This window comes from Mustela lutreola, chromosome X, assembly GCF_030435805.1.
Source record: "Mustela lutreola isolate mMusLut2 chromosome X, mMusLut2.pri, whole genome shotgun sequence".
Lineage (NCBI taxonomy): Eukaryota > Metazoa > Chordata > Mammalia > Carnivora > Mustelidae > Mustela > Mustela lutreola.
The window spans coordinates 82,819,558-82,963,736 of NC_081308.1; the positions used below are offsets into that span (position 1 = coordinate 82,819,558).

The following is a 144,179-nucleotide window of genomic DNA, read 5'->3' on the forward strand; positions in this document are numbered from 1 at the left end:
AATGTCTTTTGGGTTTTAGATATTTTCCTCTCTTTCTTTCTCTCTCTTTGTCTACCCCCTTCTCTCTCTTCCTTTATTTCTTTAATTTAGTCTCCCAGCTTTTCTTTGTTGTTGTTGTTGTTGTTTACATAATTCTTAGGCAGATTCTTTCATATTGTGAAATACATATTCCTAGGCAGCTCTAGGATGACACTGTCTTCGATGTCCAGGTTTTCAGAAAAAAAAAAAAATCTCTTTCTGAGTCCATATCTAGCCCCATAAAATACTCTGATTATTCTGACTATGGACCATTCATTGTGTCCAGCGCTACTGAGTACTCTGATTGGTCAGGCTGATTCATAAACCTGCCATTTAGAAAGAATAAAAAGAGCCTCATCATTTTGGGGTCTATGAGAATTGTATGGCACAATGATGCTGAACTCTATTTAACCTTAGAAACAACTGGGAATCTCTTTTGTAACAAATAAAGGGCCCTAGGGCATAGCCATTAAATTATGTAAAAAGAATGTGCATCAAGAGTTGAAGACCACTGAAATAACATGATATGAGAGGTCATTCCCAAAGGAGGAAAAACAGGTCTTGTTTGTTTTGGCCAGAAAAGAAAAGAGTCATAGAAAACAGCACAAAACAGACGTTAACTACTAGAGTTTAGCAAAATGCTTAGTACATCCTAAAACCTAAAATTTTAGTTATTATTAATATTTCATTATGAAATAGGAAGATACAGGGTGATGACTTAAAATGTTAGTGTGTACCACTTCCTTTACATATGCAAGCAGTAACTGTAGGCTAATAGAAAAGAAAAAAAAAACAACAATTTTGAGGAAAGAAAGATTAAAAAGATGGTAGATGATCAAAGCAAGGCATAGGTAGATTTTTATGAGAACAAAATTATTCTAAAAACCTGAAAAAAAATCTAATTAGGGTGTCTGCATGGCTCAGTCTTTTAAGCATCTGCCTTCAGCTCAGGTCATAATCCCAAGGTCCTGGGATTGAGCCCCTTGTTAGGCTGCCTGCTCAACAGGGAGTCAGCTTTTCCCTCTGCCCCTCCCCCCACTCATGCTCGCTCTCTCTCTCTCTCTCTCTCTCAGATAAATAAATAAAATCTTTAAATAAATAAATAAATAATTTTAATAATTGATTCAGAACATTTTATGGCCTAAACAAATATTTATTGAGGATCTACTATGTACCAGACATTGTTCATCTACTATGGGTTTATTAGTAAATAGAAGAAAAAAAGAAAAAAAAATTCCCTACTCTTGTGTAGTTTACTTTTTAGTCAATAGAAATAGGCAATTAACAAAAAGAATAATCAATATATCATGTAGTCATAAGTGCTATGAAGACAAAAGAGAGAATAGGGAGACGCCAGATAGAGGGTAGGAGAGGAGGTAGTGGTTTGCTGCAAGTTTACATAGGATGGCCTGGGAGTCTTCTATGAAGTAACGTTTCAGTAAAATCTGAAAGAAGTTAAGAGAGTACATATATTTACATTTAGAAGATAAGTATTCTAGGCCAATTAAAGTAAAAAGGAAATACTTTAAAGTGGGAACATGCCTGGAGCTTTTGAAGGACAGAAAGGAAGCCAGGAAAATTGTAGTAAAGTAAATAAGGGGGTGTCACAGCCAGTGCAACAAATCGACCAAGAAAACGTGAAGGCTAAGAGGATGGTGAAAAGAAATTAAGAGACAAAGAGATGGGGGCAGGAGGGACACTGAGGAAGATGTCCAACAGTGCCAATTTTATTCCATATCTTACAAGCATTTATAAGGCAGACCACAATAGAAGGAGTAATACATCAATATCTATTCAGATGACTGCAAGTTTCTATAACAAGTTTACATTAACTACAAGCAAACCTCATGATGCCAAGTAGTCTCAGCTAAAGCCGTTAGCAAGACAATCAACCAGGGAGTGGGTTATGGGAGGTACAGGAACAACAAGGACCACTAAGAACTTATGACCCTGACCACATTGTTCCCTTCTGTAGGGGGAGTGTGTGGGAAGTCACGTAGGTGAGCGCACGACACATAGCATAGACCCTTTTCTCAGTGTTACTCAACTTTCCCATCCTTAACCTTGTCAAGGTGTCTGGACTTTGAAGGAGACACAAGTCAGGGCCTGGTTTGATCCTCGACTCCAACCATGCCATAGCTTCCAACAAGGGGGAGATAAATAGGACATGATATTAGGGAGGTCGAGAGAGACCAGATTATGTAGGACCTTAAAGATAAGAGCTCGATAAACTTACTATAATGGGCCCAGATAGCAAAAATTTCAGGCTTCATGAGCCAAAAGAAAAAATTGAAGATATTGTGTAGGTACTTAACGTAACAACAGAGAAAACAAATATCCACTATTTTTATTGACAGAATTCAAAATACAATATTCATAACTGACTACAATATTTTGTAACACAGGTTGACCAACCAGAAGAATGGCATTCTTTCAGATGGGAGGAGCATAAAATTTATCTTAGTGGACTTCAAATGTGGTGTTTCCTATGATCAAAATCAATTGCAATTATTAAGCACTTAATGCTAATCTGTAATGAGGGTTTATGTATTTCATTATTGAAAGATTTATATTTTTACACCAATAGATATTTCAAAATATGGATATTGATTTATGGGTCTATAGCTTTAAATGAGCATACTCATTGCTTGGAAAACATAAAAAGAATTCCATTATCCTCTTGATATTTGTCTTTTAGTATGTCAGTATATTGCAAATTAACCTAAATTGAAGGTGAACATGAGGTGACAGTTCCTCAGTGGCACAGTTTAGATTTTGAAAAATGGATATTTTCTTTTGCACTGGTGTAAAAATCAGGAAAATACTTTTGGAACTGTATTTTGAACTCAGTAAATGTATCCACACAAATTTTTAGAGAAATCTAAACCTTGTTTCCTATTTAAACTTTTTATAGGATGGAAGTGTACTGAGGTTCTTGACATTACTTGTGATGCAAATGTTAATGGTCTTCAAAATGGTTGCCACAGTACAAGCTTCACAAACAAGTGCTATTTTGCCTTATAACTGTAGGTTGAATTCATTCATAAACATTATGAAGTTTCTGCAGCAAGAACTAATTCATAAATCTTTTTGGTGTTCAAAAATAAAGGTTGAAAACAATTATTATTCAGAAAAACTTAAATTATCAACTCTGAGATAAAAAAGTAATAAAACTATAAAACTGCTAAGTTATCAAACTGTTTTCTGTTTGATGAAGTCAAGATACACAGGTTTTAATACTGATAATGGTTCTGTACACAAGAATGAGTAAAATTTACCATTGACTAATGGTTCAATAACACATGACACATTCAGAAGTTTTCCATAACGTACCTGCTGATGAATAATATAATGAATAACCATAGCCTTTGAACAGTTCACATTTCCATGTGATTTGAAACTTTATTCAACTAATACTTTCTCTGCTCCATGAATATTGTTACTACCATCAATTTCACACTTCTTAACAGACTCCATTTGATGGTGTACTGAGTTGGTGTTTTCTCAACTTCTTTGAAAATGTTCTTTCTGACAGCTTTGGAGGACAGGAATGAAGACAGTGGTCTCCCAATCTGCATAACCGTAGGAGCTCAGAGCTTAGGGCCCCACTCCTAAGTGCACCCTCAGAGAAAATTCGTAATTTCCTCCCTTCTCCCTGGTCCCCAGCTGCACTCTGAACTCACCCAGCCTGTGACTGAGCATTTCTATTTCTGGTACATGGCTCCATTTGGAGTCTTCAAACCCAGCTGATTATTGCAGCATGCTCCCATATACCTCCTCGCAAGAGAAGATTTATTTATCTGGAGAGAAGGGACAAGGTGGAAGAGGAGTTGGAGACCTATATTTCTACTGGTCCCCAGAAGTGAGCTAAATATCTACCAGAACACTCTGAACACCCATGAAATCAGACTGAGGTGTAAGATTATACACATCTAGATCTCTACGGGGGGGTGGGGCAGGAGATCATGAGTGAAGAGGGGCATCTTGACTGGATCATGGTTGATTCATTCAGCTATAGATACCCTCAACCTCCTCTCACCAAAATGACTAGGAGGAGGAACAACCAACAGAAGAAAAATTCAGAGACTGTGACCTCTGCCAAAGAACAATTGGCTATGGAAAACAAACAAACAACAACAAAAAAAACCAATATGTTGGAAATGGAATTCAAGGTAAAAAATTGTCCAGGCAATGGTTAGGTTGGAGAAGACCATTAGCAGCAAAATGGAATCTCTAATGGTGGAAGTGAGAGCTGATATGGCAGAAGTCAAAAATGTTATCAAGGAGATCCAATCTAATCTAAATACTCTAACAGCTAGGGTAACTGAGGCAGAAGATCAAATTAGTGATCTAGAAGACAAACTGATAGAAAAGCAAGATCAGGAGAATGCCTGGAGCAAACAACTTAGAAGCCATGAAAACAGAATTAGGGAAATAAATGATGCCATAAAACATTCCAATGTCAGAATTATTGGGATTCATGATGGGGTGGAAAAAGAGAGAAACTAGGAGTTATATTTGAAGAAATACTGGATGAAAATTTCCCTAATCTGGGGAATGGAACAAGTGTTCATGTTCTAGAGGCAGAAAGGACATCCCCAAAGATCAACGAGTCTAGAAAGCCCTCCAGACACTTAATTGTGAGATTCATGATAACAAATTCAGACATGAAGTCTTAAGAGCAGCTAAAGGGAAGAGATTCCTTACATACAGAGGAAGGGCCATCAAAATAATGTTAGCCCTGTCTACAGAAACCTGGTGAGCCAGAAAGGGCTGGCAAGACATATTTAGGGCACTAAATGTTAAGAACATGCAGCCAGGAATACTTTATCCAGGAAGGCTGACATTCAGAATGGATGGAGAGCTAAAGAGTTTCCAAAAACAGCAAGGTCTAAAGGATCATGTGACCACCAAGCTAGCACTACAAGAAATACTAAGGGGTGTTCTATAAAAGAAGAAAGAACCCAAGAGTGACATAGAACAAGAATTTACAGAGACAATCTGTGGAAAGAAGGGCTTAACAGGCAACATGATGTCAATAAAAATTTATTTTTCAATAATCACTCTCAATGTGAATGGCCTAAGTGCTCCCATAAAAAGGCATAGGGTGGCAAACTGGATAAAACGACAGGACTCATTCATATGCTATCTACAAGAGACACTTTTGGAACCTAAAGATACATCCAGACTGAAAGGGAAGGGATGAAGAGCCATCTTTCATGCCAATGGGCCTCAAAAGAAAGCTGGGGTAGTGATTCTCATATTAGATAAATTCAATTTTAAGCTAAAAACTGAACTGTAATCAAGGATACAGAAGGACACTACATCATCTTAAAGGGTCTATCCACCAAGAAGATCTAATAATTGTAAATATTTATGCCCCCAACATGGGAGCACCAACAACATAAGCCAACTGGTAAAGAGTCCTATTGATATGAATACATCATATTCATATGGGGATCTTAACATGCCACTCTCAGCAACAGAGAGATCATCTAAGCAGAAAATCAACAAAGAAACAAGATCTTTGATTGAAGCATTGGAATGGATGGACCTCATAGTTATATATAGAACATTCCACCCTAAAAAAGCAGAATGCTTATTCTTCTTTGGCACACATGAAACTTTCTCCAGAACAGACCATATACTGGGTCACAAATCAGGGCTCAACCAATACCAAAAAATTGAGATTATTCCCTGCATATATTCAGACCACAGTGCTTTGAAACTGGAACTCAACCATAAGAAAAGTTTGGAAGATATTAAAACACATGGAAACTAAAGACCACCCTGCTTAAAAACGTTTGAATCAACCAGGAAATCAAAGAAGAACTTATTTCATGGAAACAAATGAGAATAAAGACACATGGGTCCAAAACTTCTGGGATATGGCAAAGGCACTCCTAAGGGGGAAATATATAGGCATCCATGCCTCACTCAAAAAATGAATGAATGAATGAATGAATGAATGAATGAATAAAATAAAATAAAATAAAAATAAAAATAAAAAAAATAAAAATCCCCAATGTACCAGCTTGTTTTACACCTTAAGGAACTGGAAAATCAACAACAAATTAAGCCAACCCCACACACAAGAAGGGAAATAGTCAAGATTAGAGCAGAGATCAATGAGTCAGAAACTACAGATACAGTAGAACACATCAGCAAAAGTAGAAGCTTGTTCTTTGGAAGAATTAATAAGATTCATAAACCACGGGCCAAACTAATCCAAAAGAAAAGAGAAAGGACCCAATTTCATACAATTATGAATAAAAGGGGAGAGATCATGACTAACACCAAGAAGGTAGAAACAATCATCAGAAATTGTTATCAACAGTTACATGTCAATAAGTTAAGCAACCTAGATGAAATGGATACATTCCTGGAAACCCATAAACTTCCAAGACTGAATCAGAAAGAAATGGATGACCTGAACAGACCAATATCTAGTAACAAGATTGAAGCAGTGATCAAAAACCTCCCAAAAAACAAGAGCCCAGCACCTAGTGGATTGTCTAGGGAATTATACAAAACATTCAAAAAAGAAATAATACCTGTTCTCTTGAAGGTGTTTCAAAAAATAGAAAGAGAAGGAAAACTTCCAGACCCTTTCTATGAAGCCAGCATTACCCTGACCCCCAAACCTGAAAAGGACCTCATCAAAAAGTAGAATGTTAGACCAATATCTCTGATAAACGTGGATGCTGAGATACTCAGCAAGATCCAAGCCAATAGGATTCAACAGTACATTAAAAAGATTATCCACCATGACCAGGTGGGATTTTTCCCTAGAAGGCAAGGCTGGTTCAGCATTCACAAATCAATCAATGTGATAGAATAAATCAATAAGAGTAAATCAGAGAACCACATGGTTCTCTCAGTTGATGCAGAAAAAGCATTTGACAAGATATAGCATCCGTTCCTGACTAAAACAATTCAAAGTAAAAGAATAGAAAGAACATTCCTCAACTTCGTAAAATGTATCTATGAAAAACCCACAGCAAATATCATCCTCAATGGTGAAAAGCTGACGAACATGACAAGTATGTCCACTCTCGCCACTATTGCTCAACATAGTACTAGAAGTCCTAGCACAGCAGTCAGACAACAAAAACAAATAAAATGGATTCAAATTGACAAAGAAGTCAAACTCTCTCTCTTTGCAGATGACATGGTACTTTATATAGAAAACCCAAAAACCTCCACCCCCAAACTACTGGAGCTCACAAAGCAATTCAGTAATGCCGCAGGATACAAAATCAATGTACAGAAATCAGTTCCCTTCTTATACACTAACAATGGAAATATAGAAAGGGGAATTAGAGAGTCTATTCCATTTACTATAGCACCAAAAACCATAGGAGACCTGGGAATAAACCTAACCAAGGAGGTAAAGGATCTGTACTCGAGGAACAACAGAAAACTCATGAAAGAAATTGAAGAAGACACAAAAAGATGCAAGAACATTCTGTGCGCAGGGATCAGAAGAATAAACATTGCTAAAATGTCTATTGCCTAGAGCCATCTATACTTTTGATGCCAACCTGATCAAAATTCCATGACATTTTTCAAAGAGCTGGAACAAACAATCCTAAAATTTATATGGAACCCTAAGAAACCCCAAATTGCTAAGGAAATGTTGAAAAAGAAAAACAAAAATGAGGGCATCACGTTGCCTGATTTCAAGCTTCACTGCAAAGCTGTGATCACTAAGACATCATGGTACTGGCACAAAAACAGACACATAGAGCAGTGGAACAGAGTAGAGGGCCCGGATATCAACCTATAACTGTATGGTCAACTAATCTCCGACAAACCAGGTGAAAATATCCAGTGGAAAAAAGAAAGTATCTTCGATAAAAGGTGCTGGGATAACTGGACAGCTATGTATAGAATTCTGAAGCTGGAAAATTCTCTTACAACATACACAAAGATAAACTCAAAATGGATGAATGGCCGCAATGTAAGGCAACAATCTACCAAAATCCTAGAGGAGAACATAGGCAGTAACCTCCTCGATAGTGGCCACAGCAAATTCTTTTAAGACATGTCTCCAAAGGCAGAGGAAACAAAAGTGAAAATGAACTTTTGGGACTTCATCAAGATCAAAAGCTTCTGCACAGCAAAGGAAACAGTCAACAAACAAGGAGGCAACACACATAATGGGAAAAGATATTTGCAAGTGACACTAGAGACAAAGGTCTGATATCCAAGATCTGTAAAGAACACTTCAAACTCAACACACGTGAAACAGATAATCACATCACAAAATGGGCAGAAGACATGAACAGACAGTTCTCCAAAGAAGACATACAAATGGCTAACAAACACATGAAAAAATGTTCATAATCATTAGCCATCAGGGAGATTTAAATCAAAACCACATTGAGATACCACCTTACACCAGTTAGAATGGCCAAAATTAACAAGACAGTAAACAACAAGTGTTGGAGAGGATGTGGAGAAAGGGGAATCCTCTTACTCTGTTGGTGGGAATGCAATTTGGTGCAGCCACTTTGGAAAACAGTGTGTAGATTCCTTAAGAAATTACAAATAGAGCTACCCTATGACCCTGCAATTGCACTACTGGGTATTTACCCCAAAGATACAGATGTAGTGAAAAGAAGGACCATCTGTACCCCAGTATTCTTAGCAGCAATGGTCACTGTCACCAAACAGTAGAAAGAGCCCAGACGCCCTTCAACAGCCAAATGGGTAAAAAATGTATGGTCCATATATACAATGGAATATCATGCCTCTATCAGAAGGGATGAATAACCAAATTTTGCATCAACATGGATGGGACTGGTGGAGATTATGCTGAGTGAAATACATCAATCAGAGAAAGTCAATTGTCATACGGTTTCACTTACTTGTGGAGCATAAGGAATAACATGGAGGATATTAGGAAAAAGATAGGAAAAGTGAATTGAGGTAAATCAGCAGAGGAGATGAAAGATGAGCAACTGTGGATTCTGGGAATGAGTCTGAGGGTTATGAAGGAAAGGGAGTTGTTGGATGGATGAGCCTGGTCATGGGCACATCTTTCATGGAGCACTGAATGTGGTGCATAAACAATGAATCTTGGAACATGAAAAACAATTAAATAAAGATATTAATAAAATGAAAAAAAGTATTTCCTATAGCTGTTCTATGCAGACTATTTCTACATGTTAATTCTTCAGTCAGTTTATTTTTTTAAACAATTTTATTTATTCATTTGAGAGAGAGATAGCATACAAGCAAGGAGAGTGGCACAAAGACAGTAAAAGTAGGCTTCCTATTGAGCAAGAAGCCTGATGTGGGCCAGGACTCTGGGATCATGACCTGAGCTGAAGGCAGATATTTAACCAGCTGAGCCACCCAGGCATACCTTGTTAGTCACTTTAAACTTAGCATTGCCTCTTGAAATAAATGACAACTGAGCAGTGTTTATAACTTTTCTTGATGTATCAAAAGCCAAAGAAAACTCCTTGTAACAGTTTTCTTTGTTTTTCAATTTATTGACATTACTTCCAATGTCCTTAACTCTTTAAGCATCTACTACAACTAAAAATTTGTAATCAAAAGTTTAATCCACTCACCATCACTAAATGGCTTTTCCTGCATGGCTAACACATGAGCCACTCAGAAACTTACCTTGGTCATGGTTTCATTTTCTTTCTTTTTATTTATTTTTATTGTTAATTTATGATTTATGATTGACATATGGTGTTACATTAGACTTAGGTGCACAAAATATTTGTTCAGTAATTCCATACATTATTCAGTGGTCACCACAATAAGTATATTCACCATGTACCACTTTATAATGTTATTATAATATTATTGGCTGTGTTCACTATGCTATACTTTTCATCTCTGTGACTTATTTTTTTTTTAAATAATAAGTGCTGCTGCCCCTCGGAACAATTTGTTACTTAAACTGTAACCCCTGGAGGATTTTACTAGTTGCCAAGCACATTTAGATATGGCCTTAAGAAATACATATACTGACAACAGGTCTTTGGGGAGAAGGATGATGTACGACCTTGAAGCTGGGCAGCTGGGGATGCCCGGCTCCCTCAGGGCGGAATGTTGCCCCTTCACAGAAGCCGGGCAGCCGTGAATGCCCAGCCTGCCCAGGGCGGAACACCACCTGCTTCAGGGAAGCCAAGCACCCGGGAATGCCCGGTCAGCTCAGTGTGGAAAGAAAACCGTCTGCTTCCCTTTTTCGTTATTGCTCCTTTCTCTTCCCAGAAGTCCTCGTTGTTAGTTAGATGAGTCTTTTGAATGTGCTTGGTTAACTATAAACTTTATCCTCCTTCTTGCTTGTCAGCAAGACAGGATTAACATTTGACCTTCATCAATCCTTCTGTTGGCTATTGTTTTCTATCCAATAAAAGTGAGATGGTGGAGTTGCTCATGGCAGCAGTCCTTTTTGACCGTTGTCCCCTGCTCCCAGTCTTTTGCAGCTGACTTGTTTGTGCCTAATTCCTCTCTCATCGCCGACTGGAAGTGGCAATAAGTTTGCACTTCTTTTTTTTTTTTTTTTTTTTTTTTAAGATTTTATTTATTTACTTGACAGAGAGAAATCACAAGTAGGCAGAGAGGCAGGCAGAGAGAGAGAGAGAGAGAGAGAGAGAGAGAGGAGGAAGCAGGCTCCCTGCTGAGCAGAGAGCCCGATGCGGGACTCGATCCCAGGACCCTGAGATCATGACCTGAGCCGAAGGCAGCGGCTTAACCACTGAGCCACCCAGGCGCCCCCAAGTTTGCACTTCTTAATCCTCTTTATCTACTTTGACCATTCCACCTCCCCTCTGACAATTACCAGTTTGCTCTCTGTAATTAAGAGTCAGATATTTGTTTTGTTTATTTATTTTCTTGTTTAGATTCAAATACAAGTGAAATCATATGTCTTTCTCTGATTTTTTTCACTTAGCTTTTGCCATCTAGATCCATCCATGTTGTTGCAAATGGCAAGCTTTCATTCTCTCTTTAAATGGTTAAGTGATATCTCATTATATATGTATATACATATATATATACACACATGTATGGATGAAGATATTATATATGTGCAAATATACACACATTAAATGTATGTATATAATTACATATATGTATGTAATTATATATATATAATATATGTATGTCATATATATATATCATATATATATATAAAATCTCTTCATCAATTCATCCATCAATGGACACTTAAGTTGCTTTTACGTCTTGGCTATTAGGAATAATGTTTCTAGGGGCTCCTGGGTGGCTCAGTGGGTTAAAGCCTCTGTTTTTGGCTCAGGTCATGGTCCTAGGGTCCTGGGATTGAGCCCCACATTGGGCTCTCTGCTCAGCAGTGAGCCTTCTTCCCTCTCTGCCTGCCTGTCTGCCTACTTCTGATCTCTCTCTGTCAAATAAATAAAATAAATAAATAAAATAAAATAAATAAAATCTTTAAAAAAAAGAATATTGTTTCTATGAACATAGGGGTACATATATATTTTCAAAATAATGTTTTCATTTTATTTGGAAAAAATACCAAGTAGTAGTCTTATTTTAACTTTTTATTTATATTAAGAAACTCTGCTGAGAGTACATTTTAAATATTCTTATATTTCTGATTGTTGTTTTAAGTTGGGAATATTGGGATGAGTGTTTCTCTAGTAATGTCATTATATCTTATATTTGGTTATCACAAAATGCAATACAGGGTGTCTGGGTGATACAGCTAGTCAAGTGTCAACATCTCTCTTTTGGCTCAGGTCATAATCTCATGTCAGATCAAACCCCCATCAGGCTCTAGCCTGAGTGTGTAATCTCTTTGAGATTCTCTCTCTCTCTCCCTTTGGTCCTCCTGCTCATGTTCTCTGTCTGTTTCCTTTTCTAAAATAAATAAATAAATATAAATAAATAAATCTAAAAGGAAATACAATGCTTTGGCATCTAACTCAGTAACAAAATAATCCATGCTTTATTGTGTCTTGAAAGAATGATATGGAAGTCCATTTTTTTTTATCATTTTTAAAATTTTCTATGGATGTTCACTGGTAATGAAAAGTTAGTAAAATATATGTATGGTGGCCCATGTTGCAATTTAAATGTGTTAGAATTATAACCATAAGTCACTGTGATTTGTAGTTAACTGAAGTGTGAAGCAATGAGGTCCCTATATCTTTGTTGTTGTTGTTATAATTACATTGGATGTAGCTAAGTTTGTAGTTGATCTAAGTTTTATTGATCTTTTCTATTGTCTTTTTAGTCTCTATTTCATTTATTTTTGCTCTGGTTTTTCTTATTTTCTTCCTTCTAATATCTGCAATTTTCAGTTATTCTTCTTTGTCTACATCCTTTAGATGTAAATTGAAGTTATTTGAGATATCTTTTTATTCTTGAGATAGGCCTGTATTGCTTTTTACTTTCCTCTTATAACTGATTTTGCTACATCCCATATATTTTGGTATGTTATATTTCTGTTTTCTTTTGTCTCTTGGTATTTTAATTTTTTTTTCTTTGAAATTTTCCATGACCCAGTAATTACTCAGTAACATGTTTAATCTCTGCATACTTTTAGTTTTCCCAGTTTTCTTCTAGTAATTGATTTCTGGTTTTATACTATTGTAGTTGGAAAGGGTGCTTAACATGATTTCAGTCTTCTTGAATTCATTGAAACTTGTTTTGTGTCCTAACATGTGATCTGTCTTGGAGAATACTTCATGTTCATTTGAGACGAAAGTATATTCTGCTCTTTTGGATAGACTATACTGTATGTCTCTGTTAAGTCCATCTGGTTTAATATGTTGTTTGAAGCCAATATTTCCTCACTGATTTTTTGTCTGGATGATAAATAAATTCATATAAGTGTGGTTAAAGCATGTCATTATTATTGTATTGCTATCAATTTCTCTCTTAATGTCTGTTAATATTTACTTTATATTTAGGTGCTTCTTTGTTGGGTACACAAATATTTACAAATGTTATATCTTCTTGTGGCACTAATCCTTTCATCATTATGTGGTACCATTTTGTCTCTTGCTACAGTCTTTTATTAAAGCATATGAGTATGGCTACACCAGCTTCTTTTTTCATTTCCACAGAGTATCTTTTGCCATCCCTTCACTTTCAGTCTGTGTGTGTCTTTACTTGTGAAGTAAGTCCCTTGTAGGCAATATATAAATGAGTCTTTAAAAAAAAAAATTAGCTACTCTATGTCTGGTTTAGTAATGATAAACTATTTTACCTTTTGCATGTCTAGAAAACTCTATGTCTCCTTCAATTCTGAAAGGTAGCCTTGCTAGGTGGAGTATTCTTGGTTGGAAGTTTTTTTTTTTTTTTCCTTTTATCTCTTTGAATATGTCATGCCATCATCTTCTGGCCTGCAAAGTTTCTGCTGAAAAATCTACTGATAACATTATGGGGTTTCCCTTGGGTGTAACAGTTTGTTGTGCTCTTGCTACTTGTAAGATTCTATACCTTTAAACTTTGACATTTTAATTACATGTGTTTGGGCTGGTTGGTTTTTTGTTTGTTTGTTTTTGTTTTTTTAACTTTCTGTACTTCCTGGGCCTGGATGTCTGTTTCCTTTCCTACCCTAGGGACAATTTGAGCCATTATTTCCTCAAATAATTTTTCTACTCTTTTATCTCTTCTCCCTCTGAGTTGCCTATAAAACAAATGTTATTCTGTTTGATTTGTCCTATAGGCCCCTTAAGTTAAGTTCATTGTTTTTTAAATTTTATTTTATTTAAACTCAAGTTACTTAACATACAATGTAGTATTGGTTTCAGAAGTAAAATTTAGTGATTCATCAGTTATGCATACTACCCAGTGCTCATCACAAGTGCCCTTCTTAATGCCCTTCACCCATTCAGCCCATCACACCACTGACCCCCCCTCCAGCAGTTTATTCTTTATAGTTAAGAGACGTTTATTGTTTGCTTCCCTCTGTTTTTAACTTACTTCATTTTTCCTTCTTTTCCCCTATTTTCATCTATTTTGATTTTTAAATTCTGCATATGACTAAAATCATATAGTATTTGTCTTTCTGTGACTGACTTCTTTCTTTTAGCACAATACACTCTTGTTCTATACATGTCATTGCAAATGTCAAGATTTCAATATTTTTGACTGTTGAGTAATACTCGTGTGTGTGTGTGTGTGTGTCCCATTTTTTTATTCATTCATCGGTTGATGGATGTTTGGGGTCTTTCCATAATTTAGGCATTATTGATAGTGTTGCTATAAACATAAGATTGCAGGGGCATCTGGGTGGCTCAGCAGGTTAAGCCTCTGCCTTCAGCTTAGTGTCCTGGGATTGAGCCCCACATTGGGCTCTCTGCTCAGTGGGGAGCCTACTTCCCCTTCCCTCTCTCTGCCTGCCTCCCTGCCTACTTGTGATCTCTGTCAAATAAATAAATAAAAATTAAAAAAATGAAACAAACATAAGATTGCATATGCCCCTTATAATCAGAATTTTTTATCCTTTGGATAAATACCTAGTACTGCAGTTGCTGGGCCATACAGTATTTTTACCATTTTTAAATTGTTGAGGAATCTCCATAATATTTTCCACAGTAGCTGCACCAGTTTGCATTCCAACCAACAGTTCAAGAGGATTCCCCCTTCTGTGCATCTTTGCAACATCTGTTGTTTCCTGTGTTGTTAATTTTAGCCATTCTGACAGGTGTGAGGTGGTATCTCATTGTGGTTTTGATTTGTGTTTCCCTGATGATGACTGATGTTTAGCATTTTTTCATGTGTCTGTTGGCCATTTGTATATCTTGTTTTTTTTTAAGATTTTATTTATTTATTTGACAGACAGAGATCACAAGTAGGCAGAAAGGCAGGCAGAGAAAGAGAGAGAGGAGGAAGCAGGTTCCCTGCTGAGCAGAGACCCTGAAACGGGGTTCGATCCCAGGACCCTGGGATCATGACCTGAGCCGAAGGCAGAGACTTTAAGGTCTCTGGCTTTGAAATCAAGATAATTCTGGCCTTGTAGAATGAGTTTGGAATTTTTCCTTACATTTCTATTTTTTGGAACTGTTTGAGGAAAAATAGGTTTTAATTCTTTTTAAAATGTTTGGTAAAATTCTCCTGGGAAGTTATCTGATTCTAGACTCTGGTTTGTTGGGGATTTTTGATGATTCATTCAATTATTTTGTTGGTTATTGGTCTGTTCATATTTTCTATTTCTTTCTGTTTCAGTTTTGGTTTTTAGGAATTTATCCATTTCTTCCAGATTGTCCAGTTTGGTGACATGTAATTGGACATAATTATCTTATATTTGTTTATGTATTGTGGTGCTGGTTGTTATTTCACCATTTCCATTCATGATTTTATTTATTTGGGTCCTTTCTCTTTTCTTTTTGATAAGCTGGCTAGGAGTTTATCAATTTTGTCAATTCTTTCAAATAACCAGTTCCTACTTTCATTGATCTGTTTTTACTGTTGTTGTTGTTTATTTCTGCTTTACTCTTAAATATTTCCCTTCTTATCCTGGTTTTAGGCTTTATTTTCTGTTCTTTTTCTAGCTGTTCTAGTTGTAAGCTTAGATCGTGTATTTGAGACTTGTTTTTTGAGGAAGGCCTGTATTGCCATATACATCCCTCTTATGACTGCCTTTTCAGCATCCCAAAGGTTTTAGACTGTCATGTATTCATTTTCATTTCTTTCCATGTAGCTTTTGATTTTCCCTTAATTTCCTGGTTTGCCCATTCATTGTTTAGTAGGATGTTCTTTAACTTCCATGTATTTGTGTTATTTCCAATTTTTTTCTTGTTAGTTGAGACAAGTTTCATCAAATTGTGGTATAAAATATGGTTGATATGATATCAGTGTTTTTGTACTGCTTGAGGCCCCATTTATGATGCAGTCTGTGGTCTTTTCTGGAGAATGTTTCAAGTGTACTAGAAAATAATGTGTATTCTGCTGTTTTAGGGTGAAATGTTTTGAATATATCTGTTGAGTCCATCTGCTCCAGTGTGTCATTCAAAGCCATTGTTTCCTTGTTAATCTTCTGCTTAGATGATTTGTCCATTGCTGAATGGGATATTAAAGTCCCTAATATTATTGTATTATTAATCAATGAGTTTCTTTGTTTGTTATTAATTGATTTGTGTGTTTGGCTTCTCCTATGGTTGGGACATAAATACTTGCAATTTTAGTACTTGTTGGATAGAGCCCCTTATTATCATATTGTCTTTCTTCATCTCTTATTACAGTCTTTGGTTTAAAATCTAGTTTATCTGTTGTAAGTATGGGTACTCCAGCATTCTTTTGATGTCCATTAGCATGACAAATTATTCTCCACCCTCTCATTTTCAGTCTGGAGGTGTTTGGGGTCTAAAATTAATATCTTTTAAGCTGCACGCCAATGGGTCTTGGGGTTTTTTTGTTGTTGTTGTTGTTTGTTTGTTTGTTTATCTCTTTTGATATCCTAGGTCTCTTGACTGGGAATTTTAGCCCATTTACATTCAGAGTAATTACTGAAAGATATTAATTTGCTGCCATTGTATTACCTATAAAGTTGTGTTCCTGTAGATTGTCTCTGCTTCTTTCTAGTTTTTGATGTTTTTAATCTCTTTCCTATCCAAAGGGTATCCTTTAACATTTCTTGAAGAACTGTTTCACTGTTTGCAAACTCCTTTAGTTTTTGAATGACTTGGCAACTCTGTATCTCCTTCTCTTCTGAATGGAAGCTTTGCTGGATAAAATATTCTTGACTGCATGTTTTTCTCATTTAACACATTGAATATATCCTGCCACTCTCTTCTGGCCTTCCATGTTTCTCTGAACAAGTCTGCTGCTAACCTTATGTATCTACCCTTATAGCTTAAGGTCCTTTTATCTCTAGCTGCTTTGAGAATCCTCTTTATTTTTGTATTTGGCAAGTTCTGCTATGATGTGTCTAGGTGTTGACCTGTTTTTCTTGATTTTGAAGGTAGTTTTCTGTGCCTCTTTGACTTAAATGTCTCTTTCCTTCTCCAAATTAGGTAAGTTCTCAGCTATAATTTGGCCAAATAAACCTTTGCCCTTTTTTCCCACTCATCTTCTTCTGGGATTCCTACAATACAGATATGATTGCACTATATGTGATAGCTGTGATCCCTAAGCCTACCTTCATGAACTAACAGTTTTTTTTTAACCTCTTCTTTTAATCTTCATTATTTTCCATAAATTTATGTTCTACATCACCAATCTCCTGTCTACTTCTTCTATCCTCATTGTGATTAAATTCCATCATTTTTGTGGGTGCCCGGGTGGCTCAGTGGGTTAAGGCTTCTGCCTTCAGCTCGGGTCATGATCCCAGGGTCCTGGGATTGAACCCCATACCAGGTTCTCTGCTCAGCAGGGAGCCTGCTTCACCCTCTCTCTCTGCCTGCCTGTCTGCCTACTTGTGATCTCTCTTTCTCTGTCAAATAAATAAATAAAATCTTTTTAAAAATTCCATCATTTTTGCATTTCAGTTATGGCTTTTTTTTTAACCTGACAAGTTTTTAGGTCTTTTATCTCTGCAGCAAGGATTTATCTGGTGTCTTCTATGCTTCTTTCAAGTCTTCCTAGTATTCTTATGTCTGTTGTTCTAAATTATTGTTCAGAACTATTGTATATCTATTTTGAAAAAATCCCTGGCTGTGATTTCTTCTTCATCTTTCTTTTGAAGTGAATTCCTCTGTATTGTCACTAGGTTTCTTTCCTGTTTCTAAGAATGATGTTATGTTAAGAAGAAGTCATACAGGGGCGCCTGAGTGGCTCAGTGGGTTAAGCCTTTGCCTTCGGCTCAGGTCATGATCCCAGGTGCTGGGATCGAGTCCCGCATCGGGCTCCCTGCTCAGCCAGGAGCCTACTTCCTCTCTTTCTGCCTGACTCTCTGCCTACTTGTGATCTCTGTCTGTCAAATAAATAAATAAAATCTTTAAAAAAAAAGAATTAAAAAAAAAAGAAAAAAAAAAAAAAGAAGTTATACACTATCCAGAACCTGGTTCTTCAAGAAGTATTTTAGGTGCATGCTGTGTGTACTCTGCTGTTGCATTTTGGCTGGTCTTTCTACAGTCCTCTGCAGAGTTCCTCCTTGCTTATGGTGGGAGTGTTTGGAAATTTAACTAGTTCTGCTTTGATTTGTTTGTTAAAATAAGCCTTCTGAAGAAAAAAAAAAAAGAAAGAAATAGCTTGATTCAAAAATAAAAAAGAAAGAAAGAAAAGGAACAATAACCACAAAATAAACTAAAAAAATCTATAAGCCTGATTCTAAAGGGGGAAAAAAAGAAGCCTGTTACAAAAAGAGAAAGTGTGCACAAACGAGAGAGAGAAACAAGCAAAAATATTGAACAAAGAAAAAAATATAAGATTGATTCCAAAAAGAAGAAAAAGGAAAGAAAGAAAAGAAAAAGAAGAAAAAAGAAAACCTGGTCTTATTTCTAACAGAATGGAAGCTGACATTTTAGAGCACTATATAATCATTAGATTTCATGCATGTATGGTGACTGTGCTGGTCTTCTGGAGGAGAGGACGACTGTGCTGACTCACAGTCATATCTGCCTTTTAAACCCTACACTTGTACAGCATGGGGTGGCAGGGTTTCATATAAGTGGATCCCACCTCCCCTGGGGGCCCTGTGTTTCTCACTGACGTCTGACCATGTTGGTGGTTAGACGGAAAGTAGCACCACCCCAATCTCTTGTCCCTGCACAGGGGATTTCATGTCTCCCACTGTTTAAGAAGTCCTTGCAGAAAAGTTGAGAAAGAAAACAACAACAACAAAAAACTCTAATCTTGTGTCCCAGGACTCTGTCAGATTCCTGCCCTGACACCATCTGTTCCCCAGAGCCATTGCTATGCCCAGCACCACAGTTTTATTGCCTTTTGTCTCTGGCATGCAGCTCAGGTTCAAAACTCCAAATCTCAAAGGACCTGGAATGGTGAGGACACTCTCCACTCCCTCAGAGAAGAGCCTCATAGTGCTGCACCCAACACTGCTCTGTCCAAGAAAAACAGTTATAAGCCTGCCTTGGTGCTCAGAGTCTGCCATGAAACACAACAAAAAGCAGCAACCAGGTTATCTGTTCTCTGCCTGCACCTCAGTCCCTTGCTGATAAATGGCCACTCACTGGCACCAGCAGAGTCTTTTATGATTGGAGAGACAATATAAGCTCTTTCAAGTGTAATCCAGGAAGGGAAAGACTCTCCCAGTGAGATGCAGGGGATTCCCTATACCATGCTGTCTTCTCCTAGGCCTGTGCCCTCCTTCTTCCCAGGAGCACACACCATGACTCAACTCCAACAAAAGTTATCTACTTCCAAAACTGAGAATTTAAGTACCACACAGCTTATAAACACTTGTGATATGTAGTTCCTCTTGACTCCTCAGTCAAGAGGTTTTGGGGAAGTGTTTTTCTTGAACAAACATAATACATTATTCTCCTTTACTTTCTCTCTTTCTCTCTCTTTTCACTCTCCACAGAAAGAACTCCTTCTACACTGTGGCACTGTGGCTTTTCCCTCCCCCAGTTCACATCTATGTGCTTTGTTTTTGCCATGTTCTCTCACTCAGAACATTCAGATCATTCTCCTAATCCTCAGATGAATTCCCTAAGTGGTCCAAATATTTCATATTAATCTAGTTGTGTTTGAAGGATGAAAAACTCCCAGGGTCCCCTTAGTATTCCACTACCTCCTAAGTCAAATTCATTTTTTTAAAATTTATTTATTTATTATTTTTCAGCTCTGTCTTGGTGTTTCATTTCTTTCTTTTCCAGCTTCTTGATCCATTCTTCGGTTTTATCCAGTCTTCTGTTGAACCCTTCTAGTATATATTTCAGTTTAGTTATTGCATTCTTTAAGTACCCCCCCCCCCGAGCTTTTATCTTGTTCTTTCATTTGGAACATATTTCTGTTTCCTTCTATTTTCTTTTCTTCTTTCTTTCTTTCTTTCTTTCTTTCTTTTTTTCCTTGACTCTCTGTGCTTGAGCCTATGTATTGGGTGAAATAGCTACTGTTCTCAATCTTGAAGGACTGGCCTTGTGTAGGTGATGAAACTTCTCATTCAACCTTGTACTAACACTTGGATGTCTTTCAAACCTTTGCAATTGCCTAAACTGCCTGATTTATTATTGATAAGTTCTTATGGTTAAGGGTGTGCCAAGACCTGTAAGTATCCCAAGGGAAGAAATCTTATTTAACACCTAGTTTCAGGCTGATTTGAAGCCATACCCTCAGGTAACACCTTTTAAAGTATGAAATTATATACAGTCCTATAAGGCCACAATCATAATTCCTGCTGGGCTCCAGACCAGGAGATCTGGATGTGTCCCCTGTTTGATAGTTTCAAAAATTGGGTCTTCAGAGGAGTGTAAAAGCTCCTTTCTGGGAGGTCTTGTTGAGCTGTGGAAAGGCCAAAGAGATGCAAGGACAGTGTATTTCTGCTTATGTACCCTGAAAGCACCTCCTTCACTTCTAGATCCATGGGAAATCTATAGTCTGTTCTCGGGCTGAAGCTCAAGCCAAGTAATGAGGCATTTTTCATAGGAAAACTGAGGTTTTTTAAAATTTTCTGTATGTGCAGTGCCCTGGTGGGGGAAAGTGGCTTGCCAAGAAATTTCTTTCTGTTTGTGACATTCCTGCGGAGCTCAGAAATGCCAGCCTCTTTGGTCACCAAGACCAGGAGATCAAGGAGTATCCCTTTGTGTGGATTGTGTGTGATTACTGGTTTTAGCTGGGCAGCTGAAGAGTGTGGAGGATGGGACATCCTCGGTAGCTTCAGAAAAGCAGTGGGAAAAAGTTTCCACTGTGCATGTCTACATGCTTCATGAATTCAGCAGGAAAGTCCCTTGTGTGTGGATGCACAGGAGAGTGCTGCCACCACTCCCATTTACCAACACCGTTCAGGGAGTGGGAAACTATATAAATGCTCTCAGTATCTGTCTTCAGCAAGTAAGCAGGATAGTGCTGTGAACACTCACCTTTGCCTGTTTTAGCAAGGTGGGAGGAGGAGGAAGCTGTGTCAAAACCCACCTGTTCTAGCAGCGTAGGTGGGCAATGCAAAAGTGCTGTCTTCCAGTGTTTTCATCTCTTGGGAGAGTTTCAACTGAACCCTGACCCTCTAGCAAATCTTTTTAGATTAGCACACAAATTTTCTTCATATATAGTCTAAGTGCTTTTAAAAATTGCATGGTATTTCCTTGTTTTGCTGGGTCTTATGAAGAGTCTTACTGCACACAAGCTCTTTTAAAAAAGGAACCTGTTTTCTATAAAACTTCAAGTCCCTTGTACATCAGCCCTATTGGGTTTTTCTAAGCCAATCATTTTAAGGTCTTGCCCCTTAGGTTCAGATCCCAGGAGTTGGGATGCCTAATGTGGGACACCAACCCAATGCTCCTCCAGGAGAAGTACCAGGCTGATGATATCCCTGCCTATTGTGTGGTACTGTATTAAGGGTGAGGTTTTTTGGCAAGACCATATCTGCCTCTCGTACTCCTGTTACAATTATATGTATCTAATCCATTATGGAAAAATATGTATCTAATCCATTATGGAAAAATATATGAGTATGGAGGTTCCTCAAAAAATTAAGAATAGAATTTTTCTTCTTGAAATCTATCTGAAGGAAGCAAAGACCCTATGTTGAAGAGATAGCTGCACCCCCATGTTCATAGCAACATTATTTACAATAGCTAAGATATGGAAACAACTTAAGTGTCCATTGAGAGATAAATGGTTAAAGGTGTGTGTGTGTGTGTGTGTGTGTGTGTGTGTGTTGCCCATGTACCCATGTTTGTATATTATTCAGCCATAAAAAAGAAAAAAAAATTGTTGCCATTTACAACAACATGGATGTACCATGTGGAATCATGCTAAGTGAAATAAGTCAGACAGAGAAAGATATATACTGTATGATCTCACTTATATGTGGAATCTACAAAACAAAAATGAAAACAGCAACCACAACAACAAAAACAAAACCAAAAACAGAACAAAACAAAAGCAAGAAAAGAGATCAGATTTTTGTTTGCCAGTAGCAAAAGGGAGAAGTAGGAGTAATTTGAGGAAGGTAGTCAAAAGGTATAAACTTACAGTTATAAGATAGTTAAGTACTTGAGATATAACATATAACATGATGATTATAGTTAACAGTGCTCTATGGTATATTGGAAAGTTGTTAAGAGTGTAAATCTTAAGTGTTTTAAAACAAGAAAAGCAATCTTTTCCTTTTTAAAAAAATCTATATGAGATGGTGGATTTTAACTAAATTACTCTGGTAATAATTTCATAATATTTGTAAGTCAAATCATTATGCTGTGTATCTTTATTTTTCAGGATTGTATTTATTTATTTGACAGAGAGAGAGAGAGAATGAGAGAGGGAACACAAACAGGGGGAGTGGGAGTGGGAGAAGCAGGCTTCCCTGTGAGCATGGAGCCCCACATGGGGCTTGATACCAGGACCCTGGGATCATGACCTGAGCTGAAGGTGGACACTTAACTTCTGAGCCTCCCAGGGGCCCCTATGCTGTATATCTTAAACTCGTACAGTTCCATATGTCAGTTTTATCTCAATAAAACTGGAGAAAAAAACACATGTATTTGCATACTAATGGATATATAATGCATAAAAACATTAAAGCTTATAGGGTATGCAAAAATTATTCTCCAAATATTTATTAAATTTCAATGTTTAGGGACAAGTATGTAGAGAATTAGAAGAGTATAGTATTTTCCCTTCAAATTCTATCATTTTTCCTTAAAATTCTATCTATGTAATTAATTCTCTGAGCTCCTTAGTCCAGAAATTCAAAGAGGGAAATATGTGTGCAAAATTCACATACAAAGTATATAGCAAAAAAGATATAGTTTCATATGATGTTAGGCCATCCTCATTGATGCTGGCACTTTAAGTTAGTTCTACTTTTTGCTATAATTTTCCTTAGCTCTCTCTCGAAAAGAAAAAAAAAATCTTGTTAAGACCTGCTCCAAACAGATATATGAGTAGCACACAATTTCCCTTTGGCAAAAGCGTCCCTCTATCTGAACAACTCTGAGGCCTAGACCTCTCAGTGACACATCCGTATTCCCATGGCAGTCTTCCCCTACCCACCACTGCTTCTACCTTGTACTTGTCATATCTTTGTTTTTTTTCCTTGAAACTCTGGATCCTGTACCTCATTCCCTCAAAGGGAAATTCTCTGTGCTTTCCAAGAAGGCTGATAATCTAATTAACTACCATGCACTGTGACTTGGAAGAAGTAAGCACATCAGAAGAATTTTAACAGTGTTTTTTGTTGTTGTTGTTGTTGTTGTTGTTGTTTGTTTGTCTGTTTTTTGTTTTGTTTTGTTTTGTTTTTAAGCAAATGTCCCAGCTCGTGTTGCCTAAATGCAAGTGTTAGGATGCTGAGAATTTCAGAGAAGGAAGGAAGAAAAAACAAAATTCAAAAGGGAAGATATATGTGTGTAGGGGGAAATGATATTGCTCCAAAATCTTACTAAACCTGGCAGCTTCCCATTCAGCTTACTAAGTGTTAGCCTTGGACACAAAAGATATGACTAAAGTAATACCTATATCTAGTGCTGGAAGAAAAGCCAGCAGAGAAGAACTAGGACAAAGGCTTCAAAGAACTAAGTGAGGTCAATGGTCTAATCATTGAGACTGATGTCTAACTAACCCTGAAAAGAAGAAAATTTAGGAGATACTATTTTTATTTGTTTTTTATTTTTAAATTCTTTATTGAAATTCATTGTAGTTAACATACTATATAATTAGTTTCAGGGATAGAATTTAGTGATTCATTATTTTTGATGAATGATGTGATTCATCATCATTATAACACCCAGTGCTCATTATATCAAGTGCCTTCCTTAATGACCATCACTCAGTTACTCCTTCTTCTCACCCACCTTACCTCTAGCAACCCTTAATTTGTTTCGTAGGGATCAGCATCTCTTATGGTTTGCTCCTTCTCTATTTTCATCTTTCTTTTTTTTTAAAGATTTTATTTATTTATTTGACAGAGAGATAGAGAGAGAGCACAAGTAGGCTGAGTGTCAGGCAGAGAGAGAGAGAGAGAAGCAAACTCTCTGCTGAGTAGGGAACCAGACGCAGGGCTCGATCCCAGGACCACTGAGATCATGACCTGAGCCAAAGGCAACCACTTAACTGACTAAGCCACCCACCCAGGTGCTCCTCTGTTTCTGAGGACTCCATCTAATTTTCCAAATTTTAGGAGTTGCCACCTGACTTAATGAAACATGACTATGTAAGCCATATGTGAGCCCCAAGGACTTTTCTGCTTGCTCCTTTTGGATGGGGTTCCCTTTGATCTAAGCAGTTTACTGACACAATGTACAGATAAGTTCATAGCCAAATACTCAAGAGAAGCCTTATGTAGATGTTAAGAACCTTCTCTTTTTGGGCAGATTTCTCCTTTATGGGAAACCTGTCCTATGGATTCTACTTTCTGTGCTTTCTCTGAATGCTGGATTTTTTCTTAACTTTGGAAAATTACCAGTCTCTGTTTGTGTACCCCTGCCCTGTGCTATAGCCTAGAATCTGTCCAGAGAGTAAGCTGGGCTACTCATACTGGGAATTACCTCACTTTACTCCTTGCTTTTAGAAACCATAATTCTGCACTTCCCTTTGTTCAATGCCTAAAACAATATTTAAATATTTTGCTTGACTTTTAGTTGTTTAAGGTAAAAGAGTAAATAAATCAAGTCCTTATTCAATTATAGATGAAGATGTAGTTCTAGGTGAATATTTTGAGCTGAAAAACAAACAAACAAAAAAACAAATCCACATATTGATTCAGATTTTAGGTTCAACTGCCATTTTTATTAAAATCATACATATATACAGGTGACAAGAAATTATCTGTATTCTTCCAGCTTAAATCATAGGTTTCTTTGTATCCTTGCTGAGGACAGAACAAAATCCCCTTTTTTTCATTTAAATATATACATTTTTATTTGAATGTACAACAAATTGTCAACTTTTCACATATTTCTATGAAGATCACTTAATCTTAGTACTTTGTTTGAAAATTTTAAGAATCCTATATAAAATAAGCCTCATTATGTAAGTTTCATAAAAGGATGCTAGGATGAGATGAATTCGAGTTGCCAATTATAATTAAGATGAAGGAAGACAATAGGTAAACAAATTTATAAACATCATATTCTCATGCTTGTCTTGCTTGTTACTTCACATTCTACTACCCATATTTTATACAACACATATATGATTTTATATGCCATATATATAAAAATATATATGCCATATGTAAATATGGCATATATAAATATATATGCCATATATATATAAATATATATGCCATATATAAATATTTTCTTTTCAGTGTTCTTTTCAGTGTTCCAGAATTCATTATTTATGCACCACACCCATTGCTCCATGCAATACGTGCCCTCCATAATACCCACCGCAAGGGTCACCCAACACCCCACCCCTCTCCCATCCAAAACCCTCAGGTTGTTTTTCAGAGTGTACAGTATCTCCTGGTTTGTCTCCCCCTCTGATTTCCCCCAAAATATTCTCCTGTCCATCTCCCAATGTCATCCGTGTTATTGCTTATGCTCCACAAATAAGCAAAACCATATGATAAATAATTCTTTCTGCTTGACTTATTCACTTAGCATAATCTCTTCCATTCCTGTCCATGTTGATACAAAACTTGGATATTCAACTTTTCTTTTCTTTTTTTTTTAATTTAATTTTTTTATTTTTCATAAACATTTATTTTTATCCCCAGGGGTACAAGTCTGTGAATCACCAGGTTTACACACTTCACAGCAGTCAAAAAGCACATACCCACCCCAATGTCCACAATCCCACCCCCTTCTCCCAAACCCCCTCCCCCTAGCAACCCTCAGTTTGTTTTGTGAGATTAAGAGTCACTTATGGTTTGCCTCCCTCCCAATCCAATCTTATTTCATTTATTCTTCTCCTACCCACTAGCCCCCATGTTGCATCACCACTTCCTCATATCAGGGCAATCATATGATAGTTGTCTTTCTCTGCTTGACTTATTTCGCTAAGCATGATACACTCTAGTTCCATCCATGTTGTCGCAAATTTCATTTCTTTTGATGGCTGCATAGTATTCCATTGTGTATATATACCACTTCTTCTTGATCCATTCATCTGTTGATGGACATCTAGGTTCCTTCCACAGTTTGGCTATTGTGGACATTGCTGCTATAAACATTGGGGTGCACGTGCCCCTACGTTTGTATCTTTAGGGTAAATACCCAGTAGTGCAATTGCTGGGTCATAGGGCAGTTCTATTTTCAACATTTTGAGGAACCTCCATGCTGTTTTCCAGAGTGGTTGCACCAGCTTGCATTCCCACCAATAGTGTAGGAGGGTTCCCCTTTCTCCGCTTCCTCGCCAGCATCTGTCATTTCCTGACTTGTTGATTTTATCCATTCCGACTCGAGTGAGGCGATATCTCATTGTGGTTTTGATTTGTATTTCCCTGATGCCGAGTGATATGGAGCACTTTTTCATGTGTCTGTTGGCCATCTGGATGTCTTCTTTGCAGAAATGTCTGTTCATGTCCTCTGCCCATTTCTTGATTGGATTATTTATTCTTTGGGTGTTGAGTTTGCTAAGTTCTTTATAGATTCTGGACACTAGTCCTTTATCTGATATGTCGTTTGCAAATATCTTCTCCCATTCTGTCAGTTGTCTTTTGATTTAGTTAACTGTTTCCTTTGCTGTGCAAAAGCTTTTGATCTTGATGAAATCCCAATAGTTCATTTTTGCCCTTCCTTCCCTTGCCTTTGGCGATGTTCCTAGGAAGATGTTGCTGCGGCTGAGGTTGAAGAGGTTGCTGCCTTTGTTCTCCTCAAGGATTTGGATGGATTCCTTTCTCACATTGAGGTCCTTCATCCACTTTGACTCTATTTTTGTGTGTGGTGTAAGGAAATGATCCAAATTCGTTTTTCTGCATGTGGCTGTCCAATTTTCCCAACACCATTTTTTTTTTAAGATTTTATTTATTTATTTGACAGAAGTAGATCACAAGTAGGCAGAGAGGCAGGCAGAGAGAGGAAGGGAAGCAGGTTCCCTGCTGAGCAGAGAGCCCGATGTGGGGCTTGATCCCAGGACCCTGGGATCATGACCTGAGCCGAAGGCAGAGGCTTAACCCACTGAGCCACCCAGGCGTCCCCCAAACACCATTTTTTGAAGAGGCTGTCTTTTTCCATTGGACATTCTTTCCTGGTTTGTCGAAGATTAGTTGACCATAGAGTTGAGGGTCTATTTCTGGGCTCTCTATTCTGTTCCATTGATCTATGTGTCTGGTTTTGTGCCAGTACCATGCTGTCTTGATGATGACAGCTTTGTAATAGAGCTTGAAGTCCGGAATTGTGATGCCACCAACGTTGGCTTTCTTTTTCAATATCCCTTTGGCTATTCGAGGTCTTTTCTGGTTCCATATAAATTTTAGAATTATTTGTTCCACTTCTTTGAAAAAGATGGATGGTACTTTGATAGGAATTGCATTAAATGTGTAGATTGCTTTAGGTAGCATAGACATTTTCACAATATTTATTCTTCCAATCCAGGAGCATGGAACATTTTTCCATTTCTTTGTGTCTTCCTCAATTTCTTTCATGAGTACTATATAGTTTTCTTAGTATAGATTCTGTGCCTCTTTGGTTAGGTTTATTCCTAGGTATCTTATGGTTTTGAGTGAAATTGTAAAAGGGATTGACTCCTTAATTTCTCTTTGTTCTGTCTTGCTGTTGGTGTAGAGAAATGCAACTGATTTCTGTGCATTGATTTTATATCCTGACACTTTACTGAATTCCTGTATAAGTTCTAGCAGTTTGGGAGTGGAGTCTTTTGGGTTTTCCACATATAGTATCATATAATCTGCGATGAGTGATAATTTGACTTCTTCTTTGCTGATTTGTATGCCTTTAATTTCCTTTTGTTGTCTGATTGCTGCGGCTAGGACCTCAAGTACTATGTTGAATAGCAGTGGTAATAATGGACATCCCTGAGTGTTCCTGACTTAGCGGAAAAGCTTTCTGTTTTTCTCCATTGAGAATGATATTTGTGGTGGGTTTTTCATAGATGGCTTTGATGATATTGAGGTATGTGCCCTCTATCCCTACACTTTGACGACTTTTGATTAAGAAGGGATGCTGTACTTGTCAAATGCTTTTTCAGCATCTACTGAGAGGATCATATGGTTCTTGTTCTTTCTTTTATTGATGTGTTGCATCACATTGACTGATTTGCGGATGTTGAACCAACCTTGCAGCCCTGGAATAAATCCCACTTTGTCGTGGTGAATAATCCTTTTAATGTACTGTTGAATCCTATTGGCTAGTATTTTGGTGAGTATTTCCGCATCTGAGTTCATCAAGGATATTGGTCTGTAGCTCTCTTTTTTGATGGGATCCTTGTCTGGTTTTGGGATCAAGGTGATGCTGGCCTCATAAAATGAGTTTGGAAGTTTTCCTTCCATTTCTATTTTTTTGGAACAGTTTCAGGAGAATAGGAATTAGTTCTTCTTTAAATGTTTGGTAGAATTCCCCCGGGAAGCCGTCTGGCCCTGGGCTTTTGTTTATTTGGAGATTTTTAACGACTGTTTCAATCTCCTTACTGGCTTTGGATCTGTTCAGGCTTTCTATTTCTTCCTGGTTCAGTTGCGGTAGTTTATATGTTTCTAGGTATGCATCCATTTCTTCCAGATTGTCTAATTTATTGGCGTAGAGTTCCTCATAGTATGTTCTTATAATAGTTTGTATTTCTTTGTTGTTAGTTGTGATCTCTCCTCTTTCATTCATGATTTTATTTATTTGGGTCCTTTCTCTTTTCTTTTTGATAAGTCTGGCCCGGGGTTTATCAATTTTATTAATTCTTTCAAAGAACCAGCTCCTAGTTTCATTGATTCCTTCTATTTTTTTTTTTTTTGGTTCCTATTTCATTGATTTCTGCTCTGATCTTTATGATTTCTCTTCTCCTGATGGGCTTAGGGTTTCTTTCTTGTTCTTTCTCCAGCTCCTTTAGTTGTAGGGTTAGGTTGTGTACCTGAGACCTTTCTTCTTTCTTGAGAAAGGCTTGTACCGCTATATATTTTCCTCTCAGGACTGCCTTTGTTGTGTCACACAGATTTTGAACCATTGTGTTTTCATTATCATTTGTTTCCATGATTTTTTTCAAATCTTCTTTAATTTCCCGGTTGACCCATTCATTCTTTAGAAGGATGCTGTTTAGTCTCCATGTATTTGGGTTCTTTCCAAACTTCCTTTTGTGTTTGAGTTCTAGCTTTAGAGCATTGTGGTCTGAAAATATGCAGGTAATGATACCAATCTTTTGATACCGGTTGAGTCCTGATTTAGGACCGAGGATGTGATCTATTCTGGAGAATGTTTCATGTGCACTAGAGAAGAATGTGTATTCTGTTGCTTTGGGATGAAATGTTCTGAATATATCTGTGATGTCCATCTGGTCCAGTGTGCCGTTTAAGGCATTTATTTCCTTGCTGATCTTTTGCTTGGATGATCTGTCCATTTCAGTGAGGGGAGTGTTAAAGTCCCTTACTATTATTGTATTATTGTTGATGTGTTTCTTTGATTTTGTTATTAATTGGTTTATATAGTTGGCTGCTCCCACTTTGGGGCATAGATATTTAAAATGTTAAATCTTCTTGTTGGACAGACCCTTTGAGTATGATATAGTGTTCTTCCTCATCTCTTATTATAGTCTTTGGCTTAAAATCTAATTGATCTGATATAAGGATTGCCACTCCTGCTTTCTTCTGATGTCCATTAGCATGGTAAATTCTTTTCCACCCCCTCACGTTAAATCTGGAGGTGTCTTCCGGCTTAAAATGAGTTTCTTAGAGGCAACATATAGATGGGTTTTGTTTTTTTTATCCATTCTGATACCCTGTGTCTTTTGACAGGGGCATTTAGCCCATTAACATTCAGGGTAACTATTGAGAGATATGAATTTAGGGCCATTGTATTGCCTGTAATGTGACTGTTACTGTATATGGTCTCTGTTCCTTTCTGATCTACCACTTGTAGGCTCTCTCTTTGCTTAGAGGACCCCTTTCAATATTTCCTGTAGAGCTGGTTTGGTGTTTGCAAATTCTTTCAGTTTTTGTTGGTCCTAGAAGCTTTTAATCTCTCCTTCTATTTTCAATGACAGCGTAGCTCGATATAGTATTCTTGACAGCATGTTTTTCTCGTTTAGTGCTCTGAAAATATCATGCCAGCTCTTTCTGGCCTGCCAGGTCTCTGTGGATAAGTCAGCTGCCAATCTAATATTTTTACCATTGTATGTTACAGACTTCTTTTCCCGGGCTGCTTTAAGGCTTTCTCTTTGTCACTGAGACTTGTAAATTTTACTATTAGGTGACGGGTTGTGGGCCTATTCTTATTGATTTTGAGGGGTGTTCTCTGAACCTCCTGAATTTTGATGCTCGTTCCCTTTGCCATATTGGGGAAATTCTCCCCAATAATTCTCTCCAGTATACCTTCTGCTCCCCTCTCTCTTTCTTCTTCTTCTGGAATCCCAATTATTCTAATGTTGTTTCATCTTATGGTGTCACTTATCTCTCGAATTCTCCCCTCGTGGTCCAGTAGCTGTTTGTCCCTCTTTTGCTCAGCTTCTTTATTCTCTGTCATTTGGTCTTCTATATCACTAATTCTTTCTTCTGCCTTATTTATCCTAGCATTGCGAGCCTCCATTTTTGAGTGCACCTCATTAATAGCTTTTTTGATTTCTACTTGGTTAGATTTTAGTTCTTTTATTTTTCCAGAAAGGGCTTTTATATCTCTAGAGAGGGTTTCTCTAATATCTTCCATGCCTTTTTCGAGCCCAGCTAGAACCTTGAGAATTGTCATTCTGAACTCTAGATCTGACATATTACCAATGTCTGTATTGATTAGGTGTCTAGCCTTTGGTACTGCCTCTTGTTCTTTTTTTTTTGTGGTGAATTTTGTCCAGATAAGTGTATATGAAGGAGCAAGTAAAATACTAAAAGGGTGGCAACAACCCCAGGAAAATATGCTTTAACCAAATTAGAGGAGATCCCAAATCATGAGGGGGGAGAAAGGGGATAAAAAGAGGTTCAAAAAGGAAGAAAGAAAAAAAAAGAAAAAAAAAAGAAAAGAATTTTAAAAAAAGAAAACAAATAAGAACAATATAAAAAAGAAAAATATATATATATTAGATAAACTAGTTAAAAAACGTTAAAAAAGAAAAAGGTAAAAGTTAAAAAAAAATTTTACCAGAAGGCAAGAAAAAAACCAAAAAATTAAAAAGAAAAAAATTAAATTAACCGCAAGACTAAAAAAAATCACAGGGAAAAAGCCATGAGTTCCGTGCTTTGCTTTCTCCTCCTCTGGAATTCTGCTGCTCTCCTTGGTTTTGAAACTGCACTCCTTGTTATGTGAACTTGGTCTCGGCTGGATTTCTTGTTGATCTTCTGGGGGAGGTTCCTGTTGTAGTGATTCTCAAGTGTCTTTGCCCCAGGCGGAATTGTACTGCCCTTACCAGGGGCCGGGGTGAGTAATCCGCTTGGGTTTGCTCTCAGGAGCTTTTGTTCCCTGAGCGCTTTCCGTAGAGTTCTGGAGGAAAGGAATACAAATGGCGGCCACCTCGTCTCCGGCCCGGAGGAGCCGAGAGCCCTGGGCCCCACTCCTCAGTACGCCCTCAGAGAACAGCGCCCAGTTACTCCCGTCTGCCTGACCTCTGGCCACGCTTGGAGCTCAGCAAGCCTGCGACCGGTTCAAGGTAATGCTGAGCTGTGAGCTTACTGTTGGCTCTGTCTCTGTAGCCGGCTTTCCCGTTCCAATACCCGCAAGCTCTGCTACACTCAAACACCCCTGAACCTTCTGTGACCTTGCGGGACCTGAGGCCATGCTGACCCCGCGTGGGCTTCGCCCCGGTTTAGCCTCTGCAGCGATGTCCCTCAGTAGAACAGACTTTTAAGTCCCGATTTTGTGTTCCGTTGCTCCACCACTTGCCGGGAGCCAGCCCCTCCCCCCGGGGTCTATCTTCCTGTCGCTTTGTATTCACTTCTCCGCTGGTCCTACCTTTCAGAAAGTGGTTGTTTTTCTGTTTCCAGAATTGCTGTTCTTGTTCTCTTCGATCTGCCGATGGATTTTCAGGTGTTTGCAATCTTTAGTTAAGCTAGCTGAAGTAGTCTCCGCCATCTTGACTCCTCCCCGATATTCATCTTTTCTGATGGAAACATAATAGTCCATAGTATATATGGACAATATCTTCTTTATCCATTCATCTGTTGAAGGGCATCTTGGCTCTTTCCACAGTTTGGCTGGCAACTGTGGCTATTGCTACTATGGACATTGGGATACAGATGGTCCTTCTTTTCACTACATCTGTATCTTTGGGGTAAATACCCAATAGTGGAATGGCAGGGTCATAGGGTATCTCTAATTTTAATTTCTTAAGGAATCTCCACACTGTTTTCTAAAGTGGCTGCACCAACTTGCATTTCCACCAACAGTGTAAGAGTGTTCCCCTTTCTTTACATCCTCTCTAACACATGACATTTACTGTCTTGAGACAGAAAAAAATCTTACAGCAAATCCTGTTTCTAAATTGGTTCTTCCAATATATGCACAGAATTGTGAATGTATGTGTGTCTGTGTTGGTTTCTTTATGTTCAATGTAATCAGTTCTTAAGACATTCTACCAGATTCAACTTTTTCTAAATGTGTCATGCTAGATTGGGGGTGTTTTATTAATATTTTGCCCGACTCATTTCACCCTCTACTAACACAGACATAAATCAAGCCTTTCTTTTTATCACGTACATATATTAGGATTTTTTAATTTTTTTTCTAAAGATTTTATTTATTTTATTTAACAGACAGAGATCACAGGCAGGCAGAGAGACAGAGTTGGAGGAAGCAGGCTCCCTGCCAGGCAGAGAGCCCAGTGCAGGGCTTGATCCCAGGACCCTGGGATCATGATCTGAGCTGAAGACAGAGGCTTTAATCCACTGAGCCACCCAGGCACCCCAGGATTTTGTTTAATTTAGTTATGTCTCTCTGTCTCTGTCTCTCTCTTATTTTACACACACACACGCATGCATATACACAGAAAGAAAGACACACATATACAGATGCATACATACAAAATTAATATAAAAGTAAACATGTAATTTTTTGTGAAAAATATTCATTTATTTATTTATTTAATCCCTGCATACTCATTTCAGGGCAGCTAGGTGGCTCAGTTTGTTAAGCATCCATCTCTCTCTCTCTCTCTCTCTTTTTTTTTTTTTTTAAGATTTTATTTATTTATTTGACAGGCAGAGATCACAAGTAGGCAGAGAGGTAGGCAGAGAGAGAGAGAGAGAGAGGAGGAAGCAGGCTCCCTATGGAGCAGAGAGCCTGATCTGGGGCTTGATCGTGGGACTCTGGGATCATGACCTGAGCTGAAGGCAGAGGCTTTAACCCACTGAGCCACCCAGGCACCCCAGGATTTTGTTTAATTTAGTTATGACTCTCTGTCTCCGTCTCTGTCTCTCTCTCATTAGACACACACACACACACACACACACACACAAATAAAGACACACATACACAGACACACACACATACAAAATTAAACATAAAAGTAAACAAGTAATTTTAGACTATCTATGTGAAAAATATTTATTTAAATTGCAAGAATATTTCTAGAATGATTGAGGTGATAGAACTCCTTGCTTTCTGCATGTGGATTCATTTCTTTCTGTATTTTTTCCTTCCATCCTCAAGTTTTCTATAACTTTCACAATGTTCTGTTCTGGACATGTAAACTTATTCTTGGACTATTAGCCACTTCATACCCTCTCCATACCACCAGAATGATGAAATCATGAGTGCTGAGTGACATATATTTAATAAAATAGTACTTTATATAACACTTTTCTTATTTGTGATTTTTGACAAGGATATACTATGCAGAAAATAATTTCAGTTTCCACCTTTTTTCTTTTGTGTTTCCAAATACTTTATTGAAAATAGGAGAAGAATAAATAAAACAAGATGGGATTGGGAGGGAGACAAACCATAAGTGACTCTTAATCTCACAAAACAAACTGAGGGTTGCTGGGGGGAGGGGGTTTGGGAGAAGGGGTTGGGATTATAGACATTGGGGAGGGTATGTGCTTTGGTGAGTGCTGTGAAGTGTGTAAACCTGTTGATTCACAGACCTGTACCCCTGGGGATAAAAATATATGTTTATAAAAAATAAAAAAATAAATAAATAAATAAAATACCTTGACATAACTAGCCTATCAGATGACTTTTGAACCTAGACACATATCTTGGGTCTTCTGGCAGGGAGAAGATGACCCTCTGTTATCCTGGCCTAAATGTGTGAAGATTTGAGGTCAGGTGAGGCTCCATGAGTCTGTTTTTAAAATGACACTACAGACAAAAGGCTGATATCGAAGATCTATAAATAATTCCTCAAACTTAACACACACAAAACAGATAATCACATCACAAAATGGGCCAAAGACATGAACAGACACTTCTCCAAAGACAGAGAAATGGGTAACAGACATATGAAAGAAAAGTTTAATCACCATTAGCCGTCAGGGAGATTCAAATCAAAATCACATAGGGATGCCACCTAACACCAGTTAGAATGGCCCAAATCAATGAAAATGTAAACAACAAGTGTTATAGAGGATGTGAAGAAAGGGTCACCTTCTTACACTGTTGGTGGGAATGAAAGCTGGTGCAGCCACTTTGGAAAGCAGTGTGAAGATTCCTTAAGAAATTAAAAATAGATGGAAAAAAAAAGAAATTAAAAATAGATGGTACATAAACAATGAATTCTGAAACACTGAAAAGAGATAAAATAAAATAAAATGAAATAAAAAAAATAGAAATTAAAAAAAAAAAAAGAGCTAACTTATGACCCTGCAACTGCACTACTAGGGATTTACCCCAAAGGTACAGATGTAGTGAAAAGAAGGGCAATCCGTACCCTAATGGTCATATCAGCAATGACCACAGTCATGAAGCTGTGGAAAGAGCCAAGATGCCCTTCAACAGATGAATGGATAAAGAAGATATGGTCCATATATACTATGGAGTATTATGCCTCCATCAGAAAGGATGAATACCCAACTTTTGTAATAGCGTGGACAGGACTAGAGGAGATCATGCTAAGTGAAATAAGTCTAGCAGAGAGAGTAAATTATCATATGGTTTTGCTTATTTGTGAAGCATAAGGAATAACAAGGAAGACATTGGAAGAAGGAAAGGAAAAGTGAATTGAAAGAAATTGGATGGGAAGACAAACCATGAGAGACTGTGGACTCTGAGAAACAAACTGAGGGTTTTGGAGGGGAGAGGGGTGAGTGGTTGGGTGACCCTGGTGGTGGATATTAAGGAGGGCACGTATTGCATGGAGTACTGAGTGTGGTGCATAAACATTGAATCTTGGAACACTGAAAAAAAATAATAATAACAATAAATAAATAAATAAATAAATAAATAAATAGATAAATAGATAAATAGATAAAAAATAATTAAAGAAAATGACATTTTCCAAAGTCAAAAAGTATGTCCAGACTAGGGATGGAATTAAAACATGTGCTTCCTGGCAGTGAATCCCTCTGATATTTGTGTTCCATTTTGAATATGCAATTTAAAAATATTACTGACTCACATGTTGATATCAGAGAATTTACTTCTTAAAGAGAAGCTAAGACATGAGACATCATTTAAAATTTAATATTTTTTTTATTTTATTAAAATTAGGGACATTTAGTTCTATATCATTCAAGTGAAATCCACACTATGCATTTCATTTAGAAAATCCACAAGTTCAATTTACATTAAACTACATTTTATTTTACTTCTTGTGCAGTGTGATTTGCAATAAAAGGACAAAATCCCCTGTGTAGATGTTTGGCTATTTAACCAAGTTTCTAAGAGCTGATTTTATTTATTTATATCTATCTGGATATTATATTTAAAATCTTTTAGTCAAATTCACTTGCCAAATGTGGATCAGGCCCTAATTACTCAGTATATAATATCCTTTTTATATATCACACAAGCCGATTGTTCCTGTCATTTTTTAAATTAACAGACAGTATATTATATTCAAAGTTTATGAAATCCAGAATGAAAGTTACATTATGCCAACAACATGCTGAAATACATTCAAGAATACTTTTCATTATAGTCTTGAAAACTGTAATTTTGGAAGCAAACTGTGGAAACAAAATTTTTCTTTTTTTCTCAAAATTATTTCTTAATCATAAATAAAATAGAGCTGGAAGTTACCTGACACAATCAGGTTCTAAGAATCCATCAGAAGAAAAAAATTATATCTGTCTATGGGAAATGCTTTTAAGTCAATCAAAGCAGGAATCATTGTGTTTGGGAGACTTTTTTTTTTAATTTTACTTACCAAGAAGGACATATAATTATGAAATTATCATAGTTAATAAACATTGACTGGAGTGCCTGGGTGGTTCAGTCATTAAGCATTTGCCTTTGGCTCAGGTCATGATCCCAGGATCCTGGAATTGAGCTTTGCATCAGGGTCCCTACTCAATGGGAAGCCTGCTTGTGCTCCCTCTCTTGCTGTTTCCCTCTCTATCAAATAAATAAATAAATAAAATCTTTTAAAAAATATTAAAAAATTGATTTTCAGACACTAAGATAAAAAATATATAATTCTTAAAATTTTCTAAAATGTGTTTGCTGATATTATACATATAAAAAAGAGGAATAATAATACAAAGTAAAATATACTATGAAAAGTATATCTAGGAAGACAAAAGAATATGTAATACCCATGGACTGTGGTGGTAAAGAAATTCTTTGTCAGTAAACTGGAGTTAAAGCCAGAATTAGAAGAATGAATGGTTATTAAATGAATAAAAATGAAGGAAGTCACTCAAAGCAAAGAAGATCAAATAAGAAAAAAAATAAGCACAGATGAGGAGATTACATCTCTGGGAAAGAGGAATCACCTGTAGAAAGATGGAAAGATAGGAATTTTAGTTTTTCATTTTTTCCTAAGTTAGTTCTCCAGTATTTCTATTCATCAGCAAAGCAAGTAGGTTATATGGAAAGCCACCAACTCCAGGAGGTATCACATGCAATTTAGAGTAGTAGAATGACAACTGATTGTTTCTAAAGGTTAATCTGGCAGCAGACCATAGTATGACTTGGACCAGAAAGAGATTTGCAATGAGAAAATAAACTTGGAGATTTAAAAATAATAGGCATAGGTCTGGAGATATTATAATGTGATATTTTTAATGAGATATATTGTTATGAAAAGGATTTGAAAGAAAGGTAAAACTAGTAAGGTGGAGAAACCGGTTGACTGGTCCTGCAGAAGGCAGGGGAGGTGGAAAAAAATCAGAAATTGGAGACAAATAAGATAGTGAGAAAAGTATTAAATTCAGAATTAAGAAACCCTACTTGTCTTTACAGTTCTGTGTGACTCTTGACAATTCATTTCACCTTTGTATCTCCTTCCCCTATGTAAAATGAAGATATTGGATGAAAGTATCATATGTCTTTTCCATTTCCAACATCTATATAATTTCAAACACATGAATAACATGAATAAATGTAGGTGTAATTGAAAATAGGAAATAAACAGCAAAAGAAATAGGTATGAACTGTGAGACTTCAGAGGAGAGAAGCATTATTTTGGTCTAGGACTATCTGGAAGTTTTTACAGCATTTTGCAGCATTTCAATAGGTCCTTATAGGATAGTTTAGAATATTAGGAGTTGGGTGAAAGGTAATTTGAGGAGAATAATGTGATCATATATGATTAATATGTTGTTATGACCAAACATTGATCAGTGCTAAGTTAATAGAACACATTTAATGAAGTATGTCATTTATAAAGATTAAAATGCTTCTTTTTGAGTTGCAGTTATGGGACTACATGTATTACAAACTTGCTCATCTATAAACTTAGAGATAAATATGTCTACTTTTGGAGTATTCATATAAGAAGACATGAGGCTTAAAGAGATTGAATAACTTACTTAATTAGTAATGGACAAAAATGGGTTTTATAACCAAGGTAATGTGACTACTAAATAGATCTCTTTTTGCTTAGCTATGACTTCTTCTACTGTGCTTCATGGTAAAACCAGGCCTAAATATTCAACAGTTACCTAAAAATTTTACACCTAAAAATTCATTGAATTTTTACACACATGAACCACATTTTCAGTTTTCTTTTTCTAAATCAAAAATACACAAAATCTCAACACAGACCAACATTAATACATAAAATTTGTAATCAATTTGAGTGCTAGAGAATATTGACTTTGAACTCCAATTGAAGTGAAATCTTACCCCTTACCCCCAAAAAAGACTTTCATTCTTCTCATTAGTTTTCCAATAGGAGGGGGAAAAAAGGCCAAATTCCAACAGTTTCCACAGAGACCAGGGAAGATTTAAACATATTAAGTCTTAATATATGTAAGACTATATAGTTTATAATTTATATTAAACTATATTAAATTATAGTTTATATTATAAACTTATATTAAATAATATATGTAAAATAACGTGATATTAATTAATAATTATTAATAATTAATAACATGTATTAATATTTAAGCATATTTGATATTATTCATGATTATAATTATATTGAATATAGTATTTATTATATTTAATATGCAATATTAAATAATTTATGAATATTATATTAAATTATAGTTCATATTAAACTATATAGAGACCCATTGATATTCATCTATTTATAGTGAAAGATCACAGTTCTCTTCTTGCATGCACGCAAACTATGGTTCCTTGTTTTCTTCTCACGTGTACTCATATCTATTCACTTCCATATTCATGCTCACTTGCCTACACTCTCATCCCTTTCCAAAACACACACACACACACACAGAGGCACACCTCCCTTATGAGAAACCTAGGAGTCATTTTGCAGGGCTCTTAGCTTGCCTGAGAGTGTGGAATCAGTGAGATTTGAAACATTAGAAATGCTGCATTATGAAGGAACAAATTGCCTGCAAGACAGTGATAGCATATTCATTACATTGCAGAGTGATAGGTATATCCAGTCTGGGAATAGTGATTAAAGGGAAGGGGAATGGAAATCTGGGAATGGAAATATGGGAACAGAGCAGTTAAGAAACAGCCTAATAGAAAGAAAAAGCTATATCTCCCTTTTAATTTTAATCTTCTGCCTCTTATCCTTCTAAATATTCTGCCTCCAATACCAAAGGAAATCACTTGTAATTATGGCTGTAACACAGGAGCTTAGTAGAGGGTCAGTAAACAACAATCAGTGATCTAAATCTAGGCTGCCACCTGCTTTTGTTAAGTCCATGAGGTGAGAATTGTTTTATATTTTCTAAATGGCAAAAAATCTCAAAAGAAATTTAATATTTTGTGGCATGTAAAAGTTCTATGAAATTCAAATATCAGTTTTATAAATAAATATTTATTGAAACACAACCACACTCATCAATCCATTCTCTATGGATGATTTTGTGCTACAACAGCAGAGTTGAGTAGTTGCAATATATGGTGTTATCATTTTTCACTGCTATTATAAATCACAATAAAGCAGCTATTAGCATTTTGAATGCCATATGTATTACCGATTTATTAAAAGACATGTTATTTTTTAAAGGTTTTATTTATTTATTTGAGAGAGAGAGAATGAGAGAGAGAGAGAGCATGAGGAGGAAGGGTCAGATGGAAAAGCAGACTCCCTGCTGAGCAGGGAACACAATGCAAGACTCCATCCTGGGACTCCAGGATCGTGAACTGAGCCAAAGGCAGTAACTTAACCAACTATGTCACACAGGCACCCTGAAAAGACATTTTCAACAATGAAATAATTAAGATCTTATTACAGATAAGCATTAGCAAATGAGTTTTCTAGTCAATTTTAATCATAGGAAATACTAATTTTAAACCCAGATTACATGAAGTATTATTGCTCCTTAAAAAAAAAAAATCTTCTCATTAGTACACTGATATTGCAAAAAAAATCTTGTTCTGAATTATTATTATTAGCACATTTTGAATTTTGTCAATACAAAAATTGAGGAAGTTTGTTTTCTTTTTTTTTATGAATGTTCACATAATATCCTTAATTTTGTCTCTTGGCCTACAAAGCTATAAATATTTATTATCTGCCTCTTTTCAGAAAAATAAAATTGTCAATCCTGGCCATAGAGCATTGGGAACTTACTTGGAAAAAGAATCAAGAAATATTGGTAGCAATCCAGCTTACTTGGAAAAAGAATCAGGAAATATTGGTAGTAATTCTATAGTCTCCAAGTCATAACTAGAGATTTTTTGTTTGTTTTATGCTATTCCTTTTTTGCTTCACTAAAATCTTCAGAATCATGTGTTATAGATTAAAAACAAAACAAAACAAACAAAACAAAACAAAACTCCCCAAACAAACAAACAAAAAAACTCAAGTGGACAAGCAATAGGAAAAAAAAAAAAAAAAGAAAGTAGAAAGACTCAAATATCTATCTCATTAAAAGTTTGGAGCTGATGTCCATAACAAAGAACTTTTATGAGAATAGTAAACAAACAAGCAAACAAGGAAACCCCAAAATCAAAACACAAAAAACAAATCATTGCTTCCTTTATGCTAAGGTTTTGATGTAGATTTTGTCAGTATAAGAAAGTTCAGCTTTAATTTTACTTGAATGAATTCATGCTTGTTTATATGATATTTTTAAATGATAAATTGTACATTATTTAAATAATGCTATGGATAAGAGTAGCTGAGAAACATTTAAGATATTCTGTGGAGTAGAGATGCAAGGATGATAGAAACACAACTACACAAGTCACATAGAGATTACATAGGCAGTGACTGGTCAGGACAGAGAAGGCACAAAGCTCTCCCCATCTGTCACATATATATACACACAAGCAAGTTTATCTCAGAGGGTATATTCGTGGTTTTATTTATTTCTATTTAACAGTTCTGTGGCTGGAATTGTGCTGGGTACAGAGGGTGGGAAGAAGACATGATCAATGACTTTAATGATCTCTCAATCTAGTGGAGGAGAAAGATTAAAAATTTAAAATAAATGTAATGAGTGGTGGTATATCAATCCTGTAATTATTTGTACAAAAATTAGTACACAATGTAATGAAAAGAGAAATGGAGTACCTAGTAGCTCTGTCTTGGGGAGTTAGGAAAGGCTTTTCAGAAGAGAAGACCTTTCAACTGGGTTTTTATAGGTGAGAAAAAAATAATCAGGAAAAAAAATATACAAAAGGTACAAAATCACAGATGCATAAAGAATATCTTTGTGTATTTGTGTGTTTTAGAATATAATTCTGCATAGCTAGAGTATTTACTAATTTCTGGTTATGAGTTGTTGGGGAAGAATGAATAAAGGTAAAAGTAACTATGCTTCTTTAATTTAGGGAAAATTTGAAAACAAATCTTTTTTTTTTTTCTTCTACCACTAAAGAATTAAAATGAAAAGATAACTTAATAGCTCTTTAAAGATAACATTTACTCCTAAGAATGATTACTTCTTCAAAAAATACTCAACTTTAAAGTGATTCTTTATCCCAGTGATTTTTATTTTAAAACATTTAAGAATTTCATATGTACAATAAAGTGTTTTAAAAAGTTTCATATGAAGAGACTGTCTTTTTCCCACTGTATATTTTTTCCTGTTTTGTTGAAGATTATTTGCCCATAGAGTTGAGGGTCCATATCTGGGCTCTCTACTCTGTTCCACTGGTCTATGTGTCTTCTTTTATGCCAGTACCATGCTGTCTTGGTGATCACAGCTTTGTAGTAAAGCTTGAAATCAGGTAACGTGATGCCCCACATTTTATTTTTGTTTTTCAACATTTCCTTAGCAATTCGGGGTCTCTTCTGATTCCATACAAATTTTAGGATTATTTGCTTTAGCAATTTGAAGAATAGCGGTGGAATTTTGATCAGCAGCTATATGTAGAAGAATGAAACTCGACCATTCTCTTACACTATACACAAAGCTAAACTCAAAATGGATAAAAGACCCTAATGTGAGTCAGGAATCCATCAGAATCCTAGATAACATAGGCAGTAATCTCTTCGATATCAGCCACAGCAACTTCTTTCAGGATATGTCTCCAAAGGCAAAGGAAAAAAAAAGCGAATATAAACTTTCGGGACTTCATCAAAATCAAAAGCTTCTGCACAGCAAAGGAAACAGTCAAAAAAACAAAGAGGCAACCCACGGAATGGGAGAAGATATTTGCAAATGACAGTACAGACAAAAGGTTGATATCCAGGATCTATAAAGAACTCCTCAAACTCAACACACACAAAACAGACAACCATATAAAAATATGGGCAGAAGATATGTACAGACACTTCTCCAATGAAGACATACAAACGGCTATCAGACACATGAAAAAATGTTCATCATCACTAGCCCTCAGGGAGATTCAAATTAAAACCACATTGAGATATCACCTTACACCAGTTAGAATTGCCAACATTAGCAAGACAGGAAACAACATGTGTTGGAGGGGATATGGCAAAAGGGGAACCCTCTTACACTGTTGGTGGGAATACAAGTTGGTGAGCCAGTTTAGGAAACAGTGTGGATATTCCTCAGGAAATAAAAATAGAGCTTTCCTATGACCCTGCAATTGCACTACTGGGTATTTATCCCAAAGATACAGATTTAATAAAAAGAAGGGTCATCTGTACCCCAATGTTCATAGCAGTAATGTCCACAGTTGCCAAACTGTGCAAAGAACCAAGATGCCCTTCAACAGATGAGTGGATAAGGTAGAGGTGGTCCATATACACTATAGAGTATTGATCTTCCTTCAGAAAGAATGAATACCCAACTTTTATATCAACATGGACAGGACTGGAAGAGATTATGTTGAGTGAACTAAGTCAAGCAGAGAGAGTCAATTATCATATGGTTTCACTTCTGTGTGGAGCATAAGAAATAACATGGAGGACATGGGGAGATGGAGAGGATAACGGAGTTGAAGGACATTGATCGGAAGATGAACCACGAGAGACTATGGACTCGGAAAAACAATCTAAAGGTTTTGAAGGGGCAGGGGGTGGGAAGGTGGGTGAGCCTGCTGGTGGGTATTATTGGAGGCACATATTGCATGGATCACAAGGTGTGGTGCTTAAAAAATGAATTCTGGTACACTGAAAAGAAATTTTAAAAAAATTAAAAATTAAAAAAAAAACTATGAATGAGATGCAGTCTAAACTGGATACTCTAAGAGCCAGGGTAAATGAGGCAGAGGAATGAATCAGGTATCTGGAAGATAAGGTGATAAAAAGGAAGGAAGCTGAAGAGGATAGGGATAGGTTGCTAGTGGCCAATGAAAATAGACTTAGAAAGATCAATAACAGCAAATAACATTCCAATGTCAAAATTATTGGGATTTCCCGAGGGTGTAAAGAGAGAGGACTAAAAATATATATTTGAGCAAATCAAAGCTGAGAACTTCCCTAATATGGGGAAGGAAACAAGGATTTGTGTCCTAAAGGTAGAGAGGACACCTCCACAAATCAATAAAAATAGACCAAAATCCAGGCATATAATAGTGAAGCTTGCAAATCTTAGAGTCAAGGAAGCTATCCTGAGAGAAATTAGGGGGAAGAGATTTCTTATGTATGGAAGGGGTAACATCAGAACAGCATCAGACCTATTCACAGAGACCTGGCAAGTCAAAAAGGGATGACAAGTCATATTCAGTGTACTAAATGAGAAGAACATGCAGCCAATAATACTTTATTCAGCAAGGCTATCATTCAGAACAGATGGAGAGATAAAGAGATTTCAGGACAGGCAGAAACTGAAAGAATATGTAACCACCAAGCCAGTTCTAGAAGAAATATTAAAAGAAAGACACCAAGAGTATTATAGGCCAGAAATTAACAGAGACAATCCATAGAAACGGGGACTTTACAGGCAATTCAATGGCACTGAATTCATATATTTTAATAGTTACTCTTAATGTAATGGGCTGAATGCTCCCATTTCAAATAGATTCCTATATTCCAACCAGTCCCCAAACCAAGGATCCCATCAAAAAGAAGAATTACAGACCGATATCCCTGATGAACATAGATGCAAAAATAATCAACAAGATCCTAGCAAATAGGATCTAACAGTACAATTAAAATTATTATTCACCACGAACAGGTGGGTATTATTCCTGGGATGAAAATGTGGTTCAAAATTTGGAAACAAATCAATGTGATAGATCGCATTAACAAAAGAAGACACAAGAACCATAGGATCCTCTCAACTGATGCAGAAAAACCATTTGAAAAATATCGTATCCTTTCCTGATTAAAACTCTTCAAGTGTGGGGGAAGAGGTAAGATGGCTGGGAAGTAGGAGGAGGCACCGTTTTAACCTGTACCCTAAAGTGAGCTGATTACCTACAAAAGAACTCTGATCACCCATGAAATCAGCCTGAGATCAGAATTATACACGTGTGGATTTCTACAGGGGCAGAAGATGCCAGTGGGCAGGTAAAGCAGAGTAGGAACGTTGGACTGATATTGGAAGATAAACAAAAGGGGGAGGGAGCCACCAGAGGCAATTGATTGGAAAGTAATACCCCAATATGAGAGTTCCCTGCATCTGGGGACCAGTATTAACTTGGAGTCTGGTTGAAAGCACTCAAAAAGAGCAAAGGATCATGGGGGGAAATTGTGGGAATCAGGGAGTCTAGAGCCAGAGAGAAATTGTGGGAATGGGGGTGGCTAAAGTGGCAGAGAAACCAGGTCTTGGTCCCCGAGCTGCCAGCGCGCCCAAGAATGTGTGGGGTCCGGCTCTTGTGAGGGGCTGGGAGCCTCGCCAGATGAGCCGAGTCATGCTAACAGAGCCTGAGACATGAGGGCTGCTCACCTTCCCCTGAGAGAGGTGCGTGAAGGCCCAGCCTGGTGCTTTCGGACCCGTGCCATACTATCAGAGCCTGAGACGCACATGCCCCACACCCTCCCCTGAGAGAGGTGCATGCAAGCCCAGTGCTCTTAGACCTGGAAAGACCAGGCACTCCCACCCTAGGCCAGAGGGAAAATCTCAGTGTGCGATTGCTGCTTGGAACCTCTCTGGCAGTCTGGAGCTGCCCAGACAGCCGCTGCTGCCATGGTTGTGGGTACAAGCAGAAGATCCTGCATCCCCAGAGACTGTGAACTCAGAAAATACTCTGCCAGCGGCCAAGGGGGAATTTATATGGGCTCTGCAGCACCCACAGGGCACCAGACTGAGGCTTCTCTCTGAGAGGGAGATAAGGGTGCAGTTTGCTTTCCTCTAAACCTCCAAAAACTATCAAAAGCAGTCAAAGTGAGAGAAAAGAAGTGAACAAACATAACAACCTCCAGAGAAAAAAGGCCTGAAAAAAACGGTTTCCTCAGAGCCCACCCCCTTGAGGAGGGTGGGAGGACTTACCTCAGGCAACATCATTGACTGAAAACCCAGGTGGCAGGCCCTTCCTCCAGAAAACCAACCAGGAAAGAAAAAAAAAAAAAAAGACTACAAGAGAATAACCACCGCTACTTTATAGATATAACTTTTATTTTTAACTCGTTCCCACTATTCTCGTTAATTTTTTTATATAGATAATTTTTTAACCTATTTACCATCACAGTACATCAAATTACAAAGTAACCATCTAACCTGAACTTTTTGATACATACACTTGTGTTTTTCTTTTTCATTTATATTTTTAATTTTTTTTAATTTTAATTTAGTTTAGTCTAGTTTATTCCTTTTCTATTTTTATTTTCTACTATTCATATAGAGTTAAACTTCAAGATAATCCCCTTTCCCCAATCAATGCTACCCCTATAGGTAAACCAATTTTTAATCCACCTTTATCTTAGGAAAATTGAGGCCTTTAACAAAGATATCAAGATACATCAAGGAAGAATCAAAATAACCTTCCTCGACCACACTGAGAATTTATTACCACTCTCCCGTTTTTTTCTTCCACTAGTGATTCTTTTTTTGTGTGTTTGTCCTGATAGTATATAAATTATATACTTGGGGTTCTTTTTGAAGAGGTTCTTCCTTTATTTGCTTAAATATATATATTTTTTTCTCTTGTCATATACTTTTATCAGTCTTTTTACTTGTGTTTTTGAGTGTACTTCCTAAATCTTATCTTGGGGCCCATTTGGGCTGAACCTTCTCTTTTATCTACCCTTTTTTCCCTGTCTCTCTTTCTCTCTCTTTTTCTTTTTCTTTTCTTTTTTCTCTCATTTGGGTGGAGAATCCTGCTAGCTCAGAAGCGTTCCAGGGCACCTCATGACTGCACCATGGTCGATATATCCAGCTACATCCGTCAGTCATCTCTCACCAAAACGACTAGGAGGAGGAATGCCCAACAGAAGAAAAATACAGAGGATGGGCCTTCTGCAACAGGGCTAATGGCTATCAACATAGACAATATGTTGGAAAGAGAATTCAAGCTAGCAATTATCCAGGCAATAGCTAGGTTGGAGAAAGCCATGGATGACCAAACAGAATTGAATAGGGTAGAAATGAAAGTCACCAGGGATGATATTCACTATGTTAGGGCAGAACTGAAAGCCACCAGGGATGAGGATCACAATGCTCACAATGAGTTGCAATCTATTCTAAATTCTCTCAAAGCTAAGGTAACTGAGAGAAAGGATAGAATTAGTGATCTGGAGGACAAATCAAAACAACCTTCCTCGACCACACTGAGAATTTATTACCAGTGAGAAAGGAAATTTATTCTCCAGAGAGAAAGGAAAAGGAGGAAGTCTGGAACAAACAGCTTAGAAGCCATGAAAACAGAAACAGGGAAATAAAAGATGCCATGAAACATTCCAACGTCAGAATTATTGGAATCCCTGAAGGGGAGGAGAAAGAAAGAAGTCTAGAAGATATAGTAGAACAAGTTCTTCATGAAAATTTCCCAATCTCATGAATGGAACCAGCCTTCATGTACTAGAGGCCGAACAGTCTCCACCCAAGATGATAGATTTCAAAAAAACATCAAGGCACCTGATAGTCAAATTGAGGAATCATAATTGTAGATATAATCTCTTGAAAGCTGCTAGGACAAAGAGGCTCCTTACTTACAGAGAAAAGCCCATCAGAATAACATCAGACCTGTCCACAAGACCTGGAAAGCCAGAAAGGGATGGTAAGTCATATCCAGGGCATTAAATGAGAAGAACATGCACCAAGAATACTTTCTCCAGCAAGACTGACATTCAAAATGGATGGAGAGATAGAGTTTCCAAGACCGACAAGGCTAAAAAGACTACGTAACCACAAAGCCTACACTGCAGGAAATATTAAGGGGGGTTTTATGAAAGAGGAAAAATCCTAAGAATAGCATTGAAAAGATATATAGAGACAATCTACAGAAAGAAAGACTTCAAAGGTAACATAACATCAATAAAAATGTATCTATAGATAATCACTCTCAATGTGAATGGCCTAAATGCCCCCTTAAAAAGACACAGGGTTGGCAAATTAAGGAGGAGGAGTCAAGATGGCGGAGAAGAAGCAGGCTGAGACTACTTCAGCTAGCCGGAGATCAGCTAGATAGCTTGTCTAAAGATTGCAAACACCTGCAACCCATCGGCAGATCGAAGAGAACAAGAACAGCAATTCTGAAAACAGAAAAACAACCACTTTCTGAAAGGTAGGACTGGCGGAGAAGTGAATCCAAAGCAACCGGAAGATAGACCCCAGGGGGAGGGGCCGGCTCTTGGCAAGTGGCGGAGCAATGGAGATCAGAAAGGAACAGAGACCATATACAGTAACAGTCACCTTACAGGCAATACAATGGCACTAAATTCATATCTCTCAATAGTTAACCTGAATGTTAATGGGCTAAATGCCCCAATCAAAAGACACAGGGTATCAGAATGGATAAAAAAAAACAAAACCCATCTATATGTTGCTTCCAAGAAACTCATTTTAAGCCCGAAGACACCTCCAGATTTAAAGTGAGGGGGTGGAAAAGAATTTACCATGCTAATGGACATCAGAAGAAAGCAGGAGTGGCAATCCTCAATTAGATTTTAAGCCAAAGACTATAATAAGAGATGAGGAAGGACACTATATCATACTCAAAGGGTCTGACCAACAAGAAGATCTAACAATTTTAAATATCTATGCCCCCAATGTGGGAGCAGCCAACTATATAAACCAATTAATAACAAAATCAAAGAAACACATCAACAATAATAGTAGGGAACTTTAACACTCCCCTCACTGAAATGGACAGATCATCAAAGCAAAAGATCAGCAAGGAAATAAAGGCCTTAAACGACACACTGGACCAGATGGACATCACAGATATATTCAGAACATTTCATCCCAAAGCAACAGAATACACATTCTTCTCTAGTGCACATGGAACATTCTCCAGAATAGATCACATCCTCGGTCCTAAATCAGGACTCAACAGGTATCAAAAGATTGGGATCACTACCTGCATATTTTCAGACCACAATGCTCTAAAGCTAGAACTCAACCACAAGAGGAAGTTTGGAAAGAACCCAAATACATGGAGACTAAACAGCGTCCTCCTAAAGAATGAATGGGTCAACCAGGAAATTAAAGAAGAATTGAAAAAAATCATGGAAACAAATGATAATGAAAATACAACGGTTCAAAATCTGTGTGACACAACAAAGGCAGTCCTGAGAGGAAAATATATAGTGGTACAAGCCTTTCTCAAGAAAGAAGAAAGGTCTCAGGTACACAACCTAACCCTACACCTAAAGGATTTGGAGAAAAAACAAGAAAGAAACCCTAAGCCCAGCAGGAGAAGAGAAATCATAAAGATCAGAGCAGAAATCAATGAAATAGGAACCAAAAAAACAATAGAAGGAATCAACGAAATTAGGAGCTGGTTCTTTGAAAGAATTAATAAAATTGATAAACCCCGGGCCAGACTTATCAAAAAGAAAAGAGAAATGACTCAAATAAATAAAATCATGAATGAAAGAGGAAAGATCACAACTAACACCAAAGAAATACAAACTATTATAAGAACATACTATGAGGAACTCTACGCCGACAAATTTGAGAATCTGGAAGAAATTGATGCATTCCTAGAAACATATAAACTACCACAACTGAACCAGGAAGAAATAGAAAGACTGAACAGACCCATAACCAGTAAGGGTATTGAAACAGTCATTAAAAATCTCCAAACAAACAAAAGCCCATGGCCAGACGGCTTCCCGGGGGAATTCTACCAAACATTTAAAGAAGAACTAATTCCTATTCTCCTGAAACTGTTCCAAAAAATAGAAATGGAAGAAAAACTTCTAAACTCATTTTATGAGGCCAGCATCACCTTGATCCCAAAACCAGACAAGGATCCCATCAAAAAAGAGAGCTATAGACCAATATCCTTGATGAACACAGATGTGAAAATACTCAACAAAATACTAGCTAATAGGATTCAACAGTACATTAAAAGGATTATTCACTACGACCAAGTGGGATTTATTCCAGGGCTGCAAGGTTGGTTCAACATCCGCAAATCAGCCAATGTGATACAACACATCAATAAAAGAAAGAACAAGAACCATATGATCCTCTCAATAGATGCTGAAAAAGCATTTGACAAATACAGCATCCCTTCCTGATCAAAACCCTTCATAGTGTAGGGATAGAAGGCACATACCTCAATATCATCAAAGCCATCTATGAAAAACCCACCGCAAATATCATTCTCAATGGAGAAAAACTGAAAGCTTTTCCGCTAAGGTCAGGAACACGGCAGGGATGTCCATTATCACCACTGCTATTCAACATAGTACTAGAGGTCCTAGCCTCAGCAATCAGACAACAAAAGGAAATTAAAGGCATCCAAATCGGCAAAACAGAAGTCAAAATATCACTCTTCGCAGACGATATGATACTATATGTGGAAAACCCAAAAGACTCCACTCCCAAACTGCTAAAACTTGTACAGGAATTCAGTAAAGTGTCAGGATATAAAATCAATGCACAGAAATCAGTTGCATTTCTCTACACCAAAAGCAAGACAGAAGAAAGAGAAATTAAGGAGTCAGTCCCATTTACAATTGCACCCAAAACCATAAAATACCTAGGAATAAACCTAACCAAAGAGGCACAGAATCTATACTCAGAAAACTATAAAGTACTCATGAAAGAAATTGAGGAAGACACTAAGAAATGGAAAAATGTTCCATGCTCCTGGATTGGAAGAATAAATATTGTGAAAATGTCTATGCTACCTAAAGCAATCTACACATTTAATGCAATTCCTATCAAAGTACCATGATCTTTTTCAAAGAAATGGAACAAATAATTCTAAAATTTATATGGAAGCAGAAAAGACCTCGAATAGCCAAAGGGATATTGAAAAAGAAAGCCAACGTTGGTGGCATCATAATTCCGGACTTCAAGCTCTATTACAAAGCTATCATCATCAAGACAGCATGGTACTGGCACAAAACCAGACACATAGATCAATGGAACAGAATAGAGAGCCCAGAAATAGACCCTCAACTCTACAGTCAACTAATCTTCGACAAAGCAGGAAAGAATGTCCAATGGAAAAAAGACAGCCTCTTCAATAAATGGTGTTGGGAAAATTGGACAGCCACATGCAGAAAAATGAAATTGGACTATTTCCTTACACCACACACAAAAATAGACTCAAAATGGATGAAGGACCTCAATGTGTGAAAGGACTCCATCCAAATCCTTGAGGAGAACACAGGCAGCAACCTCTTTGACCTCAGCCGCAGCAACATCTTCCTAGGAAAATCGCCAAAGGCAAGGGAAGGAAGGGCAAAAATGAACTATTGGGCTTTCATCAAGATCAAAAGCTTTTGCACAGCAAAGGAAACAGTTAACAAAATCAAAAGACAACTGACAGAATGGGAGAAGATATTTGCAAACGACATATCAGATAAAGGACTAATGTCCAGAATCTATAAAGAACTTAGCAAACTCAACACCCAAAGAACAAATAATCCAATCAAGAAATGGGCAGAGGACATGAACAGACATTTCTGCAAAGAAGACATCCAGATGGCCCACAGACACATGAAAAAGTGCTCCATATCACTCGGCATCAGGGAAATACAAATCAAAACCACAATGAGATATCACCTCACACGAGTCGGAATGGATAAAATCAACAAGTCAGGAAATGACAGATGCTGGCGAGGAAGCGGAGAAAGTGGAACCCTCCTACACTGTTGGTGGGAATGCAAGCTGATGCAGCCACTCTGGAAAACAGCATGGAGGTTCCTCAAAATGTTTTAAATAGAACTGCCCTATGACCCAGCAATTGCACTACTGGGTATTTACCCTCAAGATTCAAACGTAGGGGCACGTGCACCCCAATGTTTATAGCAGCAATGTCCACAATAGCCAAACTGTGGAAGGAACCTAGATGTCCATCAACAGATGAATGGATCAAGAAGAAGTGGTATATATACACAATGGAATACTATGCAGCCATCAAAAGAAATGAAATCTTGCCATTTGCGACAACATGGATGGAACTAGAGCATATCATGCTTAGCGAAATAAGTCAAGTTGAGAAAGACAACTATTATATGATCTCCCTGATATGAGGAAGTGGTGATGCAACATGGGGGCTTATGTGGGTGGAGAAGAATCAATGAAACAAGATGGGATTGGAAGTGAGACAAACCAAAAGTGACTTTTAATCTCACAAAACAAACTGAGGGTTGCTGGGCGGAGGGGGTTTGGGAGAAGGGGGTGGGATTATGGACATTGGGGAGGGTATGAGCTTTGGTGAGTGCTGTGAAATGTGTAAACCTGGTGATTCACAGACCTGTACCCCTGGGGATAAAAATATATGTTTATAAAAATAAAAAATTTAAAAAAAAAGTACAAAGGGTTGCAAATTGGATAAAACAACAGGAACTATCCATATGTTGTCTGCAAGAGATCCATTTTGAACCCAAAGGTACACCCAGAATGAAAGTGAAGGGATGGAGAACCATATTTCATGCCAATGGGACTTAAAAGAAGGCCGGGGTAGTGATTCTCATATCATATAAACTAGATTTTAAACTAAAGACTGTAGTCAGAGATACAGAAGGAAACAACATCATTCTTAAAGGGATTATACACCAAGATGATCTAACAATTGTAAATATCAATGCCCCCAATATGGGAGCAGCCAATTACATAAGAAAACTATTAATCAAGATAAAGAGTCATATTGATATCAATATATTAATAGTAGGAGATCTTGACTCACCTCTCTCAGAAATAGATCATCAAAACAGAAAATCAATAAAGAAACAAGAGCATTGAATGTCACACTGGCCCAGATGGACCTCATAGATATATACAGTACATTCCACTCTAAAACAACAGAATACTCATTTTTATCAAGTGCACATGGAACCTTCTCCAGAAGAGACCACATACTGGGTCACAAATCAGGATTCAACCGATACCAAAAGACTCAGATGATTCCCTGAATATTCTCAGATCACATTGCTTTGAAACTAGAGCTCAATCACAAGGAAAAGTTTGGAAGGAACTCAAACACCTGGAAGATAAAGACCACCTTGCTTAAGAATGATTGTATCAACCAGGAGATCAAAGAAAACTGAAACAATTCATGGAAACCAAGGAGAATGAAGACACTACAGTCCAAAACCTATGGGATACAACAAAGGCAGGCCTAAGGGGGAAATTCAAAGCCATCCAAGCCTCCCTCAAAAAAACTGAAAAATCCAGAATACATCAGCTGTCTCTATACCTTAAAGAACTGGAGAATCAACAACAAATCAAACCAACTCCACACATAAGAAGGGAAATCATCAAGATTAGATTTGAGATCAATGAGGTAGAAACCAGAGATACAGTAGAACGTATCAATGAAACTAGAAGCTGGTTTTTGGAAAGAATAAATAAGATTGATAAACCATTGGCCACACTAATCCAAAAGAAAATAGAGAAGGCCCAAATTCATAAAATTATGAATGAAAAGGGAGATCACAATGAACACCAAGGAAGTAGAAACAATCTCCAGAAGTTATGATAGTTATATGCCAATAAGTTAAGCAACCTAGATGAAATGGATGCATTCCTGGAAAACTCTAAACTCTCATAATTGAACCAGAAAGAAATTGACAACCTGAATAGACTGATATCTAGTAACGAGACTGAAGCAGTGATCAAAAACCTCCCATAAAACAAGAGCCCAGGACCTGATGGATTCCCTGAGGAATTCTACCAAACTTTCAAAGAAGAAATAACACCTATTGTCCTGAAGCTGTTTCAGAAAATTGAAGCAGAAGGAAAACTTCCAGACTCTTTCTATGAAGCCAGCATTACCCTGATACCCAAACCAAGCAAAGACCCTAACAAAAAGGAGAATTTCAGACAACTATCGCTGATGAATATGGATGCTAAGATTCTCAACAAGATCCTAACAAACAGGATCCAACAGCCCATTAAAAAGATTACCCACCATATCCAGGTGGGATTCATCCCTGTGCAACAAGAATGGTTCAACATTCGCAAATCAGTCAATGTGATAGAACAAATTAAAATGAGAAGAGAGAAGAAACACATGATCCTTTTAATCGATGCAGAAAAAGCATTCGACAAAATCCAGCATCTGTTCCTGATTAAAACGCTTCAAAGTATAGGGATAGAGGGAACATTCCTGAACTTCATAAAATCTATCTATGAAAGACCCACAGCAAATATCATCCTCAATGGTTAAAAGCTTGCAGCCTTCCCGTTGAGATCAGGAGCACGACAAGGATGCCCACTCTCACCACTCTTGTATTAGAAGTCCTAGCAACAGCAATCAGACAATAAAGAGAAATAAATGGTATCCAAATTGGCAATGAAGAAGTCAAACTCTCTTCGCAGATGACATGATTGTTTATATGGAAAACTCAAAAGACTCCACCCCCAAACTGCTAGAACTCATACAGCAATTCAGCAACGTGGCAGGATACAAAGTCAATGTACAGAAATCAGTGTCTTTCTTATACACTAATAATGAAAATACAGAAAGGGAAATTAGAGAATCAATTCCATTTACTATAGCACCAAGAACCATAAGATACCTGGGAATAAACCTAACCAAGAGGTAAAGGATCTGTATTTGAGGAACTACACTCATGAAAGAAATTGAACAAGATACAAAAAGATGCTCTAGAATCGGAAGAATAAACATTGTTAAAATATCTATATTTCCTAGAGCAATCTATACTTTTAATGTCATTCCAATCAAAATTCCACTGGTATTCTTCAAAGACCTGGAGCAAATCATTCAAAAATTTTTATGGAACCAGAAGAGACCCTGAATCCCCAAGGAAATGTTGAAAAACAAAAACGAAACTGCAAGCATCACATTACCTGATTTCAAGCTTTACTACAAAGCTGTGATCACCAAGACAGCATGGTACTGGCATAAAAGCAGAGACACAGACCAGTGGAACAGAGTAGAGAGCCCAGATATGGACCCTTAACTCTATGGGCAAATAATCTTCGACAAAACAGGAAAAAAAAATATACAGTGGAAAAAAGACAAGTTTCTTCAATAAATGGTGCTGGGAAAACTGGACAGCTATATGTAGAAGAATGAAACTCCACCATTCTCTTATAACGTACACAAAGATAAACTCAAAATGGATAAAAAACCTCAATGTGATACAGGATTCCATCAGAATCCCAGAGGAGAACATAGGCAGTTATCTCTTCGATATCACCCACAGCAACTTCTTTCAAGATATGTCTCCAAAGGCAAAGGAAACAAAAGCGAAAATGACCTTTTGGGACTTCAAGATCAAAAGCTTCTGCACAGCAAAGGAAACAGTCAAAAAAACAAAGAGGCAACCCACGGAATGGGAGAAGATATTTGCAAATGACAGTACAGACAAAAGGTTGATATCCAGGATCTATAAAGAACTCCTCAAACTCAACAGACAGAAAACAGACAATCATTTAAAAAAAAAAAAAAAAAAAAAAAAAAAAAAAAAAAAAAAAAGAGCAGGCGCGACTGATTGACTCAGAGGTTAAGCTCCTGCCTTCAGCTCAGGTCATGATGCCAGGGTCCTGGGATTGAGCCCCACATCGGGCTCTCTGCTCCACAGGGGGCCTGCTTCCTCCTCTCTCTCTGCCTACTTGTGATCTCTGTCTGTCAAATAAATAAATAAAATCTCAAAAAAAGGGGTAGAAGATATGAACAGACCCTTCTCCAATGAAGACATACAAATGGCTATCAGACACATGAAAAAAATGTTCATCATCACTAGGCATCAGGGAGATTCAAATTACAACCACATTGAGATACCACCTTACACAAGTTAGAATGGTCAAACTTAGCAAGACAGGAAGCAACATGTGTTGGAGAGGATGTGGAGAAAGGGGATCCCTCTTTCACTGTTTGTGGGAATGCAAGTTGGTGCAGCCACTTTGGAGAACAGTGTGGAGATTACTCATGAAATTAAAAATAGAGCTTCTCTATGACCCTGAAATTTCACTACTGGGTTTTTACCCCAAAGATACACATTTAGTGAAAAGAAGGGCCATCTGTACCCCAATGTTTATAGCAGCAATGGCCACAGTCGCCAAACTGTGGAAAGAACCCAGATGCCCTTCAACGGATGAATGGATAAGGAAGATGTGGTCCATATACACTATGGAGTATTATGCCTCCATCAGAAAGGATGAATACCCAACTTTTGTAACAACATGGATGGGATTGGAAGAGATTATGCTGAGTGAAATAATCCAAGCAGAGAGAGTCAATTATCATATGGTTTCACTTATTTGTGGAGCATAACAAATAACATGGAGGACAAGGGGAGATGAAGAGGAGAAGGGAGTTGAAGGAAATTGGAGGGGGAGGTGAACCATGTGAGACTATGGACTCTGAAAAACAATCTGAGGGTTTTGAAATGGTGGTGGGTAGGAGGTTGGGGAAACCAGGGGTTGGGTATTAGGGAGGGCACAGATTGCATGGAGCAATGGGTGTGGTGCAAAACAATCAATACTGTTATGCTGAAAATAAAAAAATTAATTAAAAAAACCCTCTTCAAGTGTAGGGATAGAGGGAACATAACTTTTTATCATAAACACTATGTATGAAAAGCAGAGATCAAATATCATTATTAATGCAAAAAAACTGAGAACTTTTCCCTTAAGATCAGGAACATGACATGGATGCCCACTCTCATCATTATTGTTCAACATAGTACTAGGGGTCCTAACCTCAGCAATCAGACAACTAAAAGAAAAAAAAAAAATAAAAGACATTCAACTTAGCAATGAAGTATTCAAACTTTCTCTCTTTGCAGATGACATGATACTTTATGTGGAAAACCAAAAACACTCCACCCCAAATTTATTAAAACTCAAATAGCATTTTATCAACATAGGATAGAAAATGATTACAAAGAAATCAGTTGCATTTCTATACACTAACAATGTGACTGAAGAAAGAGAAATTATGTAATCGATCCCATTCACATTTGCACCAAAATGCACAAGATACATTGGAATAAACCTAAACAAAGAGGTGAAAGATCTATATCCTAGAAACTATAGAACCCTTATGCAAGAAATTGAGAAACACACCAAGAGATGGGAAAACAGTCCATGCTCATGAATTAGAAAAACAAACATTGTTTAAATGTCTATGCTTCCCAGAGCAATCTACACTTTTAATGCAATCCCTATCAAAATACCATCAACATTTTTCACAGAACTGGAACAGATAATCCCAAAATTTGTACAGAACCAGAAATGACCCAGATTCACCAGGGGAATGTTGACAAAGAAAATCAAAGTTGGGGGCTTCATATTGCCTGACTTCAAGCTATATTAAAAAGCTGTGGTCATCAAGACAGCATAGTACTGGCACAAGAATAGACACATAGATCAATGGAACAGATTAGAGAGCCCAGAAAAGGACCCTCCACAGTAAAGTCAACTAATTTTTGACAAATCAGGAAAGAATATCTAATTAATAAAAGACAATCTCTTCAATAAATGGTTCTGGGAAAATTAAACAACCATATGCAGGGAAATGAACCTGGACCATTCTCTTACACCATACACAATGATAAAATAAAAAAGGATGAAAGACCTCAATGTGAGACATGAATCCATCAAAATCCTAGAGAAGTATATAGGCAGTAACCTCTTCAACATTGGCCACAGTGACTTCTTTCAAGACATGTCTCTAACAGCAAGGGAAACAAAAGCAAAAATGAACTTTTGGGGAATTCAAGATAAAAAGCTTCTACACAGCAAAAGAAATTGTCAAAGAATCTAAGAGGCAACCCACAGAATGGGAGAAGTTATTTATAAATGACAAATAAACAGCTGGTATCTAAGATCTATAAAGAACTCCTTAAACTCAACATCCAAAAAACAAATAATCCAGTCAACAAATGGGCAGAAGACATGAACAGACATTTTCCCAAAGACATACAAATGGCTAACAGACACATGAAAAAAAATTTTAACATCACTAGCCATTAGGGAATTACAAATCAAAACCACAATGAGATACCAGCTTAACACCAGTTGGAATGGCAAAAATCAACAGGACAGGAAACACCAAGTGCTGACAAGGATGTGGAGAAAGGGGAACACTCTTACACTCTTTTTGGGAATACAAGCTGGTACAGCCACTCTGAAAAACAATATGGATATTTCTTAAGACATTAAAAACTGGTATTTACCCCAAAGATACAGTCATAGTGAAAAGAAGGGGCACATGCATCCCAATGTTCATATCAGCAATCTGCACAACAGCCAAACTGTGGAAGGAGCCAAGATGGCCTTCAATAGATGAAGAGATAAAGAATATGTGGTACATACACACAATGGAATATAACTCAGCCATCAGAAAGGATGAATATCCACCATTTGTATCAACATGGATGAAACTGAAAATTGTTATGCTAAGTGAAATAAATCAAGCAGAGAAAGACAATTATAATATGGTTTCACTCATACGTGGAACATAAGCAATAACACAGAGGACCACAGGAGAAGGAAGGGAAAATCGAATGGGAAGAAATCAGAGAGTGAGCCAAACCATGAGACAAACTGAGGATTACAAAATGAAACGGGGTTGGGGGCATGGATTAACCAGGTGATGGGTATTAATGAGGGCATGTGTGGTGATGATCACTGGGTGTTATACACAACTAATGAATCCTTGAAGACTGCATTAAAAACTAATGTTATTCTGTATGTTGGTTAATTGAACATAGTTAAAAAAAAAAAAAAACTATAAAGGCCCAGAATAGGCAAGACAATACTTCTAAAGAATAAGAACGAAGCAGGAGGATTCACACGACCAGATATCAAACTTTTTTTTTTGTTTAAGGTACTGTTTATTGCATAAGAATAGACTAATAGACCAAAGAAATGGAAGGGTTTAGAAATAGAATTATATGATCAAGTCTCCACTAAAATTCAACCAGGGAAAGAAGAGCACTTTCAACAAAGAGTGTTGAATTAATAAGATATCCATATTAAATCTTGATTTCTTTCTCCTACTGTTAACAAAAACCAAAAACCAAAAACCAAAACAAAAAACAATTCCAGATGTATCATGACCTAAATATAAAAGGTAAAATACATAGCTCAAGGGAGAAATTTTTGGAGTACACAAAGATCTACTAAACAGGGCACAAGGAATGATAGTCATAAAGAAAATAACTAATACACTAGGCTACATTAAAATAAATCAATTTTTATCAGAATATAGAAAAGAGAAGAAAACCATAGACTAAGAAAATTTACTTTTAATTATTATGTATAACAAAGGACATGAATGCAGAAAAATAAGCAAAATAAAAGATGACCCAGAGGGAAAAAATGGGCAAAAAACTTGAATAAGCTCTTTATCTACCTATCTATCTAGATCTAGGTAGATACCTAGAACTAGCTAGATCTAGATAGATAGATAGATAGAGAGATGATAGATTAGATAGATAGATAGATAGATAGATATGGATATCCATATATGCATATGGCCAATATACATACACAAAAATTCTTAAAACAATGCAAGTTAAAATCACAATGAGTTACTGTTACATATACATTAGAATGAATACTTTTAAAATCTTGAAAATAATACTACATTCTAGAAAGTATATAGAATAATTGGAACTTTCAAACACTGTTAACTGAAGTGTAAATAGGTACAAACACTGTGGGAAAGAACTGCAGTATCTTTAAACCTGAACATATTATAATTATATAACCCAACAATTTTTATTCCTAGGTATTTGTCCGAGAGAAATGAGTGAATATATCCACCAGTGTAATATAGAAGAATTCCATGGCAGCTTTGCACAAAATAGCTCTGAATTAAAAATAACTTAAACATTTATAAATAGTAGCAGGGATAAATGCATTCATGCTAGTATTACTACACAGCAATAAAAATGAAAAACATCGCTATGATTTGTAACATTAAGAATGAATCTCAGAAACAACATTGGCTGAAAGTGCTAGAAACAGGGAGTTACTACAAAATTACATTATCATACAATGGAAAATAGTGTGACAAAACTATTTCATGACATTAGAAATCTAGATGATTACTTTGTTGAGGGACAGTAACTGCTTGGGGGTACAAGGAAGGCCAACATTGTGTTGATATTATGTGAAAGAAGTGAATGGATCAAATGGCACCTATATTGTACTAACCAAACACTTGAACACAAGCAAAAGTGTTGGTTATCTGAATGTCAGGCCCTTACTATGATGAGCTGGTAGGAGAATGTTTGAAAATTTATGAAAATGATAAGAAAAAAAAAAAAGACTACCAAAGACTAGGAAAACCCAGTTCTGAAAGTTACAGGGTCTCATAGAATTTTTGAGGTTTCAAATTGTGAAAACTTTTGGCCCATTATTAGTACATTCAATCAAAATATATATGTAGAAGTAGTCAATATCCCTTTTTTTTTTTTTCTTTTGAGATGGAGTGAGAGAGAGAGAGAAGGGGCAGAGGGAGAAAGAATCTTAAGTAAACTCCATGTCTAACATGGAGCCCAACTCAGGGCTCTTTCTTTTTACTATGAGATGATGATCATGAGCCAAAATCAAGAGTTGGACACCTAACAAACCACCCACATGCCCTGTAAATTTTATTTATATACTGGATAGAAATAAACATATTCAATATCTCTAGGGATCTAAGTTGCATATCTGAACTACATTTTTACTTTTATTTTTATTTATTTTTTAAAAGATTTTATTTATTTATTTGACAGGGAGAGAGAGATCACAAGTAGGCAGAGAGGCAGACAGAGAGAGAGAAGGAAACAAGATCCCCACTGAGCAGAGAGTCCAATGCAGGGCTCAATCCCAAGACCCTGGGATCATGACCTGAGCTGAAGGCAGAGGCTTTAACCCACTGAGCCACTCAGGTGCCCCTGAACTACATTTTTAAATGATTCTTACCTAAATATAGATTTGTTTTGTTTTGTTTTTAATTCTGTGAGTATGGAATGTGAAAGTTATAGGCTGTATTTTCTTTCTCTGAATAAATAATGTATTTCTCATATGGAATAGTAATCTGAATATTGCTTTATGTCATTCATTTATTCATACAGAAAATTTATTGAGGAGATACTAAGCATTATGCCATGGTAGGCAATGGAAAGAAGGTGTAATACTTGCTTATATGAATTTTGTGGCAGTTTGTTGTTAGAGACAGCAGCAAAAGTGAAAGAAGTATATTATATTGGCTAATAGAATGATGTCCGGATTTAAATTGTATGGGTTAAAAAACAAGTTTTTCTATTTGCTAATTGTGTGAATTTTTATGCCCATTTCTTCATCTAAAAATGGAATAATAATGGTATTTATTTACAGGGTTATTGTGAGGGCTAAATTAAAGGAGATAGTATAGGTCAACTGCTTAGCACAATGTCTAGCAACAGTAAATGTGTAATAAATTCCAATTATTGTTATTATAAAATCAAATATTGTGATATATGCTCTGATAAAGGTCAGTACAGGGTGAACCCAGAATGTGAAGTCAGACTAGAGGTAACAAACCAAACCTTGGTGATTTAGAGAGCAACTTTAGTAGATGACATATTCCAAGGTCACAATTCAACAAATTCTTATTATTTGCCTACTGTGCTAAGTATTGTGCTCAGTTTTGAGAATATAATGCAAACAGACGACAATGTATCCCTTCAAGTTGCTCGCTGTCTACTGGGGACAAACAATTATAATGTATGTCTGATACATTATGACCATAATGCTATATTTATGACAGATGCTATATTTAAGTACAAGGTGTCTTAGGTACATATGCATAAGTAAGGCATCTTACTCAATATTGGGAGACCAAGAAAGACTTTGAAAAAACAAAATGTTATTTAAGGTTAGATGTGAAGAATAAATAGTAGTAATCTAGGAGAAGCAAAGGAGGCTCAATATTCCAAAAGAAGCAATATGTATAAATGGTCGAAAGCAAGAGAGAGCAAAACACACAATTTTCTAAGAGTGAGACTAAGACATTCACATATTCCCCCTTTCTAGCTTTAGATGTGAAAGAATTTTAATAATATTTCTTATTTTTAAAATAATTTATTTATTTTAGAGAGAAAGAGGCCATGAACAAGAGGAGGGGCAGAAGGAGAAAGAGAGAGAATATCAAGCAGGTTTCATATTGAACATGAAGCCCAATTCAGGGCTCAATCTCACAGCCCTGAGATCACAGTCTGAGCCAAAACAAGAGTTGAACACTCAACGAACAGAACCACCCAGGTTCCCCGGGATTTTGATAGCATTTCAATAGACAATGAAGATAGCTAAAGTCAAGGCCTTTATTTCTGTACTTTGGCAAAGTTTGAAAAAGAAACATATATGGGGGTTTATGGGAAAAAAATGTTGTAGCCCAAGAGAAGCCTACAAGCAAAAAGTACATCTCTGGAAAAAAAAAAAAATTACAAACGGAAACAAAAGAACAATGTGAAAACTACCTGTTTTAGATTCTCATTTATACAAGAATGAATTTTTCTATGCTATTAAAGTTAATGATTGCAGGACAAAAATGGTTTGATTAAAAAAAAACAGATTAAATAAAAAGGATATATGGGAGTAAAGAGTAGACTAATGTGAAAAAAAAACCACAATGGTAAGATTGAAACTCATCTTGGAGGAAGAAAGACTTAGAATTGACCCTCCAAAATAAATCAAACATGAAAACTGTATTAATTGAAAGGTGAACTCCCTCAAAATATCCACATCAAATCCCTGGAACCTATGAATGTTACCTTATGTGGCAGAAGATGTGATTAAGAATATTGAGAGGTTAAAAAAAAAAAAATATTGAGAGGTAGATTTATCCCGCATTATCTAGGTGAGCCCTAATTGCAATTACATGTGTCCTTATCAGAGAGACACAGGAAGTTGCGAGAGGCAGACAGAGAGGAAAGGATGATACGAAGATGGAGGCAGAGTGTAAATTGGTGGAGGCAAAAAATTGCCTAGAAATACCAGAAACTAGAGGAGTCAAGGAACAAAATCTTCCCTAAGACATACCCCTACCTTCACATTGAAATTATTCTGGACTTATGGCCTCCAGAACTGTGATGAAATAAATTTATGTTGCTTAAGCAACTATGTTTGTAGTATTCTTTGACAACTTCAGGAACTAATAAATAAACTAATATTAATACTAATAATACAATAAAACTATTTTCATATATGTGTTTAGAAATATGTTACTCCTGTGCCCAACCTAAAAAAAGTTTAAGAGGTATAGGTTAAACAGATAATTGAGGCAGAAATAAAAATCAAGGATTCAGAAATGCCAACATTGTAGTATAGTCACATTGGAAATACATTTGAAATTAAATATGTGGAATTAAGTAGAAATAATAATTAATAGCAAATTATTATAGCTCAAAATGTGGATAGAAAGAAAATTGAGACAAAGGGTGAAAACAGTCTTGGAGTTTTCTGTTTAAAAAATATGAATGCTGTAATAACACAAAATTATGAATCTATAAACTCACATTATATGAAAAATTGCCAAGTCAATTGGAATGCATTGGAAAGTGAAGGTATTTTCTAAATTGTAAAATATTAGACAAGTGTTATTATGGAAGAAGGTGGTACACCAAGAGATATTGTAGCCTTTCAAAGGGAAGAGATTATTGAGACTTTGTGAGAGAAATATAATTAGATTTCAAAGCTATGATTTGATAAATGCATCTCTTAAAACACTTTTCTAATAAAATATGAGAAATGCAGAATCCCCTCTTTCTCATTGGAAATTCACAATGTATAATATACCATTCAAGGGACTGAGGTGTTCTGCAGGAATAAAATAAAATCAAAACAAAAATCCAGATCTCTCAAACTTATTTGTAAAGGGACCCTCTTCATTAAGCCATGATAGCTATGCTCATCTGAACATCAGTTTTGAAAATCAGGTACTAAAAGCAGTGGTAGCATTGAAACAAATGGCAATGCCTCCTCCCATCCTCATTACTAAAGGAGAGTAGAAGAAGCAGCACCTATAACTTACACCATTAAAAAAAATAATTTATTTATTTATTTATTTGAAAGAGAGAGAGAGAAAGAATGAGAGAGAGAGAGAGAGAGAGAGAGAGAGAATGCACAAGTGGGAGGAGGGGCAGATGGAGAGTTAGAAGCAGGAGCCCAGTGCAAGACTCAATCCCAGGACACCAGGATTGTGACCTGAGCAAAATGCAGATACATAACTGACTGAGCCACCCAGGCATCTCTAAATCTCTTAGCTTTCCTTTTTATTAGCAGGACTCCTTTGTCAGACAGTGAACTCTCCAGATTTCTTTTAACCATTGCCTCTTCTAGCTTCAACAATACTAGTATTAGTAAAATTTGTCAAGTCATCGAAACTGCACAGCCTTCTCCCAAACTTATCATTCAGTCTTGCTGGTGATGAAGTTTTAGAATATAAGTGAGGTTTGCTGGGGTGAGGTCTGGAGCCAATGATCAAGAAATAATTCTTGAGACATCTTTGGTGCAAAATGGTGGTTTATTAAAGCACAGAAACAGGACCCATGGGAAGAAAGAGCTGCTGCCCCCAGGGTTGTGAGGAGTGCTCCATTATATACTTGCAAGATGGGAGGGGGTCAGGAATAGCGTAAGTCTCTAAGGAATTTTGGAAGCAAGGTTTCCAGGACCTTGAGGGGCTAGCTGTTGCTGGAAAAAGGTCATTTATTACCATCTAATAAAACTTTAGTCATGAAACCCTGCATATCTATATTCATGGACCATATGCTTGGGGATAATTATCAGCACATATCTTGGAGGGTTTAGCGATAAAGGAAGTTTCCTAAGGAATTTTTAACATGTTAAAATAGGAGTTGGTCAGGCTAAGATTGCCTTCTGCTCTTAGCAAAGTATTAAGATGGAGACAGTTAAGTCCCTAGTGGAATGTCACTCTGCCTGTTTCAAGGACTTGTAAGTGGGTACTAGATAGTAAGGAAATTTAATAACTTTTCTTCTACTTCAGTTTCCCAAATCACTAGCACTTTCCAGTCAAGGAATAGGAACAAAAGGGAGAGAGTAATTTTTTTTTTTTTTTGTCTGCTATTTGACAGAGCACTTATTGTGTTTCACAGAAGTGTCTAGTAAGAAATAAAAGCAGTGACTACATTTTTCAGAAAATTCCTCTGTCACAAAGATAAAGTTATTATGAGAAATGCTTTAAAATTCAAAAGTTTGTGCATGTGAATTTTTATAGATTTCAACTTTTTAGACTTCTAAATTTCAGAATGTACCAATGATGGGATTTCTTTCCTCCTTCCTTGAAAATATGTAACAAATACTAGAATTTTAGATTGAAATTAGGAATCTGAGGTTCTAATTTTGGTTCTGCCATTGACTAAACACAAGCTTTTAAAAAACAAATTAATATGGCAATCTAGATTATGCTTGAGTCCTCTGATGAACTAAAGTCAATCTGTCTTTTAAGATTTAAATAAAATCTTATTTTTAAAAAATGAGCTCCTTATACTTTTTGGATATTAGCCCCTTATCAAATATATGGTTTGCAATTTTTTCCCCACATTCTGCAGGTCACCTCATACATGCAACTTAACAGCAAAGCAAACAAACAAACACCAAGTAGCCTTATTAATGAGCAAAGGACCTGAACAGATATTTTCTTCCAAAGAAGGCATAAAAATACCCAACACACGTATGAAAAGGTGCTCAACGTTACAAATCATAAGGGAAATGCTAATCAAGATGACAATGAGATAACTCCTCACACCTGTGAGTAAATATTAAATTTACTCTAGCACTCCCTCAGTGTAGTACTGATGCAAATTTTGGTTGCAGCAGCCTTTTATTGAAAGTTTGAAGGCATTGGGGGCAAGGCAATATACAGAACAGAACAGCACATTAAAAATGAAATAGCAGGCATTCTTTGGCCATTCTTGCCACTTGAAAGTTCTCACTGATTTATTACCATTTACTCAGCCCCTTTCTCTGCTTTATTCTGCCTCTCATTGTTTTTATCCCCATGCATATCTGCCCTCTTAATAAATTCTGTCTAAAGAAATTTAGCTAGTTACTTACCCCCACCCCTTAGGCCATGTTCTGTAATCAAATTTTTAATATCCAACAATCTATTAAGATATCTTATTCAATAAAAACATATTCCATCCCTGAAGAATTCTGTTACCAAATTTTAAAGTAATAATAATTTTTTTTTCTCATGGCCTTAAAAATATTTACCTCAATTACCTCCAAAACAGAGAGGAAGAGCTTCAGAATAAAAGATGGATAGACATTTCTGCAAAGAAGACATCCAGATGGCGAACAGACACATGAAAAAGTGCTCCATATCACTCGGCATCAGGGAAATACAAATCAAAACCACAATGAGATATCACCTCACACCAGTCAGAATGGCTAAAATCAACAAGTCAGGAAATGACAGATGCTGGCGAGGATGCGGAGAAAGGGGAACCCTCCTACACTGTTGGTGGGAATGCAAGCTGGTGCAGCCACTCTGGAAAACAGCATGGAGGTTCCTCAAAATGTTGAAAATAGAACTGCCCTATGACCCAGCAATTGCACTATTGGGTATTTACCCTAAAGATACAAATGTAGTGATCCAAAGGGACACATGCACCCGAATGTTTATAGCAGCAATGTCCACAATAGCCAAACTATGGAAAGAACCTAGATGTCCATCAACAGATGAATGGATCAAGAAGATGTGGTATATATACACAATGGAATACTATGCAGCCATCAAAAGAAATGAAATCTTGCCATTTGCAACAACATGGATGGAACTAGAGCGTATCATGCTTAGCGAAATAAGTCAAGCAGAGAAAGACAACTATCATATGATCTCCCTGATATGAGGAAGTGGTGATGCAACATGGAGGCTTAAGTGGGTAGAAGAAGAATAAATGAAACAAGATGGGATTGGGAGGGAGACAAACCATAAGTGACCCTTAATCTCACAAAACAAACTGAGGGTTGCCGGGGGGAGGGGGTTTGGGAGAAGGGGGTGGGATTATGGACATTGGGGAGGGTATGTGATTTGGTGAGTGCTATGAAGTGTGTAAACCTGGTGATTCACAGACCTGTACCCCTGGGGATAAAAATATATGTTTATAAAAAAAAAAAAAAAAAAAAAAAAAGATGGATATACAATAGAACCATTAAAATACAAATAAAGATATATGGAACAATAAGTCTAACAAAATCTGAACAAATATAATTAGTGAGCTTGAATATTAAATTTAAATCTGGAAGCCAAGGTTAAAAATGAAAAACATGGCAGAATAACTAATACTTATTTTTTGATAAAAATAAACACTAGATTTTAATGATACTATTACACTTTTACATACTAGATTTTCATACTATTTTATTATATCTTTATTCTTACAAGGGCCATCACAAGAGTGACATCTTTATATTTTATAGAATATGCAGAAACTTCTTTTTAAGGTATCTTTGTCAGTTTTTCTATGTAGTCAATATATACATGTAATATAGTAAGACTTTTTTTAGAGTTTAAGGTAATGATATTAAAGTACACACATTTCCAGTGATTAAACAACCAAGTTAAAATTTAAAACACCTGGTGAGATGCCTAAATTATAACCATTACCGCTATTTCTGCTTCTGTACCTTCACTTGCTAACCCATGAGGAGATGGAAAAATACCAGCAGACTTTCTATGGATACTCTGTAACCACACATCCCTCACCCAGAATTGAACCTGACAGAATGGCTGCTCCCGGACCCCCCCATCCGGCTCTGGGCCGAGAGATAACAACCATCTGGCGCCCCGCGGCTTGACAGGAAGACCCCGGTCAATCCTGAGGTAACACATACCCTAGTGGCGCCAACTCAGCAGTTCAGCCTTTTCCCGCTCTGTAGCACACCAGTCATACTATAGAGTTCCTTTTTGATTTTCCCGTGGTATGTGGTGATTTGTTACAAGATACTATGATGTATGCTAAGTCCCTGCCTCCCCAAAAATAGTGTATAAGTGGTGTTGTGATCCCGAGCTTGGGACCTCTAGCGTCACCGGCAACGAGTGCGCGGAGGTCTGGGTTTGAGCTCCTAATAAACAACCCTTGCTATTTGGCTTTGACTCTGGACTCTGGTGGTCATCTTTGGGGGGTCTCAGAATTTGGGCACAACACTGGTATAGGTGGCTAACAAGTTCCTCAGGCAGAGATCAACAAACCACAAGCCAAAGACCAAATCCAGCCTGTTGGGTTTTTGTATATAGCTCATGGGCTAAGATTGTAAGATGAATGTACTATACTGAGGGAGTGCTAGAGTAAATTTAATGTTTAACATCGAGTTGCTTGGTGATTGATGAGAACAAAGGGAGAGGAAATGTAGATAAAACTAAATTTCCTAACAACTTGCAGCCCATCAACAAACATTTGAGACAACAGAGTTGGTTAAAAAAATCAGAAGAAGATTATTTCATTACATGAAAATTATATGAAGCCAGAATTTTATTGTCAATAAATAAAATTTGTTTGGAATATAGCCATGCTCATTTGTTTACATACTTTCATTGTTTGTTTGATTTTATTTTATTTTTAAGGTTTTATTTGTTTGACAGAGAGAGAGATCACAAGTAGGCAGAGAGGCAGACAGAGAGAGAGGGAGAAGCAGGCTCCCCACTGAGCAGAGAGCCCAGTTCCAGGCTCAATCCCAGGACCCTGGCATCATGACCTGAGCTGAAGGCAGAGGCTTAACCCACTGAGCCACCCAGGCACCCCTCACTGCTTTTTAATACTATGTTTTAATAGCTGAGTTTTTACCACAGAGAATATATGTCCCATAAAGCCATATGTAAAATTTATACCATGGTCCTTAAAAAAAAAAAAAAAAAGTGTTTGCCAACCCTGCCTTAGATTGATAGCCTTAATTATCAACTGATTTCAGTAGGCCTTTGACAGAACCTAAGTATCATCATTTTTAATCCTAAGAGTTTTGAAGAGAATTTGGTCAAGAAGCATGTGCAATGAAAAGCTAGGACTCTGACTTGTATTCTCTTCCTTTAAGAAGGCTATCCCACAGGGCACCTGGGTGGCTCAGTGTGTTAAAGCCTTTGCCTTCGGCTCAGGTCATGATCCCAGGGTCCTGGGATCGAGTCCTTCATCGGGCTCTCTGCTCAGCAGGGAGCCTGATTCCCCTTCTCTCTCTGCCTACTTGTGACCTCTGTCAAATAAATAAATAAAATCTTGGTCACAGGTATACCTGAGAGTGTGCCAAATTTGCTAAAAGCAACAGCTATGATTGCTACTATGCTTATGCCTGAGAAAGCTGAGACTCAGAAGTTTTCTGACAATAATTGAGAAGATTTGCATTTGCCCACCTTAATATTAAAAAAAAAATCCTGTGTAATCATTTTAGCAGCTTTTTTGGGCACATAATCTCCCAATTACCTTTCCCCACCACAGTGAGATGGGCAATAACCTAGACTACTTTCAGCTGGCCTCTTCTGGCATGAAACTAATGTGGGGGAAAAAGGGCACAAGAAAAGTTATTAAATCTCCTTATTACCTACAGTCCAAGGACAAGTCCTTGAAACAGGAAGAGTAACATTCCTCTAGGGACTCAAGTGTCTCAATGTTGATACTTTCTAAGGGCAAATGGAAATTGTAGGCCAACCCACAGGACCCCCTAAGTCTACTTTAACATATAAAATTTCCTTTGATTTTTTTTTATCTCTACCCACACAAGACATATGTTGGCAGTCACCCCAAACATATGACCCACTAATATATATCTGAAGGGTCTCATGACTCAGGTTTTATTACACCTCAGGGTAATAAATGGTAATAAATGACCTTATCCCAAAAACAGCTAGCCCCCTCAAGGTCCTGGAAACTCGCTTCCAAATTCCTTAGAGACTTACACTATTCCTAACTCCCTCCCATCTTGAAAGTATATAATGGGGGGTGCCTGGGTGGCTCAGTGGGTTGAAGCCTCTGCCTTCAGCTCAGGTCATGATCCCAGGATCCTGGGATGGAGCCCCACATTGGGCTCTCTTCTCAGCAGGGAGCCTGCTTCCTCCTCTCTCTCTGTCTGCCTCTACCTACTTGTGATCTCTGTAAAATAAATAAATAAAAATCCTTTAAAAAAAGTATATAATGGGTCAGTCTTCATGACCCCAGTGCAGCTCTTTCTGCCCATAGGTCCAGTCCTCATGCTTTAATAAAACCACCTTGTTGCACCAAAGACTTCTCGAGAATTCTTTCTTGGCTCCTGGCTTCAAATCCTAACATCATTTCTACATTAAAACCACCACCCCTCAAGCTGGAGCTAGAGTGATCAGTGTTCACTATTCTCACATGGGTTATGCCCAAGGTAGAGCTTCTATTCTATGAGTAAGGACTGGGTAGAACAAAGCCCCTCTCTCAATTGCACTCACCCATGAAAGCCTCAGCAGGAAGTAGCTTGAAGCAGAATAAGAGATGTTGATACCTTGCTCCTCCTAGGAAAAAACCCTCCATATGGGCCCTGTTCTTCCCTGCTGCAGTCTAGAGTGTAGTTAGCCTCTGCCTTCCTGAGCTGGGAGGTAGGAGAGGGAGATAGTAGCCTTGGTTCAAATAGATGCTTCTTATTTTCTATTCACCATTAGGATAATTTCCAGAGGCTTTAAATCATTAGATTTAAAAAAAAAAATAGTTTTCACCAGTTCACTGAAGTCAACCTCTTTTATGTGATATTGATTAGAATTAACTTATGATTGAGTAATAATTTATTTTCATACAGAGACTCATTTGGTATCTCTGAACCTTAGTTTCCAACAGTATAAAATGAGGAAGTTGGTGTAAAATAGTTTTTTTTTTAAAATTCCAAATTCCTATATTATTTTACTACTGCTATAAATACCTAAGATTAAAAAACTCAGATAAATGCCACAAATTCAGTGAAGAAAAAAATCATGAAAATGGTTTTCAATTTATGTCAAACAATATAAAATGCCTAGCTTTGTTTAAGTAATCCATATTTTGAATAACACAATACAAAAAAATCCCCCAAAATGCCTATTGACTCTTCAAACCAAGCTCTTTAATCATGGGAGAGGTATCCAGTTACATACATTGGCATAATTAATCAATTGTTGAAAGAAAGAAAATAAGTGCTTCTTAGGGTATTTCTTGCTGATATTATTTTACTTTTTTTTTTTTTTTTTTTTTTTTTTTAATTTTTTATTTTTTATAAACATATATTTTTTATATACATATATTTTTATCCCCAGGTCTGTGAATCACCAGGTTTACACACTTCACAGCACTCACCAAATCACATACCCTCCCCAATGTCCATAATCCCACTTGCTGATATTATTTTACTTTTTAAAATTTATTTTATAGGTAAATAGAGCTGAGTTTGGCTTTCCAAAATGTATTGACTCTTCTCCTAGGTTTTAATAATAAGCAACAGGAATTGTGTTAAACAAATTTAAATTAATTTTATTTTCTATGACAGTTTACATGTTAATAAATATCCTCTTGTGATTGCCATCAAAACCATATCTAGCTTGTTTATCAAGGGACCTTAATGAGGGAAAAGCTTACCCTAATGATTAAAATACATGCTTCAAACTGAGTAGCAGTATTTCCTAAAGTAATTCATTCTATGAAATTTAATATGGGAATGGAACTTTAAAGAGAAATGTAAAGTTTAATTTTTTTTTTTTCTGATTGGAATGTAAGGGCATTACTTATCTACAGTTGGCACTATGTTCCACTACATGAAAGCCTAGAAAATGAATTATTTTCTTACCAGTTCTACAAGACTAAAATAGTATAACTTATTCTTATGACTTCCACAGCTATAGATATAAAAATACCTTGTATTTTATATGCCCTTTTGAAATAGAAACAACATTCCTTCTAATAGGGAGATATTTGCTATTGCATTCAAACATGTTTTTAGATGAATTAAACATGTTTTGCAATTTAGATTTGCAAAATATAATTGTAAATTCTATCCTAAGGAGAACTTCCAGTTTCAGCTCCAACATGTAAAGAACTTAGTAGTTATCACTCCTGTCCTTAAAATAAGAGAAAGCTGAGCAAAAACATTTCTTGGACATATCAAAGGATTAAGATAGCAAAGAAAACCACAACCCACAAATCTGGAGAATAGTAATAATCCAGAAAGTCAGAGCCAAGATCTGTTTACCTGTAAAAGAAGTCACTGGTTCTGAAAAGTTGTACTATTGATAAGGGAGAAGAAGGCAAGCTGAGGACAAAACATAAGCTGACACCCTGCAAACCAATTCCCACAGTCCCAGGTAGGATATGTGTAACATTCTTCAGGCACTCCTGGCTGCCCTAAAGCTAAGGGAAGGAAAAAAAAAATGTTCATTTATAGAGATTGCAGTCCTGCAAAACATGACACTCCCGGGGTTTACAAAGGTCTTAGTGATTTACAAGAAACAAATTCTTATTAATAACCTAACTTTCAGAAGGAAGTTCCTGTCTTTCTGTTAATGCTTTGCTAGAGGGAAAACCAACCTTAGTTTGACAATAGCAAGGCCTCCTATATCTTGTCAGTCTTCCTTAACATTTGAAAATCCTTTCAGAACTTCCCTTATCTTTACTTCCCCCAACCCCAAAATATATAATCAATTGTCCCTCACAACCCCAGTGCAGCAGCTCCTTTTGCCCACAGGTCCTGACCCAGTGCTTTAATGAAATCACCTTTTTGCATCAGACATCTCAAGAATTTTTTCTTGGTTATCAGCTCCAGACTTCACATATATTCCCAAACTACATCAAGATCACTTAGTAATTTTTATAAATTGTGGGAGGCTGAATGTCATGAGAATGATAAACTTTTGGGAACAGTAGTCTTACATGTTTTTGAGTGATACCTCCAAAAATACTATTAGAAAAGTTACCTTTTGGCTTTGACAGTAGGAGGGTATGCGTATGCATTGTGACATTTCTTTATAACAAAGGACTATCATCCAGAGAAAGTAACTCTAGTGGAGTGTTATTTCAGAACCATGAGGGGAAGGATATTCTCATTCTTACATATGATGGGTTTTTTGTTTGTTTGTTTGTTTGTTTTTTAATTCATTTGAGAGAAACAGTGCCGTTAGATCCGTGATCAAAGGAGCGAGACTGATACAAAGTGAAGGTCAAGCAAAGCTTTATTTCATGGCAAGCACTGAGGATCAAAGCAACCGTTCAGGGCCGCCTCTTACAGAGAGATCGAGTCCTCCCAGACTTACAGACTAACTTTTAAAGGGCAAACGCCATGTGGTTGAGCCTGGCCCCACACAGGTGACCAATGAGATTGTAACACACAGAGAAAGTTGCATAGTCATGCTAGGTCAATTGGGTGGCCAATTGAATTACAATTTACCCGATAGTAGCTATTTGAACTAGCCTATTACTTTGGTCAGAATTGGTGCCCAAAAGGCTCCCAAAAGGTGGGGCCCACACTCCTTGGTAGCTAGGGAGACAGTATGCCAGCTCCATTGATTGGATTTCTCCACCTGGCCTGACTCATCCCTGCATTCGGGCTCTGTTATCTCCACCTGACCTGACCCATCCTTTTATTTGGGTTCTGTTATGAAGGACTGGTCACTGCATTTTACTGGTTTCCTGGACTTGTTTTTAAGTAAGTTTCCCGGGGTGGGGGGAGCAGGATCAGTTTAAGTTTTATTTCATAAACAACAAAATCACTGATTAACCAAGATGAAATCACTCTGGCTAAATAGGCCCTTACAAGCACAAGAAGGGGGAGAGGGAGAAGGAGAGGGAGAAGCAAACTTCTCACTGAGCTCAGAGCCTGACATGAGACTCCATCCCAGGAACTGGAGATCATGACCATGACCTGTCAGGTAGACACCCAGCCATCTGAGCCACCCAGATGCCCCACATATGAAGTTTTTTTTTCTTTTTTTAATTTTAAAGAAAATGACCAGAAATCACTGTATTTGTGAAACAAGACAAAAATGAGAGAGGGCAGGCTATGCAGTTAAGGAATATGTCTGAATATTAACCACAAGGAGTGACAAAAACCTTTTATAACTCTTAAAAAAGAAAACCCACAACCAGGAACTCAGTAATTTTCAATGAATTTAGGTAAACCAAATGATACAATTTATTTATTTCCATTACTTTTTCACATTAATACTATTTTGTATCTTTATATAATTTTCTGAAGTGATGTTTCTCAAACTTAAAACTAATAACATTAATGTGTTTGAGCCTAAGAACACATGAGGCAAAAACTTAAGAGAATTTTAAGGAGAAAGAAAGAAATCTACTATAGTTAAATTCAACATCCTTTTTTCAGTAATTGATAGTTTAAGCAGGCAGAAAACTGGTAAAGATACTGTTTACTTGAATAGCACAATCAATAAACTGAATTTATTTGTCATTTATAAAATATTACATCCAACCACAGAATACACATTCTTCTCAAACTTGCATAGAACATTGACCAAGATAGACCATACTTTGGACTATAAAACATACTTTACCAATGTTTAAAATAGTAGAAATAACACAAAGTATGTTATCAGACCACACTGAAATTAAAGTAGAAATCAGTAACAGAAAAATAGCTGAAAGTTCCCAAATATTTGGAACTTAACACACTTCTAGTCTCACATGGGGCAAAAAAAAAATCTCAGGAGATTAAAAATATTTTAAACTGAATGGAAATTAAAAGACACCTTATCAAAACTTGAGAGATGCCAAAAAGTCAGTATTTAGAGGGAGGATTACAGCATTAAATACATCTGTTAGAAAAGACCAAATATCTAAAATTAATTATATAATTTTCTACCTTAGGAAATCTGAAGAAAGAAGAACACTTTAAACCTAAAAAAGCAGAAATAAATAATAATAAAATTAAGAGCAGAAATCAATGAAATCAAAAACAGAAGAAAATCAGTGAAACAAAATCTAGTTCTTTGAAAACATATAAAAAAATAGATAAACCTCTAGCCAGGTTAACCAAGTGAGAAAAGAGAAAGAGAGAGAGAGAGAGAGAGAGAGAGAGAGAAGACATAGATGGACTTTAAAAAAATAGTAAAGAAACACTATAAATTTGATCTATGTCCACAAATTTGATAATTTGGATAAAAAATTCCTTAAAAGACACAAACTACAATTCACACAAGGAGAAACAGATAATCCAAACATAACTATATTTGTAACTATGTGTGACATCTATAACTATATTTCAAGTATCTATAACTATATGTTGAGTATCTATATCTAGTAAAGAAAGTAAATCAATAATTAATAAACTTGGGGCAAGTGGTGGCTCAGTTTGTTAAGCAACTGTCTTCAGCTCAGGTCATGATCCTGGAGTCCCAAGATCTAGTCCCACATCAGGCTCCCTGCTCAGTGGGGAGTCTGCTTCTCCCTCTGACCCTCTGACCCTCTCCCCTCTCATGCTCTCTCTCTCTCTCTCAAACAAATAAGTAAATAAAAAAATATTTTAAAAAAACAATAAGCTTCTGAAAATATAATCAACAGGTTTGACTAATTTCATTGGTGAATTCTACCAAATATTTAACAACAACAACAAAAAAGATATCAATTTTCCACAATATATTTCAGAAAATAGATTACAGATGAGACATTTCCTAACTCATCCCATGGGATCAAATTCAGATGAAGACATTACAAAAAAGAGAGACATAGAGGTATAAAATAAGTGTATGAAAAGATAGTCCACATCATTTGTCATTAAGGAATTGAAAATTGTAAAAATGAGATACCATTACAACCCATTAACAAGAATGGTTAAAATTTAAAAAAAAAAAACTGATAATAAAAACTGCTGGCAAGGATGCAAAGCAACAAGAACTGTCATTCATTACTGAAGGGAATGCAAAATCATACAGCTACTTTGGAAGATAATTTGGCAGTTACTTTCCAAACTAAATTTAATTATACCATATGATTCAATGATTGCACTTCATGGTGATTTCATACCACTTACCAAATTGGTATGAAAACTTATGTCCAGAAAGAAAATCTGCACATGAATGCTTTTAGTAGCTTTATTTGTAATTACCAAAAATTGGAAGCAACAGAGAAGTCCTTCACTACATGAATGGACAACAAACTGATACACCTATACATTGGAATATTTTTCAATGATAAAAACAAAAGATCTTTCAGGACATGAAAGAAAAAAAAATGGATGACTATGAAATGCCCATTGCTAAGAAAAAGAAGCCAGTCTGAAAAAGCAATAAACTGTACAATTGTAATTTTAAGACATTCTGGAAAAGACAAAACTACAAAGATGGTAAACAAGTCCCTGGTTGTCAGGTGTTTAGGAATGTTGATTAGGTAAAGCATAGGGGATTTTTTAAGGCAGTGAAACTATTTTATATGGTACCATAATGATGAATACAAGACATATGTCAAAACCAATCAATTTTTGCAGTACAAAGAATAATACTTAATGTATACATTCCAGGATGGAATGCAAAATGTGTCAAAAGAATCTAAATGTATTACAAATGTATTTTAAAATCTCACTGAAAGGGTAAAAGAATAAATTGCTGACTTAAGTAACTTTGGAAATAATGTAGTCTGTAAAACTAAAGGCAAAAGTAACTGCACATGAACACTGTACTTGGTAAAAAATTTCCTACAAGGATATGAGTTATCAATTCAGATACTGCAGTATGTGTGAACTGGAATTTAATAATCAAGTAAATCTATTGATGGTGGGAATCAGGTGTCTGTTTTAGTGGAAATTTACAAATAAGCAAGGAAGGAATCTACAATAATCCATATAGTAATAGATTAGAGTTGGAGACGTCAGTATGATGATGAAGACATCAGTAGCTTAATAGATACAGATGGATATATGCACAAAATGTATAGGTGTGTGTATTATCCATAATATAATTATTATACATGCATATATATTTTTTTTCTTTGTCAGCTAAGAGAGGCTATAACAGCATTCTAGTAGCAATGAGCACACACAGATTTTGGTTTCCAATACCACTCCCCAGTAAAAGGAAAAAGGCTTTTGGAGAAATGGCTGATTATAGGACTGGGGCAGAAAATATATGATGATTATGGAGAACCTGGTAGTACTTAACACTGGGAAGGAAGGAAGGAAGGAAGGAAAGAAGGGAGGGAGGAAGAAAAGAAGAAGAGAAAGAAAGAAAGAAAGACAGACCTTGATATGATACAATGATAATGGCACTTTACCTTTGTGGTCTTCTCTCCCAAAACAAATAAACACAATCAAATAATAATAATAAATTGAACACATTATAATTTGTTCTAATTACAAAATATCTCACCAGTATTCTTTAAAACTGTATAGAGGGGGAAAAAAGAAATTTTGTGACAATGTCATAGCCAAGAGTAACCTAAATAGTCATGAAAACTAAATGTACTGTGGTATCCTTGACGGGATCTTCAAAAACAGAAAAAAGACAGTAGATAAAAACTAAGGGAATCTGAATAAAGTTTGGATATTAATTGATAAAATGTTCAATATTGATTTATTAACTGCAACAAATGTATTATTCTAATGTAAGATATTAGTTATATGGGATTCTCTGTGTGTGATATACAGGGATTCTCTGCACCATTTTTGCCATAATTCTGTAAGTCAGAAATTATCCAAAAAATAAAGTAAATTCTGTCCCCTGGAGCTAAGAAAAGAAAAGAAAAAGAATATATAAACAGCCAGTTAGAAAATTAGAATAACAACAATCAAGTCACTAAATGCATTTTATATTGATTTGACATGGATTTTGAGGAAGTTTTTAGGACATGTCTTAGGACAAGTTACAGCAATCACAGATGTTCAAAAAATTGTCAATATTCCTCTAATTTACTAACTACTATCAGCAGGTGCTGACATAATCTGGAAGTTGCCAAGACCAGAAGCTCTAATATCACATGTGTAAAAATAATGAGTCCTTATTTCCAAAGAAAGAAAAACTAGATCATCTTCATTAAATGAGTTAGTAATTTTCTTTACATTAGGAACAATAGATATTACCATGTGGGAAGGGATTTTTCTTTACCTGGAGCCTCAGTAAACACTGCAAGTCTTCCTGGAATTAGAGATGAAAGTAGACATTTATTTATATAAATGATTTACATAACTATTTTCTTGTTTTATGTAGGATTCTTTGGTGATTTCTGTCAGTTTTGTGTGGCTAAGAGGCTAATGGGTCTCTTTTTTCCTTCTGTGTGTAACTTTTCTACAGGAAAAGAATGTGGTATAAAATATAAAAATTCAAGGTCAAATAAAGATTTGAAAAAATTCTTACAGTTAAACCTCAATTTGTCTGTTTTCTTTATTCTGAACAAAATAATTTTAGGGAAGGACAAAGACTAATAATATTTTTGTATTGCATGTGGGAAAGTTTACTGTTTATGAAATGGAGGTTTACTTTTTATGTATCATTGAAAGTAAATCTTCACATGTATAATGGTAGGTAGTTAGCTTTCAATGCAATAAAATCATTGTCTTCCAGAAAGCCTTTGGTGTTCTCTCATTTGTCTTTACAGGGTTTGACTGCATGGCTATCATGGTCTATATAAGCTATTTATTAAATATTTTTATATGATAAAAGCCAATATAGCTTTATTATTCTACACCATTTTTCAGAAAACTAATGTTCAGGATCTTGTTCTTTAAAATAATTTAGTACTTTTATGTATTAAAACATGGTACTTAATTTTAAACATAGAATAAAATCATGATTTAAAAGAAATTCAATAAAATTCATAAAATGAATCAAATATTAATGATATATTATTAGTCATATTTTATTTTACACACTGAAAAACAATCTAGGGAAGATATGGATTGGGAAAGGGAACAAGAACAGTATCTTTATTGGATAAACCACCAACCAGCTATATACCCAGTATCACCATTTTATCCTCCAACAATGGTTGTGATTTATATTTAAAAAAAAATTAACCCCAAAATATTAAAATGTAGCTTGAAATTGTAGGAAAGTTGTTATACTGAATTAGCCACCATTTATTTTTCAATATATGCTTTCTGTAAGGTTTAATAAAAAACTTTCATACCAACTAGTTTTTGTTCTGCCTTCATGGAAACTTTAAAAGAGACAATTCATAGCAAGTCCATCAAAACATTAAGAAAACACAGGCAAAACAGGTTCACCAACACTTACTTAGGTCTATAATTTCTCTACTATAGTAGTTACCATTTATAATTATAGTCTACTGTTGACACCAGTGGCCTGAGATTGTGTATAGGAGCCAAAGTATTTAACGCTATATGTTTCTGGCTTTTTTTGGGGGGGGGGATGTCAAACTTTGTTGTAACGCCACCTTCTTCCCCTGTTGTGTAACTTCCATTTCTACTGGATAGAATTTGGTAACTTGTTTAAGATCAGTATTAATGAGAAATTAAGTAGCAAAAGACCTGTTACCTTCCAGACAAGTAGAAAAATGATTTGGGGTTGTAGCTGGTTAAGGATGATTGAATGAGGAGAGAAATTGCTAGAGGGGACCGTTTGTGAGATGCTGCTACTGCCGGTCTCCTCTGCCAAGTAGAGTGAATCCTGACTGCAACCTTCTAGAGTGTGGGCTTTAGGTTTCTTTTCTTTCTTTCTTTCTTTTTTTTTTTTTTCCTTTTCGGTTGAAGTTAATAAATACAAATTCCAATTACGCTTAAGAACTAAAAAGAAGTAGGCATGACTGTTTCAACCACCATTGTCTAAATGAGTATTTATTAAAACATGGATCACGACCCATTAATGGATTAAGAAATCAATTTAATAGCTCATTACTGTTAAGTAATTGAATATGATATACCAAAGTACATCACATGTGATAAGGTAAATATTGCTTTATAAAATTTTGGTTTCAGTTGTATAAATAGAAAACATATGTTTTCTGGATATAGTGTAAAATGTATTTCTTCAGTTTGAAAGAGTTACTTATACTTTTGGTTTACTTTTGTGCATCATTAAACTTGAAATAAATATCAATACTGAAGATAAAAGTATTTTTATGTTAAGATATCCATGCTATTATTCTAAATTTATTTATATAAGAAAATCTAATTTACAAATAGTAGTAGAACTTAAAATTTTACTATAATACACTGTTTTGACAAGAGTATAACACAATAGACTTGAGAGAAAGCCTCATTTGTTTATAAGCTGTGTGACCTTGCAATATTTGCATGGCATTCTAATTTCCTCAGCTGTAAAATGAAACTTTCTATTTTGGGGGGATTTAAGGAATACATGAGATGAGTTATCAAAAGTACAGTGCAAGAACTAGTTTTTATCAAACACTCACTAAAGGCTAGATATTGTTTAAAGTTCCTTAATCAACTTAATACTTTCTGAGTCATATAAATGTTTTTCTGGCTTAATGAGAAACCTCCATTCTCTCCAGTTCGTTTTTACTTTCCCTCACAGATTTAGACTGAATGCACTCAAAGAATCACCACTCAGCACTTTATTATTACTTTAATATTACAAGGAGCTGTAAAGCAATGTCACAGTGTATTTGTACACTTTATTATTACTTTAATATTACAAGCAGCTGTAAAGCAATGTCACAATGTATTTGTATTGTACAATATCAGATATTTGACAATGGAAATGAAAATTTCCTGGCAAATCAAAATATACTACATATATATAGATTTACCAGGAAATTAAACATATATACATAATATATAATATATATTTAAATATATATAAATATATTTATATATTTCATATACAAAATATAAAATATAATATATAATTATATATAACAATCATATTAATTATATATAATATATAATATATAATATATAATATATAAAGAGGTATTTTATATATAAAATATATATTATATATTATATAAATATATTATATTTTATATAAAATACAATATATTTATATGATATTACATATAAAAATATAATATATCTATAAAATATTATATAAATATATTATATTTTATATAAAATATAAAATATAATATATTTATATTTATTTATAAATATATTTAAATATTTATTTATAAAACATATTTATATATTTATTTATAAATTTATATTATTTTATATTTATATTCAGATTTATAATAAATATATAAATATATAAAATAAATACATATATGTAATATATATACTAAGCTTGAAATAAATATCATATATATTATATTGGTATATAGATCTATATGATATACATACCATATATATTGATATATATATACTGCATATATATGTATTACATAATATATGCATATGCATATATGCATGTATATACGTATTATATAATACATATATATACACACTTATAACATTAGTATATATCATACATACAAACATTAGTGTGTGTATATATACATACACATATATGTATACATGTATATATGTATACATATATACACATTACATTAATGTTGTATATATTATTATCTTTGTCTCTGTTTCTAGACCCTGAAGTCCTGGCTTCTGTGGTTCCTCTATCCATTTACAGTTTCTCCAGCACGCTTTTAAGCTATATGAATTTATTATATTTTCAGTTTTAATTTAACTTAATTTGAGTTGGTTCTTGCCACTTGAAGCTAAATGGGTCCTGATTAGTCACTTCTGGAAACATATGCAAATAAAGCCAGACCTCCTGTTGCCTGACTTTTTGTACTGTTTCCCCTTGAGTCGCTTAAGAAATTTATTTGTTCTTTATGGTATTTTCAATCACATGATAAATCTTGTTTTGTTTTGTTTTGTTTTGTTTTCAGTATGGGAACAGTTAACTGCCCAAAGAGGTATAGCAGGAGTTACTGCTACACGCTGCTTAGAATGATTATATCTATTTCTGTAGATGAGATATGGCATTTCTGATGCAGTTACACTATGTGATTAAGATTGCATGTTTCTATGTGTGTGTTTGTGTGTGTGTGTGTGTGTGTGTGTGTGTAGGAAGGTGGGTTTGTATGTATTTGGATAGGTCCAGAGAGTGTCCAGATAGAGCTAAGAAATTTTTAGTTGGCCACCATATGAAATAACAGAGTTTACCAAAAGCAGTAAAATATTGCTCTTTTTTTATTTTACAAATTTGTTTCTGTGTCTTTTAAGTAATATTTTGACCAGTTATTTTCAAAGGATAACCTTTGATTATCCACATTGGGAATCATACATCTGGAATAAGTGGAAGTGGAGAAGTGCCAAAAGCACTAAATTATAGAGTAAGTATACACAAAGCATACATCATTAACCATTTTTATGGAGAATGATACTGATTCAATGTTACCCCAAAATAATCTGAAAGTATAATTTCTTATCCTTTCTGTATATACTCACTTGTAACAAAATATATCTATTCTGGAATTCAAGGAGGCAAGTTAAGTCAATGTTTGGGAAATTGTTGACTCTGTTATTTATAATCATGCAGAATGAGCAAACAACAGATTAGCTGAAGTTCTTATTTTTCAATACATTATTTTAGCATCATGCAAAATTAAATTAATGTGTTAAAATTTCCTTTTTCTTATATTGTTTTTGTGGTTGCTGTTATCATTACTTTCTCTCCTATTTTGGACAAAAGTGCTCCCTTAAGTATCGCTATAACACTACTTCTGAATGTGGTCTTCTTGAAATGTTAATATAGATTACCAGCAGAAACTGAATGACTGCTGTGATATTCCACAGATGTATTTTCCCATAAGATGTTCAATGTATCTTAGAAAAGCATAAATAAAGAAGTGTTTCAGAACAGTTATGCTGTAGGCATTAACAATAAGGCATTGAGAACTCTGCTTTAGAATTTGAAGTGAAAAATGTGTTTTCACTTAAATTCTTATGGAAGGAAACTAATGGACACCTGTAATGAATATATTTTCTCATCGACAAATAAACAAACATTTTTTTACAATAATAGAGGACTAATGACTTAATATGCATAAATTGAGCATAAGAGGAAAAAGATAGTGAGTTCAATGTTAATCACATGAGGCCTGGCAATTTCCTTTCAATTGTCTTTGAAATGAAACACTTTCTCTTTTATGAATGAGGCCCTAAATCTTTATCCACTACTTTCAACAACTATCTTCTTGAATCTCAGATTACTGTCATCAATGACCTCTTTATTTTTCAGAGAGATAAATTATATTATCACAAGATAGGACAGCTACTTAATTTCTGAGCTACCTAACTTCTCCATGTGCATAGAATACATTTAATGCAGTATGTGGTTCAGTAACTTCTAATAAAATGGATGTGTATTTATATCAAAATAAATCCTGTGATAAGTTTCATATGAGTGAGGTTAATGCATTTCAGGAAAAAATATACTATGGTGCTTTTTCATTCAGTTCTAGTGAGGTTTGACTTATTTTAATCAGAGGAACTAATTATTGTTGGTACTTGCCCTTTTCTGATCACAATAATTTATAATAAATGAAAACATGGGAGACATTTTTGACTAGCTGAGAAATAGAAGGTTGACCAGTGACTTTTACATGCTTGACTTGTCCCTCTGCAATTTTTTAAAAACAAAATGAAGGTGATAGGATAGTTTTGTTTTGAAGAAGCAAGTTTGATTAAAAATCCATCTATCGGTTTGACTCGTAACTGCACACCATATACACATAAGGTCTTTTCCAGATTACCTTTGTAATTAAAAAATAAATTTATAAGTGGTGTGGGTGGTACAAAGTGTGTAATGAAAAACCTTAAAGGAAACAAGCCTTTCCTAAGCACACTTAACACATCAGGACCTATCATCACATTGCACAACAACCAGTGAATTAAGTAATCTCTGAGAACAGTCTAAGTATTCCCTAAAAAAATGATAATAAGCTACTTTGTCAATGTGAAAAAGAAATGATTTTGCAGTAGAATTAAAAGATAACCACTCAATATATGTCATCAGTATGATTTAAAAGGAACCTCTCTTAAACAAAACAAGGTTCCACTTTGGAATTACAAGCATACCTTGTTTTATGCTTCTTTGCTTAATTATAATGTGAAGATAATGCATTTAATACAAATTAAATTTTGTGGTAACCTGAGCAAGTCTATCACTGCCATTTTTTCCAAAATTTACTAATCTCATGTCTGTGTTACATTTTAGTAATTTTCACAATATTTCAAACTCTTTCATTATTATTATGATTATTATTATTATATTGTTATGGTGATTTCTGATTATTGATGTTGCTATTGTAATTTCACAAATCGCACTCATATAAGATGGTGAACATAATAAATATTATGTGTCTATTCTTTTTTTTTAAAGATTTTATTTATTTATTTGACAGACAGAGCTCACAAGTAGGCAGAGAGGCAGGCAGAGAGAGAGGAAAGCAGGCTCCCTGCTGAGCAGAGAGCCCGTTGTGGGGCTCGATCCCAGGACCCTGAGATCATGACCTGAGCCGAAGGCAGCGGCTCAACCCACCAAGCCACCCAGGTGCCCTTATGTGTCTATTCTGACTGCTCCATCGACTGGCTATTCCCCTATCTCACTCACTCTACTCAGCTTTTCCAATTCCCTGGGAAATAATATTGAAATTAAGCCAGCTAATAACCCGACAATGGCTTCTAAGTGTTAAAGTGATATGATGAGTCACATGTTTCTCATTTTAAGTCAAAAGCTTAAAATTGTCAAGCTTAGTAAGGAAGAAACATCAAAAACCAAGAAACCAAGAAAGGCTAAAAGCTATCCTCTTGTATCAGTTAGCCAAGTTGTAAATGTAAAGCAAAACTTCTTGTTGAAATTGAAAGTGCTATTCCTGTAAACACACCAATAATAAGAAAGAGAAATAGATTTATTGTTGATATAGAGACAATTTTTGGTGTGGATAGAAGATCAAGTTAGCTAACATTCCCTTAAGACAAAATCTAATCCAGAGCAAAGCCCTAAGTCTCTTCAATTCTATGAAGGCTAGGAGAGGTGAGGAAGCTACAGAAGAAAGTTTTAAGCCAGCAAAATTTGGTTCATGAGGTTTAAGGAAAGAAGTTGTCCCCTTAATATAAAAGTACAAGGTGAAACAACAATTGCTGATGTAGAAGCTGCAAGTTATCCAGAAGATCTAGCTTAGATAATTAAAGTTGACTACACTAAACAACAGATATTTCAAAGAGCCTTCTATTGGAAGAAGATACCAAGTAGGACTTTCATAGCTAGAAAGGAGAAGTCAACGCCCTGCTTTAAAGCTTCAAAGGAAAGTCTGACTCTCTTATTAAGGGCTATTACAGCTGGTGACTTTAAGTTAAAGCCAATACTCATTCCAGAAATCCTAGGGCCCTTCAGAGTGATGTCTATTCTGGGCTGCTGTACTGCCATTTTCTCTTGGACAAGGAGAGGGTGTGGTTGTAGAAAGCCAGGCACAACAATCCTGATCTTCTGAGTGATGAAGAAGGGAGGAAACAAAGGGGTTGGGGCTGGATCTGAGACAAGGCTCTGCTCTTGCCAGAGGGACAGGAGCCATGACTCACAGAGAGTACTGTGGTGTGGGCCTCCTCTACTTCTAGGCTGAGACTTCTATAGAAGAGAGTACCTTACATATATAGACCTTGATGGAGGCAGTTCAGATCTTGGAGGGGCCACCTACCAATCAGTCCACAGAAGCTGGGTTAAATGCTAGTGTCCAAAGTTTACAGCCCCCAACAGCCCCCAACAGCCACTGAGATGGCTGATACCCAGGGTTTAACAGCTGCCATTAGGTCCAAAACATCTTTTAAGGCTCAGAACACTACTACAAAAGGCCCAAATGGTACTTATGATTTCTCTCAGGCTTTCAGTATCAAGGAGATACCCTATGCACTCCCTAAGGGAGGCTATAAATCCCAGAATGCCAGCCCATAGGGTCCAAATGTTGCCTAAAATTTTTCCAGATACCAGACACCTGTAAGTTAACTGCTAATGAGTCCTAGTTGATCTTTAAGACCTAGAACACCACTACTAAGGTGGGCCCAAATGCCACCTACAAATTTTCTCTCTCTTAGGGCCAGTGAGATGGTCAACACTTAGCCCAAGACAGCCTTTAAGGGTTGAAATGATACCTTTAAGGCTCCAAGAACTGATACCCAGACCCAGAATATTAACCAAGCCAAGATGGCCGTTTCCCAGACTGAAGTACAGACCAACATAGGTATCCCTGAGTCTGATGGTACAGTTGCACAGATACCAGTGGTTGCTTTCCAGGATCAGACTATGGAGTCCAAGACTATAATTCAGGAGGAGAGGGCCTATAAGATTAATAATTTGAATGTGGATGAGAATCGCAGTGGGGATTAGATGGGGACTCCATGGGCTACAGGGACCTGGAGGTCTGTACCAGTTCCAGTTACTACACAGAACCCACATGGTGTTCCCCCCAATGTGTGGTGGCAGACCCCATTGGCCTATCAGAACCCATCAGGTAGACCCCACCAGTATATCAGAGACTCCAAGCTAGACAGACCCAACCAATCTGGAAAAACACAGTTGCTTGAGAACCCCATTGTCTGGCTTGGTATGGTTGTCTGGCTTAACCCCCTGGCTTGAGAATCCACCTGGATATCAGAACCCCCAGGCTGGCATGGTACTCCAGATTGGTAAAGCCCTCCTGACAGGTCCCTACCACCCGACTGGCTTCTACCAGCTGATTGGTCACTTCCCACTGACTGGTCACTCTCATCTGACTGGCAGAACTTGTACCCCTCTCCCACCTTGCATGCTTCACAGAACTGAGTACTTCACATCCCCAAGATATGGCCTTTCTTCAAGAAAAAACAAATAAGTAGGTTAAATACCTAATGTTTAAAAATTACACCAAGGTGCCCATCATGCACTCAGAAATGCTGAGGGACATCATCCATGAATATACCATTTATCCTGAGAAGAAATTTGGGATTCAACTGAAGAAGACTGACAAAGAAGAACCCCTGTATATTCTTATCAGTAACCTCAAGTCTCTGACTGGCATACTGGGGACAACCAAAGACCCACCCAAGCCCAATAACACTATCATAGTGATATGAGAGCATCATCTTCATGAATGGCAATCATGCCAGTGTAGCTGTCCTTTGGGAAGCACTACACAAGGTGGGACTGTTTTCTGTAGTGAGTCTCCTCTCCTTGGATATCTATGAAAACTTCTCACTTAATGATTTTTCAAAGCAAAAGTTCCTGGATTACAGATGAGTGCCCAACGGCAACCTTCCTGAGTGTGAGTTCTTCTGGGGGCTCCATTCCTACCATGAAACTAGTGAAATAAATGTACTGAGATAGACGTTCCAATGAGAGATCCTTGAGACTGGACTGGACAGTCTGCTGAAGCTTGGCCTGAGGACCAGTGGGAAGGGAAAAACTGCATGGGGATTAGAGATGAGGCTGTAAACTGGGCCTTGGAGCTGAGATGACATTGCTGTTGACCTAGGATGAGGAAAGAGATTTTGGTGATCCCTGGTCTAGAATCCCATTTAAATTCTGGGCCAGATACCACCAAATTCCCACTCCAGATTTTGTCAGACCTTCACTGGCCCCATTACTGGCTCTGGTGATACAGCCAATGCCAACTTTGCTTCCAACTTTGGTGCCACTGGTTTATTCTGGGTTGAGTGAGATGTGGATGTTGCTAATCAGTTGCAATGGTCTTTCCCCTGAGTGAGGCTGAAGCATCAGATTCCTTCCAAACATAGCTTTTTAGAGAGCTATATTCTGTTGACTGAAAGTGGCATGCAGGATAAATTTATTTGCTGCTCCTTGTTTGTTGCTTTTCTTTCCCCTTGTGTGCTGTCAAGTTTTGGTATCAGAAATAAACTTGGGGGCGCCTGGGTGGCTCGGTGGGTTAAAGCCTCTGCCTCAGCTCGGGTCATGATCCCAGGGTCCTGGGATCGAGCCCCACATCAGGCTCTCTGCTCAGCAGGGAGCCTGCTTCCTCCTCTCTCTCTCTCTGCCTGCCTCTCTGCCTACTTGTGACCTCTGTCTGTCAAATAAATAAAATCTTTAAAAAAAAAAAGAGAAATAAACTTGAAACTGCAAAATGAAATATATATATATATATATATATATATATATATATATATTTATATATGTTTGTTCTATCTTTGCTCTATAAATAAAAGAAACAGTCTGGATGGTAGCACATCTGTTTACAATATGGTTTACTGAATATTTCAAGCCCACCGTTGAGACCTACTTCTCAGAAACAAACAAACAAACAAAAGATTCCTTTCACAATATCACTGCTCATTGATAATACAGCTGATCACCAAAGAGCTCCAAAGGAGATATGTAATGAGATTAATGTGTCTGTGCTCCTAACATAATATCAGTTCTGCAGTCCATGGACCAAAGAGCAATTTTCACTTTCATGTTTTATTATTGAAGAGATACATTCTGTGAGACCATAGCTTCCATAATGATTCCTCTAATGGATCTAAGCAAAGTAAATTAAAAGCCTTATGGAAAGGATTCAACATTCTGGATGCCATTAAGGAGACTCCTGATTCATGGGAAGAGTTTAAAATATCAACATTAACAAAATTTTGGAAGTTGTTGATTTTAACCCTCCTGGAGGACTTTGAGGGGTTCAAGACTGAAATGGAGGAAATAACTGCAGCTGTGGTAGAAATAGTAAGACAGCTAGAATTAGAAGTAGAGCTTGAAGATGTGACTGAATTGTACAATCTTATAATGAAGGTTTAATAGATGTTATCAGATAACATCACAAACTCCAGAGAAATCATTTGTGAGAGGAAGAGTCAATGAATGTGGTAAGCTTCACTGTTATTTTAAGAAATTGCCACAAACACTCCAACCATCAGCAAATACCACTCTGATCAGTCAGGAGCCATTAACTTGGGGCAATACCCTCCAAAAGCCAAAAAACTATGACTCAATGAAAGCTCAGATGATGGTTAGCATGTTTTAGCAATCAGAATTTTTAAATCAAGGTGTTTACATTTTTTCAGACATAGTGCTATTGCACAGTTAATAGACTTCAGTATAGTGTAAATACAACTTTTACATGCATAGGAAGTAAAAAACTTCATTTGACTAGCTTTATTGAAATTTAAACTCTATTGCAGTGGCCTGGAACCAATCTGCAATTATCTCTGAGAAACACCTGTACAGGCTAGATCATTCCCTATTTAATTCACCCCCCCATGCAGTGATATCTTTCTCTCCTTTGAGGTTACCTAGCACCTTTCAGTATCTCTATTTGGGCACTTATAACTTTCTGTTGTCTTATATTCTTCCACTATAATGGAAGTTCTTTTAGGGACCTGGATTTTTTGTGTTTGTATCCCTCACAGTTCATTGTATATAGGGGCAGTAAAATAGTTGCTGAACAAATAAATACCTTGGATGACCACAGATTCACTCACAAAATCCAGAAGGATGGGAGCTAGTTTCCATAAAAATAGACAGTTTTAAGATTAAATAAAAGAAAAAGTATTAGGAAGTTGATAATATAAATTGTTACATGTTTTTAAAGAGATACAAACTCAAAAAAGGAAAAATCATTAAGTGTTTTATTCAGCAAGTGTTTATTTTATTCTTTAAGATTTTATTTATTTACTTGAAAGAGAGAGAATCTGAAGAAGACTCTGCACTGAGCACACAGCCTAATGAGAGGCTCAATCTCACAGCCAGAAGAAGATCATGACCTGAGCTGAAACCAAGAGTCAGAACCTTAACCAACTGAATCACCCAGATGTCCCTATTCAGCAAGTATTTGAGCTCAAGCCATATACTAATTTACTAGGAACAGTGGATATAAAGGTGAATAAGACAGGGTGTCCTTCCTATAGGAGCGTGTTAATGTCATACAAGGTGTGCTTTTTATTGGGGGGGTACTTCTACAATGGGTTATTAAAGAAGCCAGAGATATTTGTGATTATGGTATTCATCTTAAGAGAATTTGTCACAGACAGAAACTATGTCTATTTAAAACCATTCCCATGGTTTTGTCTCACTACTAAATTCAGAGCATGTATGATTAAACTGGATCACCTTTAAATTGTCTCCCCTCCCTAAGGATCTTATGTACTTACTGTGATAACGCAACTTTAGAAGAGTTAAATGTCATTAATGTGCAACTTGCTTACTAGGAGTTGTGCCAACTTCAACAACTAGCAAAATAGCTGATATGAACAGTATGATTTCTATACACAAAATAAATCACATATCTCATACTTCTATAGACTCAGATCATCGATATATAAATGTACAATTGTATATAAAGGTTTTTTTTTTAAATTTTTAGGATGTGAATGGAACCACTAAAAGTTAAGATATATTTTGGCCATTCTAAAAGATGTAAGGTGGTGGTATCTCATTGTGGTTTTGATTTGTATTTCCCTGATGGCAAGTGATGTGGGACAGTTTTTCATGTGTGTTAGCCATGTTGGTGAGGACGTGGAAGAAAAGGAACCCTTTTACACTCTTGGTGGGAATACAAACTGATGCAACCACTCTAGAAAATAGTATGGAGGTTCTTCAAGACGTTAAAAATAAAGCTACCCTATGACCCAACAATGGCTCTCCTGGGTATTTACCTTAAAGGCACAGACGTGGTGAAAAGAAGGGATGCTTGCACTCCAATGTTCGTATCAGCAATGTCCACAATAGCCACACTGTGGAAGAGTAGAGATACCCTTCAACATATGAATAAATAAAGAAGATGTGGTTCATATATACAACAGAATATTACTCAGCCATTAGAAAAAATCAATATCTACCATTTACATTGACATGGATGGAACTGGAGGGTATTATGCTAAGTGAAATCAGAGAAAGATAATTATCATATGGTTTCACTCATATGTGGAATATAGGGAATAGTGGAGAAGACAATAGGGGAAGGGAGGGAAAACTGAAGGGAAAAAGATCAGAAAGGGAGGCAAAACATATTAGACTCTGGGAAACAAACTGAAAATTGTGGAAAGGGAGGGGGTGGGGGGATCAGGTAACTAGGTAATGGACATTAAATAGGGCACATGATGTGATGAGCACTGGGTGTTATTCATGACTAATGAATCATTGAACATTATATTAAAAACTGATGAGGTGCTGTAAGTTGGCTAATTGAATTTAAATTTTTAAAAAAGAAAAAAGTTAAGTTATAATAAATCAGTGTTATCCTGGCATTATAAAATTTGGTCTAATTATACATGACTTCACAGTTGGACTTTTGGGGAGATGGAGGCTCCTTACAATATTTAATTGAAGACATCTGCTGAAAGGGTTTATTTTCATGAGTGGGAAAACATTGGTAGCTCACAGGGCAAATTCCCACATTACCTTTCCTTTTCATCACAAATGAAATTTTCCTCCATTAGACTAGTCAAGATTTTGAACATTATTTCCATTGTTCTTCAAAACAGGCTTCAGAATACTTTCTACTTTCTCCCTTACTACTCCTACACTTGGTAAAATCTCAGGTCAAAATAACTTTAAAATTCTTTTCTGCTAAAACATTACTAAGAATTTGGGAAGTACTAAACTAATAAAAAAATGTTTCTTTAGGGGAAAAAATGTCTTAGCCAGTTTGGGTTACTATAATAAAATGCCTTAAGTTGCATGGCTTAAAACTAACAGAAATTTATTTTTTATGGTTTCAGAGGCTGAAAGTCCAAGACTGGCTAATCAATATAGCCTGGTTCTCATGAAAGTTGTTTTCTGGTTTGTGGTCTGTTAATTCACATGTCAGAAAGAGGGTGAAAGAGCTCTCTGGGGTCATTTTTATAATCTTATTAATTAATTCTATTCCTGAGAACTCCATCCTTGTGAGCTAATTATCTTCCAAAGGCCCCATTTCCTAATATCATGACATTGCGGGCTAGGATTTCAAGACAGAATTTTGTAGAAACTTAAGCATTTAGTCTATAACAATTTTTTTCTAACAAAAATCCCTGAGATGCATCTTATAGTATTGTCCTTTGCATCCAAATTACTAACTCAGTGATGCTGTGAAGAGAGTTGTCATTGATAATAATAATAAGCAATAGCAATACCTTTTACATAGCTCCTTTCAACTTGAATATTCTGAAAACTTCCCATAAAAGGATCATTTCTGATGAGTAGCCATCTCTGGGGAAAGTTTGGAAACTATTTACCAGCTGGCCATCAGTTAGAGACAGGAAATAAAGAACGCGTTTCCCAAGAGAAACTGCAGGATATACAATGTAATTACCTAATTTTGAGTAGGCTTAGGACAGTGGAGCTAATTAATTTCCATATCCTTAAAAAAGTGGTATTGTATAATTAGTGAATACAAAGTGATCAGGACTTTAACTGTACCTCTTAGCTAAAAGACAAAGCTTCCAATAACAATGTCTTCACAATTGCTCATTCAGTGTTGCTTGAACAATGAATCATGGTGTGAAGCAATTAAGAGATATGATAATATCTTTGTTGAGAATATAATGTACACACACCACACACACACACACACGAACACACAAAAGAATATAAAAAGCCTGTAGATTAATTGAGTGGATTTTCAAATGCAGTAATGTGTCCTAACACTAATTGCCAACAGTTAATTTTACCGTGCAGTTTCCCTGCTTCTTGATCCAACAGTGCAGGTGTACCACATTTTGTAAGGATTCACCAATGAGATATTCACCATAATGGAAAAGTAGGGAATAAATTCAATATATGTTTCCAGAAAGCTCACAGGAAGACACATTTTCCAGCAGACAATTTCCAGGAGTGTATACAAAATTAGATCTCCAGTTGTCTGTACCTTGCCACAGTAAACAGCAGGACGTGACCAGCTGCTACTCATATATCCCACAGCCTGATCTTGGATGTGCTATTAAATCTAGGCTGTGGCAGAAGGGGAGGAGAAGTTACCTGTATGAAGCAAGCATTTGAAACTAAAGCAAGGTAGACAGAGCAGGGCTTTTTGCATCCCATGCCTGAACTGAGCCATGGTTTCAGGCAGGTGGCAGATGTTCAGATTTAGAGGAGTAACTATATCCCTCTTGTGCTATAATCACCTAAAGGTAGGAAGAGCAGAAAAAAAAAATCAGGAACACATTCCAAACATTCAAAGGAAAAATAATTTATTTTATACAAATCTGCTCTACAAGCAATCTTTCTGGGTGGTGACTATTAATTAAATCAAGTAATGATCAAATATGGTGAGTTCTGCTGGTAATTAAATGATTAAATATAGGAATGGCAACAGTAATGAAAAAAAAAAAGAACTATGCATATTTAATAAAATGGTTAAGGGGAGAAATAAACACCCCTCAAATTGCTCAGGCAGAAAATAAACATTTTATTCATTTAGTATATAGATCTCATGTCCTCATTTCCAATGATATTTTAATGCTAATGTTGGAGTATGAGGCTACTCTTATCTTCCCAACTCCCACCCCATCATATTATTTAGTAGCACTTTATAGAATCTCAGGATAAGAAGGGAAGCAAGGTCAATTTCCTAGATAACTAGTATTACAACTATATGAATCCAAATTAAACAATGTGAACGAGTAAAACTCAGAATCAAGTGCAGAAAAAGTTATCTGACTTCCTTAGGAATGGGGGCACTTTACATAATAACTTTTCATATAACTGAGGCAAATATCTATTGGCCTGATTTTTAAAATTTAAATTGTGTTTTTTTTTAAAGATTTTTATTTATTTATTTGAGAGAGAGAGCAAGAGAGAGAGAGAGCATGAGTGGCGGGGAGGGGCAGAGAGAGAGGGAGTAGTAGTGCTCAGCAGGGAGCCCCACCAGCCTGGATCCCAGGACCCCTGAGATCATGACCTGAGCCAAAGGCAGATACTTAACTGATTGAGCCACCCAAGCACCCCTAAAACTTAAATTATGTTTAGGAAAAATTTTCCAAAGTGAATTAAGACATTCCTCTAATGCCCTAAAGAAAATATCCATTAGACAACTGAATAGAATTATTATTTTTAGTAACTTGTGATTATTGAAATAATGATCATTTTATGTTGAAAAGAGTGATGCTCTCAGATGTTATGGGCACTATAGGTCTGTTTGTCCAAATGGTCGGCAAAATCATATTCCTTAAGCTTTAGTCTGAAATTTATGGTTATCTTGTCTGTTAGGAGGCCAATGTGTCCACAGTGTGCATACAATACACCTCTTTTCATCACACTCTAGCTTATTGTTACTGTTGTATTTTGCATTAACACATGAAGTAAAAAAAAAAATGTGATAATTTGACACCCACAGATATGGGACATTGTGCCATGGGCTTGATAACAAATATTTCAGTTACTTGTCATCTTCTTGGTAATGTTCTGGTTGCCTGAAAACTGCAGATGTTCAGTCTCCAAACAAAAACTCGCTTACAGCTCACAGTACTTCATTAAAACAAACAAACAAAAATATAATCAGAAAGAAACAGAGTCATAGATGGATAGAAAATATCCAGAGAGAAAAATTTCAATACCAAGCCTAAGAAAGAAATTCAGAGTCTCAATCCTCAGTAGAATTTTTGTAAATTATGGTTTCTTTATAAATAATCTTAATGATGTAAATCTTAACATTAAAAAAACAAATAATAACCTACAAGAACAATCTTAATGAATAACTTTGAGGCATTCATTTTAAAATTTTGAAGCTATAATTAGCCAAACCTTCTTTTATATATTCAATCCTGATTTGAATCTTTGTATCATCAGTTTTATTAATTCTAGATTGGATCACTGGAGCTAACAGAGTAAGTGTAATAGACACTTTCAAATATTAAAGTCAGATATCATGTTCAACATGAGTCTTCTTTCTTATTTTCCTTTTTAAATCATCTGGAGTTGCCTCACCTGTTCCTAAAATGATATAGTTTCATGTATTCCAGTCATCTTCTTTTCCATCAACATTTTGCATTTTCTTAATGGGTATTCAGAACTGGGTACAATGGTCTGGCTGTAATCTTGCTAATGTAGACTAAGGTTATGTGTTACTTCATCTAAACTGCAAAGCTTTTCTGAGTGTTTTTGCATTCATATCACACTATATTCTTTTCTACTATCTTTTTGTTATTTTAGATACTTTAAATCCAATATATTAAAGGGTATTTCTGGTACAATCTTATATTCTAAAAATTGTAGTTTTCAAGTATGCTGCATATTATGAAAGATGGGATGGTTGTTTTTGTTTTTCTGGGGGTTTTGTTTGTTTTAATGGGTGTTTTTCTTATTGTGTCTACAAAGAAATTTGTGGCCAGTCTATTCAAAGTCTCTTTTTTAAAGTTTTGATATAATTATATTTAATTTGTAAGATCCCTGAGTGGATCCTAAAACACTCAAAAAGTTCAATTTTAGGCAAAATGCAATGAATAATTGGATCATTAACAAAACTAACTTTTGCCAAAGTGGATGTTCTGGAAAATTGGAATTCAGCTACTTAGCTCAGAACATCATTGTTCTTTCAATGCAATCTAACATCACATTACCTTATCATGCTCTTCGAGTATTTTGGGCTGCCTGTCAATTAGTAATCTTAGAATGTTAAAACATTATTTTCTATAATAATCTTTATTTTCTCTAAGTGTTTCTGATAGAAACACTTAACAGATCTATTTTTCTAACACAATATAAGTCCACAGTACTGTATCATTAACTATAGGCACAATGTTGTGCAATCTTTAGAACTTAGTCATCTTACATGATGAAATTTTGTGCTCATTGAACAGGACCTTCCCATTTCCCCTTTCATGTACCTAGAAGCCACCTTCTACTCTGTTTCTATGAGTTTGGCCATTTTAGGTATCTCAGGTAAGTGGAATCATGTAATATTTGCCTGTTGATGACTGGCTTATTTCTCTTCTTTTAGCATAAAGTTTTCAAGATTCATCCATGTAGTCACATATGGCAATATTTCCTTCTCTTTTAAAGCTGATTAATATTCCATTGTATTTATATACCACATTTTCTTTATCCATTTATCTACCAATGAACATTTGGGTCATTTACATATTTTGGCAATTATGAATAATGCTGCAATGACAGTGCAAGTGAAGATATCTCTTTGAGATCTTGATTTCAATTCTTTTGGATATATATTCCAAAATTGGGATTTCTGGATCATATATCAAGTTTTGACTATTTCAGAAATACCTATATCATTTTCCATAATACATCACCACTTTACATTCTTACTGATAGCGCTCAATATTTCCCTTTCTGTACATTCTCACCAGCACTTGTTATCTTTTGTTGGTTTGAATAAAGACATCCTAATAACTGTGAACTATAACTTACTGTTTTTTCTCAGCTTTATTGGCATATAATTGACACATAATATATATATTTCTAGGAATTAATCTGTCAACTTCTGGGTGATCCAATTTGTTGGCATATAATTATTTAGAATAGTCTTTCATATGTTACTGCACTATCAGTTTTAATGTCTCCTATTTATAATTTGAGTCTTTCTTAGTCTTGCTGAAAGTTTATTTTATTTAGCTTTTCAAAAAAAGAGCTTAGTTTTGCTGACCTTGTCTATTGTTTTTCAATGTTTATTTTATTTATTTCTGCTCTGCTAATTTCCCCCCTTCCTTCTGTTAGATTTCAGCTTAGTTTGTTCTTCTTTCTCTATTCTCTTGAGGTATAAAATTAGATTGTTTATTTGTGATCTTTCTTTTAATTAATGTAGGCATTTATATAGACTTCCCTCTTATGACTGCTTTTGTTATGTTCCATATGTTTGATATGTTGTATTTTTATTTTTGTTTGTCTCAAAATATTTTTTATTTCCCTTTTTATTTTTTCTTTGGCCCATTCATTATGCAAATGTGCATTTTTAATTTCCACATATTCGTGAATTTTCTTGCTTTCCTCTGATTATTGATTTCTAGTTTCATATCATTGTGGTCAGAAAAGATACTTGATATGATTTAAATATTTTTACATTTGTTAAAGCTTATATTGTGGTCTAGTATGTGATATATCCTAAAGAAGGTCTGTGGGCACTTGAGAAGAATGTGTATTCTGCTACTTTTGGATGGAATACTCTACTTTCGGACATTTACTCTGTAAATGTGTAGTTCCATTTGATTTAATGTGTAGTTCAAATCCAATATTTCTTTATTGATTTTCTGTTTATCAAACCTATCCATTGTTGAAAGTGAATATTGAAGTCCCTCACTATTATTGTGTTGCTGTCAATTTCTATATTCAGACCTGTTAATTTTTGTTTAGTATGGTTGGGTGCTACAATGTTGGGTGCATAAATATTTACAGTTCTATCTTCTTCATTTTTTTTAATTAATTTATTTTTTTTTCAGCGTAACAGTATTCATTGTTTTTGCACCACACCCAGTGCTCCATGCAATCCGTGCCCTCTCTAATACCCACCACCTGGTTCCCCCAACCTCCTACCCCACCCCAGCCCCACCTAAGCTGACTCATTATCATATTATGAGCTTCTTTGCCTCTTGTTACAGTTTGACTTAAAATCTATTTTTCCTGTTATAAATATTGCTATTCTTGTTCTATTTTGGTTTTCATTTACATAAAATACCTTTTTCCATCCCTTTAGTATGTCCTTAAAGCAAAAATGAGTGTCTTATAGGCAGAATATACTTGGGGCTTTTGGTTTGTTTGTTTGTTTTATCCATTCAGCTTCTCTGTATCTTCTGACTGGAGAATTTAATTAATTTACATTTAAAGTAATTATTGGCACGTGAAGACATTATTGCCATATTGTTAATTGCTTGGGGGTTTTTTTGGATTTGTTTTTTTTAATTCTTTTGTTAAATTTCTTGGTGTATATTTTTCTCTAGTCGTATGTTTTGATTCTTTTTTCTTTCCCTTTTATATCTACTGTAGGCTTTTGTGAGTTGTGGTTACTATGAAGCTTACATAGAGCATCTTATAGCTATAATAGTCTACTTTAAGCTGATAAAATTAAACTTTGCACACAAAACTTTACCCTTTTATGTCCCCCATCCATTTTATGTTTTTGATGTCACAATTTACATATTCTATATTGTATATCTATTAAGAGTTATTGTAGCTATAGTAATTTTAATACTTTTGTATTTTAACCTTTATACTATAGTTATATGCTTAACATACTACCATTTTACATCACTAGAGTATCCCTAAATTTGACTATGTAATTACTTTACCAGTGAATTTTATACTTTCATATGTTTTAATGTTACTAATTAGAATTTTATTTTAGTTTGGGTAATTCCCTTTAGTATTTCTTGTAAGACAGGTCAAGTGATAATGAACATACTCAGCTTGTGTTTGATGAGAAAGTCTTGATATTTCCTTCATTTCTGAAGGATAGCATTGATGGATAAAGTAGTAGATTTTTTCTTCTTCTTGATCAAGTGTATTGATGGTCTCTATTGCAATTTTATTTCATTCATTGTACTCTTCAGCTCTAGAAGTCATATTGTGTTCTTTTTTAATGTTCTCTATCTCTCTCTATGTTCTCTTTTTGATGTTCTCTATCTCTCTGTTGGACTTCTCTTTTTGTTAGTGCATTGTTTTCCTGATTTCACTAAATTATTTATTTGCATTTTTTGTAGCTCCTTGAACTTCCTAAAAACAATTATTTTGAAACTTTTTGGTAATTCACAGGCATCCACTTCTTTGGGGCTGCTTAACAGAAGACTATTATGTTCCTGTTTCCTTGATTTTTTTGTGTTTTGAAACATTGCATTAATATATATATATATATATATATATGCATATATATATGTGTGTATATATATACACATATTACCATTACATATATATATGTGTGTGTATATATATATATATATTTTTTTGATGGAGCAGTCATCTCTTTCTGTATGTACAGTGTGGAGTAGTTTTGATGGGGGAAAGACTTCTACCTATGAGGGTGCTATCTAGGTGGTGTGTGGTAGTTCTTTCTCTAGAGAAGGCCCACTGGCATAGTCTCTGTATAATTCCATGTCAGCATTAATAAAGATTGTAGGGGCCAAGGCTATGGATTTCCACATTGGCACTGACAGCTAATGGCATCATTAGTGATGAAGATGCTCTGATCTCTTTTTCTCCCAAGAGGATTATTGTGGCTGAGGGGATCCTTCTTCATGCTAAGTATGACTGGTGAGTACTCTTGAAGTGGTGACAGTATTAATGTCCAGTACATGCATACCCAGGGCAATCAAGGAACTGGGATCCAGAGTGTGGGTATACACAGTGAGATAGTGACTGTGGGATCTGTGGTGCAAGCTAGTTCATATAATGGATGGCTTCAATGTGTGAGAAGTAAGCACATAAAGGAGTTTCAGAGCTAAAATGCAGGTGCACATTAAAGAGCTGTGACTCTGGGATCTGGGGCCTGTGAGGGATTAGGGGGTGACAACACTGCTTTCAAGACAGTGAAACACTGTTTTCTTTTAGAGGGGAATAGTAACATCTCCTTACCTAAGGGGTACATTGTGGCAATGGTTACTGGTTACCTCAGTGGTAAAATGTGCTGGTGTCTTCTGAAGAGCAGGTCTTCTGGGATCCATGCCAATAAATACTATGGAGTCCTTCATTGTGAAAGCAGCAGGGGGTCCATGGTTGGCATAGGGTGAATATGAAATGTCTGGTCTCATAGTGTTTGTAGGCTGGTGGAGCTATCCCCATATATAGAAAGTGGAACAGGACTAAAGACAGATTTCTGTGATGTTTCACTAGAGATTTTTTACTAATCTAAAATTTGCTCACTTAATTGGCACACTTTGGGTATGGTTTTTCAGCCAGATATGAATTGACCTCACCATCATATCATGAGTTTCATATTTTGGTCCATCTTATCACAAAAATAACACGAGAACTTGCTTTATTCTTTGGAAAAGTACATGTACACTACCTACAAGATTCTCGTGATTTAGTAAACCTTGAGGGTAAGGGGAAATAGAAAGAATGGCAAGGAAGGTCCAGGTTATGAGTTCACCTGAGAGCTAGGATGGGATGGAGTGGCAGAATAGGTAGTTTGGAAAAGATGACTAAACTGTAGGAAGGGTATAAGAAGGTGGAGAAGAATAAGAGAAATAACTCCAATTATGTGAATAGCACAATATTTTGTTGTGAACTCTTGGTCTCTGGATAAATGCTGCCAAAAAACCATTTTTCATGTACCTGACCAGAAGAGCCAGTTACATGCTGCTTTCCATTTTCATTATATTTTTAAAAGCTATGGTTTACTTTTCAGAAAAACTGCCCTTTTACAATTTCTGCATGAGGCAGTAAATTGCAGTGTTCATGTCAGATAGCATTGACCTGAGAAGAGGACAGAGTACCTTGAAGAAGTGGAATCATTTCAACTGCATGTTTTGCTTTTCTAGTCATTGGAATAAGAATACATAGATCTCTGTGAGTGGAATGAAGCATCTGGATTTCATGTTATCATCTTTAAAAACAAACAAAAGACAAATCCTTGAAAACTAGAAAATAAAAGTGAGGTTCTCTTCAAAAACACAGTTCTAAGAGTTTTAGACAAACAGTAATCCAAAAATCTAGAAATAAAAATAACATATTTAGTGGTGCTTTGATGAGTCTCAAAAACATTTTTTTAAAAAATCTGTGGTGTGATAGAAAATACACTGCAAGATGGAAATGATTTTTTTCTTGATTTTTTTTATTATGCCCACAATATTTTATGGTACACAAGGAGATGAGATATTTTGTTTGTTATCTTTAATTTTCATTCTACTGTTCTCAACATACAATGTTATATTAGTTCCAGTTATTCAATATAGTGATTCAACAATTTGATACATCACCCAGCACTCATCACAAGTGGAGTCCTTAATCCTCATCACCTATTTTACCAATGCCCCAACCACTTACCTCTGGTAAACATCAGATTGTTCTCTATAGTTAAGAATCTTGGTTTGCTCTCTCTCTTATTTTTTATTTGCTCATTTGTGTTGTTTCTTAAATTCTACATATGAGTGAAATCGTATGGTAATTGTATTTCTCTGAGTGACTTATTTCTTAACATTATACTCTCTAGCTCCATCCATGTTGTTGCAAAGAGCAATATTTCATTCTCTTTTGTGGTTGAATCATATTGCATTGTATGTATGTATATATGTATGTATGTATCTACATACATATATAGCACATCTTCTTTATTCATCTATCATGGATACTTCTGTTGCTTCTGTATCTTGACTATTGCATATAATGCTACTATAAACATAGGAGTATGTGGATACCTTTGAACTAGTGTTTTTTTTAATTCTTTGGATAAATACTCAGGAGTACAATTATTGGAATTTGAGGTAGTTCTAGTTTGAACACTTTAAGGAAACTCCATACTCTTTTCCAAAATAACTGTACCAGTTTGCATTCCCACCAGGAGTGCACAAGGGTTCCATTTTCTCCACATCCTCACTAACACTTGTCATTTCTTTTGTGTTTTTGATTTTAGCCATTTTCACAGGTGTGAGGTAATATCTCATTGTAGTTTTGGCTTGCAGTTCCTTGATGATCAATGATGCTGAACATCTTTTCATATGTCTGTGAGCCATCTGAATGTCTTCTTGGGGGAAGATGCCTGTTCATGTCTTCTGCTCATTTTTAATTGGATTATTTTGGTGGGGGGGTTGAGTTGTATCAGTTCATCATACATTTTGGATACTATTTATCAGATATGTCTCTTCAATTTTTCTATTTCTTCCCGATTCTGTTTCAGTATATTAGAGAATATATCCCTTCTGGATAAATTTGTTGGCATATATTTTTTTCATGACAGTCTCTTACAATTGTTTATATTTCTGTCATGTTGGTTATTTCTCCTTTTATGTGTGACTTTGTTTCTTTGAGTCCTCTCTCCATTTTTAGAAAAGATTTATTTATTTGAGAGAGAGAGACAGAGAGAGACAAAGGGAGCATGCAGGGGAGAAGGTCAGAGGGAGAAAAAGCCCCAAACAGACTCTGCTCAGCATGATCCCAGACACAGGCCTCAATCTCATGAACTTGAGATCATGATCTGAGCTGAAACCAAGAGTCAGTCACTTAACTGACTGAGCCACCTAACCACATCTAGCTGGCTTTATGATGAATCTAGCTAGAAGTTTATCAATTTTGTTGATCTTTAAAAACAAACAAACAAACAAGCAAAACACCACTTTGTTTCATTGATCTGCTCTCTTTTTCTTTGTTTCCTTATCATTTATTCATTTATTTCTGCTCAACATTTATTGCTTCCTTCCTACTTGTTTTATATTCTGTTTGTTCTTTTTATAGCTCCATTAAGTGTAAGTTTTAAGTTATTTATTTGGAATTTTTCTTCCTTCTTGAGGTAGGCCTGTATTGATAAACTTCTCTCTTAAAATAGCTTTTGATGCATCCCAAAGATTTTGAACAGCTGCATTTTCATTTTCATTTTTTCCATATTTTTAAAAATTTATTCTTTGATTCCTTGATTGACCCATTCAGTGTTTAGTAACATATTATTTAACCTCCATGTATTTGTGGTCTTTCCAGATTTTTTCTTGTGGTTGGTTTCTAGTTTCATAACATTGTGTTCAGAAAAGATTCATGGTATAACTGATGTTTTTGTAAGTGTTAAGACTTATTTTATGATGTAAAATGTGATCTACTCTGAAGAATGGTCCATACGAACTTCAAAAAGGTGTGTATCCTGGTGTTCTAAGACGGAATGTTTGAATATATTTGTTAAATCCTATGGTCCAATGTGTCATTAAAACCAGTGTTTCCTTATTGATCTACTGTTTGGAAGATCATTCTATTGATATCAGTGGGATGTTAATCCCCTTCTCTTGTTGTATTACTATTAATTAGTTCCTTTATGTTTGTTATTAACTAGTATGTATTTGTATGCTGTCATGTTGGGTGCATAAATATTTACAATTGTTGTATCATCTTGTTGGATTGTCCCTTTTTTATTATATAGTGTCTCTCTTTGTCCTACTTTTTAAAAAAAAATTATTTATTATAAACATATATTTTTATACCCAGGGGTACAGGTCTGTGAATTGCCAGGTTTACACACTTCACAGCAGTCACCAAAGCACATACCCTCCCCAATGTCCATAACCCCATCCCCATCCCCCTTCTCCCAAACCCCCTCCCCCCTGCAACCCTCAGTTTGTTTTGGAAGATTAAGAGTCACTTATGGTTTGTCTCCCTCCCAATCCCATCTTGTTTCATTGATTCTTCACCTACCCACTTAAGCCCCCATGTTGCATCACCACTTCTTCATATCAGGGAGATCATATGATAGTTGTATTTCTCTGCTTGACTTATTTCACTAAGCATGATACGCTCTAGTTCCATCCATGTTGTCGCAAAAGGCAAGATTTCATTTCTTTTGATGGCTGCATAGTATTCCATTGTGTATATATACAACATCTTCTTGATCCATTCATCTGTTGATGGACATATAGGTTCTTTCCATAGTTTGGCTATTGTGGACATTGCTGCTATAAACACTCGGGTGCATGTGCCCCTTCAGATCACTACGTTTGTATCTTTAGGGTACATGCCCAGTAGTGCAATTGCTGGGTCATAGGACAGTTGTATTTTCAACATTTTGAGGAACCTCCATGTTGTTTTCCAGAGCGGTTGCACCAGCTTGCATTCCCACCAACAGGGTAGGAGGGTTCCCCAGTGTAAGAGGGTTCCACTTTCTCTGCATCCTCGCCAGAATCAGTCATTTCCTGACTTGTTGATTTTAGCCATTCTGACTGGTGTGAGGTGATATCTCATTGTGGTTTTGATTTGTATTTCCCTCATGCCGAGTGATATGGAGCACTTTTTCATGTGTCTGTTGGCCATCTGGATGTCTTCTTTGCAGAAATGTCTGTTCATGTCCTCTGCCCATTTCATTATTGGATTATTTATTCTTTGGGTGCTGAGTTTGCTAAGTTCTTTATAGATTTTGGACACTAGTCCTTTATCTGATATGTCGTTTGCAAATATCTTCTCCCATTCTGTCAGTTGTCTTTTGATTTTGTTAACTGTTTCCTTTGCTGTGCAAAAGCTTTTGATCTTGATGAAATCCCAATAGTTCATTTTTGCCCTTGCTTCCCTTGCCTTTGGCGTTGTTCCTAGGAAGATGTTGCTGCGGCTGAGGTCGAAGAGGTTGCTACCTGTGTTCTCCTCAAGGATTTGGATGGATTCCTTTCTCACATTGAGGTCCTTCATCCATTTTGAGTCTATTTTCGTGTGTGGTGTAAGGAAACAGTCCAATTTCATTTTTCTGCATGTGGCTGTCCAATTTTCCCAACACCATTTTTTGAAGACGCTGTCTTTTTTCCATTGGACATTCTTTCCTGCTTTGTCGAAGATTAGTTGACCATAGAGTTGAGGGTCTATTTCTGGGCTCTCTATTCTGTTCCATTGATCTATGTGTCTCTTTTTGTGCCAGTACCATGCTGTCTTGATGATGACAGCTTTGTAATAGAGCTTGAAGTCCGGAATTGTGATGCCACCAACGTTGGCTTTCTTTTTCAATATCCCTTTGGCTATTTGAGGTCTTTTCTGGTTCCATATAAATTTTAGAATTATTTGTTCCACTTCTTTGAAAAAGATGGATGGTACTTTGATAGGAATTGCATTAAATGTGTAGAGTGCTTTAGGTAGCATAGACATTTTCACAATATTTATTCTTCCAATCCAGGAGCATGGAACATTTTTCCATTTCTTTGTGTCTTCCTCAATTTCTTTCGTGAGTACTTTATAGTTTTTTGAGTATAGATTCTGTGCCTCTTTGGTTAGGTTTATTCCTAGGTATCTTATTGTTTGGGGTGCAATTGTAAATGGGATTGACTCCTTAATTTTTCTTTCTTCTGTCTTGTTGTTGGTGTAGAGAAATGCAACTGATTTCTGTGCATTGATTTCATATCCTGACCCGTTACTGAATTCCTGTACAAATTCTAGCAGTTTTGGAGTGGAGTCTTTTGGGTTTTCCACATATAGTATCATATCATCTGTGAAGAGTGATAATTTGACTTCTTCTTTGCCGATTTGGATGCCTTTAAATAACTTTTGTTGTCTGATTGGTGAGGCTAGGACCTCTAGTACTATGTTGAATAGCAGGGGTGATAATGGACATCCCTGTCATGTTCCTGACCTTAGCGGAACAGCTTTCAGTTTTTCTCCATTGAGAATGATATTTGTGGTAGCTTTTTCATAAATGGCTTTGATAATATTGATGTATATTCCCTGTATCCCTACACTTTGAAGAGTTTTTATCAGGAAGCGAAGCTGTACTTTGTCAACTGCATTTTCAGCATCAATTGAGAGTATCCGATGGTTCTTGTTCTTTCTTTTATTGATGTGTTGTATCACATTGATTGATTGATTTGTGGGTGTTGAATGAACCTTGCGGCCCTGGAATAAAACCAACTTGGTCGTGGTGAATAATCCTTTCAATGTACTGTTGAATCCTATTCTCTAGTATTTTGGTGAGAATTTTCACATCTGTGTTCATCAAGGATATTGGTCTATAGCTCTCTTTTTTGATGGGCTCCTTGTCTGGTTTTGGGATCAAGGTGATGCTGGCCTCATAAAATAAGTTTGGAAGTTTTCCTTCCATTTCTATTTTTTGGAACAGTTTCAGGAGAATAGGAATTAGTTCTTCTTTAAATGTTTGGTAGAATTACCACGGGAAGCTGTCTAGCTCTTGGCTTTTGTTGGTTTGGAAATTTTTAATGACTGTTTCAAACTCCTTCCTGGTTATGGGTCTGTTCAGGCTTTCTATTTCTTCCTGGTTCAGTTGTAGTACTTTATATGTTTCTAGGAATGCATCCATTTCTTCCGGATTGTCAAATTTATTGGCGTAGAGTTGCTCATAGTATGTTCTTATAATAGTTTGTATTTCTTTGTTGTTAGTTGTGATCTCTCCTCTTTCATTCATGATTTTATTTATTTGGGTACTTTCTCTTTTCTTTTTTATAAGTCGGGCCAGGGGTTTATCAATTTTATTAATTCTTTCAAAGAACCAGCTCCTAGTTTCGTTGATTTGTTCTATTTTTTGTTTTGTTTTGTTTTTATTTCATTGATTTCTGCTCTGATCTTTATGATTTCTCTTCTCCTGCTGGGCTTAGGGTTTCTTTCTTGTTCTTTCTCCAGCTCTTTTAGGTGTAGGGTGAGGTTGTGTACCTGAGACCTTTATTGTTTCTTGAGAAAGTTTTGTACCGCTATATATTTACCTCTCAGGACTCCCTTTGTTGTGTCCCACAGATTTTGAACCGTTGTATTTTCATTATCATTTGTTTCCATGATTTTTTTCAATTCTTCTTTAATTTCCCGGTTGACCCATTCATTCTTTAGAAGGATGCTGTTTAGTCTCCATGTATTTGGGTTTTTTCCAAACTTCCTCTTGTGGTTGAGTTCTAGCTTTAGAGCATTGTGGTCTGAAAATATGCAGGGAATGGTCCCAAACTTTTGATACCGGTTGAGTCCTGATTTAGGACCGAGGATGTGATCTATTCTGGAGAATGTTCCATGTGCACTAGAGAAGAATGTGTATTCTGTTGCTTTGGGATGAAATGTTCTGAATATATCTGTGATGTCCATCTGGTCCAGTGTGTCGTTTAAGGCCTTTATTTCCTTGCTGATCTTTGATCTTTTGCTTTGATGATCTGTCCATTTCAGTGAGGGGAGTGTTAAAGTCCCCGACTATTATTGTATTATTGTTGATGTGTTTCTTTGATTTTGTTATTAATTGGTTTATATAGTTTGCTGCTCCCACTTTGGGGGCATAGATATTTAAAATTGTTAAATCTTCTTGTTGGACAGACCCTTTGAGTATGATATAGTGTCCGTCCTCATCTCTTATTATAGTTTTTGGCTTAAAATCTAATTGATCTGATATAAGGATTGACACTCCTGCTTTCTTCTGATGTCTATTAGCATGGTAAATTCGTTTCCAACCCCTCACTTTAAATCTGGAGGTGTCTTCGGGCTTAAAATGAGTTTCTTGGAGGCAACATATAGATAGGTTTTGTTTTCTTATCCATTCTGATACCCTGTGTCTTTTGACAGGGACATTTAGCCCATTAACATTCAGGGTAACTAATGAGAGATATGAATTTAGTGCCATTGTATTGCTTGTAATGTGAACTGTTACTGTATATGGTCTCTGTTCCTTTCTGATTTACCACTTGTAGGCTCTCTCTTTGCTTAGAGAACCCCTTTCATGATTTCCTGTGAAGCTGGTGTGGTGTTTGCAAATTCTTTCCGTTTTTGTTTGTCCTGGAAGCTTTTAATCTCTCCTTCTATTTTCAATGATAGCCTAGCTGGATATAGTATTCTTGGCTGCATGTTTTTCTCATTTAGTGCTCTGAATATATCATGCCAGCTCTTTCTTGCCTGCCAGGTCTCTGTGGATAAGTCAGCTGCCAATCTAATATTTTTATCATTGTATGTTACAGACTTATTTTCCCGGGCTGTTTTCAGGATTTTCTCTTTGTCACTGAGACTTGTAAATTTTACTATTATGTAACGGGGTGTGGTCCTATTCTTATTGATTTTGAGGGGTGTTCTCTGAACCTCCTGAATTTTGATGCTCGTTCCCTTTGCCATATTGGGGAAATTCTCCCCAATAGTTCTCTCCCGTATAACTTTTGCTCCCCTCTCTCTTTCTTCGTCTTCTGGAATCCCCATTATTCTAATGTTGTTTCGTCTTATGGTGTCACTTATCTCTCGAATTCTCCCCTCGTGGTCCAGTAGCTGTTTGTCCCTCTTTTGCTCAGCTTCTTTATTCTCTGTCATTTGGTCTTCTATATCACTAATTCTTTCTTCTGCCTCATTTATCCTAGCAGTGAGAGCCTCCATTTTTGATTGCACCTCATTAATAGCTTTTTTTAATTTCACCTTGGTTAGATTTTAGTTCTTTTATTTCTCCTGAAAGGTCTTTTATATTTCCCAAGAGGTTTTATCTTATATCTTCCATGCCTTTTTTGAGCCTGGCTAGAATCTTGAGAATTGTCATTCTGAACTCTAGATCTGACATATTATCAATGTCTGTATTCATTAGTTCCCTAGCCTTCAGTACTGCCTCTTGTTCTTTTTTTTGTGTGTGTGTGTGGTGAATTTTTCCGCCTTGTCATTTTGTCTATATAAGAGTATATGATGGAGCAAGTAAAATACTAAAGGGTGGCAACAACCCCAGGAAAATATGCTTTAACCAAATCAGAAGAGTTCCCAAATTGTGAGGGGGAAGAAAGGGGATAAAAAGAGGTTCATAAAGAAAGAAAGAAAAAGAAAAAGAAAAGAAAAGATTTAAAAAAGGAAAGGAATAATGAAAAGTATAAAAAAGAAATATATATATATATATATATATATATATATATATATATTAGATAAACTAGTTAAAAAACGTAAAAAAGGGTAAAAGTTAAAAAAAAATTAGCAGAAGAAGAGAAAAAAAATGTAAAAGAAAAAAAAAATAAAATTAACTGCAAGAATAAAAAATCACAGGGAGAAAGCCATGAGTTCCGTGCTTTGCTTTCTCCTCCTCTGGAATTCTGCTGCTCTCCTTGGTATTCAAACCTCACTCCTTGGTAGGTGAACTTGGTCTTGGCTGGATTTCTTGTTGATCTTCTGGGAGGGGCCTGTTGTAGTGATTCTCTAGTGTCTTTGCCCCAGGCAGAATTGCACCGCCCTTACCAGGGGCCGGGCTGAGTAATCCTCTCGGGTTTGCTTTCAGGAGCTTTTGTTCCCTGAGCGCTTTCCGTAAATTTCTGGAGGACGGGAATACAAATGGCGGTCTCCTGCTCTCCAGCTGGAGTAGGCGCGAGCCGGGGGCCCCACTCCCCAGTGCGCCCCTAGAGAATAGTGCCCAGTAACTCCCATCTGCCTGACCTCCAGCCGCGCTCCAAGCTCACCGCGCCTGAGACCGTTTCAAGGTAACCCTGAGCTGTGAGTTTATGGTCGGCTCTGTCTCTGTAGTAGGCTTCCCCTTTCCAATACCCAGAAGCTCTGCAACACTCAGACACCCCCGATCCTTCTGTGACCCTGGAAGACCTGAGGCCACGCTGACCCCGCGTGGGCTTCGCCCCGGTTTAGCCTCTGGAGCGATGTCCCTCAGCGGAACAGACTTTTAAAAGTCCTGATTTTATGTTCCGTTTTTCTGCTGCTTGCCGGGAGCCGGCCCCTCCCCCGGGGTCTATCTTCCCGTCGCTTTGAATTCACTTCTCTGCCAGTCCTACCTTTCAGAAAGTGGTTGTTTTTCTGTTTCTAGAATTGCTGTTCTTCTCTTCGATTTGACGATGGATTTGCAGGTGTTTGCAATCTTTAGATAAGCTATTTAGCTGATCTCCTGCTAACTGAAGTATTCTCAGCCTGCTACTTCTCCACCATCTTGACTCCTCCCCCTGTCCTACTTTGTTTTAAAGTTTATTTTGTCTAATATAAGTAGAGCTAATCCAGCTTTCTTTTGGCAACCATTTGCATAATATAAGTTTCTCTATCCTCTTACTATCAATCTGCAGGTGTCTTTAGGTTTGAAATGAGTCTCTTGTAGGCAGCATATGGTTGGGTCTTGTTTTTTATCCACTTTAAAATCATTTTATTGGAGCTGTTAGTCCACTTATATTGATGATTTTGTATTTATTGTCATTTGGTACTTGTTTTGCTATTGTTTTTGTATTTTCTTTTTACTTTTCTAATTTAATTTAATTTTTTTTAAAATTTCATTTCAGTATTCCAGAATTCATTGTTTATGCACCATACCCAGTACTTCATGAAATAAATGTCCTTCTTAATACCCAACACCAGGCTCACCCAACCCCACACACCCCTTCCCTCCAAAACCCTCAGTTTGTTTCTCAGAGTCCACAGTCTCTCATGGTGTGTCTCCCCATCTGATTTCTGCCAATTCATTTCTCCTATCTCCCAATCTCCCCCATGTAATTCCTTATCCTCTATAAGTAAGTGAAATAATATGATCATTGACTCTCTCTGCTTGACTTATTTCACTCAGTATATTCTCCCCCAATCCTGACCCTGTTGATACAAAAGTTCGGTGTTTATCCATTCTGATGGAAGCATAACACTCCATTGTATATATGATCCATATCTTCCTTTATCAATTCATCTGTGGAAGGACATCTTGGCTCTTTCCAGTTTGGCGACTATGGCCAGTTCTGCTATGACCATTGGGGCATAGATGGCCCTTCTTTTCACTACATCTGCATCTTTGGGGTAAATACACAATAGTGTAATTTCAGGGTCACAAGGAAGCTCTATTTTTAATTTCTTAAGGAATCTCCACACTGTTTTCCAAAGTGGCTGCACCAACTTGCATTTCCACCAACAATGCAAGAGGTTTCCTTTCTCCACGTCCTCTCCAACATTAGTTTACTGTCTTGTTATTTTTTGAAATTCTGACTATTTGCTATTTAATGTGGCTTTGATTTGAATCTCCCTGATGTCTAATGATGATGAACATTTTTTTCACGTGTCTATTAGCCATTTGTATGTCTTCATTGGAGAAGTGTCTGTTCATGTCTTCTGCCCATTTTTTAAATATGATTACCTTTTTTTTTGTTTGTTTGTTTTGTTTTGTTTTGGACTGTTAAGTTTGAGGAGATCTTTATAAATCTTGAATATCTGCCCTTTTTCTGTAGTATCATTTATGAATATCTTCTCCCATTCCGTGGGTTGCCTCTTTGTTTTGTTGACTGTTTCCTTTGCTGTGCAGAAGCTTTTGATCTTGAAGGAGTCCCAAAAGTTCATTTTTGGTTTTCTTTCCTTTGCCTTTGGAGACATGTCTTGAAAGAAGGTACTGTGGCTGATGTTGAAGAAGTTATTGCCTATGTTCCCCTCTAGGATTTTGATAGATTCCAGCCTCACTTTGAGGTGCTTTACCATTTTGAGTTTATCTTTGTGTATGGTTTGAGAGAATTTTCTAGATTATTTCTTCTACATATAGCTGGCCATTTTCCCAGGCACCATTTATTGAAGAGACAGTCTTTTTACCACTGTATATTTTTTCCTGCTTTGTCGAAGATTATTTGACCATAGATTTGAGGGTCAATAGCTGGGCTCTCTACTCTGTTCCACTGGTCTATATGTCTGTTTTTATGCCAGTGCCATGCTGTCTTGGTGGTTACAGCTTTGTAACAAAGCTTGAAATCAGGCAACGAGATGTCCTTAGTTTGTTTGTTTGTTTGTTTTCCAATATTTTCTTAGCAATTTGGGGTCTCTTCTGTTTCCATACAAATTTTAGGATTGTTTGGTCCAGCTCTTTTAAAATTCCAGTAGAATTTTGATTGGGATGGCATTGAAAGTATGGATGGCTCTAGGCAGTATAGACATTTTAACAATGTTTATTCTTCTGATCCAGGAGCATGGAATGGTCTTCCATCTTTTTGTGTCTTCTTCGATTTCTTTCATGAGTGTTCTGTAGTTCTTAAAGTACAGATCCTTTAACTCTTTGATTAGGTTTATTCCCAGGTATCTTATAGTTCTTGATGCTATAGTAAATTGAATCAATTCTCTAATTTTCCTTTCAATATTTTCATTGTTAGTGTATAGAAAGCTACTGATTTCTATGCATTGATTTTGTATCCTGCAACATTACTGAATTGCTGTATGAGTTCTAGTAGTTTGGGGATGGAGTCTTTGGGTTTTCTATATAAAGTATCATGTCATCTGTGAAGAGAGAGAGTTTGATTTCTTGCCAACTTGAATACATGTTATTTCTTTTCTTCTCCTTCTTCTTCTTCTTCTTCTTCTTCTTCTTCTTCTTCTTCTTCTTCTCCTTCTTCTTCTGTCTGATTGCTCTTGCTGGGATTTCTATTGCTTTGTTGAACAACAGTGGCGGGAGTGGACATCCTTGTTGGGTTCGTGATCTCAAAGAGAAGGCTTTCAGCTTTTCTCCACTAAGAATAATACTCGCTCTGGGTTTTTCATAGGTAGATTTTATGAAGTCGAGGAACGTTCCCTCTATCCCTATACTTTGAAGTGTTTTAATCAGGAACAGATGCTGGATTTTGGCAAATGGTTTTTCTGCATCAATTGAAAGGACCATGTGGTTCTTTTCTCTTCTCTTATTGATGTTCCATCATATTGGTTGATTTGCAAATGTTGAACCACCCTTGCATCCCATGGATAAATCCCACCTGATCATTGGTGATAATCTTTTTAATATATTGTTAGATACTATTAGCTAGGGGTTGTTGAGAGTCTTGGCATCCATATTCATCAGGGATATTGGTCTGACATTCTCCTTTTTGATGGGGCCTTTCCTGGTTTGGGGATCAGGGTAATGTTGGCTTCATAGAAAGAGTCTGCAAGTTTTCCTTCTGTTTCTATTTTTTTTAAGATTTTATTTATTTATTTATTTATTTGACAGAGAGAGATCACAGTAGACAGAAAGGCAGGCAGAGAGAGGGAGAGAGGGAAGCATGCTCCCTGCTGAGCACAGAGCCCGACGTGGGACTCGATCCCAGGACCCTGAGATCATGACCTGAGCCGAAGGCAGTGGCTTAACCCACTGAGCCACCCAGGTGCCCGTTTCTATTTTTTGAAACACCTTCAAGAAAACAGGTATTATTTCTTTTTTGAAAGTTTGATAGAATTTCCCAGGCAATCCATCAGGTCCTAGGCTCTTGTTTTTTGGGAGGTGTTTGATCACTGCTTCAATCTCGTTACTAGATATTGGTCTATTCAGGTTTTTCATTTGTTCCTGAATCAGTCTTGGTCAGGAACTGACAGTTTATGGGTTTCCAGAAATGTATCCATTTCTTCTAGGTTGCTTACCTTATTGGCATATAACTGTTGATAATAATTTCTAATGATTTTTTTTTCTATTTCCTTGGTGTTAGTCATGATCCCTCCCTTTTCATTCATAATTGTATTAATTTGGGTCCTCTCTCTTTTCTTTTGGATTAGTTTGGCCATTGATTTATCAATCTTATTATTTCAAAGAATAAGCTTCTAGTTTTGTTGATGTGTTCTACTGTATCTGTAGTTTCTGACTCATTGATCTCTGCTCTAATCTTGAATATTTCCCTTCTTATGTGTGGGGTAGGCTTAATTTTTTGTTGATTTTGCAGTTCTTTAAGATGCATAGTGAATTGGTGTGTGTTTTTTGTTTTTTGTTTTTTAAAATGTTTTTGAGGGAGGCTTGGGTGGCTACGTATTCCCCCCTTAGGATTGCCTTTGCCTTATCCAATAGGTTTTTGACTGATGCGTCTTGTTCTCATTGGTTTTCATGAAATAAGTTATTCTTTGATTTCCTGGTTGATCCAAACATTCTTAAGCAGGGTGGTCTTTAGCTCCAAGTGTCTGTATTCCTTCCAAACTTTTTCTTCTGGTTGAGTTCCAGTTTCAAAGCATTGTGGTCTGAGAATATACAGAGAATAATCTCAGTCTTTTGATATAGGTTGAGCCCTGATTTGCGACTCAGTATGTGATCTATTCTGGAGAAATTTCCATGTGCGCTTGAGAATAACGAGTACTCTATTGTTTTAGGGTGGTTTGCTCTGTATATATATATGAGGTCCATCTGGTCGAATGTGTTAATCAAAGCTTTTGTTTCTTTGTTGATTTTCTTCTTGGATGATCTGTCTGTTACTGTGAGTGACTTGTTAAGATCCCCTACTCTTAATGTATTCATATCAATACAACTCCTTATTTTGATTAACAGTTGTCTGCTCCTGAATTGGTGGCATAAACATTTACAATGGTTAGATCTTTTTGGTGGATAAAACCTTTTAGAATGACATATTGTCCTCCTTTATCTCTGACTACAGTCTTTAGTTTAAAATTTAATTTTTATGATATGAGAATCACTACCCCAGCTTCCTTTTGAAGCTGATTGGGATGAAAGATGGTTCTCTATCCCTTCAATTGCATCTGGGTGTATCTCAGGTTCCAAATGGGTCTCTAGTGGACAGCATACGGATGGGTTCTGTTATTTTATCCTATTGGCAACACTGTTCCATCTTATGGGATCATTTATGTCCTTCACATTGAGAGTGATTATTGAAAAATGCATTTTTATTCATATCATGTTTCCTGTGAATTCCTTGTTATTTGTATTGTCTTTATAAATTTCTGCTCTATGTCACTCTTGGGTTCTTTCTTCTTTTATAGAATCCCCCCTTAGTATTTCTTCTAGTGTCAGCTTGGTGGTCATGGACTCTTTTAAACATTGCCAGTCTTGGAAGTTCTTATCTCTCCATCCATTTTGAGTGTCAGTCTTGCTGGTTAAAGTATTCTTGGCTGCATTTTCTTCTCATTTAGTGAACTAAATATGTCTTGCCAGACTTTTCTGGCTTGAAAGATTTCTGTGGACAGATATGATTTTATTTTGATGGACCTTTTCTTTAGGTAAGGAATCTCTTCCCCCTCACCAAACTCAGGAGATCTTGTCTAAAATTATGATTAACCAGTCTCACAATCAACTGTTTTGTGGTCTTTCTTGATTCATTGATCTTGGAGGGTGTTCTTTCTGCCTCTAGGACACAAATGCTGGCTCTATTCCCCAGACTGGGAATATTTTCATCCAGAATTTGTTCAACTATATCTTTTAGTCTTCTCTCTTTCTCCACCTCTTCAGGGATCCAAATAATTATGACAGTGGAATGTTTCATGGCATCATTTATTTTCCTAATTCTGTTTTCCTGGTTTCTAAGCTGTTTGTTCAAGGCCTCCTTCTGAACGTTTTTCTCTATCAGTTTGTCCTCTAGATCAATAATTCTGTCTTTTTCCTCAGTTACCCTAGCTTTTAGAGTATTTTTTTTTTAATTAGATTCGGTCTCATTGATAGCATTTTTAACTTCTTTCTGAGAAGCTTTCACTTCTGTTCCTAGAGATTCTATGTTGTCACTATTAGTTTTCTCTAACCTCAGCATTGCCTGGATTATTGTTACCCTGAATTCCCTTTCTGACATACTTTTTTATATCCATATTCAACAGTTCTATTGGAGAGAGCACCATCTCTGAATGTTTCCTCTGTTGGGTGTTCCTCTTGCTAATCATTTTGGTGAAATGTGGTTAAGTGGATGTATAGCTGAATATATTAACCATGATCCAGGCAAGGTGCACCATGGTATGTTTCAGAGCAATCCAAAGTCATCACCAAAAAGAAAAAAATAATAGAAAAAGAGACAGAGAAAGAGAAAGAGAGAGCAAGAGAAAAAATAACAACAAAACAAACAAGCAAAACCAGCCAGAATGAGCCCCCAAAGTAAGATTTATAAGGTATACAAACAAAAACAGACAAGTAAAAAGACTGACAAAAGTAAAAGACCAGGAAAAAAAAAAAAGAACCCAGTCAAAATGTTCCCCAAGAATGAGATTTATATAATACCAGATCAAAAACAAATGGAATCACTGACAGAAGAACAAAAAGATGGGAGAGTGGTTATAAATCGTTAATGTGGGTGAGGAAGTCTATTTTAATTCTTCCTAGGTGTATCTTGATATCTTTGTTAAAGGACTCAACTTTCCAGAGATAAAGGGAGAACAAAACTGGTTTATATGGATCAGAGATAAGATGGCAGAGAACTAGGAGGAGGAGCCGTTTCAACCTGTATCCTAATGTGAGCTGATTACCTACCAAAGAACTCTGATCACCCATGAAATCAGCCTGAGATTAGAATTATACCTGTCTGGATCTCTATGAGGGCAGAAGACAGCAGTGGGCAGGTAAAGCAGAGTGAGAATGTCGGACTGATATCAGAAGATAAAAAACAGGGGGAGGGAGCCACCAGAAGTGACCCATTGGAAAGTAATACTCCAATAAGAGAGTGCCCTGGAACTGGGAACCAACACTAACTTGGAGACTGGTAGAAAGCAATAAAAAAGAGCAAAGGATTGTGGGGGAGAAATTGTTGGAATCAGGGAGGTTAGGGACAGGGGCTTACATCCCCAGACTGAGGACAGCCACCCCTGGTGCTGAGCCAGAGAGAGTACGGTGAAGAGAACATATCTTGGTCTCTGAGCTGCAAGCGCTCCTGAGAGCGTGTGACTGGCAGCTCCCATGAAGGGCTGGGAGCCTCGACAGCCAGCAGAACCACAGCCTTTTGCACTCCCTATGCACGTGCCATGCTGCACTATCAGAGTCTGAGTCGCGCCCCACACCCTCCCCTTAGAGAGGTGCATGCAGGCACCAGCCCCACGCTATCGGACCCGGAAAGTCTGAGCACTCCTAGCCCGGGCCAGCAAGAAAATCTCAGTAGGCTATCACTGCTTGGGACCTCTATGGCAGTCTGGAGCTGCTCAAACAGCTGCCGCTGTCATGGTTTGGGGTACAATCAGGAGTTCTTGCGTCCCCAGGGACCACGACTGGGAAGGTGTTCTGCCAGCGGCCAAGGGGGAATTTATGTGCTCTGGAGCACCGAGAGGGGAACAGATTGAAGCTTCTTTCTGAAAGGGAGGTCTGAGTGCAGTTTGATTTCCTCTAAACCTCCAAAAACCATCAAAAGCTGTCAAAACGAGAGAAAACAAATGAACAAACAAAACTCCAAAGAACAAAAGCCTGAAAAACCAGTTTCCTCAGAGCCCACCACTTTGAGGGGGCGGGAGAACTTAATTACTTAATTCAGGGAACACTGCCTGAAAACCCACGTGGCAAGCCCCTCCCCCAGAAAACCAACTGGGAAAAAAAAAAAAAAAAAGGAAAGGAGAAAAACCACCACTACTTCATTGATACAACTTTTATTTTTAATTCATTCCCATGATTCTGGTTCATTTTTTATTTTGTAGGTATTTTTTTAACCTATTTACCACCACAGTGAGATGTCCAGTACATCAAATTACATAATCAACATTTAACCTGCACGTTTTGATACATATACCTGTGTTTTTCTTTTGCTTTTCTATTTTTTAATTTTTTAAAAGTTTAGTTTAGTTTACTCTTTTTTTTTTATTTTTGTTTTTTAATATTCATATAGAGTTAAACTTCAAGATAATCCCCTTTCCTCAATCAATGTTACCCCTATAGGTAAACAAATTTTTAATCCCCCTTTATCTTAGGAAAGTTGAGTCCTTAACAAAGATATCAAGATACATCCAGGAAGAATCAAAATAACCTTCACGTCCACACTGAGAATTTATACCACTCTCCCATCTTTTTCTTCCACTAGTGTTTCTGTATATTTGTGTTTGTCCTTATAGTATATAAATCTTATACTTGGGGTTCATTTTGAAGATTTGTTTGTTTGTTTTGCTTTATATATATATTTATATGTTTTTTCCTCTTGTCATCTCCTTTTATCAGTCTTTTTGTTTGTTTGTTTTTGTTTATATACCTCATAAATCTTACCTTGGGGTCCATTTGGGCTGGGCCTTCTATTTTATTTTATCTTTCTTTTTTTTCCTGTATCTATCCTTCTCTCTCTCTTTCTTCTTCTTTTTTTCTCTGTTTCTTTCTTTCTTTTCTTTTTTTTTGGGGGGGGGCGGGGACACTTGATTGATCAGAAGTGTTCCAGGGTGCACCTCAACTGCACCACGGTTGACACATCCAACTACATCTGCACAGCCATCTCTCACCAAAATGACTAGGAGGAGGAATGTTCAACAGAAGAAAAATTCAGAGGCTGGAACTTCTGCAACAGAGCTAATGGCCATGGACATAGACAATATGTCGGAAAGGGAATTCAGGCTAGCAATTATCCAGGCAATACCTAGGTTGGAGAAAGCCATGGATGACAAAATGTAATTGATTAGGACAGAACTGAAAGCCACCAGAGATGATGTTTACAATGTTCTCAATGGGCTCCAATCTAATCTAAATTCTCTAAAACCTAGGGTAATGAGACAGAAGATAGAATTAGTGATCTGGAGGACAAACAGATAGAGAGGAAGTATCAGGAGAAGCCTGAAACAAACAGCTTAGAAGCCACGAAAGCAGAATTAGGAAAATAAATGATGCCATGAAATGTTCCAACGTCAGAATTATTGGAATCCCTGAAGCTGAGGAAAAGGAAGTCTAGAAGATATAGTCGAACAAATACTCTGTGAAAATTTTCCCAATCTTGTGAATGGAACCAGCGTTCTTGTACTAGAGGTAGAACGGTCCCCCCCTCCCCACAAGATTATAGACTCTTGAAAGTCGTCAAGACACCTGATAGTAAGAATGAGGAATCATAATTGTAGACAGACTCTCTTGAAGGCAGCTAGGACAAAGAAGCTCCTTACATACAGAGGAAATCCCATCAGAATAATGTCAGACCTGTCCAAATAAACCTGGAAAGCCAGAAAGGGCTGGCAAGATATATTCAGGGCACTAAATGAGAAGAACATGCAGCCAAGAATATTTTATCCAGCAAGACTGACATTTAGAACATATGGAGAGATAAAGAGCTTCCAAGACTGGCAAGGCTTAAAAGAGTATGCAACCACCAAGATGACGCTGCAGGAAACATTAAGGGGGATTCTGTAAAAGAGGAAAAATCCTAAGAATATAATTGAACAGAAATATGGAGACAATCTACAGAAAGAAAGACTTCAAATAAAAGATAATGTCAATAAAAATGTATCTATCAATAATCAATTTCAATGTGAATGGCCTAAATGCACCCATAAAAAGACACAAGGTTGCAAGTTGGATAAAATGACAGGAAACATCCATATGTTGTCTACAAGAGACATATTTTTAACCTAAGGATACACCCAGACTGAAAGTGAAGGGATGGAGAGCATCTTTCATGCCGATAGGCCTCAAAAGAAAGCTGGAATAGAGATTCTCATATCAGATAAATTAGATTTTAAACTAAAAACTCTAGTCAGAGATACAGAAGGACACTACATAATTCGTAAAGCGATTTTCCACCAAGATGCTCTAACAATTGTAAATATCTATCCCCCAATATGGGAGCAGCCAATTACATAAGAAAACTGTTAATCAAGATAAAGAGTCATATTGATAAGAATACATTAATAGTAGGAGATCTTAACACACCTCTCTCAGAAATAGATCATCCAAGCAGAAAATCAATAAAAAAAAACAAGAGCATTGAATGACACATTGGACCAGATGGACCTCATATATATATACAGAACATTCCATCCTAAAACAACAGATTACTTATTCTTCTCAAGTGCACAGAGAACCTTCTCCAGAATAGGCCATATACTGGGTCACAAATCAGGGCTCAACCAATACCAAAAGACTGAAATGATTCCCTGCATATTCTCAGATCACAATGCTTTGAAACTGGAGCTCAATCACAAGGAAAAGTTTAGAGGGAACTCAAACACCTGGAAGCTAAAGACCACCTTGCTTAAGAATGCTTGGATCAACCAGGAGATCAAAGAAGAACTGAAGCAATTCATGGAAACCAATGAGAATGAAGGCATTTTGGCCCCAAACCTATGGGATACAGCAAAGGCAGTCCTAAGGGGGAAATGCATAGCCATCCAAGCCTCCCTCAAAAAAATTGAAAAATCCAGAATACAGCAGCTGTCTCTACACCTTAAGGAACTGGAGAATCAACAACAAATTAAGTGAGTTCCACACACAAGAAAGGAAACAATCAAGATAAGAGCAGAGATCAATGAGATAGAATCCAGAGATACAGTAGAATGTATCAATGAAACTAGAAGCTGGTTTTTTGAAAGAATCAATAAGATCAATAAACCACTGGCCACACTAATCCAAAAAAAAAAAAAAAAAAAAAAAGAGAGAGAGAGAGAGAAAGCTCAAATTAATAAAATTATGAAAGAAAAAGGAGAGATCACAACTAACACCAAGGAAATAGAAACAACTATCAGAAGTTATTATCAACAGTTATATGCCAATAAGCTAAGCAACCTAGATGAAATGGATGCATTCCTCGAAAACTATAAACTCCCAAAATTGAACCAGGAAGAAACTGACAACCTAGATAGACCAATATCTAGTAACGAGATTGAAGCAGTCATCAAAAACCTCCCCAAAAATAAGAGCCCAGGACCTGACAGATTCCCTGGGAAATTCTACCAAACTTTCAAAGAAGAAATAACAACTATTCTCCTGAAGTTGTTTCAAAAAATTGAAGCAGAAGGAAAACTTCCAGACTCTTTCTATGAAGCCAGCATTACCCTGATCCTCAAACCAGGCAAAGACCCGACCAAAAAGGAGAATTTTAGGCCAATATCACTGATGAATATGGATGCTAAGATTCTCAACAAGATCCTAGCAAATGGGATCCAACAGCACATTAAAAGGATTATCTACCATGACCAGGCGGGATTCATCCCTGGGTTACAAGGATGGTTCAACATTCACAAATCAATCAGTGTGATAGAGCACATCAATAAGAGAAGAGAGAAGAACCACATGGTCCTCTCAATTGATGCAGAAAAAGCATTTGACAAAATCCAGCATCCGTTCCTGATTAAAACTCTTCAAAGTATAGGGATAGAGGGCACATTCCTGAACTTCATAAAATCTTCTATGAAAGAACCACAGCAAATATCTTCTTCAATGGGAGAAAGCTCACAGCCTTCCCACTGAGATCAGGAACACAACAAAGATGCCCACTTTCACCACTCTTGTGCATCATAGTATTAGAAATCCTAGCAACAACAATCAGGCAACAAAGAGAAATAAAATGTATCCAAATTGGCAATGAAGAAGTCAAACTCTCTCTCTCTTCACAGATGACATGATAGTTCATATGGAAAACCCAAAAGACTCCACCCCAAATCTACTAGAACTCATTCAGCAATTCAGCAACGTGGCAGGATATAAAGTCAATGTACAGAAATCAGTTGCTTTCTTATACACTAACAATAAAAATACAGAAAGGGAAATTAGAGAATCAATTCCATTCACTATAGCACCAAGAACACAAGATACCTGGGAATAAACCTAACCAAAGGGGTAAAGGATCTGTACTCGAGGAACTACAGAACACTTATGAAAGAAATCGAAGAAGACACAAAAGATGGAAGACCATTCCATGCTTGTGGATCAGAATAATAAACATTGTTAAAATGTCTATACTGTCTAGAGTCCCAATAAACCAGTGAAAACCCAACATCAGGGGAAAACAATGTATGAAGCTCCCAGTATTACCCTAAAACCTGTATATTTCATAGATACAACATTTATTTTTAGTTCGTTCTCACTATTCTTATTCTTTTTAATCTTTTTAACCTACTTACCATCATAACTAGAGGCCTAATACAACATATTCCATAATAACCCTTTAATTTGAACTTTTCATACATATACCTCTTTTCCTTTCTTTTCTATTTTCTAATATACATATAGATATCAGATTTAAGGTAATCCTCTTTCCCTAATCAATAGTACCCCTATGTATAAACCAGTTTTTTGTTTGTTTGTTTGTTTAATTTATTTTCAGGATAACAGAATTCATTGTTTTTGCACCACACCCAATGCTCCATGCAATCCGTGTCCTCTCTAATACTCACAGCCTGGTTCCCACAACCTCCCAGTGTCCCCGCCCCTTCAAAACCCTCAGATTGTTTTTCAGAGTCCATAGTCTCTCATGGTTCATCTACCCTTCCAATTTCCCTCAACTCCCTTCTCCGCTCTAACTCCCCTTGTCCTCCATGCTATTTGTTATGCTCCATAAATAAGTGAAACCATATGATAATTGACTCTGCTTGACTTACTTCACTCAGCATAATCTCTTCTAGTCCCATCCATGTTGCTAAAAACGTTGGGTATTCATCCTTTCTGATGGAAGCATACATTCCATAGTGTATATGGACCAAATCTTCCTTATCCATTCTTCCATTGAAGGGCATTTTGGTTCTTTCCACAGTTTGGCGACTGTGGCCATTGCTGCTATAAACATTGGGGTACAGATGGCCCTTCTTTTCACTACATCTGTACCTTTGGGGAAAATACCCCGTTGTGCAATTGCAAGCTCTATTTTTGATTTCTTGAGGAATCTCCACACTGTTCTCCAAAGTGGCTGTACCAACTTGCATTCCCACCAACAGTATAAGAGGATGCCCCTTTCTTCTCATCCTCTCCAACACATGTTGTTTCCTGTCTTGCTAATTTTGGCCATTCTAACTGGTGTAAGGTGGTATCGCAATGTGGTTTTGATTTGAATCTCCCTGAATGCTAGTGATGATGAACATTTTTTCATGTGTCTGATAGCCATTTGTATGTCTTCATTGGAGAAGTGTCTGTTCATTTCTTCTGCCCATTTTTTTTTATATGATTGTCTGTTTTGTGTGTGTTGAGTTTGAGGAGTTCTTTATAGATCCTGGATATCAACCTTTTGTCTGTACTGTCATTTGCAAATATCTTCTCCCATTCCTTCGGTTGCCTCTTTGTTTTTTTGACTGTTTCCTTTGCTGTGCAGAAGCTTTTGATCTTGATGAAGTCCCAAAAGTTCATTTTCGCTTTTGTTTCCTTTGCCTTTGGAGACATATCTTGAAAGAAGTTGCTGTGTCTGATATCGAAGAGGGTACTGCCTATGTTCTCCTCTAGGATTCTGTATAGTTTGTCCTTATTATGTATCTTTAAGTATTTAAAAAATAAAGGACTATGTTACGTCTGGACCCTGAGAAAACACTGGGTCACTTATGTTACTTCTTTTTATATGAGTCTGGAGCCTCACAAAAGAAAGATACCATAGAAAAAAAGTTATTCAGTAAAAACAAGAACAAAAACAAAACACATACACACACATACAGGCTTGGATACATATTTTCTCTTTCTCTCTCTCTCTCTCTCACACACACACACACATAGACACACATACACACAGGGAGAAAGAACTCTACAGCTTTTAAATTTATCCTTATTTTCTTAACTTCTTGTTTTCCTTTTACCATGACATTCCCCCAGTAATCATACATGATAAACAAGTAACATGGGCATTTCCGTTCTGGCATATGCCAAAAGGAAAATAATCTAGTGTTTGTTTAGCTACATGTAGAAGCATGTTTTTTCATTAGCAGAGAGAACCTTGGCTGAATTAGTGATCACCAACTGACTCCATTCCACAAAACACAAGTGGTAATCTTCATTGTCTAGTGACCAAATATCTGCACTTAGGCAAGTGCATTTTCATATTAAGAAGGAAAGAGTATTGGGGCGCCTGGGTGGCTCAGTGGGTTGGGCCGCTGCCTTCGGCTCAGGTCATGATCTCAGGGTCCTGGGATCGAGTCCCGCATCGGGCTCTCTGCTCAGCGGGGAGCCTGCTTCCTCCTCTCTCTCTCTCTGCCTCTCTGCCTACTTGTGATCTCTCTCTGTCAAATGAATAAAATAAAATCTTAAAAAAAAAAAGGAAAGAGTATTATGTAGGATACTTGTAAATTTTTAGTAATTCTGAAACAATTTTTGCAGAGCTCTATGTAATTAAAATCTTTTTTTTTTAAGATGTGAATAATATTCACTTATTTCAAAGTTAAGTTTTGTTGATTTTTAAATCAGTGATCTGATTTTCACAAGTAAGAAAAGTCTCAATCTTTACAACAGAGATATTGCTTTTTGGTTGGGAAATAATATTAGTACTCCAAACTTACCTTCTATTAGAAAAAAATAGAGTTTTTAAATCTGTCTCTGGGGAAATAAAGGAAAATATAGGAAAAACCTTTGTTCCTACTATTTTTGTTAGTCTTTTTCTGCCATTCATACCTATTCTATGTGGTCAACACCAAATGAATGGATATTGTATACAGATACACTGATCATAAAGAGTTGATAATTCATTTAACAAAAAGGCACATGCTTAAAATCAAGTAAGGTTTCTAAGGGCAAAATAATCAGTATCCACTAAGCCAATATATTTTTGTGAAGATGAAATAATTTAGAGTTGTTATTTAATGGAAAAAAGAGAGAGCTTCTTGGAGGAGTAGCTAAACTTTTTGAGCTGAATTTTAAAGTTCAGAGACAATGGATCAGCAGAGGGAGGGCATTCCAAGTAAAGAAACATTAATATTTATGTAATAGAGGAAGGCCCATTTGGAGAAAGTGATAAAAATATGTGTTGATGATCAAAAGTTGCAAACTGATAGAGATCCCTAAAGGTCAGGCAGAGGGATATAATTTTTCTAATAAAAGTAATAAGAAACTAGTTTTAGAAGAAAGGAAGTAAAATTAAAAAGCCAATCCAGGGTACATAGTTGCATAGCATGGTAGTAAATATCATAGAGTCTGAAATTCAGTTTCCAGGGTTTGAATCCTGGGTCTTCTATTTCTTACTAACTTTGTGTAAGTTAGTTAACTTCTATGTTTCTCATTTTCCTCAACAGTAGAGTAGATCTAAAAAAATTACGAACCTATCAAGGTTATTATAAGCATTAGATGACTTCATGGAAATAAAATGATTATGATAATGCCTCATGGAGCATAATCATGCAGTAAGTGTTAACTTCTACATGAATATGTAGAGGCCAATTTATCTCTGGGCATTTCTCAATCGAGCCAACCTAATTGTTCTCACACCTTTTAATCAAAATCCTTTCATATGAACAAACAGTTTGCTTGTCTGTATTGCTCAGACTTTGAATATTTTATCCCTGCTTGGCATAGGGTATTCTTTTTCACTAATTCACACTCCTACTCTAGTTAAAACACTTAACTCAAATGGCATTCCTTCACTGTTTCAACTCAAATTTGACCACTCCTTCAGTTCTCTTTCTATGATGCAAATGTCGCAGTCAGTTTTCTTATTTTACTGTGATTTTCTTGGCCATTCCCTTGGTGACTCCAGCATTTCTCCACCTCCACTGAAATCATCCTTCCAAAGATGCCTAACTTGATCAAGAATGGAAATCAAAATTTATCAGTCATCCACACAGATTTCTAGTTTTTTTTTCCTTCACAATATAAATATATTGCCAAGATATGTTTCTTTATTGTTGATTAGTCAAAGGGAAAGACAAAGCTTCCTTGAGGCTTTCAATACTTAAATATTGAAGTGCTTTCAAAACGTTGGCATTGAAGTTCAACTGTCTACGTTTATATTCTGATTCTTCTGTTTACCAAGCAACCCAAGCAATGCTCTTAATATTTCTGACATTTACCATCCACAAAGTGGTAAAATGAGTAGTAATCATCTTACAAGATTGTTTTAAAAAATTAATTAAGGCAGTGAATTTAAAGGCTTAACACAGTGCCTGTCAAGTAGAAATATGTTAATAAATGATAACTACTACTATAATTAATATTATTTCATTTAGTCCAAACCAGAAAATATATGAAAAATTATTATCTCCATTTTGCAGAACAGGAAGTAAGTTTAGAAAAGTAGAGGACCTGTTCAAAGTGACAGAGCTAATAAATGACAGAATTTGGATTTCAACCAAATCTGATGCCATTCCATTGTCTTTCCTCATGCTGTTTTTCTGCATTTCCATAAACTTTTAGGTTTTAGAAGGATAGGTTATTGATTTTTGTCAATTCAATTAATAAAACCTTTTTTTTTTTCTTTACTTACAGATATAGTATGACGAGCCATGGAGTTAACCATCTGTATCTTGTTTCTAGGTCATTGTAGAATGTCTTCTATGTAAAAGCTATAGATGAGTGGAAAAATCTTATCATGTGAAAGTAGCACTGTATCACTGAGGGAAAGCCCTGGCTTCCTGTTTCCCAAAGAGATCCTAAAACTGAGTATCAAGGTTTTGTTTATTTATATCTAGATGGATCTATCTCTACTGAGTGTCCTTAATTCTTAGAACATATAATAAAGCAATTAATGTAACCCCCAGAACCTGGGCTTAAAACTCTACATTCAGTGTATATAGCCTATAGAACATTCACAGCACTGTTAAATCAATTACCTTAAACTAGTGTTTCCCAAAATATGTGTGGAAAAGCACTGGTGAAAAAAAAAAAAAAAAACTCTTTGAAAACAAAAACAAAAACAAAAACAAACACAAACAAACAAACAAACAAAAAAACAGAGGTCAAAGAAATTTGTGAAGCATTACATGCTATAATCCTCTCCTAGGAAATTCACAAAACTGTATTAGTTAAGGCTATTTTAGTTACAAGTAACAAAAATCAACTTTAGCTAGCATTAGCCCAAGAAGGAATTTATTGGGAGGATACTGTGGTAATATACAGAAATCAAAAGAATAGTTGAACTACTGAACCTCAGTAAGAGTTCAGCAAGAGTTCACAGAACTTCCCAAATGTACATCCTTACAACATTCCTTGACAAGATGCATAAAATCCCCTCGGAAATCTTAAGAACTATAGTGCTTGGCATTTAGAAAATACAGGGTGAGTCTTCAATGATTCTTAGCTGTCATTACCAAAAATTTTCTGTCTAAATCAGGTACAAAACATTCTGATTTGAAGATACTGGATGGAGCCCAGGAATCAGTTTTTGCATAACTTTCATGTCAGTGTGAAGTAGAGTCAAATTTGGAAACCATTTCTCAAACCACTTAAGTCATATAGACACTAGTGGTGCCCAGCTTCTATATCTCTCAGACCAAAATTCTATAAAGACAATTGTTCCTATTGAGCTTTTAAGGTTCAAATATTTCATTTCTTGACCAATCAACTGTGGCCAGGGAATCAGAACATACGTGACTGTAGAGGGCCTATTTCTGAAGAATAAAGTAGTTCCAAGAGAAGAGGAAATTTTTTGTGAATGGAATGGCCACCCCAAGAAGTGTCTGCTTTTTAAAAAAAAATTGAAGACTTATTTTTTAAAACAATCTATTTAGTTTTGTTGAATTATGCTTTGCCTAAACTTAGTTGACCAGAAAATCATATTTTTACCCAACATTTAATAATGTCATTCAGAACAAGAACTCTGTGTCACGTATGTTAAGACACGTTGATTCAAAAGTTATTAAGTTAAAGTTATTATGGTACCCCCGTCACTAGGTTTGTGCCTTACCTGTCTTTCAAATGCTACTTCTGCACTTTGTTTCCATGTGACATGGGAGATAGTTTGACTTCACTGTTCTGAAAAATATTTCTGTCTCAGCTCGCTGTCTCATGAGATATTCTGTAACAAAACAAAAACAAACAAAACAAACTAACTAAAAAAAGAAAAAGAAAGAAAAAAAGATGCAAAGGGATTTTATGTGATCAAGTAATGTTTAGCCAATACTGAAACTTTGCATACACACACACACACACACACACACACACACACTTTGGAAATTCCACAATGTGTTCAAGCATATAAAAGACTTTGAGAAGTCTGATAGAAAAGACAATTTTTCAACTCTGTTTAACCCAACATTTTCTCAATTTATTTATTGGGAGGAACTCCTATGAATGAAGCCTACTTTACCCACATGCAAAAAGCAGAATGGAAGGTTTGAAATTCTCCTCCTGTTCTTTTTTGTTGCCTCTTAGTACCTTTGTGGTCTAGGAAAAGCAATCATTTTAGAATAGCTCCACAGAATCTCTGGTCTGAAATTGGCCCTCATCAGCTATTACTCAAGGTATTTGTATTTCTAGATCACTTTGCCTTTCTTCTGTAGGAAGAGTAAAGTTTATGCCACTGAACAAGTGTTGTGTCACAGGCACCTGATATAAAAAGTATGTTCAGATGGAATATCTGGTAACTTGCAGGTTACAACAAAAATAACTTGTTTTATTTTATAGCATTTAAAAACGTTTTCATGAAAATGCAAAATAGAGCAAACCACAAAAATTGGATTAATCACAAATCAAAGGATTCCTTGAGTGATGCATAGATTACAAACTTACCGTATGCATCAGATTCTCTGGTTTCTGCCTCTAACAGATAATTTCCCTTAAAGGTTTTCTATGTATCCCAAACAATAAACACATTACAATAGGTGTGCTGACCTACAAAATTCACTTGTTGTTACATCTCTATTTGACATGGCTGCCTTTAAGTTTTACGCATTTACAGAGCCAGACTGCTATGCAGTGTAGCATGGGAGTGACTTGGATAAGTTTTGAGGTTGAGCAGTCACTGCACCTAACAGAAAATCTAACTGGATCACTATCAGATGTTTTCCATTACAATTTTCAGAGAAATATCATGGCGGTGAGAGTCAGAAGAAATAGAGAAGATAAAAATATCAAAGCAAAATTGAAACAGAATTTCCTGACATCACCCTCCTAGTCTACCAGCTCTTGGCCAAGAGAACAACAAAAAAGTGAAGCTAGAGCTTGATAGGTTTTTACTGTCGTTATTTTAAATAAGGTAAAGAAAAAAAAAAAACACACAAGGGGTTAGTTCACGCTGTCTGCCACCTGTTTGGGTCTGGCTACATGAAGCTGCTACATATTCCCTGGTGGCTCCCTTTTCTAACTACCTAATGGGTTAACCAGCCATCTGTGTCCCCTGCCATCACTAATCAGGGCAATACACAAATCTATTGTCCTTGCGCTTTAGGGCTCTTGGAGCATTATGGTTCATGCCTGTGCTTATTGCTTAAGGAAGCTAGGCTGTTCACAGAAACTTTCTGAAACTCTCCTTTTCTATCCTTCTGTAACCCTCTGAAAGCTCTCCAGTGCACTCCATCAGGTAATGGTCGTTAGTTAGATTTCTATTTAATCATTAAAATAATCATCATCAAGCTGTCTTTCTCCTGGACTCCATCTGCTTTTCCTTTCAAATTCTGCATGCTTTGGAACAAAGCAACCCTGAGAATTCTGTTTTCAATTTTCAAAATTTGGGTTTGACAGTTGCTGGCTCTTGATAGTGAGGGAAGTCCCAGCTGTTTGAACCTAAAGAAGAAAACAGCACATACATGTAGTCAAGAGAAAAAAACAAAAATAAAAAACAAAACAAAAAAAGAAAGAAAGAAAAGGTACTGGGAAATTTATTGGAGCTGCTGGTTCATTCAGATAGCTATTTAAAATTCATTGTACAGATATTTGCTAAATGTACTTTATAAATAACTGAATCCAGAGACTCAAAGATAAATAAATTATAGACCCAGCCACATGAGGTTTATATGGTCTATTTAACAAGATCATGAAGTGCTAGAGTTATAATGTTGATTTTTAGGAGATAATGATTAAGTTTTGGATGGGTTCTCATACTAATGAAACCTTTTCAGAATTTCAGAAAAAAGAAATAAAACAATAATCTGCTTTCCAGTTTTATTTCTTATGTTTTATTTGTTTGTTTTACCTCATATACTAAACATTAACCCCTTACATCTAATTACTAAATACCTACAGCAATATACCTGAAATACTGTTTGCCTCACAATACAACCTTTCCTCTATGTGTAATTCCAGTTATAATCTCTTAAGTTACTTCCCAACGTGAAAGGGTACCTTTAATTATAAAAAAAAAAAAATAGGCCAAAACTTTGGTTTTAATCACTGTGCCAATTCAACTGTTATTCCTCTTATGCAAAAAGAAAAGCAGGACATTTATTGTATGTGAAAGTTTTTTACCTCAAGAAAAGAAAAAAGAATTTTTGATTATAGTAATTCAGTCTTTCATTAGTAGTATTCAGTTTTGCTACTGCTTCTCATTCTAATATTCAGAAACTAATTAAGCAGTGTTAATTATTACCTTTCACATGACTAGAATGCATGTCATAGTCGATTAAGCAACTTAACAATCTCTCACTCTGCTGTTTCCTATCCATGTTTCTCTACTATTTAATCACTCACATGTTGGTGTCTCAGATAGGAAGAGTCTAAACTAAACAGCATATGACAGTGATTGTAGAAGGTAAATAAATACCAGGTGATGAGTTTGAATTATATAAAGATAATAATACACATGAAAAGAGCACTCAGACCTGTGGAAAACAATTTGGGTAAAATTATAAGTTCTGGCTTTACCTAAGCCACTGATTTAATATTGGCATTGGCTGAAATTATAATTAAATTATTCACTGCACTTTTTTTTTTTGTCCTTTACTTCTCTTTCTAGTCACTCCCACACATGCACTCCCCAGATTCCTTTTGAGGAACTAACCACGAAGACTAAACTATCCCAAAGGGTCTTTTCTTAACTAGGTAGTCTTTCCCTACTAAAAATTTTAGCTCAAATTTCCCAATGTGTGATTTTCAAGCAACACATTTATTATTAGTGTCTTGGTCAGAAAGAGTAAACTATTCTGTTTTTTAAAGTCTGCCTTCCTCAGAGCAAATCAGAACTAATGAATGCAAAAAATTGAGATATTTGTTAAGTTTACTTCTTAGTCACAAAAGAGGAAAAGAACTAGTGAACCAGAGCATATATGAGATATCCTTTGGGGACTTTCAGAAAAAAGTGAACACGATGCAAATTACAAGGAGTATGTCAACAAACCTACAGAAAATGTGTGAACTCACAAGGAATATAAAATATATACATTAAAACAATGAACTATGAATCTTCTTTTGGCAAATTAGCAATTATTTGAAATAATAATAATGCTCAATGCTAGCAAAGTTGTGTGGTAACAGACTTCCTTATATGTTGTTTGTGGAGGTGAAGTCAGTAAAACACTTTGGGAAATAAACTTGAAAATAAGTATTAGGATAGTTATTATTATTTTTAAAGATTTTATTTATTTGACAGAGAGAGATCACAAGTAGGCAGAGAAGCAAGCAGAGAGAGAGAGAGAGAGGAGGAAGCAGGCTCCCTGCCGAGCAGAGAGCCCGAGGCGGGACTCGATCCCAGAATGCTGAGACCATGACCGGAGCTGAAGGCAGAGGCTTCAGAGCCATCCAGGTACCCCAAGTATTAGGATTATTAAAGATGATATTACTCTGACTTAATTAAGTTCACTTTTAGGACACAATGCTTTAGAAATCATCCAAAACACAGTGCATTTTATGCATAATGATCATCAGAGTATAGTTTATAATAGTGAAAAATAGGAAGCAACTGATGGAGGAAATGTTTGGTAATCTATGATGTTATCTACCAAATGAAATATTATGCATTCCTTGGAAATAATTGTTTTTGAAGACTTAAAAACATGTGTATAATATAGTATTAAATGGGAATATAATATAAATGTGTACATACTGTATAATTACAGCAATGTTAAAAAAATAACAAATGTGTTTAGATGCAAAAGGGAGACTGGAAAGAAATATACCAAAATTAGAATGAGGTGATAAATTCACAAGAACTTTCTTTTCTTTAAATACATAATTTGTCCTATCTATTCTTTTCATAACTCGAGATCAATTTTAAATCTAATCCATATAAGTATAATTTTAAATTGAATATACTCTTAAATTAAGTATAATTTATTGAAATTCTTATACAGGAATGACTGTTACAATTTGACATTATTTTCTCATGTTAGTAAGGGAAACCATGTAAATCCAATATTAAGTTAATCCATCTAAACACATAGCTCTTTAGACACATCACTTTATAATCACTTCATTATGAACACAGTCTAGCATCATTTTAGTCAATTTGTGATTTATTATCTGTGGTCTTCTTGCTCAATGTTTCTAACGGTTTAATCTGCAACCAACAAGATTTTTTTTTTTAAGTTCTTCCCTACAGTGAGGACATTTATTATCTGCATGGAGGCAAAGTTATCAGCTAGTTTATTGTATAAGTCAAATCAGTTTTCAATTGAGAGGAGCCATATAAATTGAGCTGACATATGGACTGATGTTGAAACCTGGAAAAAATAAACTAGTGTGAATTTCCCCAGTAAGAGATAGCTCACTTTCTATTAAACCCAGAGTAAATTTGGTGCTTCCAAACACTCTAGAACCTTGGGAGAGGAGTTAAACTGGATTTATTGTGTTGTAAACATTAGAGATACCATTAGGTTGGTCTAGAACTTGATCTGGTCTAAAATTACAAGGGAATTTATCAGAAACAGCCAAATACCAGATGAATCATTAATTGAATACAGAAATGATGATGCTCCTCTACTCCTCTACCCCCTCTCCAAAGTTTACATTTCTTTTCTCTATAAACCAAGGATTTTGTTTTGTTTCTGGTGATACTGTAGGTCATAAGGGTCATCTAAAAATATCACTTTCTTTCTTGGGTTTTTTGTTTGTTTGTTCATTTGTTTTTGGAAGAAGAAACAGTCCACAGGATTTGCCACCAATGTATGATGCATAGAAAGACAATGAAGGACTTACACCACTTCTCGCAGCTCAGTTGATTCTAAAACCTTGTCTTTGGCACAACTGGCACAATTTACACCAAGTATGCTTAATTAACAAGTCTATAAGCTATCTCAAAGACCAGGGCAGTGTTAATTCTACTTTTTGAGTACATAGTTGGGTTTTGCTCAGAAAAAGCAATCTAAGAGCTTACAGAAAAGTTGAACTGTTAGTGACAGTGGAGTTTCAATCAGAATAGTTATATCTCATTGCTCCAGGATATATTTCATTGAGTGTTTTAAGTGTGCTTCTGTCCACCCTGCATTCAATTTCCCCCCTTCAGCTCACTACAATGATTTTTTTTCTATGTCCAAGCCATTTGCTCTAAATGATTAACAGACATATTTGAATCGAACACTATTTAGTAAACATAGCTTATGTATTAGAATGTTTATGATCCAAGACTTAATTAACATTATATATAGTGTTTATTATAGCTTATAGGCCACACTGAAGAAATTTCTTACTGTCCAGATCTCGCAATTCAATAGAAAGTTAGAGATGATACTTGTTTAAGAGACTTTCAGTTTTGTTCATGAGGGCCTCTTTAATTTATTTCTTTTCATGTTTTAATGATCAGTGCAGTGCTATATGAGTATAATTATTTATTTTCAACTTTAATTTCCTTATCACTAATATTCACTTGCCCAAATTGAATATGAAATAGATTTCTATATCTTATAAGTGCAATATCTGATTAATTTATTGATTAATCTTCTAATGCCTCTTTATCCAGAAATTTATTAATCAGTATATAGCTATAGTATATTCTGAAGTTTTTCTATCATTAATTTAAACTGTTAGTTTATTTGCCTGCAAGATTATTCAGGCATATCTTAAATAATTAAAAAATAGTTTTGACTTATATAATTCCCCATCTCCCCAGTCTTCTAAAGAATTTCCACTCAGAGAATAAGATAATCTTCTTATTCTGAATTGTTATTATTTTTCCAGTGGTTCTCCCAATTATCTATATTCAAATATCTTTACTTTTTTATATATATTCACAAAAAGACACACCATTTTCTTATGTCCATTTGTGGTACAACAAAAACCACTATATCAATCAAGCTCAATTGAACTGTTATAAAGAAATATGACTTCATATTTGAAAACCTTTTAAAGGTCAGTTTCTTCTGTTCCCTTGATACTCTCACGTGGGTTGTTCTGACATCCTGCACAGTGACATAGTGACACTTAATTTGATCAGCATTTAACATCCCTTGTACCTTGGATGTGAGATTCCAGTCTGTAAAGAATTGGGTTAAAATGCTAAGGGATTAAAATTCAGTTCTCTTTTCAACCTTCAACTTGTGATAAAATTGAAAAGAAACATTTATTCTATGGTTTCCATAATTTTTTTGTTGATACCATTTAGCAATACATGATAATAAATTATATATATCTAATTATATCTAGTTATATATCTAATTATAATTATAGATATGAATATATAGCTACAGATATAGATATAATTAGGTTTAATTATATCTAATTATATATCTAATAATATATCTAATCTAATATTTATCATATATATATTTATTTATCTGGTATGTATATGTACTTGAGCAATACAAAAAAATAAAGTACATAGATATTAACTGTCTATTATATAAAACACAGAATGTGAGAAAATCATTTTTATTTATTTATTTATTTATTTGTAAGATTTTATTTTTTTTAATTTAACAGAGAGGGAGAGCACAAGCAGGGAGAGCAGCAGGCATAGTGGGAGGAAGAAGCAGGCTCTCTGTTGAGTCAGGAACCAGATGTAGGACTCGATCCTAGGACCTTTGGATCATGACCTAGGCTGAAGGCAGCTACTTAATGAAATGAGCCACCCAGGCATCCTGAGAAAACTTTATTTTTTAATAATTTTAATGCCCCTAGAGGATAAAGGACATTAAGCTATAATTTTCAAGTTTATAAGGTTTGGAATAATAACATAACAGAAGGAAAATTAATACTTTTCAGTTGTTACCCTTCAAAATTTATAGTATAAACACTTTTCCAAACCACACAGGGTGTACAGAACCCAGTGATAGTGAGCTTCTCATGTGCATGTGTTGCAGATTCATGTTTTTTTCTTACTATGTTAAATGACTTTAATGCAATACCTGATGTTTACTAGAAGCTAGTGGGTGGCGAAATAAGGAAATAATTTGTCAAGGCATACAAACTCTCAGTTATAAGATGAATAGGTTCTGAGAATCTAATGCACCACATGATGCTTATATATTGTATTATACACCTGAAAGTTGCTGAGAGGAGATCTTAAATGTTCTTACCACACACACAAAAAAAGAAATATGTGATGGGATGGAGATGTTAGCTAACATTATAATGGTAATCATTTTGCAATTTTAAAGTTTAATTTTGCAATTTTTAAAATTATTTTTTATTATTATTATTTTTTAAAATGTTGTTTATTTATTTGACAGAGACAAGTAGGCAGAGAGACAGGCAGAGAGAGAGAGAGGAAGAAGAAAGCTTCCTGCTGAGCAGAGAGCCCAATGTGGGGTTTGATCCCAGGACCCTGGATCATGACCTGAGCCGAAGGCAGAGGGTTTAACCCACTGAGCCACCCAGGTACCCCCGCAATTAATTTTTTTTAATTCAAAAACAAAAGTAATACCTGAGTATCTGGCATAGTATTTGTTTGTATAGGAAAGAAGCACCTAACTATATCATTCTCCAAACACATTAAAATTGAAGTGTGGGCAGAGGGGAAGGAATTGTTCAAATCTGTGAACTTGGTCAATTAAATGACTTAAAAAAAAAGATTTTATTTATTTATTTGACAGACATCACAAATAGGCAGAGAGGCAGGCAGAGAGAGAGAAAGGAGGAAGCAGGCTCCCTGCTGAGCAGAGAGTCCAATGTGGGGCTCAATCCCAGGATCCTGGGATCATGACCTGAGCCGAAGGCAGAGGCTTTAACCCACTGAGCCACCCAGGTGCCCCTATCTCTAATTCTAAAGCACAGTCTGGGGACTCTGATTAAGAGATACATAGAGGTGATTGTGAAGTCCTACTTTGTAGATGGCCCACTGAGCCACCCAGGCTCCCTTTAAATGACTTTTTTGAATAAAGATAATTAAGTAGATAAAACAAAAGGTAGATCAGAATACAAAAAAAAAAAAAAGAAATAAAAGGGTTATGTGAATATCTTTTGAAAATCTATAAATCACTGCCACTTGACTTCCACATATACTTGTTTCAGTGAGTATACTAATCTACAGTTTACACAGGTTAAGTTACTTTAATAATAATTGTACAAAATTGTGCACCTTGATTATTTAATTTATACACACACACAATACACAGAGTATCCAGAGTAAAACCAAACATTTTTATGTCCTAATATGTAACTATTTACTATATCATTACTCATCAGTATTGACTTTCAAGAAACAGCCAAAATTTTTAATATGTTCAGTTAGCCAGTATATTGTATTTCATTAGCTTTGATATAGTGTTCAACGATTCATTAATTGCTCATAACACCCAGTACTCATCACTACACATGCCTCCTTAATACCCATCAGCTGGTAACCCCATCCGCCCACCCCCCTTCCCTTCTGAAACCCTCAGTTTGTTTTCTAGAGTCTGGAGTCTGTCGTGGTTTTTCTCCCTCTCTGATTTTCCCCTCTTCAGTTTTCCCTCCTTTCCACTGTGATCCTCAGCACTATCCCTTATGTTCGACATATGAGTAAAATCATATGGTAAATGTATTTCTCTGTTTCAATTATTTCACTTAACATAACCCCCTCCAGTTCCATCCATGTTGATGCAAATGATCGGTATTCATCCTTTCTGATGGCTGAGTAATAGTCCATTGTATATATGTACCACTTCTTCTTTACTCATTCATCTATTGAAGGACATTTTGGGACCTTCTACAATTTGGATATTGTGGACATTGCTGATATGAACATCGGGATGCAGGTGACCCTTTTTTTCACCTATCTGTAACTTTGGCATAAATACCTAGTAGTGCAACTGCTGAGTCATAAGGTAGCTCCATATTTATCTTCTTGAGGAACTTCTGTACTACTTTCCAAAGTGGCTGTACAGCTTGCATTCCCACCAATAGTTTAATAAGGTTTAATAGGGTTCCCCTTTCTCCACGTCTTTGCCAACATTTACTGTTTCTTGTTCTGTTAATTTTTGCCATTCTAACTGATGTAATGTGGTATATCATTGTGGGTTTCATTTGTATTTCCCTGATGGTTAGTGATGTTGAGCTTTTTTTTTTTTTTTCATGTGCCTGTTAGTCATTTGTGTGTCTTCTGTGGAGAGTGTCTGTTCATGTCTTCTGCCCATTTTTTGACTTGGTTATTTGTGTGTGTGTGTGTGTGTGTGTGTGTGTGTGTGTGTTGAGTTTCAAAAGTTCTCTATAGATCTTGAATATCAACCTTCTATCTGATATGTCATTGGCAAACATCTTCTCCCATTCTGTGGTTTGCCTCATAGCTTTGTTGATTGTTTCTCTTGTTGTGCAGGAGACTTTTATCTTGATGAAGTCCCAAAAAGTTCATTTTTCCCTTTTTTTTTCCCCTTGCTGTTAGAGACATGTCTTGAAAGAAGTTACTGTGGCCAATGTCGAAGAGGTTACTGCCTATGATATTCTCTAGCATTTTGATGAATTCCTATCTCTCATTTAGGTATTTCATCCATTTCGAGTTTATCTTTGTGTATGGTGTAAGAGAATGGTCAAGTTTCATTCTTCTGCATGTGGCTGGTCAATATTCCCAGCATCATTCATTGAAGACACTGTCATTTTTCCCATTGGATATTCCTTCTTGCATTGCCAAAGGTTAGTTGACCATAGAGTTGAGGGTCCACTTCTGGGTTCTCTATTCTGTTCCAATGATTTATGTGTCTGTTTTTGTGCCAATATCATGCTGTATTAGAGATCATAGTTTTGTAATGCAGCATGAAATCAGGCAATGTGATGCCCGCAGATTTTTTTTTTTTTTCTTTTTCAGTATTCCCTTGGTGAATCAGGATTTTTCTGGTTACATACACATTTTAGGATTCTCTGTTCCCACTCTTTGGAAAATGTCAGTGGTATTTTAATAGGGATGGCACTGAAAGTGTAGATTACTCTGGGCAGCATAAACATTTTAACAATGCTTTTTCTTCCAATCCATGAGCATGGAATATTTTCCTCCTCCTTGTGTCTTCCTCAATTTCTTGCATAAGTGTTCTGTAGTTTCTAAACTATAGATCCTTTACTACTTTGGTTAGGTTTATTCTTAGGTATATTATGTTTTTTTTTTAAAGATTTTATTTATTTATCATAGAGAGAGAGGGGGAGAGAGCGAGCACAGGCAGACAGAATGGCAGGCAGAAGCAGAGGGAGAAGCCACCCAGGCGTCCCTATCTTATGGTTTTTTGATGACATTTTCAGTAGAATCCATTCCTTAATTTTTCTTTCTTCAATGGCATTGTTAGTGTGTAGAAAAACAACTGATCTTTGTGCACTGATTTTGTACCCTGTGACATTGCTGAATTACTGTATGAGTTCTAATAATTTGGGGGTGGAGTATTTTTGGTTTTCCATGTAAAGTATCATATCATCTGCAGAGAGGGGGTTTGACTTCTTTAATTTCAGTGCCTTTTGTTTTTGTTGTAGTTGTTGCCTGATTTCTGATGCTCAGTGTTCTAGTACTGTGTTGAACAATAATGGTGAGAGTGGTCATCCCTGTTGTGTTCCTGTCCTTAAGGGAAAAGCTCTCAGGTTTTCCCCACTGAGAATGATATTTACTGTGGACTTTTCATACATAGTATTTATGATATTGAGGAAAGTGCTCTCTATCTTGACGCTCTGAAGAGTTTTAATTAGGAAAGAATACTGTATTTTGTCAGATGTTTTTCTGCAACAATTCAGAAGATCCTATGGTTCTTGTCTTTTATTTATTTTTTTAAAGAATTTATTTATTTATCTATCTATCTATTTATTTATTTATTTATTTATTGTCAGGAAGACAGCAAGGGAGGGAACACAAGCAGGAAGTGTGGGAGAGGGAGAAGCAGACCTCCCACTGAACATGGAGCCGGATATGGGGCTTGATCCCAGGATCCCAGGACCATGAACCAAGCAGAAGACAGATGTGCAATAACTAAGCCACCCAGATGTCCTGTCTTTTCTATTAATGTGTTCTTTCACATTGATTTTTTTTTGGTAAATGTTTAAACACCCTTGAATCGCAGGAATGAATTCACCTGGTCATGATGGATATTTTTTTTTTTTTCTAAATTTCTTTTCAGTGTACCAGAATTCATTGTTCATGCATGACACCTAGTGCTCCATGCAATATGTGCCCTTCATCATACACAGCACCAGGCTCACCCAACGTCCCACCCCCCACCCCTTCAAAACCCTCAGATTGTTTTTCAGAATCCATAGTCTCCCATGATTTGTCTCCCCCTCCAATTTCCCCCAACTCCCTTCTCCTCTCCATCTCCCCATGTCCTCCATGTTATTACTTATGCTCCATAAATAAGTGAAACCATATGATAATTGACTCTCTCTGCGTGATTTTTTTCACACAGCATAATCTCTTGCAGCCCCATTCATGTTGATACAAAAGTTGGGTATTCATCCTTTCTGTTGGAGGCATAATACTCCATCGTGTATATGGACCACATCTTCCTTATCCATTCATCCATTGAAGGTCATCTTTGTTCTTTCCACAGTTTGGTGACTGTGGCCATTGTGGATATGAACATTGGGGTACAGAGGGTCCTTCTATTCACTACATCTGTATCTTTGGGGTAAATACCCAGTAATGGAATTGCAGGGTCATAGGATAGATCTATTTTTAATTTCTTAAGGAAATTCCACATTGTTTTCCAAAGAGGCTGCACCAACTTGCATTCCCACCAAGAGTGTAAAAGGCTTCCCCTTTCTCCACATCCTCTCCAACACATGTTGTTTACTGTCTTGTTAAATTTGGCCATTCTAACTGGTATAAGGTGATATCTCAATGTGATTTTGATTTAAATCTCCCTGATTGCTAATTATGGTGAACAATTTTTCATGTGTCTGTTAGCCATTTGTATTTCTTCTTTGCAGAAGTGTCTGTTCATGCCTTCTGCCCATTTTTTTGACATGATTATCTGTTTTGTGTGTGTTGAGTTTGAGAAACTCTTTATAGACCCTGGATATCAACCTTTTGTCAGTACTGTCATTTGTGAATATCTTCTCCCATTCTGTAGGTTGCCTCTTTGTTTTGTTGACTGTTTCCTTTGCTGTGCAGAAGCTATTGATCTTGATGAAGTCCCAAAAGTTCGTTTTTGCTTTTGTTTTCTTTGCCTTTGGAGACATATCTTGAAAGAAGTTGCCATGGCTGATATCGAAGATGTTCCTGCCTATGTTCTCCTCTAAAATTCTGATGGATTCCTGCCTCATGTTGAGGTCTTTTATCCATCTGGAGTTTATCTTCATGTACAGGGTAAGAAAATTGTCAAATTTTATTCTTCTAAATATAGCTGTCCAATTTTCCCAGCACCAATTATTGAAGAAACTTCCTTTTTTCCATTGTATATTTTTTCCTGGTTTGTCAAAGATTATTTGACCATAGAATTGAGGGTCCATATCTGGGCTCTCTACACTGTCCCACTGGTCTATGTGTGTGTTTTTATGCCAGTACCATTCTGTCTTGGTGGTCAACAGCTTTGGAGTAAAGCTTGAAATCAGGCAACATGATGCCACCAGTTTTGTTATTCTTTATCAACATTTCCTTAGCAATTCGGGGTCTATTCAGACTCCATACAAATTTAAGGATTATTTGTTCCAGGTCTTTGAAAAATACTGGTGGAAATTTGATAGGACTGGCATTTAAAGTATAGATTGCTCTAGGCAGTATAGACATTTTAACAATGTTTATTCTTCTGATCCACAGCATGGAATGGTCTTCCATTTTTTTGACTCTTTTTCTTTTTTTTTTAATTTTTTTTTAATTTATTTATTTTCAGAAAAACAGTATTAATTATTTTTTCAACACAACCAGTGCTCCATGCAATCCGTGCTCTCTATAATACCCACCACCTGGTACCCCAACCTCCCACCCCCCACCACTTCAAACCTCTCAGATTGTTTTTCAGTGTCCATAGTCTCTCATGATTCACCTCCCCTTCCAATTTACCCCACTCCCTTCTCCTCTCTAACACCCCTTGTCCTACATGCTATTTGTTATGCTCCACAAATAAGTGAAACCATATGATAATTGAATCTCTCTGCTTGACTGATTTCACTCAGCATAATCTCTTCCAGTCCCATCCATGTTGCTACAAAAGTGGGTATTCATCCTTTCTGATGGAGGCATAATACTCCATAGTGTATATGGACCACATCTTCCTTATCCATTCATCCGTTGAAGGGAATCTTGGTTCTTTCCATAGTTTGGCGGCCGTGGCCATTGCTGCTATAAACATTAGGGTATAGATGGCCCTTCTTTTCACGACATCTGTATCCTTGGGGTAAACACACAGGAGTGCAATTGCAGGGTCATAGGGAAGCTCTATTTTTAATTTCTTGAGGAATCTCCACACTGTTCTCCAAAGAGGCTGCACCAACTTGCATTCCCACCAACAGTGTAATAGGGTTGCCCTTTCTCCACATCCTTTCCAACACATGTTGTTTCCTGTTTTGTTAATTTTGGCCATTCTGACTGTAAGGTGATACTTCAATGTGGTTTTAATTTGAATCTCCCTGAGGGCTAATGATGATGAATATTTTTTCATGTGTCTGATAGCCATTTGTATGTCTTTATTGAAGTGTCTGTTCATTTCTTCTGCCCATTTTTTTGATATGTTTGCCTGTTTTGTGTGTTTTGAGTTTGAGGAGTTCATTATGGATCCTGGATATCAACCTTTTGTCTGTACTGCCATTTGCAAATATCTTCTCCCATTCCGTGGGTTGCCTCTTTGTTTTCATGAATGGTTCCTTTGCTGTGAAGAAGCTTTTGATTTTGATGAAGTCCCAAAAGTTCATCTTTGCTTTTGTTTCCTTTGCCTTTGGAGACATATCTTGAAAGAAGTTGCTGTGGCTGATGTCGAAGAAATTACTGCCTATGTTCTCCTCTAGGATTCTAACAGATTCCTGTCTCACGTTGAGGTCTTTTATCCATTTTGAGTTTATCGTTGTGTATGGTGTAAGAGAATGGTCAAGTTTCATTCTTCTACATTTAGCTGCCCAGTATTCCCAGCACCATTTATTGAAGAGACTGTCTTTTTTCCACTGTATATTTTTTCCTGCTTTGTCAAAGATTAATTGACCATAGAGTTGAGGGTCCATATCTGGGCACTCTACTCTGTTCCACTGGTCTTTGTGTCTGTTTTTATGCCAGTAACATGCTGTCTGGGTGATCACAGCTTTGTGATAAAGCTTGAAATCTGGTAACGTGATGCCGCCAGTTTTATTTTTGTTTTTCAGCATTTCCTTAGCGATTAGGGGTCTCTTCTAATTCCATAAAAATTTTAGGATTATTTGCTCCAGCTCTTTGAAGAATACCGGTGGAATTTTGATCGGAATGGCATTAAAAGTATAAATTGCTCTAGGCAGTATAGACCTTTTAACAATGTTTATTCTTCCAATCCAAGAGCATGGAATGCTCTTCCATTTATTTGTGTCTTCAATTTCTTTCATGAGTGTTCTGTAGTTCCTTGAGTACAAATCCTTTACCCCTTTGGTTAGGTTTATTCCCAGGTATCTTTTGGTTCTTGGTACTATAGTAAATGGAATCGATTCTCTAATTTAATTTCCCTTTCTGTATTTTCATTTTTAGTGTATAAAAAAGCCACTGATTTCTGCACATTGACTTTGTATCCTGCCACGTTGCTGAATTGATGTATTATTTCTTGTAGTTTGGGGGTGGAGTCTTTTGGGTTTTCCATATAAAGAATCGTGTCATCTGCAAAGAGACAGAGTTTGACTTCTTCATTACCAATTTGGATGCCTTTTATTTCTCTTTGTTGTCTGATTGCTGTTGCTAGGACTTCATATACTATTTTGAACAAGAGTGGTGAAAGTGGGCATCCTTGTCTTGTTCCTTATCTCAACGGGTAGGCTGCAAGCTTTTTCCCATTGAGGATGATATTTTCTGTGGATCTTTCATAGATAGATTTGATGAGGTTCAGGAATGTTCCCTCTATACCTATACTTTTAAGTGTTTTAATCAGGAACGGATGCTGGATTTTGTCAAATGCTTTTTCTGCATCAATTGAGAGGACCATGTGGTTCTTCTCTCTTCTCATATTAATTTGTTGTATCACATTGATTGATTTGCGAATGTTGAACCATCCTTGTAGCCCAGGGATGAATCCCACCTGATCATGGTGGATAATCTTTCTAATATGCTGTTAGATCCTGTTGGCTAGGATCTTGTTGTGAATCTTAGCATCCATATTCATCAGTGATATTGGTCTAAAATTCTCCTTTTTGGTCGAGTCTTTGCCTGGTTTGGGGATCAGGGTAATGCTGGCTTCATAGAAAGAGTCTGGAAGTTTTCCTTCTGTTTCAATTTTTTGAAACAGCTTCAGGATAATAGGTGATATTTCTTCTTTGAAGGTTTGGTAGAATTCCACAGGGAATCTGTCAGGTCCTGGGCATTTGTTTTTTGGAAGGTTTTGACCACTGCTTCAATCTCGTTATTAGATATCACTCTATTCAGGTTGTCGATTTCTTCCTGGTTCAATTTTGGGAGTTTATAGTTTTCCAGGAATGCATCAATTTCATCTAGGTTGCTAAGCTTAGTGGCATATAACTGTTGATAATAACTTCTGATGATTGTTTCTACTTCCTTGGTGTTCGTTGTGACCTCTCCCTTTTCATTCATAATTTTATGATTTTGTGCTTTCTCTCTTTTCTTTTGGATTAGTGTGGCCAATGGTTTATCAATCTTATTGATTCTTTCAAAAAACCAGCTTCTAGTTTCATTGATATGTTCTACTGTATCTCTGGTTTCTACCTCATTGATCTCAGCTCTAATATTGATGATTTCCCTTCTAATGTGTGGAGTTGGTTTGATTTGTTGTTGATTCTCCAGTTATTTAAGGTGTAGAGACAGCTGTTGTGTTCTGTATTTTTCAATTTTTTTGAAGGAGGCTTGGATGGCTATGTATTTTCCCCTTAGGACCAACTTTGCTGTATCCCATAGGTTTTGGACAGAAGTGTCTTCATTCTCATTGTTTTCTATGAATTGTTTCATTTCTTCTTTGATGTCCTGGTTGATCCAAACATTCTTAAGCAAGGTGGTCTTTAGCTTCCAGGTGTTTGAGTTCCTTCGGAACTTTTCCTTGTGATTGAGCTCCAGTTTCAAAGCATTGTGATCTGAGAATATGCAGGGAATAATCTCAGTCTTTTGGTATCGGTTGAGTCCTGATTTGTGACCCAGTATGTGGTTTATTCTGGAGAAGGTTCCGTGTGCACTTGAGAAGAATGAGTATTCTGTTGTTTTAGTGTGGAATTTTCTGTATATATCTATGAGGTCCTTCTGGTCCAATGTGTCATTCAATGCTCTTGTTTCTTTATTGATTTTCTGTTTCAATGATCTATCTAATTCTGAGAGAGGCATGTTAAGATCTCCTACGATTAGTGTATTCATATCAATATGACTCTTTATCTTGATTAACAGTTTTCTTAAGTAATTGGCTGCTCCCATATGGGGAGCATATATATTTACAATTGTTAGGTCATCTTGGTGGATAGTCCCTTTAAGGATTATGTAGTGTCCTTCTGTATCTCTCACTACAGTCTTTAGTTTGAAGACTAATTTTTCTGATATGAGAATCGCTACCCCAGCCTTATTTTGAGGCCCATTGGCATGAAAGATGCTTCTCCATCCCTTCACTTTCAGTCTGTGTGTATCTTTAGGTTCAAAATGGGTCTCTTGTAGACAACATATGGATGGGTCCTGTCGTTTTATCCCATCTGCAACCCTGTGCTGTTTTACGGGTGCATTTAGGCCATTCACATTGAGAGTGATTATTGATAGATATGTTTTTATTGACATCGAGTTACCTTTGAAGTCTTTCTTTCTGTAGACTGTGTCTATATTTCTGTTCAATGATATTCTTGGGATTTTTCCTCTTTTATAGAACCCCCCTTAATATTTCCTGCAGTGTCGGCTTGGTGGTTGCATAGTCTTTTAAGCCTTGCCGGTCTTGAAAACTCTTTATCACTCCATCCATTTTGAATGTCAGTATTGCTGGATAAAGTATTCTTGGCTGCATGTTCTTCTCATTTAGTGCCCTGAATATTTCTTGCCAGCCTCTTCTGGCTTGCCAGGTCTCTGTGGACAGGTCTGATGTTATTCTGATGGGATTCCCTCTGTAAGTAAGGAGCCTCTTTTCCCTGGTGGCTTTCAAGAGATTATACCTACAATTATAATTCCTGAATTTGACTATCAGGTGTCGTGATGTTTTTTTGGAATGTATTATCTTGGGTGGAGACCGTTCAGCCTCTAGTACATGAACGCTGGTTCCATTCGCAAGATTGGGAAAATTTTCATGAAGGACGTGTTCCATTATATCTTCTAGACTTCTTTCTTTCTCCTCCCCTTCAGAGATTCCAATAATTCTGACGTTGGAACGCTTCATGGCATCATTTATTTCCCTGATTCTGTTTTCGTGGTTTCTAAGCTGTTTGTTCCAGGCTTCCTCCTGATCCTTTCTCTCTATCTGTTTGCCTTCCATATCACTAATTCTATCTTCTGTCTAAATTACCCTAGCTTTGAGAGAGTTTAGATTAGATTGGAACTCATTGAGAGCATTGTGAACCTCCTCCCTGGT

At 36.3% G+C, this 144,179-nt stretch overlaps 1 pseudogene; it reads left to right on the forward strand.

Annotated features, from left to right (window-relative positions):
- Window positions 1-10,092: 10,092 nt before the first annotated feature.
- Window positions 10,093-87,077, forward strand: LOC131821007 (melanoma-associated antigen D1-like; annotated as a pseudogene).
- Window positions 87,078-144,179: the final 57,102 nt, after the last annotated feature.